Consider the following 144179-nt stretch of genomic DNA (forward strand, 5'->3'; position numbering starts at 1 on the left):
TGGTTCACCGACGAACTCAAGAGCTCCAAGAAGAACTGCCGAGCCCTCGAGAGAACCTGGCGCAGAGACCCAACACCGGACAACATGACTGCCCTCAAGCTCGCCACCCGAAAACACCACCAACTCATCCGCGCCACCAAGAAAACTGCATTCAAGGAACGACTGGACAACAACGCACACAACAGCAAAGAACTCTTCAACATCGTCAAAGAGCTCTCCAACCCCAACGCCGGAAACAACGACATCACCCCTTCGCAAGACCTCTGCAACTCCCTCGCCTCCTACTTCCTCAACAAGATCGCGGACATACACAACAGCTTCAGCACTCAACCGACGAACACCACGACCGAACCACCGCCCCCCACCACCACCCTCCGCACCTGGACTCCGATCAGCACCGAAGACACCGTCCGCACGATGAACTCCATCCACTCCGGATCTCCGACCGACCCCTGCCCTCACCCCGTCTTCAACAAAGCCGACGCTGTCATCGCACCCCACCTGCGGGACATCATCAACACATCCTTCGACACCGCTTCTTTCCCGGAGAGCTGGAAGCACGCCGAACTCAGCGCCCTACTCAAGAAGCCATCGGCTGACCCCACCGACCTCAAAAACTACCGCCCCATCTTGCTGCTCCCCTTTCCTGCAAAAGTCATCGAGAAGACCGTCAACAAGCAGCTGGCCACCTTCCTCGAGACAAACGGATCCCTCAACCCCTCGCAGTCTGGCTTCCGGGCCAACCACTGCACCGAGACCGCCCTGATCGCAGTCACCGATGACATCCGAGCGCTGCTCGACAACGGAGAAACAGCGGCCCTCATCCTCCTCGACCTCTCCGCGGCCTTCAACACTGTCTGCCATCGTACCCTAGTACAAAGCCTCAGCAACGTCGGAGTCCAGGAGAAGGCACTGGAGTGGATCATCTCCTTCCTTGCCGGAAGGACACAGAGAGTCCGCCTTCCTCCGTTCAGATCTGAAGCCACCGAAGTCATCTGCGGCGTCCCTCAAGGCTCCTTGCTCAGTCCAACCCTCTTCAACATCTACATGAGCCCCCTCGCAGACATCGCACGCCAGCACAACCTCAACATCATCTCCTACGCCGACGACACCCAGCAGATCCTCTCCCTTACCAACGACCCCGCCACCGCCAGAGCCAACCTTCAAGAAGGGATGAAAGAGGTAGCCGAATGGATGAAGAACAGCCGCCTGAAACTGAACTCAGATAAGGCGGAAGTCCTCATCCTAGGATCCTCACCCGCCGCTTGGGACGACTCCTGGTGGCCCCCCGCCCTAGGCAGCGCACCCAAACCATCATACCACGCACGCAACCTGGGCTTCATCCTGGACTCCTCCCTCTCCATGACCAGACAAGTCAACGCCGTCTCCTCGTCGTGCTTCAACATCCTGCGCATGCTACGTAAAATCTTCCGGTGGATCCCCACCGAGACCAGGAAGACGGTCACCCAGGCCCTCGTCACCAGCCGTCTGGACTACGGCAACACCCTCTACGCCGGAACCACCGCCAAACTCCAGAAGAGACTCCAGCGGATCCAGAACGCCTCAGCACGACTCATCCTGGACATCCCCCGCCGCAGCCACATCTCCGGACACCTGGGAGACCTGCACTGGCTCCCGGTCAACAAGAGAATCACCTCCCGTCTCCTCACCCACGCACACAAAGCCCTACACAGCCAAGGCCCAGGATACCTCAACAGCCGCCTCAACTTCTACGCTCCCATACGCCAGCTTCGATCGACCAGCCACGCCCTCGCCGCCGTCCCCCGCATCCGTAGAGCCACCGCAGGGGGACGGTCCTTCTCCTACCTCGCCGCCAAGACATGGAATTCCCTCCCCACCCACCTCCGCCTGACCCAGGACCACCTCGCCTTCAGGAAGCAACTCAAGACCTGGTTGTTTGAGAAGTAGCAGAGCCCCCTCCCCCAGCGCCTTGAGACCCACTGGGTAAGTAGTGCGCTATATAAATGCGATGATTGATTGATTGATTGATTGATTGATTGATTGATTGATTGATTGAATTGCTAAAAAATAGCATTAGGAAACAGAAACAATAGTTTGGAAAAAATACGATGCAGTAAAAGTTAGGGAATAAGGATTATTATTATTAAAAACAGGAAGACTTACTGGGGCCAGCAGCAGAGCCCTCGTCCTGGTCCTGCTATCCCTGGTTTTCAACTGTTCCCGCCGACTCAGACTCCGTCTTCTTGCCCCTGGTTGCTGATAATGAAAAATATAAGTAAGAAAGAGACAAACTTTGATGATTGGGGTGAAACACATAAAATATTTTTTAAAACAGTCAAAAAAACATATATCTAACCTGGTCGACTAGTAGTATCGGGGGATTCGCGGACCGAGTAGTTATTATTTTTCAACACTAATCCAGTGTTCCATTCTGATTCCAGAATACTAACTAAGCCTAAGTACCACTGGACCTAGCCCACCTCTTCCAGGTGTGCCAATTGTTAATTATGTCTGCATTTCCACTTCTTTTAGTCCTCAAAAATGCATAAATTGAGGGCACATGCCTACATTTTTGCATACACCAAATTGTTGGTTGGTTGCTGCTGATGTTCTGCTAGTGATAAGCCTATTACCACTCACTGAAAAAACTACAAAAGGTTGTACTAAGGACTGGGGTAAGCAGTACTCAGCAGCACGTGATGTAACAGAGGGTGCCTCATGCAGACCACTAAAAATTTACCAACTCATCCTAATAAGTAACTATACATAAGTATCAATCCACCACTATCTCTTAGTGACAGAACAAAGGAAGGATTAGACTCACTCTAGCATTACCTAACTTGAGTTCCCTAAAAGAAACTCGTACATAATCAAGCTAAGCTAGTGCAAAGTTGCAAACAAGTAAGATTAGTAGCGCAGAGCACCTGTGTTTATAACAATCACAGAAGACTTTTAAACGTAATTTACCTGCAATGTAAGCAGCAGCATTCTAGCTGGTCGGAAAAAAAATATATTCGTAATATATAACACAGAGCAGAAGAACAGACACAAAGTAGTAATAATTAAATAGCTACTCACCAAGCCCCGGGACCTTCACTCCTAGCAGGTCCAGCAGGTCCTGCTCCCGGTCCAGGATATCAGACCACCGGTGCGTCAACTGGTTATGGGTGCGCCATACACCAGAGCAGCAAAACACTGCCCTGGGTACCTTTCTCCAATGCTGCAGACGCTCCCGGAGCCCGTACCCAGACCCAGGCATGCCGCCTGCTGCTAGGGATGAGGGGAGGTGTCGCTGCACAAAAAAAACAGTGCAGCCAACTCCGCCTCCCCAAATAAGGCCCGTGCCTGCACCCCTTGTGGGAACCACCTTCCGCAAGGAAGGCATTCGTGGCTCTGGCAACGTAGAGCCTGGCCCCTGTAACCCTTTGCCATGGTTCTGGGTAGGCGGTGGCGTAAAAGAAAAGGTAAAAATTTGAAAAGTAAGTAAAAGAAATGAAAAAGGCAAGTAATGCGACCGTATGGGCAAGTTCACGCGATATTCCCCCCCCCCCCCAAGCACGCAGAAAGTATCGCAAACACGAAATACGTGTTCCCGAACAGGAAATACGTATCGCGAACGGGCAAGAGCATGCAATGCACAACCCGGAACAGGAAATAAGCATCGCGAGCTTGCGGGACAAGTGAATACAAGATGCCGCGCCCATTAGCGACCACATGGGCAAGTTGGCGACACATTTTCAATGCGATCATGCAAAAAACATTGTGAACAGGCAGGGCAAGCACTTCTGTATCTTCGAAATATTTCCACGTGTTGGTGGACATTTTTGGCGCTTTAGCAGAGATTTGCGTATCACGATTACGCAAATTCCGCCCACCCCTAATAATAAACCATTGCCCATGAATGAAAGAATACCATTAAAAAACCTTCATTTTTTAAAGAAACGGGAAGACCTACCTGGTTGGATAATAAATACACAGATGTATCTTTTGACAGCCACAAATATATGGTTTGGCAGCCGTTTGAATGTAGGTCTTACAGTTTCTTTAAAAAATGAAGGTTATTTTATGTTATTTTTTAATTCATGGGCGATAGTTTATTTTTTACTATTAATTACTATTAGTTGTTTCATCCATGTTTAATATGTAGATATACACGAGATTTGAGTCATTATTATTTTAAAGCAAATTTACATAAGCGCACCTTATTTCTCTGACGTGCTTGTGCTCCCTCTGTTGCATTATAAAATATATATATTAATTATTATATTTTGGTATAGTGATTGATGCCTGTCAACCCGAGGGATATGTTTGGATAAATCTTGTCATTTCAAGATTTTTTCATGATTTATTGATTGGTTCTTTCAAATTGAGTTGTTTAAGCTTGATTTATTACTTTTTATAGGTATATTTCATTAGGCAATTTCCATTTCAAGATGGCGACCGGGCTCCATTTGTATACTGTAGTTTATTTTCAGTGACCCTCACTTTAATGTGGTTCCGGTGCGAAGTTCTTAATTTATTCTTTTCCTCTGGTTTTGGCCATATGACCTTAAGCCACATTTCTAAATGGTGGGTGAGCTACCCTTCGCTTTTGAAATGTGAGGCTCGGAACATAGAGCCGATGTTCAGATCACACTACGGTTAATTGCTTAAGTCTGGACGGGTGGTTTAGCAGAGGATTTGGCACCAGCTTACAAAGGGTGAGGCTTGAATTGCATAGCCCGCCTTAACACCGGACTACATTCTCGATTCGCACAGAATGACTGTCTCAGGGATTTGTTTATCGACCATTTGATGATGTATCCGAGAATGCATAGGTTCCTCGGTTATTCATCCCTTTATAATGACCTCAAGTAAGCCCCACCATGTGAATGGGTTTAAGCCTCTAATGCTTGTATTTCTACCCACTATGGTCTTAGTTATTACCCGAATAACCTACTGAACCTTTGGTCAGACATTCCAGGCATTAAGAATAAACTATATCCAAGATACCCAGCACTAATTCAGCTGGTTGCCTGGGTATGGTTTGGTAAAACTTTTTTAAGTCTATGTTACAGACTCCTTTTTTTACACAAAATGCGACCGGGGCAGCACAATGGTGGTTATCATCCATTCTAATGTTATTTCAGTGGGTCGCCCTGTTTGGTATAGAACTATTCATGAGGTAACAAATGGCTGGTACACATCTGTCTGTTGCCATATGTTTTTTTTTTGTTGATAATTGGATACATGTGGTGTACATATTTTTATGCAGGTACTCCGTCTTTCGGCTGTCCTAAAGGGCCAAAATGTGTTAGGCTGAAATGCATCAACACCCACTTTTTTTGAGAAGTCTCTACAAATCTAACGACATTCTATCAAGGACTATTGATTTACACAATTAAATGAATAAAGAGACAACTCAGTTTCCTCAAGTGTGTTTACACTAAAGACTATCTCTAGATAAGTTTGTGCATAAAACAAACATCAAAGCCAATATTATTGAATTTACAGGAAGAATGAAAGGTGAGGACCCCTTTTCTAAATAGCCCGTTAAGAATTAATGCATCAATGTATATGTTTTATGTATTAAGTAAATGTTCATGTGACCTGACTGAAAAGATAGTAATGTTGTTTGTCATGTCCTATTTTCTATGTTTCATAGTGTGACACCATGCAGAATTCAGACAATATTTTATGTGAGAAAAGATGAATATAACTTCAATATTGTGTAGAAAATAAAATTGCGGGAATCATGTATTTAAATGCCAGTGATGAATTAAGGTAATCATTGCTGCAACTGCTTTGCCTGTATTTATTCCTGCACTACAACCTTTTTAATTTGCATTTGGTTATAGCCCTTGTGATGCGGGTGACAAGGGCTAACCCCCTATATATATTTTTTTCAAGGTTTCCCTTCAAGAACAAAAATAATTATCCCTGCAACGCAGGCACCCTTGCACCATGGTGCAAAGGTTTCTGCGTTGGTGAACGGCAGCCCATTGTGCACTGGCGCAGGGGAAAGAACCGGAATGTGCCTTATCTGATAGATATGGTGCATTCCTGCTTTTTTCTTTTGCCGTAGGGTAGTGGAGCAGGTGGTTGATAATTCTCTGGATACTGGACTATCCTGTTACTTAATCGAAATAACCCACAGACTCAGAAACGCCTGGCACACTGCTGATCTACATTTTAACTATTTTATTAAAGGTTACTACGGTATAACACTTGATGTACTAGAAGAGTTATATGAGTGACCAAAGGACGGTACTAACCCAGTTTGATGCTGCGTTTCCCACCAAGAATGCTTGGACAGTGCTCACTAAAATACTTTGCCCTGAAGAAGACCTTTCTAGGCGAAACACATTGCCTGTGGTAACTAGACATAATGTCGAATCCAAAATATAGAATAGCCATAATATCGAAGTCAAAATATAGAATTGACAAAATATCGAATGGACAGAATATAGTGGTGAAAAATACCGAATTGAAGGTAAGTAATATAATATCCATTTTTAAAATATAGAAAGTCAAAATATTGCAGTATATAATATAGGTATTAAAATATATCGAATTTTTAATACTATCAAGTGTTTTGTATGTTAGTATATGTGTCAAAAGTGTATATTATTTTTGTAATTTATTTTGAGTAATGAATTTTATGTTATTTAATTTTTGCGTAATTTAATTCTGTCGCGGGTTGTGGTTTTATAGGGGACTAGGGTGGGAAGTAATTTATTTATATTAAATTAAATATTAACTTTTAGAAGTTACTAATTATTTTTGATTTAATTTTGTGTTTTAGTTCTGTAGCGGGTTGTGGGTTTATAGGAGAATAGGGTGGGAAGTAATTTAATTGTAATTAATTAAATATTTTTATTTATTTATTGGTATTCATTTTGAATTAATTGTTAATTATTTTTTAATTGGTAATTAATTTTTATTAATTGATTAATTGATAAATATGTTAATTTTATAAATTTATTTACCGTAGCGGGTTGTGGGTTTATAGGGGAATAGGGTGGGAAGTAATTTAATTGTAATTAAGTAAATACTTTTTATTTATTTATTAGTATTGATTTTTTATTTATAGTTAATTAATTGTTAATTGGTAAATCATTTTTATTAATTGGTAATTAATTTGTAATAATTCATTAATTGATAATTATGATAATTGTATTAATTTATTTTATGTAGCGGGTTGTGAGTTTATAGGGGGATAGGGTGGGAAGTAATTTAATTGTAATTAACTACACATTAAAAATACTTTTTGTGTATTGATAATTAATTTACTGTTAATAAATTACTAATTGGTATTAATTATTATTAATTAGTTTTTGTTATTGAAAATAATTAGTTGTTAAGTAATTATGAATAGGTAATTCATTTTAATTACTAATATTTATTTGTATTTCTAATTGATTCATTATTACATAATATTAAATTGGTAATTAATTGTAATACATTTGTTATTGATATTTAATTTATTTGTATTAATGCATTAAATAATTACTTTCCCTACTGTTAAACTCACTAGAGTGGGAATAGTAATTTTTACCCCTACCTCTACGCTATCCAATGCTTTCCCTACTGCTGCACTCCCTGGAGTGGGAATAGTAATTTTTACCCCTACGCTATCCAACGCTTTTCCTACTGTTGCACTCTCTGGAGTGGGAATAGTAATTTTTTCCCCTACGCTATTCAACGCTTTCCCTACTTTTGCACTCTCTGGAGTGGGAACAGTAATTTTTACCCTCCCGCAATCCAATGCGTTACCTACTGTTGCACTCTCTGGAGTTGGAATAGTAATTTTTACCCTTCCGCTATCAATCAATCAATCAAAGACATTTATAGAGTGCACTACTTACCCGTAGGGTCTCAAGGCGCTTGGGGGGGGGGGGGGGGTGCCGTTACTGCTCGAACAGCCAGGTCTTGAGCTTCTTCCTGAAGGAGAGGTGGTCTTGGGTCAAGCGCAGGTCGGCCGGGAGGGAGTTCCAGGTCTTGGCAGCCAGGTAGGAGAAGGACCTTCCTCCTGTTGTCGCTCTTCGGATGCGGGGGACGGCGGCGAGGGTGTGGCTGGCTGATCGGAGGTGGCGTTTGGGAGCGTAGAAGTTGATTCGGTTGTTGAGGTAGCTTGGGCCTTGATTGTGTAGGGCTTTGTGTGCGTGGGTGAGGAGACGGAAGGTGATTCTTTTGTTGACGGGGAGCCAATGCAGGTCTCTCAGGTGTCCGGAGATGTGGCTGTTTCGTGGGATGTCGAGGATGAGTCTGGCTGAGGCGTTCTGGATCCGCTGGAGTCTCTTCTGGAGCTATTCGGTGGTTCCGGCGTAGAGGGCGTTGCCGTAGTCCAGTCGGCTGGTGACGAGGGCCTGGGTGACGGTCTTCCTGGTCTCCGTGGGGATCCACCAGAAGATCTTCCGTAGCATGCGCAGGATGTTGAAGCACGACGAGGAGACGGCGTTGACTTGTCTGGTCATGGAGAGGGAGGAGTCCAGGATGAAGCCCAGGTTGCGTGCGTGGTCCGTCGGTTTGGGTGCGGTGCCCAGGGCGGGGGGCCACCAGGAGTCGTCCCAGGCAGAGGGCGAGGAGCCCAGGATGAGGACCTCCGTCTTGTCTGAGTTCAGTTTCAGGCGGCTGGTCATCATCCACTCGGCTACATCTTTCATCCCTTCGTGCAGGTTGGCTCTGGCGGCGGCGGGGTCGTTGGTCAGGGAGAGGATCAGCTGGGTGTCGTCGGCGTAGGAGATTATGTTGAGGTTGTGTTGGCGTGCGATGGCCGCGAGGGGGCTCATGTAGACGTTGAAGAGGGTGGGGCTCAGCGAGGATCCTTGAGGGACGCCGCTATCCAACTCTTTCCCTACTGTTGCACTCACTGGAGTGGGAATAGTAATTTTTACCCTCCCGCTATCCAACGCTTTCCCTACCGTTGCACTCACTGGAGTTGGAATAGTAATTTTTACCCTCCCCCTATCCAACGCTTTCCCTACTGTTGCACTCACTGGAGTGGGAATAGTAATGTGTACCCCTACGCTATCCAACGCTTTCCCTACAGTTGCACTCAGTGGTGTGGGAATAGTAATTTTTACCCTCCCCCATCCAACTCTTTCCCTTCTGTTGCACTCACTGGAGTGGGAATAGTAATTTTTACCGTCCTGCTATCTAAAGCTTTCCCTACTGTTGCACTCACTGGAGTGGGAATAGTAATTTTTACCCCTACGCTATCCAACGCTTTCCCTACTGTTGCACTCATTGGAGAGGGAATAGTAATTTTTACCCCTACGCTATCCAACTTTTTCCCTACTGTTGCACTCACTGGAGTGGTAATAGTAAATTTTACCTTCCTGCTATCCTACAGTAAAAATATTGTATATTTTTTATTAATATTACGTTAATATATATATATGTATTAAAAAATGAAATTGTATGTTTTTTTATAACTTAAATTAATTATTTAATAATTTTAAGGTTATTTAAGTATTTTTAAGTATGTTTTAGTTAATTATATTTATCATTTCATTATTTTAAATTACTTTTAAGACATTTAAAAAAAAATGATATTTTGACTAACTATATTTTTTACAAGGATAATTTTGATTCAATATTTTTGTACTTAGCTGTTTGTAGATAGGAATTTGATTTTTTTGCATTCTATATTTTTTCATCGATATTTTGGTAATTCTATATTTTTGTATTCGATATTATGTCAGTGATCCCTTGCCTGTACATTCTTGTCAAAAGAATCCAAGAAATAAAAGAAACTTTCTACGTACACAAGAAACCAGTGCGAGAACTGTTATTGAACATGGACGTATCACCGTATAAATTGTATTGCCTCTCAACTTTCTGTCTAAATTGTATTCAATTTATGACCATGTGGCTGCTGGTTGTTTCAGGTTCGAAATACATGTGTTGCAAAATATGAGTGACTAGACTGGGTAGTGCAGTGTTTTTGAGCCTTCCTGCCATTCTTTTCCTTGAACAGTGGACAGGAAGGCCTGCGGTGCTGCCCCCTGGCAACATGTCATAAATGAGGCCCTATGTTTTTTACTTTGGGCTTAGGGTCTAGAGGTGGGCCAAGTTCCCTTGACCTCCAAGCTGAGGACAAGATAGAAGGTTCTATCCTGACAATGAGTGCTCCTGTTTTATTAACATTCAGCTTGAGGCAGCTCATATTCCCCCATTCTGCAAGACCCTCAAACAGGATCTGAATTTGGGTGCAGCCCTTTCCTCCTGGGAGAAGGTAACCATAAGCTGCGTGTCATCAGCACCGGACACAATGATTGTGTTGCATGTTGACATCATCCAGGGGGCACATTTAGAGATTGAACAATGTAGGGCTCAAAATCGAGCCCAGAGGCACCCCCTGACACTGGTATTCGTCACAGTCTGAGCGGAGGTTGACATGGGCTTGAGTTTTATGAGCAGAGTTCTTACCGAGTGTTGCGTCAGTTCATATGCCGCTGCAGGGTTTCTACGAGTGTGGAAAACTCTGGCACGGGTAACAATGTAATAGGACTTAAGAGGGTAGGATAAAGAGCAGTCGAGGCCTCGGGTGAAACGGCGTCTGACAAAGGTAGCCTGACTGGAGCAACCAGTTTATTTTATGCGATTTTCTATAGCGCTAACATTACCCGAAGGTGTCAGAGCGCTTTACAAAAGAACCCGTTGCGATACATAAAGAGCTCTGTTGTAGGACGCCAGACTCGAGCCACGCCTAGCCTTACCTTGCCGCACCACGCCAGATCCGAGCAGAGCAGATTGGAGATCAGACGTGCGCAGACCTGACAATCGAGCGCAGAGGAGCACCGGGGTTGCCTCGGGTGCAGCGAGCTGGTGCCGAGAATCAGGCACGGATTCACGGAGGAGCGACCTTAACCCCCACACTCGAGCCTTACCCACGCCAAGCCTACACAAAGTACATTAATCACCTCGGGCCCCCCTCCCCAAGCCGGGAGCCCCCTGGGTGTGGGGCGGTGGCCTGGCGGGTATAGAGGAGGATCCAAAAAAACCTGAAACTGAGTGGGCCTGCATCTAGGGCAGGAAGGAAGCCACAATACCCAGTGAGGCGGTGGCCCGGTCCTAACAAGTCAAAGGAGGGGCAGAGAGGGCCCAAACGAGTGGCAAAAAGACTGCCCAGCTAAACCATTCATACCAAGATACCCATTCCAAGGGCAGGAGACGACACACGGAGATAGCCCCTGTGCGACAAACATCAAACAAGGAAAAAGGGCAGTATCCTTGTAACCTTCGGCAAGGCGGGCTGGCGGGCAGCGGCACAACAGAGGTAAGTGAGTGTGAGTGGATGATTAAACGCCGGATATATTAGCAGTGCCCTCCTTCCCTGTCAAATATTTTTTAGAAAGGAAGAACCTTTAGGGGAGAGCTGCAGAGATAAGTCCGGAAACCACGTCCCATAGCATTACATAAGTAAAAGGACTATGGGCCCAAAACTCAAACAAAAACAACGGAAGGAAGCCCCAGAAGATAGCCCGGAGACGAGTGAGATATTGACGGGATCAAGGTCATGGGTAGAGAGCCAGGAAAGCCAGGTCTCCCACGAGGATAATACCATGGGGCAACGCAAGAAGAGGAAAGGGAAAAAAGTAACTAAACAGACCGCAAGCCAAAAAGGGGTGTACTTCAACATCTTCCATAAAAAAGACCACTACAACCTCTAATCCCATTAAGGACTTTGTAGGCAAACATTAATACCAAATTTACCTGTAATAAATATGGAAAATGGAGAGGAGCACCGGCCTGAGAACGCAACAAACAAAGAAACGGAGGAGGTGGATCAGGTGGAAAAAACCAAGAGGGGAGTCCCAGCAGAAGATTTGGATGAAGTGGTAGTGGACCCTGTGTTAATAAATCTCTCCCTCGAGAGCCAAAATGTAATAATGGCAGCACCCCGGCTCTCATATTCACCAAAACATTTATTCCCGCAAATTTCGGGGAATGAAGGGCAATCGAGAAGGGAAAGCCTTGAGTCTAGCTCTGGGTGGGGGGGTCCTTCTAATCAAGTATTACAATGCCACGAGGGGAAAAACAATCCAAACCAGCAGGACTCTGGAAGGACAGGGAGTCGAGTAATCCCAGAGAGGAATAGCCCACAGGACTTGGACTTGTCAGCAGTACCCACATTGTCTATGTTGGACTTACTATTGATGCTACAGAAAACCGTTTAGGGAATATTAGAAGTAACAATGTCAAATAACGGCGTATTAAACGCCCAAAAGGTGTTCTTAAAAAAGATTGAAGGGGAGCTGGCAGGAATTAAAGAGCAAATGCCTGCCATGCAAAGACCAGTAGGGTCCGCACAAACAATAGATCTAAGTATAAGATGTGAACAGGCGGAGTCACGAGATAATGTGTATATATCGAAGCGCCCAATGCTGGTAAAAAGGAGATGCGATCACATAATGGTCTGTACTAAAGGCAGGGCAAGCAAAAAGCAGGCCCCGCAAATAGTGACAAAGGAAAATAGGAAGAAAAAGGAAGCTGAGGGTATGCTAAATGTCTCGGCCTGGTCCTTTGTACCCTCTGGACCCCCGGCAACAGAGGTCAAAAGAACTGCGCCGAATACACAAAGGTAGAGTCAGTGTAGCAAGGACCCGAAAGAGATAGTAGCAAAAAGTAATCCACCAAACCAGAGGATAATCCCACAATTAAAAAGTCAAAAGCAGAACCCTCAGAGGCATAGTAACCCGGAGACAACTCCACAGCCAGACGTGCTAGTAGCAGGGTCCCAATGGAGGGAAGAGATCAGACAGCCAACCCTAGCGCCCCCAGAGCAAGGTGGGGAGAGGGGGAATAATAAATGGGTTTATCTGGAACCGGCTCAAGCAAGCCAAAAGGGCAAGAAACTGAGGAAAATTACTTCCTTAAATAGGTCTCAAGTTCTGGCAGTCTTCTCCAAATGTATAAGTCTGAGTGGGATTGGTTCAAAAGATTTGAGACAGGTGGGTTTTATAGAAAGTACAAATGGTAGGGAAATAACAAAAGTACTACTATACTCGGACGTGGTAAAAATGGCAATTATGAAAGCAGCCAGCGAGATTCACCAAGGGGGAGTAAGGGTGATTACAGAGAAAGATTTAAGGGGCGAACTACAACCTGGAAGGAATTTCCTAAAGTGCCATGCAGGTCTTGGGAGGATACAGGTGAGGCTACAAAAGGGTAACGAAGAAGAGGGTAGCCGCCTGAATATAGTGAAAATGAATACCGTAAAAGAGGACTCGTGGGGTAGCTGGAGCCAATGTAGCTATCTAGGTGACCCCGCAGAGAGATATTTGGATTGAATCGGTGAAGCCGGCGGGCTAAGTGAGATGGAATGGAAGGGGGGGTGCCGCATTGCCTAGGTCTCTTATCGTGGAATATAAATGGGTTAGGCAATGAGTTAAAACAAGAATATATAAAGAAACAAGTAAATAAAGTATAAATTGCCTGCCTACAAGAGACCTGGGCATGAACGAAACCCCAAGCTTCGAGGGCTACCATCAAATAAATTGTTTGGCCAAGAGGCAAAGATTTGGACGCTAGGATATAGACGCTATATTAGAAATGTATACTTCAGATGTATTGTTAATTATGGGGGATTTTAACCACAAACTGCAACCAATGAAGGCAGACCGCTGGTACACAGAACTGTTGGATGCCTATCGAAATAATTATGCCAGCTTCCCAGCAAGTGTTTCTTCGAAACAGGATGTGGATTTGGTAAACTATTTAGGGGAAAGGGTCTTTACTGTTTAAATGGCAGGTTTAAAACAGACTGCCCGGCAAAGAAGACCTTTAAAAAAGGCTCACAAAATTCCCCAATGGACTATGTTTTTATGTTAGCATGAAACTTCCCCTTAGTGCAGGAATTTAAGGTATGTCAAAGTGAGAGTAGTGATCATAATCCGCTTCAACTGGGGGGAAAATCTTTATTTGGATAAAAGAAAAATATCCTTAAAAGCTTTACAAATTAAATCCACAAGTCGGTACATTGTAATTAAAAAATTTCAAAACATATTTTACCACAGTCGATCAATAAAAATCGCTTGACACCTGTTACTCAATTTATGTTGCATCTTAAAAATTAAAACAATTATGTAATAGACAGCAATAACACTTGATAAAAGAGCAGGAGGATTTGATATACTGACTTTTGACAGCTAAAACTCATAAAACCCAACAATTTTAAGAAATTGGCCACTGATACCAAAGCGCAGGCCATGAAGATAGGTCGCTAATCGGTGACACTGATATAATAAAATGCGACTAGTTATAAACCAATTTTTTTCTTTCTTTTTTGTCTTAAAACGGAGGACTAAAATACAGCGTAAGTTGGACCACTGGACAGGACAGAGCGGGGGGTTACTGCTCCTTCCACCTTTGCTGTAAAGATGCGGTGTGCATCCTGAATATATATTGTAAAGGCAATGTTTAGAGATATGTTTTCTGGGCACAGAGAGGTGATAATTGCCTGTCTACAGGTCCCAACACCCAACCTGTTCCACTCTTCTCTGAGTTTGCGTCTACATTGAGACATAAGTGCGGGACATAAGCAAACCACGTGCTCGAGCGTTTCGGTTGTCTTGCCGCACTCTCTGCATGTTAGATCTTCCGTGGAGCGCAGCCATGTGGGCAGATCTTTCAAGAATCGCCAAACCCCCAGTCTAATGGCCAGAAAACTCCACTTTAAGTGCAGTGAATAAGTACAGGAGAGGTAGGTAGCCGGAGATATGCGCCCATAGGAATTCATGACTGACCATGCGTGGCTGCGTCTGCAGAGATGCGCTTTGTCCATGATGAGTGAGCACATTCTGACGCTTTTTTTAATACAGGTTTTAAATGCGGTCGTGCTGGGGTTGAGGGCCCATAGGTCACCCGCCACCATTTCACGGATAGAGTCTGTAAAGAGGCGGCCATACGAGCCCCCAGGGTTTTTCTGACTGATCTCCAGCCAAACTAGAGACTCTAAAGTACCTATAGCTGCTTTTCTGAGTTTATGACAGAAGTTTAGATATGTGCCAGTGTTGGAAGCCTCATAATTTAATAAGCCCAGTTCTAGCCTGATCTGGGCAGCAGAGGCATATTTGGGCAGATGGAGGACTTTTTTGTAGATCTTGGTCACAAGTTGGTTCAGAGTTGTCTTTAGCTTACCCCTAAATATTTCGATGCCATACGTTAGGGTAGGTCCGATTTTTGCTCTCAGAATTTCCAGTAGGAATGAGAGTGTTGGACCGGACAGCTCTTTAGCAAGCTTAGATAAAGTAACCTGTAGAATCGTGGCTTTTACTGCAATTTCACCACGCTGTTTGGAGAAGTTACCCCTGGAATCAAAATGGACCCCTAAGTATTTGTATGTGCGTCCTGTTGTTAGATTTTTATTTTTATATGACAACACACCGTAGCTGTTGCGTTTCCTTCCAAAGGACACAACTTGGGTTTTCTTTAAGTTTACCTCAAGTTGGTTCTTAATTGTGGAACTGTGTAGCCTATCCAAAAGCCTTTGAAGCCCGACCCGTGTAAGGATGAAAAGAACCAGATCGTCGGCGTAAAGAAGATTGCTTATTGCTACTCCTCCGACCTTAGGGGTGTGACTGTTTATTTCGTCAAGTGTGACCGGCAAATCTGCTATTAACAGGTTAAAAAGGAGGGGGGCCAGCACGCACCCCTGTTTGACTCCTCTGCTTGTCATGATTTTCAGTGAGAGGTGCGTGCCGGACCCCAGCTTCACCTGGACCCAAGTGTGTGAGTATAGTTGGATTATTGCATCCATAAGTTTTTCAGGAATCCCCCATTTTTTCAGTTTACCCCATAGAGCTGCCCTTGGGACCCGATCAAACGCAGCTTTGAAATCAGCAAAACAACAGTGCACAGATCTAGATGATAAAAGCGTTTTGTTGATGATTATAGACAATGTAAACAAGTTGGTCAGGGTCCCTGAATTGGCAGTAAAGCCTGTTTGGTTCATTGGTAGCAGTTCGCCCCATTCCGCCCATGCCTTCAGCTACTTCAGAAGAATGCCTGCGTAATGCTTTGCCTCGATGTCAAGGAGGGCAATTAATCTGTAATTGCTTGGAGTGGCACGGGAGCCTGATTTGTGGATTGGGTGGATTATTGCCCCACGCTAGGAGTCCGGGAGCAGATCAGAGGTGTACAGTTCCTGAAGGAAGTAGGACCATGATTGCCTCTGGGGTTGTATTACTGAATAAACCTACTTACTACTTTAAACCACTGTACTTAAAGTCATTTCAGTGGCCATGAGTATGGGATCGATTTGAAGAAATTGATAGGATCGATTTAATGAAGAATTTGACTTGATGGAGATCTATTTACAACCCCTAAGGCAGTTGTAACGTTGGACTTACAAGGTATTTGATGAACATTTATAAACTTTTTCATCCAAACCCCGTGGAAAAAAAAAATCTTCCTTGTTTCGCATCTGGCAACAACCCATCTAATCGTTTTGAGGAGTATTGAATATTTTGATATCTTTTCATGCATTAATTCCTGCTGTTAATTATATTGAAGACAACTTTCTTTTGTGATCGTATCTGTAATCTACTGTTTTAAGCAACATTTTTTTGCCTGAAGATCGTTACCTTGTTTATTTACAATATTCAGCCTGGAGTTTGCCATCACGCGCAGTGTTGATTTTCAAACCATTCGTTTTCTCTTCCACTCGCTGCAAAACTTGTTTTCTTTAGCGTTCTGCTATTCGAGCGTCATCGCGCTGGAACACGTAAGGCATCATCGCATCTCTACGCTCTTGACGCACGGCGGCCATCTTTAATTCCCATGGCAACTATAAACATTCTTTGTTTACGCTAAGCAGCACAAAGAGCAGCGATCGTAGAATATTGAACACAAGTGTTAAAAAGCAGAGGTTATACAAGGAGAATTAATGGAAAGAAAATAAAAGGTTTAAACATCGCTTTATTTGATAGATGCAAAGAACTGTCTTCTGAATATATAATTGTTTGAAGTGTAAACAATTTGAGAAGAGCGAAGAGTTAGTTCTGTTTAAACGGCATTTTTGAAAATTGACACAGCAGCTCGAAACTACTAATTAAAAGTAAACACTCAGTGCGCAGTGAAGTGTGAAAGGCAGCTTGAGCTATCCAAACAACGGTGACTACATTATTTATTTTAGTTACTTTTTTTACCTTCTTATATATACAGTGAATGTACTAAATTTTTGATATTTCATTTGTAAAATCAGTATGGATGTTTCATCTTCTGTTACAGCTCCTCCTAAATTTTTACAAAGCCCTGGCCCTCCTTCAATGAATTGGGAGGATTGGTCAGAATCATTCTAAACTTACCTAGAAGCTATTGGTGGCGATGTATTTTTACCCTCTAGGAAGTTGGCTTTATTAAAACATAATTTAGGGGTTGAAGGGAGGAAAGTTTTAAAAACCTTACCTGTAGTTAATCGTGTTGTTTCAACAGTTGTTGACACTGTTGATGAAGGCAGTGAAACAAGTGAAACTAGTTCGAATGACACATCTGTAGATGTATATTCTGAAGCTTTAAAAGCTTTAGAAGAAAACTATGAGAAGAAAACTAGCATAGTCGTAGAAAAACACAAATTTTTCTCTAGAGCACAGTTGCAAGGGGAAAATGTGCAACAGTACGTAGCTTGTCTAAGAACCTTGGCCATTACTTGTAAATTCAAAGATTTGCATGAGGAAATAATTAGAGATCAATTTATTAATAGAATTAAGAATATCAAAATTCAAGAACGTTTGCTTGAACTTAAAAATCCTTCTCTGCAAAAAACTCTTGACACAGCTAGGAAAATGGAAAACACGTCTCATTACGTTAAAGAATTGAGTTCCGTGCAACAGAAAGATAAAGATGAGTCTAGTAATGTTAATGCGATAAGTAATAGTAATAAAAAAACGGAATTTAGAAGTGACAACAAAGATGCGAAATTTAATGTTAGCAAGAGCAAAAGCAATTTTAACAAACAAATATGTTTCAGATGTGGAAGTCAAAAACATACCGCAGATTTCAACAAATGTCCTGCTACTAAAGTTACATGCATGAAATGCAAAAAAAATAGGTCATTTTGCTAAATGGTGCAGAACTGGTGATAATGGCAATTGGAAACGTTCTGTCAATGTTGTTGAACCTCAAATTGATAGTGAGGATGATGAAAATGAAAACAATGAGATTAATATTGAAGTGATGGTTGTGCATGATGATACTGTGAATGACATTTCTGAAGATTATCAACCTCCTAAATGTAATGTGCTAATAAATCATGACAGCCTGGCACTTTGGGCAGACTCATGCTCACCATATACTATCATTGATAAAAGTATGTGGGAAAATGGAAGCAAAACAACATTGATATCCTCTGATGTACGACCCAAAGGGTATTGTGGTATAAAATTACCTATGTTGGGTTATTTTGATGCTCAATTAATCTTCAAAGGTAGATCTTGTGTGAGCAAAGTTTATGTTGTTGAACAAGGACGGGCCTTATTAGGACGGAAGGATAAAAAAAATGGGGTTAATATTAAATCCCAATCATCCTGATCAGGTGTTGTTATCTGATGATTATCCTGATCAAGTATTGTTAACCAATGACAATTCTTCATCAAAGTGGGAATCTGTATTTCCCAAGTTATTCAGCAAAGATCTTGGATGTTTAGTTAAGTTCGAACACAAGATTATTCTTAAGGCAGACAGTATACCGACTGTTCATAAAGTAAGAAATGTGCCATTTGCATTGCTGGATTTATTAAAAGAGGAGTTGAACAGGTTGTGCGATGCAAAAGTGATTGAACCTATTGAAGCCTCTGAATGGCTTAGTCCCATTGTTTTGGCTCGCAAACCCAATGGCAAAATTAGGATGTGTGTGGACCTGAGAGATCTAAATCGGAATATATTGGTTGACCACTATCCTCTACCACACATCAATGAAATGATATCCAGCATCAAGGATGCATGTACTTTTCATCAATTGACTTATCCAATGCATATCATCAGGTCAAATTACATGCAGAATCTAGGACTTTAACATCATTCATTACACCTGAGGGTGCCTTTCAATATCTCAGAATGCCGTTCGGATTAGCATCCTGCATCTTCGGTTTTTCAGAGAGTGATGTGCAGTGTTTTGAAGGATGAAGTGAACGTGAGAGTATTTCAAGATGATGTTCTTATTTGGGGTAAAGATTCATCCACTCATGATAAAGTATTGCATAATGTTCTTTATAAACTACAAAATGCTGGTTGGACTGTGTGTGCTGAGAAATGTAAATTTGGTGTAAAACAAATTGATTATCTTGGACATACCATTTCCAATGAGGGTGTTAAATCAAAAATGAAATTGTTGGATGCAATTGAAAAGGCACCTCATCCAATCAATAAAGATCAATTACGATCGTTTTTAGGACTTGCAGAATATTATTCTAAATTTGTCCCAAATTTTGCTGACAAGGTACATGAATTAAGATTATTGATGAAAAAAGGTGCTTCTTTTGTTTGGTCCACCTTGTGTCAACAGGTATTTGATAATATCAAACTGGACATTACAAAAGCAGTTGCTCTAAAGCCTTATGATCCCAGTCATACCTCTATTATTGTTGTGGATTCCAGCGCATATGGTCTAGGTGCTGTTCTTATGCAAAGACACAATGAAGCTGAACGGATTATAGCTTTTACTTCTTGCACGCTCAAAGGTGCTGAACCTTCTTATTCTGTAATTGAAAAGGAGGCTTTAGCGTGTTGGTGGGGTGTGGACCACTTTAAAACATTTATTTGGGGAACAGCATTTGAATTGAGGACAGATCACAGACCTCTCATCGACATTTTCACTACAAAAGGTGCTTCTAGGGCCACACCTAGAATAGCAAAACGGTTGTACAGATTACAAGAATACAATTTTCAGATAAACTACGTTCCAGGTCACAAAAACATCAATGCAGACTGTCTCGTCTTCCTTTGCCTTGTGATATGGATAATATAATAGAAGATGGTGATGAATGGTTAGTAGCCAGTATTGAAGAATCGTGCAATAGTGCAATAAGTGAGCAAGAATGGATTCAGGCTGTAGCCAATGATGGTGTGTTACAACAAATTGTTAATAATTTGCATGTAGGTGTAGATTTGTCATCTTTGGACAAGACTATTCTTGCTGATTATAAAATGGTTTGGTCAGAGTTATCTTTTTTTGATGGTATCCATAGAAGAGGTGACAGATTAGTTGTACCTTCAACACTACGGGACAAGATGTTGAGTCTATTACATTAAGGACATAGTGGTCTGACCAGCATGAAAAGGAGGGCTAGGAATGACTTTTGGTGGGTTGGTATGGACAAAGACATAGATAGATGTGTACGGAATTGTTTAGCGTGTATGTGCAGTGGTAAATCGCACAAGTCTCAGGAAACTACCATATCTGCAACTTCTTTTCCTGATAAACCTTGGGACAAAGTCGCTATTGATATATGTGGGCCATTTCATGTAAGAGGGATTGAGAATAAATATGCTATAGTTCTGATGGATTTTCACACCAAGTGGCCAGAGGTTGCATTTGTAGGGGATATCAAGGCTTCTAACATGATTGAGTTTTGTGATGGAATTTTTCGCAGGGAGGGATACCCGAGTGTCATCTTATCAGACAATGGTCCACAGTTTGTGGCAGAAGAATTTGCTGCTTATCTTAACATGGTGGGTGTGAGACATATTACCACTTCTGTTTACAATCCAAGAGAAAATGGTTTAGTGGAGAGATTTAAGCGAGTGTTAAAAGAATGCATACAACTAGCCAGTAACAATGATGATAATTGTAAAGATGCTGTCAAGGAAATGTTATGGTGCTATAGGAATACTCCTCATACAGCTACGGGAGTGTCTCCTTTTTCTTTATTAAAGGGGCGAGTGGCTGGGTCTAAAGTTAAACCAACTGGGATGTAAAAAAAAAAGCCCAAAAACATTTGATGTTAAGGATGTTTCGAGTAAGGTACAGGTGTATCAGAATAAATATGTTCGTGATCATAATGTTAAGATCAAGAGTTCTCTAAGATCATTTAGAGTTGGAGAGTAGGTACGCACACAGCAGATGGGGAATCAAAAAACTAGGTTTTCCAAATGGTCTAGACCAAAACAAATCATTTATGCCGCAGGAAATATTGTGAAATTGGATGATGGTAAGCGGTGGAATGTGAGAAGTATAACGAGATGTAATGATTTAGAATGCGAACATATTTTGAGTCAGGAAAGTAAAGTTCCAAAAACATCTGTTGAGAATAGGGATGATGTATCTGTTCCTCTTGAATCTTTAGTCAATGCTTCAAATAAGGATGTGAAGGAAAGGTACATTCGACCTAAGTTTAAACCAATATGGATGAAAGATTATAAATGCTCATAAGCCTTGGTGCATTTAATTTGTGAATCTTGTCTAGTGCTACACCTTATTTCTTTCATTTGTTTCTTGTCATTTTTTTATTTTATTTTGTTTTAGTTATTTTATAGGAAGGGAGGTATGTTGTATCTTGGTATCTTTCTTGTATCTTTCTTAATGTTCTATATTGCTATGTCATGTTCACTGGATTCTAGAGTGTGGAATCCAGGGAGCAGATCAGAGGTGTACAGTTCCTGAAGGAAGTAGGACCTTGATTGCCTCTGGGGTTGTATTACTGAATAAACCTACTTACTACTTTAAACCACTGTACTTCAAGTCATCCTCTTTGGAGGGGCTGTTTCCTGTTGGCGCTGTGCTCTCCGGGGACCTAAAGTGGTCAGTCAGAAAGGCGGCCCAGTCTGATTCCTGTATATTTGCCGACCCAACTTTTGATGGCCCCTAGTTAGAGCGGTTGATCAAAGGCCCAAAATTTTCTCGCATTGCGGTTTTTGCTTTCCCAAAGAAACTTGGCCCATAGTTGGTTTTGATGTAGTCGTTTGTCTTTTTGTGAGGCCATCCTGAATGATTTTTGCACTGATTTGTACACGTGCCTGAGATCATTATTTCCTGGGGATTTTGTAAGTGCCCGCAAGGTGTTGTTCCTGGCTTTCTTCAGCGCCCTCGACTGGATTGAGAGTGAGAACTGCCGGATGGAGCTAGCGTTCTGTTGGTGCTGTTTAACAGGAAAAAGCGTGACAAGTTGTGAGCAGAGAGTCGTCCATACAGCAATCGGGGAAGCCATCTGATTTGTGTCTCCATTGATAAGAGCCAAGCTTGCCTTCATGATGTATGGGCTTATATCGTCGCTCCATGTTAGGCGCTTCAGATTCTCAGTGTCGATCCCAGTACAAGTGGTTAAAGCAGACGTGTGATACTCCGGCTTTATGTTGAGGGTGATGACCTGTGGATGGTGATCGCTTTCCCGTCGTGGTTGGATGCTAAAGCTGGCCAGATGATGGAACAGATCTGAATTGCAGATGGTGAAGTCCAGAAAAGTTTTCTTGTGCCCGTTTGTCCAGGTCCAATTTGGGGGGGTGTCATCCGGTGTCCTTCTGTTCATTACCAGGTATCCGGCGCTATAGAGTTGTAACACACAGAGCTCACCCAGGGCACATTGGGCTTGATTTGGGGGCTCAGATTGGTCTGGCACCTCTGATAGAGTAAATGGGGAAAGTCCGTCATAGTCTGCAGGTTTGCCCTGGAAGAGATTGATGTTAAAGTCCCCCGTCACTATGCAGTCCGAATCGGGGTGGTCTCCGGCCAGATCGCTCATGATTATAGATAAGCGTGCCAGATGTCCCTTTTTTGTCCGCGTGCTTGGGTTGATATACACATTGAGGAGAAGGAGCGAGCATTGCTTGGACCATGATTTAATTTTAACCTCAAGTAGCCAATCTTCCTCAAAGTTTAGCAGAACAATCGGGCCTTTTAGATTATTTGAAACATAGATTGACAGTCCCCCTTTTGGGTGGCTGTAGCGGCAGACTCTGATTCCTGGCTTCCATAATTCGATAAACCCTGTGACTGGGGAACTTTGGGTGGCCCACATTTCTTGCAGGGCTATTAGTGCGTGCCCGTATATGAAGGAGAGTGTCTCTAGATTGGTGATTTTGTGCTGGAGGCCACTGATGTTCCATGAACACAGTGTGAAAATGGGGTCTGTCTTTGTCTTTATCACGGTTGGGGGTCCAGATTTTTGAAGGTGTGGTTGTACCGGTGCTTTGTGGTTTTGATCCACTGAGGGAACATCCTGTGGTCAGACTGGTTTCCCGCATGACAGGACAGCTGGAAGCCATCCCCATCCTTGGGTGTTATCAGGGCAGTGTTCCCCAGTTGAGAGGGGTGTCTGTGTTTCTGTGATCCCCAGCACGTTTTTTAGAATTAATAGGGCTTAGCTTTATTGCCAGCTGGGAGAATTTCTGCTTTTGTTCCTACGCCTGGCCGGTTTAATAGCGATGTGGGGTAGCCTGGGGTAGAGTAGGGGTGGATTCTGATGCCCCGGTCCCGTGAAGATGGCTTTGTGGTCCGTGAACACTCCTGCCCAAAAGGGCGATCTGATTGACACCAGGGTTGCCTCTGAAGGTTGTGTGACCCTTGGGGGAAGGAATTCAATCGAGTCTATGTCGTCCGATAATAGTGCTTCAAACCCCAGGATGTCATTTACTAGTTTTAATATATTTGACCTGTTAAGCTTGTCGTGCCTCCCCCTTCATTTATATTCGGGGACTAATAGGATGGAAGAATATTTTAAGTCACTTTTAATCCCGTGGGGCAATGGGTTTGGATTGCGCCGGGGGCTTTGTCGGGAGGGGCCCCTAGATCTACTCTTCGATGGGGTAGGGACTGATGTTGAGGTCCTGGGTTCATTGCCTGCCTGCTTAGCGGAGGTGTTGGTTTGTGAAGGAAGATTGTTTTTAAAGGGATAATATCGGTGTTAAGTTTTTCCAGCTCTGCCAGGGGGGGTTGAAGAGCTAATTGGGGATGTGATTCCGTGCCTATGAAACTCAGATTGGCGGGATCATTGAGTGGTGGCCTTGGTTTTTCTGTATCAGGCTGCGGGTCTGGTCCCGCTGTTGGGGCAGGTGCCCCCGCTAGACCAGATTGCATACTTGGGGCTCGACCGCATGTGGAGGGATTTTGACAGGGATTTAGGAATGAGCCCCCTTTTGAGTCACTATGAATGGCATTTATAAGGGTTGAGGGTGGTGATGAAATGCTTATACCTGCCTTTTTTGATGTTGTTAAGAAGACAGGAAATAATTTCTGGGGGGCAGATGTTTGTTTGACTTTAAGTTTATTTCTCTGTTTGCGTTGGCGTTTGCGCTCTCTTTTAGAAAGAGGTGGCATAGGGGCAGACTGCATTTCTGAGTTGGGGGATTCGGAAATCGCCAGGCTAACGTGCTGCTCTCCCCCATTAGGGCTGGTGTGATTTGCTTGCCCATTTGGGACCGGGGCAGGTGTCCTTGAGGGCGTTCGGCGTAGGGGTGGTTTTGTTTGGTTGTTACTATGGCCTATTTGGGGATCTTGATCCCCACTTGTCTGGGGAACAGATGCAGAGGATGTCCAGGGGTTATCATATTCTGAGCACAGGTTTGTGGGGATTTGCGGTTTCTTGTGTGGGTTTTTTAGCGGGCCACCTTCCTTCAGCTGCCTAACCTCGTCTGTAACGATGGAGAGAACAGATGGCAGTGAAGAGAGTGAGTCAATAATGAGTGAGCAGCAGCAAACCGACTGTACTAGTTTCGAGGATGATTGTGCATCAATGATTACATTATTCAGTTTATCTAGTTTATTGTCGATCCCTGCTGTAAATACTGCTAGCGTGTTCAATAAGTCAATCTGCGTGTCCAGTTTATCTGAATGATAGTTTAATGCTGTAACTGTCAATTGGAATGTTTGAAGTAGTTGGAGCCAAAGGCTCTGTGTTGTAGGTACTTCTTGCTGTTTGATAACTTTCGGGATTGGGTTAGGGGAAATTTGCGGGTTTTTAAGGAAAAGGGACAGGCCCGCTAGGAAGTGATCATTTGAGTCGGGTTTGTGGGGTGATTTAGGTGAAGTTATTATTGCTGTTAGTGGTGAGAGCAGGCATTGTTGTTGATTGGGCAGGACCAGGCTTCCCTTTGGAAAACTGTTAGTGAGCAGCTGAGGGGAGTTGACAATGTCGTTATTAGAGACCTGGTTGGAATGCTTGTGGATTTGTGGGAAAATTAATTGACGGTGAGATGCTGGAATAACCTCCTTTGGGATGTTAGAGTATTGAGATGATGGAGGTGGTGGGGTCGCTAACTGCCTTGCTAGGGGAAGTGCGTCACTAGTTGGCGACCCAGAGGGAGGTTGGGTGCAACCTGCCTCTTGCTTGTTGGAGGCAAGTGATCGGTGAAGCAGTCTCAGTGGGGGCTGGTTGCTTGATAACAGATCTTCCGCCATCCTCCCGCAACCCTCTAGGGCTGGTCTCTGGTCATTAAATGCGGACCCGAAGATGAAAACTTCTTGGTCAGAGGCCGACGTTTTGGTAGTTGTTGAGAACAGCATTTGCGGTGAGTGCGTGTTTAACTTTACCGGTTTTACCGGATGTCCTGTATGTCCTGTAATGCGGGAGTTCATAGCCTCCACGGGTTGAGGGGGAGAAGTAGCCATTGGTGAGACCAGCGCTTTTTTAAAGTAGTCCAGTAGGGCAAAGAGCTCACTGTTCTTACTAGGGTGTTGCTTCCCAAATGCGGGCAAATTTTGGAGCTTCGGTGAATCCTGAGGGCTCGTAAGAGTGGTCTGGAGAGGGACTTCGTGGACTGCCTCCGGTTTAGCCCTCTTCCTTTTTGTTGCTGTGGTGGTGGTTTTTCTTACTCTCCCCGATCTCATTGCTTCTGTTGGATGGCCAGATCGCAAGGGACCACTGGTGATGGGACCGATAGGATGGGGGCTTCTTCCGGAGCTTCCGGTCTTCCCTTGGGAGATTCTACTGGCTGCTGGCTCCTAGGTTGAACGTAAGGACGTGAGGAGCGTTGGGATGCAGGGTCCCCTCTTGCCTCTCTGGCAGGTTTTCAAGATTTTACTTGTCTGTCTCGTGTCAGGGAGGTCAAGCTGCCAAGGTATCTGCTGTTACTGCTGTTGTTATGGGAGATGTGCGTGTGGCTACCCCCTGCTACCCCCTGCTCACCCTTTCCCCCCAGCCACCCCTCCTGCAGCCTGAAGCCACCCAGTAGCTAGACCAACCACACCAGCGGCCGAGGAACCGTGCCTGGCACAGAGTCACACCCTCCCCTGATGCAAACCTCCAGCCACGTAAGGGGGAGGGGTGTGTGTGCCACCCTCACGGCCTGGTCTCCGGTAGGAGGAAGACGCCAACAGAGTGACCGCAGGGCAAGGCAGGGGAGGGGGGTCAATGGGACGGGGGTCAAGGAGAGCGAGGGATGATGCCCAAAGTGGTCGACCCAGCAGGGGGTGGCACACCGCAAGAGGTGCGAGCCTGACCGAGCTAAGCTGGGCTGGAGGTGGGACTGCTACCTTTTTGTGCCACCCGGGGGCTTGTAAATAGCTTGGGAGACGGCTCGGCGTCGGTGACACTCAGGCGGGGGAACTGGCCGTGGTGGCAGTATTTTGGCAGTATTTTGGCAGCTGGGCTGAGCGACACACCATGCAGACCAGGGAGGAGCCCGGTCAGAGAGAGCTCAGCCGGGGCTTGTAACTGCCTGCCCACGGCTGTATAGCACCCGCGCTGTAAAGCGCCACCGCTCCCGCAGCTCCCCCCCTCAACTTACTTGGCCTCTGCTACTGCTGCCTCGTTTGCCACGGCCGCAGACCCCTTGTCCACGCCGTCCCGTCTGAAGCTCGGAAGCAAAGGCCGACAGAGCCTCCGCATCTCACTCCTCGCCTGCTCGCTCACTCGGCTCGCCCACCTGCAGCTGACCACGCCTCCGCCGCGTCAACACTCACGTCAGCACTCTCAGACAGCCTATCGGTACAGCACCAGTCAGCTTCAACTGTTGATAAAAGGGGGAAGGGTGGTACCCAGAAAAAAGGTGATCCCACAAGACGTGGACTACCCAAAACGGGCAACAACAAGACTAACTGAGGAGCACCTGGAAAAGTTAAAGTCATTTCAACTAAAGGTGGAACTGGTAACTTTAGAGAGGAAAAACTTGGAATGGTATGAGGAGAAGATAGACCAAGTAGTCCAGTGCCTTAGGATACAATTAAAAAAGGATGAAAGGAAAAGTACAATAAACCGGGCCAGTCGATTGAAATGATTTTCAATGGATTGCCAAATAAAAAAAAGAGAGTTAAGGACAGAAACTAGAAGACAAAGGAAAGAGTTCAACCAAGAGAGACAAAATTATATCACTAAACTGAAAACTGAGTTCAAAAAGATGGTCTCAGACGCAAAAAGGGCATATAAAGAGAAATGCTGGGGCAAGCTGTTAGAGTCAATCGAGGCTAAGAACTTGAGACAATTTTGGAAATTGATGAAATCAGCATCGGCCCCCCTCCCAGCGGGAGAAATGAAATGTGTCGTAAGTGAGACAGCCTGGGAAAAATACCTAAGAGAACTGTATGGTGCCCGAATACTCCCAGGTGACACAGCACCTCAAGTCTGGCAGGAAATCTCTGAAGATTTCAAAATAGATTTTACTGAAGAGCGAGTGGAAGAAGTGATTAAAAAGTTTAACTTAACCCGGGCCGCAGGGCCGGATAACCTTCCAGCAATAATATTAAAGACACAAATAAAGTGGTGGGCAAGATTTCTTTCCCATCTATTTCAATTAATTTTAACAGAAGGTAAAATGCCATCAAATTGGAAAGGTGCAATAATTAGACCTATCCACAAAAAAGGCAGTATGGGTGAACGTCAAAATTACATATTGATAAACCTTTTGGATATAGGGGAAAAGGTTTTTTCAAAACTTGTCCTAATAGACTAAATGCCTGGGTTGACAAGTACTTAATTGAACCCACTGAACAGGGAGGATTCCGAGAGGGGCACTCCACAATAGACCACTGTTTTTCACTATGGGCAATGGCAAGGAAGTCAACGGAACAGAACGGAAAGCTCTGCTGCTGCTTCGTGGACTTCCGAGCCGCCTTTGATTCAGTGGACAGGGAGTGCCTCTGGGAAACACTAATTAGCAAAAATATACCAAAAGACCTGTTGACTATAATAAAAGAATTACACCGAGGCAATTGGGCTCAAGTAATTAGGGACACAGAGGGGACATTAACGCCAAAAATACCTATTGAAAACGGTTTAAGGCAAGGCTGTGTACTGGCCCCCTAGCTATTTTCTATATTTCTTTCGGATCTTCCAGATTGCCTCGAAGTGGAGGGTAGTGCCAGCCCAAGAATGAATGGTAAGAAGGTGCTGTGTCTTTTATACGCGGACGACCTCGTAATAGTTGACCAAACGGAAATAGGCCTTCAAAGGAAGCTGAACTCTTTTAAGGAATATTGTGTAAAAAAAAATTTAACAGTAAACTTAGACTAGAAAAAAATTCTATGCTTTGGGAAATAAGCGTCTAAGTTTAATTGGTTTTTAGGAGATCTTAAATTAGAATCCGTTAAAGAATACCGCTACCTAGGGGTGTGGTTCGACAAAACATAAAATTGGCATACACACCTAGAAGCCCAAAAAGCGAAGGCACAAACATCAATCGCTGGTCTAAAAATGTTTAATCGAGACTATGGGGATATGTCTCATCGACCACTACTAAAGGCCTTCAGTGCAATGATCCCACCGCAAGTAATTTATGGAGCAGAAATCCTTTATTTGAGCGGTAAGGGAACCTGGGACTTAGAGGAAGGAAAATGCCTGAAAAACCTTTTATCCCTGCCCCCATCAGCAATGGTGCAAGCAATAAGATCAGAACTAGGAACAACGGCTTGGGGGGTACAATCACAAGTAGCAGCGATTAGATTTTGGAAACGACTTGAAAATGAAAAAGGACAAAAAGTCGCACAATGGTGTCGGAAAGAGATACAATTAAGTAACCTAAACTGGGCAAAATCGGGTAGAAAGAAAATGGTACAGGCCTGTGAGATCATAAAAGTGGACATATGCCGAGATACGCTAAAGGTAGAGTGCACAAAAAAAGAGCTAAAGTTTAATGGACAAGAAGCTACTAGAAGAGCTGATAGGGAATACCTCGGCAAGAAAAGATCAGTAGAATTTATGATGAACGCATGGGCAAAGGAAAACTGGTTCCCCTATTTGGACACCCTACCAAACCTGTGGTTTAGACAAGAGATCCCAAGGTTGCGCATTGGGATTAACCCATGGCTAATAAATAGAGAAATTTAAACCAAAATGTTGGATCAAAATGGGTGTTGCAAATGTAGGCTAGGTACAAAAGGGGATTCTGTTCATATTCTTTTGGACTGTATAGATATCTTAGAACTGCGTAAACTTCGGCTGCGCCCAATATTTGTAAAATATGGTAGACGAACTCGGGTGGTAGCGATTGATCTCATTACAGAATTGCTGAATATTGACATTGCAATTGCTTTAGGGAAGTTTATAAAGGTAGTACAGAGCTTCATAATAAGTCAGAATTAATATTTTAGAATTTTAGAATGAATGCATTTAAATCTTGTCTAGGAAAATCGGTTGGTTTTATTAACCCGTATGGAGTAAGGTTTTTACTAAGGAAGTGATTTTAGGATTATCGATTTTAAATGGTACAAAGCTAGAGTGAGGATATTTTATTAATTGTGGAACAGTACTTTATCTTTAACTAACCTGTGAGAATGCTGTGGAATATTTTAAATAAGTAAATTGCTATGCATTTGTTTAAAGATTACGATCTAAATGAACATACCTTTTGACTTGACTTGACACCCCCTGACACAGAGGGAATACTTCTGAAGTAAAGGGAGTCTGCACCACTTGAAAGGTACGGTTATGAAGGAAGGAAGCCAGCCACATTAGGGCTAGGCCCCTGATACCATAACTTCCAAGGAGCACTAGCAAGAGGCCATGAAATACAGTATCAAATGCCTCACTGAGGTCTAGTATAATCCGGGCTGCTGTTTGGCCTTGGTCAACACAGAATCTGAGAGACTCAGAGGCCAATGGTAAGGCTGATTTAATGCTGTACTGGGCACGAAATCCTGATTGTGAATCTTGGAGTATGTTATTTGAAACCATAAAACTAATCAGTTGCGCATTAATATGCTTGTACGGTATTTTAGAGATAAGAGGGAGGAGCAAAATGGGCCTGAGATTTTTATGAAGCGACAAATCTAATAAAGGTTTTTCAAGAAGAGGGTTTACAATAGCATGCTTTCACTTCAAAAGGGACTAAGCCAGTTACGAACATTGGAGATGTTGAGCAAGTTGCTTAATCTAGGAAAGATAGCCTCCATTCCTTGGGCCAGGATTCTCGGAGGAGCGGGTCAGAAGGGGGTCTTGACTTTATTTTAACTAGATGCATGCAGAGTTTATCTTGCAAAGAAGGAATGAAGGTGGCGTGGCCTCTGTCATGAGCATCAAACCAGGCCTTCTGGCACTGGAATTCTCTTATAGTCTCAAAGAAGGAGTTGAATCTTTCTGTGACTTTGTTGAAGAAGAAATGAGCAATCAACTAGCAGCTCTGTAAGGATGGAACTATGTGAGAAGATATGTGTTCTAGACATAAGAGGAATCTCACAATTTGGAAGAGTTCTTTTGAGGAATTGGATGAGGACTCAATCTTATGTGCATAAAAACTGCTATGCGTGGTGCAGATAAACTTATGATATTCATTCAAGGCCAAGGAATAATTCGATTTACTTTTGGTCCTGTGGTCCTTATGCCATATATGTTCATGGCGTTTACAAGATTTGTTCCTTAACATGTGCTCCTCATTAAACCATTCTGTGGATGGTTTGGAACGAGTGGAGAAATGTTCCCTTAAAAGAGCAATCCTTTCAAGGGTCTCTAGTCTTCAAGGTTTTGGTTGAATGAATCAATTTTATTGTTAGGCTGAGGTTCTTCAGTCAGCAGTACAGTAGTGAGGACATTTGGAGGGACCGTTGCTAATTTTCTGGATTTACACTTAACACCCTCCTTATGGATTACAGTGGGGCTAGCCAGGGGAAATGTGAATAGGATAATATAGTGGTCAGACCAATGACCCTAATTGGATCTTCAGCCACCAGTGAAGTGGAGTTGGAGAAAATTGGATCCTGCAAATTGCCATTAATGTGGTGGGTAGGGACAGTCACACAGTGGATCAGGGGAAGGATCTGTAAGTCCTCGATGAGAACAGAAGCTGGCAGACACATTGGGTAGACAAATTGTAAGCTCAAATCTCCTATGACTATAAAGTTAGAGTCGCGCAGTCGACAGAATGTCAGCCTAAGACTAATTTAAGTTCAAAGCAGGTCCAGGTTGATGATAGATTAGAAAGCCAGCGTTTGCACGTAATATAGAGGGTGAAGAAGATGCTTTACAGTCTGTAATTCCAGCATCATGGATTGTAGAACTAACAGATTGCTAAGAATGACTGCAATCCTCCTCCCTTTGCAACACGCAGTCCTGCCTGACTATTTGGTAGCCTGCAGGTATCGAGCTAAGAATCTTTGTTGCAGAGAACTTGCCAAGCCAGGTGTCTGACAAAAGAGTACACCTGGCTGATTGTCAGTTAGGAAATCAAAGATCAAATATTAGTGCTTGGGTAATGATCAGCAGTTGATTCAGAAGCATCGTGCCATCGGAGGTTGGCCAACTGTGATTTTTACTGTGTGCATTGCGCAGGGCAAACGTGTTAAGGTGAAACCACACTTATCGCACCTCATGGTTTCCTCATTAGTTAAGAGAGAGACATCTAGGGAATGACGTCAATCTGTGGTAAGGATGGGCATCAATTAAAAGAGTTCCGTGGTCAAGAATTGTCTGATTTGTGGGCCTGGCCGGCAGGGGTCCTGTCCCCTGGCACAGTCCGGGCATGGACAGGCGCAGACAGGCTTACCTTTTGCATGCCAGAGGCGTGTCTGCGCACCGGCCATGAATAAGTAGCCCACTTTCCAAGGAGCATGGCTATGACGTCAGACGGACCTGGAAGGGGCAAAGAAAAAAAACTGGAGCCCCGCAACTATCTGGGAGACTTCCCTTGCAGGCAGGTGAATACTGGCAAGATTAAAATATTTAAAACAATAACATGGTAAGAAATAAACATATGGGGTAAGCAGTTAAATTGAGTTAATGTGCTCTCGGGAAGGTGCCACCAAGCCCTCCACTGGAGCCAGGCACCTCTGTGGGCTTTGCACATACAAGGAAATAATAGCTTATAGCACAAAAATGCACAAGCAAACAGTGAAACAATTCTTAAGGCAGGTAGATACAATGCTCCTACCAGCAAGCAATCCAGCACTTCCATGCACGGTCCATGTATAAATAGCCCGCCTTCCAAGGGACGTGGCTATGAGATGGAAAGGACCTTGTATGGGCAAAGAAAAGACACCAGTGCACAGCAGCCCCGCACCTATCTCAGAGACTTCCCTTCCAGGTAGGGGAAGACTGGGGAAATTTGGGGGCATATTTACAATGGCCATATCTCCGCTTTTTTGGCTTTTAAAACCAAAAAAGTGGAGATAAAAATATCGCCCTATATACAAGAGGGTGATAACATGCATTAGCGCATGTTCGCACCCTTTTACCGAACGCCTCCCTTTGCATCTCTAATGAGAAGCAAAGTGGGCGTCACAGGACAGTATAACCTTGTAAATATTGCTGATGTGCACATCGTGATATTTACAAGGCTGGCCACGCATTTTAGCAGATGTTAGTTTTTGGAGAAAACCGCTGTTTTCGCCAAAAACTAACGTCTGCTAAAATGCAGCCTTAGCTAAACTTATCATTGGGGATGGATTATGCTGATACGACCACTGGGTCGTATCAGCAGGGTTATTGCCATTTTCTATGGAACATCGCTGGAAAAACAGCAAAGTTCCATGGAAAACACTGCTATTGCTGGGAAATTATCGCCATTGCGCTATGCATTGTTAATACAGAACTAGCATGGCGATAATTTTCTGCGATAGCCGGCGATAACTATTTTCTCGCTAAGCACGGCCAGCGATAATTATCGCTGCTGCTTGTTAATATGCCCCTAAAATAGTTATAACAATAAAATGTTACAAAATAAATGTGAGGGAAATGAAATAAAATGGAGTCAAGGTGCTCTCCGAAATATGCCACTATGTCCTCAAACAGAGCCAGGCACCTCCGTGCACTAAGTGCATTCAAGGAATTAAGAGCTTATACCATACAAATACACAAGCAAACAGAGAAACAATTTGAAAGCAGGTAGATACAATGCTCCAGCAAGCGAGCAATTATGCAAGTGTCCTTGGCATAATCCTTGTTTTATTTGTTAGAATGCCAAGGTGAATGTCTTTCAATATTTTGGCATATTGTTCATTATTAGCTTGCATCATGTTTTGTGTTCATTCTGTGTATGTGAAATGCAAACAAATGTTGATATTGCCTATACTTTCTAAAGAATTTCGAGTTTGGTCTTGCAAATGTTTGTTGAAAATCTGTTGACCTTTCACAGGTGTTCGTTGCAATAAGACTCCAAACACAATCACATTTGCCTCCTGCATAACAAGATGAACAAATGCCCAAATTAAGTTATGAACACTACTAACTTTTTCTATAATCAAAATGTTTCTTTTTTTAAGGCGTCTAACACTTTCTTGGCAGGTATCATTTAATTTGAAATATTCCAGTTCGTTATCATGCTTCACAGGTAGTAACAGTAGACAGTGTAAGGTCATTCATTTGATGTTATGTGCTGCTAAGCCAGTTAGAGCAGTAACTACACAATATAAATTTGATTTAATAACTTTATGGACATACGTAGTAATAACTTCAATAAGAAAGCTTTGTCCTGTGCGTGCTTGTGCACTTTTGCATACCGTAATGCAGGTTGAAAAGTACTACATTCATATATTTCATTTTCCTGTTGAAGTCCATGATCTACTGATTCTTTTATGTTTTTGTAATTTCAATTTGTTCACTGTTTAATTGAAATACTAAGGGCCAGATGGAGGTGGCTAAATACCGGTCGGTAATGCCGAAATTCGTTACATTTCTGCCTTACAGACCGATATTTAGCCATGTGCGATGTAGGTAATACCGAACGCTATCGCAAATAAAGAATCGGTAAAAATAAGAGAAACCAGTTACCGATTCCTTATTTAGCGATTAGCAGACACCGAAACCCCTAAATACCGAATCGGTAAATAAGAAATCCTTAAATAATCGCAAATGCTATGTACCAAAAATCGGTAATACCGAATTTTCGGTATTTAAGAGTCGCTAATTACCACTGACTCAAAGCAGGTGGTAATCAGGTGCACTGCATATAAACAGCCCCAAAATGCAACAGTGTGAACACAATGGCAGACCTCTGCGTAATAGCAAGGCGGCTATATTTGCGAGCAGCAGAACTGAGGATCTGAACACGGGAAGAGCGCGTGTGCAGACTGTGTGTTACACTGTTCCAAATGACTGAGGCTGAAATCCATGAGAGGTACAGGCTACATCCAAACACCATCCTGTACCTGATACAGGACCTGCACCCACTCCTGGAGCCCCAGACACCAACGACTCACACAATACCTATTAATGTACAGGTACTCTGTTGCCTGCACCTCCTGGCATCTGGCAGTTACCAAGGGGTGATAGCTGTGGCAGGTGGAGTCCCACAGAGTTGCCTGTCACGTTTTCGCCATGTTGCAAAGGATGCCACACTACATCAAATTCCCCAGCACAAAGGCAGAACTGCGGAAGACCAAGATTGACTTTTACCAGAAGGCCCAGTTCCCACATGTCATCCGTTGCATTGACGGGACACATATACCATCTGCACCTCTGCTGCGACTGAGTACATCTACCACAATCGCAAATCCACACATTCTATAAATGTCCAGGTCATATGTGATGCGTCTTACATCATCACTGACATAGTTGCAAAATTCCCAGGGAGCACGCATGATTCATATATATTCAGGAACAGTGGGATCTATACCCGTCTCATTGTGGGTGAATTTGGAGAAGGCTACCAGTTAGGTAAATACATGTGACACCCTTCTGAAGTATACACCTGTTGCTGCAATTGTTGACTGTGAATAATTTACTTTTTTCTCACACTCAGGTGACAGTGCCTATGCGGTGTGTTCTTTCATCCTGACTTCGCACCTGCACCCGTCCACCCCAAGTGAAAGGCGATATAATGTTGCACATAGATCAACGCGCAATGATATCATAGCTGTATGTGCCATGCTGCATAACCTTGCCACTAAGAGGGGACACCTGTGGAAATTCGTGAATCTGAAGAGGAGGATGAGGAGGAGGAAGGTACACAGCCACAGCACAGCACAGCAGGCGACGCAGCTTCAGCAGATGGGAGACAGAGATGGTCAGATATCACACAAAACTATTTCTGAGTAAGTAATAAGACAAAGGCAGTTAATGCATTTGTGTCAGGGTGTTTAATAGACCTTGCAACAGGCAATTGTCCAGCACACCGTAACACCAGTGATGTGTCCAATGGGCTACGTCACCCACCACACAATGGAATGTGAGGGAAGTGCCTATCTCCTGCGCCCACGCACACCACTACTGCGTTCAGCAGGCAAACTGTCCTCACCAGTGCTGTGTCCTGCAGCAGTACCATGCCTCACACTGCACCTCCTGCTCTCTGGCAAGGGGGGGGGGTTATAGTGCTGCAACTGCTTGTCTCCTCACTGTCATCCCCATCCCCTGTTCAGCTGGCAGCAATTTGGTTTGTCTGAATCACCTCTAAGGCACCGGTGACTGTGACCAGGCCCTTAGTGACCTCACGGCTGCACTTTGCCATTTCCAGTTGCATGGCCACTGATCGACGACTGAGCACATGGGTTGCATTGCACAGCCTGTTGACAGACTTGGTGTACCCTACAAATATCTGCCTGTCTCTGCGCCTTGCAGCACACTCACTATACATTCTGCCGCATAACAGCCTCACTGCTTCCGACATCTCCTTCATTCCCTCTGCCACAGTATTGTTAAGGCAGTATATGGCCTCCTTCACGTTGTTAACATTTCTGTTGTTTGCCACCATCTGACGTTGAATGGCCCTCATTGTCTTTCCCTGCAGGCGCTGCACCTTGGGGATCTGCCCTTCCAGTCCAGAGAAGACACTGGATTCCTCACCGTCAGGACTCTGTACCCTTTGTCGCCATCTATGGGCACCTGTGTTGGTTTCCCCCACGGGGGACAGTGTCACAGATGCCTATGTGTCATCGCTCGGAGTGGTCTGTTGTGCTTCCTGGCTGTCATCCTCTGTGGCATCTATCTCCTGGAGGCTAGCCACTGTATACCTCCTTGATCGTGGTGGTGGTGGTGGTGGAGATGTTGGTGTGGTGTTTGCAGGTGAGATGACTTCCTTCTCAATTGGGTTTTCCTCTCTGGAGGCCTCGCCAGTCTCCCCTTCTGTAGCCTGGGGCGATGTTCCGCCTGTGGATACAGAATGTACTATTACTCACTTGCCTGCCAACACTTGTCTGCAAATAAATTTCACGACTGACATTCTAGCTGTCTGTCCTCCGCTATCTCATCTATTGATGTGTGTGACATGCCTATGCTTTTTGGGGACTGACTGATTTGCTAATAGTTGATAGAGACTACATCTCCCATGATGCATTGGTGATTTTAAACAAAACATGTTCTGGAGTGGGATTCTTGCAGGGGGATTGGGGTTAGGGAGGGGAGACAGCATGCTGTGCATGCATCTTACCTTGTCTGTTGGATGCTGTTGCTGAGCTGTCCATGTCCCCGATGCCACTGACGCTCTCTGGCTGGAGGGTGGACTCACATTTGCTCTAGGGCAGTTGGAGCAGGCGCTGTGGAGCTTCCCCGCTTGTTTCTGCCGGTCAGCCACCCTCTCCTTAGCACGTTTCCTCAGGTCATACCATCGCTTTTTTAAGTCCTCAGTTGTGCAATGTGTTACGCCAATCGTGTTGATCTTCTTCTGGATCGCCAGCCAAACCTCCTTTTCTGTGCCTCAGGGACTTGCAGAGATCTCTTGCCAAAGAGATGGTCGTGGTCTTTACAACTTCCTCTAAGAGGACCTCTAACTCCCTCTCACTAAACTTGTGCTTGCGCTTCCTTTCACCAGCATCCTTCCCCTTCTCCTGTGAGGCCATGGTGCAGTTCCTCTGTGTTAGCTGGGTGGTAGCTGTGCAGCTCCTGTGCTCTTGCTCCTGCTCCCTGTCTCCAGCTACAGGATCAGTGCAGCCGCATGGGTGTGACCACTTCCTGATTGTGAGGTCATGAGGAAGCACAGGATTGGCTGATTCGACAATTACCGATTTTTTGAAATACCGATTCCCTAATCAACAAATCGGTATTACTGTAGTGTAGTTCCTATATTCCCAATAGGCTCTGCGCATTGGAATAATATAAACTGCAGTTTAGACGTAGGACTGAGGTCGACTAGGTCTCTACTGAACATGTTAGACTTAATTAGGTATGCCAGCTAGCTCAGAGGTCACTAGAAACTTTCTCGAATGAACAGGGAGGAGTTAACTTCCCTGATTAGACAAGAAGGGATTAGCTTCTGACAACCGCATAAACAAGACAATTTTGCTCCCTCCAGAATAAGGAGTATATCTCCAGAGTCGTGTGAAAACAATAGATAGCTATTTCACTCAGTCAATCGTGCATACTTAGTTTCACCAGAGTGCAGAGAAATAGAGAGACAGCGTTTTCAATAAAAGGTGTTATTTATTGAGCAGTCTTCTTTCTCATGCAAGAGAAGTGAATTGCCACAATTGCAATACTTATCATAAAGTAAAGTGCGTACAGTAAAAGTATTATGAAATAATACTGTAAAAGCATTGATATGGTTTCTGAGCCATATGATACTTAAAATGGATAAAATATATACAATTACATACAGTGATAAAAGTTGACTAAACGTACTCAACTGGTGCTTCTAAATTACGCCTACCCCAGTGTACCTAACCTAAGCCTAGTACGTGGGAAGGAGTAAGGGAGTTGCAGTTTAAGTTAAGTTAGTTTTGCCAAGAATCTGAATCAAGAATTCTCTAAGGATCTAATCAGCTCCGTACCTTGGTTTTAGAATGAAGGAGGTCTTATATCTCGTTCTCAGGACTCGATCTCCCAGTAACCCACAATGGCCCTGGAAACGCTGGAGCTGGATTTTCTCAGCAGGAGAAAAGACAGCATCTTTCTCAGTGTGTCAAATGGGAGGGACGGCTTCCTTCGGCACTCGCATCAGCTTGGCTTTGGGTAAGTAGATAGCCACTCTGCTTCAAACCCCCGTGTGTTGCTTAAGGCAAATGCTGGCATATTTATACCTGGAAGGTGCTGTTTTTGACGTAAGGTTGGACATAAGACGTCAATAAGAACTGTCACTAAGAACTGGCAGTTCTTTTCAGGACTCGCAGGAGTTCTAGGACAAATCAAAACAAAGCAGGGTGAATTCCCGGGTTGCTGGAGGTTTGGTTTGTTTAAAGAACGCGTTGTACTTTCTAGGAGTCTAAGGAAGTAGCCTTGCCGTATTTGGACTGCATTGGCTATTACTAAATATGGATATGATTCTTATGCCTTTATAAGGATATGATTTGTTATAACCACATAAGGGCATAAATCGGGAATATTTAACTAGGGTCCTAGATACGTTTACAACACCCACTCCACGTATAATGTCCATCATTACTAAATACTAAGCAATATATAAACATATAAGTATGCATTTGTTTTCCAGCCCACCCCAAAATACATCAAATGCATTTGAAATGGTATAGATACACGAAAATGAGTATTATACTGTACGCTTTCAAGCAGTGGTATCATTCAGATAAAATGTTGTTCATTTAGAATGTTGACTGAATAAATCACGAAAATCTACATTTATGAAATGGCTCTTAATACAGAAAAAAAAGTTGAGACCATTTCATCACATATTTATACAAGATTGTAAATGTGCTAGAGGCTGATTCAAAATAGTGTCTCTAGAGTCCCTAAGAATAGAAGTTCTGTTTTCTAAGAATAGTTCTACTTTAAGCAGAGTACCTTGTGCCAAGAAAAAGTAAATATTTTGGAAATTGGGGAAAAAATGATTTCGCTTTCATGGGAAAAATAGTTCCAAATGTTTTCAGCAGTGCTGTTTATCAAAACTGAAGGCCGAATTCAAAGTTCAGGGAACGCTGTGTGCTCGCTATTTCAATTAGTATTCTCGTTGTTAGGAGAGAACATTACCTCAGATAGGCCAGCAAAAAACGCGTCTACCACAGTAGGTGAAAGTTGGGCCAACTCCGAAAAAGTTGAAATAGTGCATATATATATGCCATCGTCGGTGTCTAGATCAGCAATGCTCACGGAAGGTTGTACCTGCGTGATGCCGCTTTCATATCGTACTTCACCGCCACCTAATCGTAATGGTGAAGCCTCAACGAATGCCGTCATCAGAATAGGTAGCCGCTGGGGACAACACGTTGCATGAGTCGTTACCGGACAAAGCAAAGCATCAATATCCATTGGTACTGCTGATGGTAGTGTAAGACAGACGTCCAACACGCATTCTTCTCCGCATAGCAGACATCGAAGCACAGGTAAGATGCAATTTTGCCAAATTGGTCTGAATGAAAGAAACAAGGTAGTATTCAGATCTCTTAGCCGGGCCAATCCGAGGACCTTAGTGATACGGTCTCGGTATCGTATTGCTAGGATCGTTTCTTCCATCGTAGCCTGAGTTTTGTCTGTCACTTGGCTTACCATATCGGAGCAGAAGGAACAAAAATAAAATTCCTGCTAAGAGTCCCAAAACAAGAGGCAGGCCACCGAAAAAGGAATGCACAAAATTCGGGAAGATGCCCAGAACTGTTTCAAAGGGTGCTAACAGTCCCGAACAAATTGTGTTAAATACATGTGCGATGCCACTGGTATCTGACATGTTTAAGATTTGGCTTAACATTTCTACGAAATGCACGGGGCAATTTGTCGATAATAGGGTACGTATCTCTGCCGCTGTCCTTGCAACTTGCAGGTCATACGTCTCTTTGGACGAGGTTAAAGGCACAGTTGTTTGTAAAAGAATAGACTTCATTCTGCTTAAAGTATCAATTTGAATAGAAGAGATATTCACAGAAGGCCATATTGCTGCCTCCATGTCTGGATTACTGTTTGGATACAATACTTGCATACAACAAATGACCCTGGAAGTAACGCTCACGAGATAGGCTTTTCCTGGCATCATGCCACAACAGCTGTGGTCACTTATTATAACGTAGCTACTGTTGGAAAGTTGTCTGAAAAAGGGCTCTATCTGTGTAGCAGGGGTGCCGTGCAGATGACATGAAAGGTTGTCTGATGAACCTTCGCAGGCTCCATGCAAGTTGATACCTTGACACAGAAGTGTACCGCTTAGTGATGTTTTACAAGTGTTACCACTAAGAAATACCTCTTTTTTCCCTTCACTATAACATCTATGTGTATAAGGTAAATTCCAGGTTGATTTGATGTATCCTTTACCCAACCTTTCATACAGGCCTGCTGGTATATACTTTTGGCAGTATTGAAACTGAAAAGTTGTTATCGGGATTGTAATGGTGCCATGTATTATCCATTCAATGACAGGTCTTTCTGACATTGTCAATGGTAATCTTTCTAGTTTTACAATGCTCAGCACCGTATAGTCTGCTCCTTTTTGTGCCAACGAGATTTGTCTATCAGTAAGGTTAAAGATAGAAAATAATGACTTTGTGTTGATTAGACGCCATGGCACATAGCCTGAACGGAGGTTTTGTAACGTCCAGCCTAGCTGTACAATAGAACGCAATTGGGATTGACCATGTTGTAACATTAGCATATCCTGTTCTATTATATCAATAGCAGATGATACAATGCTGTCCAGTGAATACATTCTGGAGGACAGAGTTGTTAACCCATTGTCCACTACAGAAATTGATTTTTCCAAATTAATACGATCAATTTCACGTAATTTTTCTGCAGTTTCAATTTGTGTTACTTTCCAAGCTTCATTGTAAGCTGCGTATATGAAACGTTTTTGACGCTGTTTGCGAGGTCTCATTATGAAATCTCGCAAGTCAGCACCTTCTTTAATTAAAGTTAAGTGTTACTTAATTTCGGGTAGTGTGGATTTCTGTAGCCAGTCGAGGCATAGTTTTCCTACACTGTATGTCGTAATTATCCCTGGATGTTGTCTCTGGGAATATCCCGGGTCTGGCCTGTTCTGTTTGAACCCCTGAATTTTGTTCAGGAATCTATCTTGACAGTTATTAGTGTCTGTGGGCCAGATCAACCATTTGTTCCAATCAGGAATTATTCTGTTTTGTTTCAAAATATAGGACACATCTAACCCCTCATCTGTAGTGGTGTTTCTATCAGGCATAGGCTTTGGTATAGACGGGTTGTTTAAATCTTTTATCTTGGCTAGGCCAAGACAGGTTGTTTGTTGAATGGTGTCATTCAGGAACATTATTTGTTCTGGGATCATGCAGGCTCTAAATAATGATTCTAGACCTTGTACCTGCCACTCTTTTGTACCCCGATGGTTTTTGTCTCAATGTTATTTTTCCAAAATTCAAAACCAAATGTCGACATTTTTTCATAAAATCTTTCAGAATAAATCAGTTTAGTATTTGTCAACATGGTTTTCACTCCTGTCTTATTTAACATTTTGAAATAAAACGTTTCTGGATTAGTGTAATTAAACCCTGAGAAGTATGGAAATTTCGCAAAAAATGTTTTTGAACTGCCTTTTGGCGGAGTTGGACAATCTTCCCATTGATTATAACTGAAAACATTTCTAGGATTAGCAGACTTATGCAGATAATAATGCCCAAAGTGATTGAAACAATACATTTCCTCATAATTCGATGAACCCTGTAAATAATTATGTTCTGTAAATTTTGCTGACATTTCTAAATCTGACATCATATTATTAATGTTTTCAAAGTCCCAATCATCAGAGAAAGTACTAGGTGATACAAAGTCACTTAAGGAGTTCTTAAATTGGTGTGGATATTTCAAGAGCTCAACCGGGCCATAGATTTCATAGTCAGTTTTGTCCCATGCTATATCACCAGGTATAGGGATGGCTGTGATGTTCACTGATGATAGTTCTCTTTTTTCGATGTGAGAAGATATGTGTGCTTTCAGGACCAAGTTGATGTTCTGACTTGCTGTGTCCTTTGTACTATATTTTCCATCAATAAATCTACCCAAACCTAAAACAAAGATGAGCCATAGAAGGAGGAAAAGTACACCTAACACAATCCATGATTTAATCCATGGTGAAATGTGATATGTTTCTCTGAGTTGATGAAAGAGCTCTGTAATTTTCTTTTTAAATGTTTTTGTTGCTGGCTTGTCTCCATGTTCACTTGGATCATTGGAAAGGTCATCAAAGTTGATAAAGTAGCCAGTTGCAGTTCTGTCAATAGGTGGAATTGCTTCCGGATTTACATTGATCTTTGTATTTTCTATTGTTACATTTGAATAGTCAGAGCCTACATCGTTGTAGACAGGTGTTTCTTGACGGACTGTTGCGATTTGGGTTTCAAGAGGCACAAGTTCCATCGCTTTGTTGCATAGTCCTTTTTTATTCATTGCAGGTTCATCAAATGTGATTAGTCTCTCAGTTTGAACCTCTTGGATTGTAGCAAGATTTGGTCTTCTGCTATTTCTTGGGAGTCCACTGGGCCTACTACTTATTATTGGCCACATAGTTGTGGTTTCACCAGGTCGATTGATACAACTTGGTTCTCCTTTTTACCAGCAAGGGGCGGTAGTACTACTGATCTTGTTCCACTGACAGCTAAGACAGGTACTGCTTTTCTGTAAGAAAGCCCAAATTCCTTCTTCACCGCGATCTTTTCTCTGACTAGATTCCCAATCTTTGGAATCCAGACAGGTCTTGCTGGGACAGGTGGTTTTTCTTCAGTGGTCGTTGGCTTTCGCTTTCCGTTACTTAGACTTTTTCTTGTTTCATTTAAGTCCTGTAAAACAGCCAAACGATCTTTGATATCAAAGGTCTTTTTTTTCACCACTGAAGTCTGACAATCCAAATCCTGGATGATCATTCTAGTACCAAATAAAAGTTCGTACGGACTGATACCTCCTAGGGAATTTCTTGGCATGTTATTAAGACTACGTTGGACACTTATTAGATGTTTGACGCACCCGTCACCATAACCTAATACCCTCGTTGTTATAGATTGCTTAATGTCACGTTTATTTTTCTCCACTACCGCATTTCCCTTGGGATGGAATGGACTAGAGTACCGCAATGCAATGCCCATGCTGGCCATGGCCTCCTTGTAAGGCTGAGAGCTAAACGCAGGACCCTGGTCAGAATGTAGCATGCCAATTGTGTATGTGCCGATAAAGACTCTCAAATCTTTTTATAACAGTTCTGGAGTCAGCCGAGCGCTGGGGCCACATCCAAATGAATCTCGTCTGAATAATTATGGGATCGCATTTTTCCGTCTGGATGTCTACGCATAGATAGCCTGATGCTGTCTAATAGTGGTGTCTGGGCAGGTGTCTGGTCCGGTTCACAACTGCGATCTCTGTTGCAGTCCTGATAATTCATTGCAAAGTTATAAATTTGCACGCTCATCCCCGGCCACCAGTATTTTGGTTGTAATTCTATTAGAGATTTCAGGATCTCTTGGTGCGTCAGACCCAATCCCATGTGTGCTTCTTGTATCAAGAAGATTCTCCGGTTCGTGTTTTGAATTACTCTCTCCCCCACTCCAGGGATTTGAGCAAACGGAACGGAGTTCGCATCAATTATGTATATATTGCAGAGTGGATAGTTTAGAGGTAACGCCGCATAATTGCCTTCCATTGAGGCTTTTACTGCAAGCAGTGTTTCGCCATCTATTTGTTTTTTCGTACGTTTTCTTGTAGCAACGGAAGCCGAGTGATCAGCTGCCGCTGTGGCTCTGTCAGCCAATGAATTCCCTGCAACGTGAACGCCATCACATTGAAGACTCTGCGTATGTATTACGTGAGTCTTTTGTAGTTCTTTCGGCAAAAGAACTACTTGTTCCCATAATTTGTATGCTTTATTGTGGCACCTGTCTCATCTTTGTAACTGTTTTTATCCAGGTCTGCATGGACTTATTGTAAGACCGGATGCAGTAATGTGAATTGCACACTATTAGTGTCGGGAATTCGCGATCAGCATTTTCAAGCACCATCTTTAGAGATCTTATTTCAGCTCACTGAGCTGTACAATTTCTGAGTGATTCAGTTTAGTGACCATTGGTCTGAATTTACCTAAGCGCCAGTGACCTTTAACAATCGAGCACGCAGCATTGTTAATTTGTTTTTCCACAACGTAGTGTTGTGCAAATCTGTCCTTGTAGATTACACTGGTGTACTGTTCGAGAGGCAGAATCTCGATTGACAGAGGGCATTCATGTTCATATTCCAGATATTCTAGTTTTTTCATTTTCAGATCAAAAGCGTGTTTCACGTCTTCTGTAGCAAGAGAATTTTCGAGAGCTATAGCATTTGGAATGCCTGGTCTTGTTACTGCCTCAAGGGCTGATACTGCTGTTAAAACAGATATCCTTTTCCCTTGGGCTAGGGCTCTTTCTTTTGCTACAACAGTTTGAACCGCAGTTAGAATTTTTTCAGTAGAACTGAATTTCATTTCAGCATGTGTGTACAAGTGTGTTTTGTAAGCTATTGGTACAGTTTCTCCCTCATTAGAGGTCAGGTATGTGAATCCACATCTTCCTGGGATGACTCGGATCACAAGGTTGCGTTCGTTACCGCATGTTTGCAGTTTTGTTTTAGTTAACATGTCTGTCTGTAATGATCTTAAAATTTCTGTGTGTTTTTGAGTCCAATTAATTGGTTTAAAATCAGGTTTTATTAGTTCGTAGGGAGGTTTAACCCTCTCTGCATAATTTAGAATGTATGTTCTTCCGAAATTCAGGAAACCTAGTATTGATTGTAAGTTTTTCAGCGTTTTTGGAGCTTGGAGTAAAGCACACTTCTCTAAGAAGTTGTCTGCTAGGCTTTTGCCTTCACTTGATAATTCATATCCTAAAAATAGGACAGTTAGATGGGCATTTCGTGATTTTTTAAAGTTAAATTTGTACCCTTCAGATGCGAACCCAAGTATTATGGTGTTCACTCTTTTCAAGTGAGTCTCCAGGTCATCGTCTGTAAGATAGATGTCATCGACATAAGATAATGCCTCATCATCATATGTTTGTAGTAACTCTGTTACCCTGGCTGAAAATAATCCTGGGCTGTTCTTGAATCCCTGTGGGAGACGACAAAATTCTTTATGGGTCCCCATGCTGGAGAAAGCGGTCAAATATCTCCTTTCAGGTGCTATGTTTTGACAGAAGAAACCATTTGAAATATCTAATGTCATTTTATATTTCTTGCGCCCATGTTATTCATTAGTGCTGCACTGTGTGAGTTTTGTACTGCAAAAGTTTTACAGCAGGAGTTTAGATGTCTGTAGTCCAAAACTAAGCGATATGAATCGTCTGGCTTGGAGACAGGAAATAAAGGATTGTTCATTTGTGAGGTGCATGTTTCAATCACCCCCTGATATTTAAGTTGATCTAAAATTTCTCTTACTTGTTTTTTAGCTTCTTGCTTAACAGGATACTGCCTCTGGGCAGTAGGTTGATTTTTTAACTGGATTTTATGGTGAGGAGAATCCTCATCCCATCCTACATGATTTTTATATATTACAGGGGCTTGGGCCACGGCCCATTTTCTTGAAAATGTATATTTTTTATGAATTGGAATGTGATTTGAGAAGGCAGGCATAATCATTTCTTCGCCATGTGGGCACTCCCTGACAAACTCTGGTGGCCAGTCCTTTTCCGCTAGAAGGATATCATAGCCTTTAGATAGATTCTCCCAAAAGAGACCTTTTATTTTCCTAGTTTTATCTCCCTCTATACGTAACACTATTTCATATAGTTTATGGGGCACGCTCCCTCGGGTGTCTGCAGTTTCCACTTGATTATATTCATTCGTGTCCACTGTCTCCAGAAGATTCATCAGGATCTTGCGAGCTATGGTCACTTCTGCTGCGCTGTCTAGCATTGTCTGGGCCCACTCTCCGTTTTTCAGTTGTGTCCTCAGGATTCTCGGCATGTTTTACTTTAATACTGGCTACCTTCTTTCTTGGATATTGTAATTTTTGTACTTTAATGAGCAGGTTCCTTGTCTTTGGACTTGACGTGCTCTTCTTTATGTTCTGACTGTCCTCTTCTTTCCGATTTCTTTGAGGAAGTCTGAAAAGATCAAGAGGGACGTGTATCAATATCTTGATATCTGTCAGGTTTTTCAAATTTTCCCTATTTCTAAGGTTGTATCTTTTTTCAGAGGGCTCCTGTTGTGGAGACTTGCCTCCCCCTTCTGGAGATCTATTTCTTCGTTGGGGAGACCTTCCTCTGGACTGAAACTGTTTTTCTCTGGGAGTGGTTTGTTTATTACCCTCCAACTTCTTCTTTTGGGAATTGAGATTATTTTAATGAAAGTCTTTTCAGGATTTTCAATTAGTGTATTTAGTCGGTAGGTTGTACCGTCAACTGTTAATTGAACTAAATCTCTATATGCTTTTGTTAATTCTTTTATTTTATCTAAGAGTTCTTCACTTGACATGTTTTCAATGTTGGGATGTGGTGTATAGCTGGCTAGAACCGGCCATGCGGCTCCTGGTCTGCCTAGTGGACCGAGCCTGGTAATGTGATTTTAATGTTTTAGGGCACCATTAAACCAGAGCAGGTGTTCTTGGTATGTTAGTGGAATTTCAACTTCCTCGAAAGGAGACTATTCCTCTGGAGATTCCGCTATTTTGTAGTAGTGGAACTCATGTGTTACAGCATGTGATGCCGGGAAGTGTATCCAGGAATAGAATACCTCTGTCTGCCGATATTCATGTGCCTCTACCACAAATATGACTGTACCACCTCTTGATGTTACTCCATTCTCTATAAGTTTTATAGTTATGGTTTTCCTTATATTGACCGGGATGATTATTGCATCCGGGTCGTTATTTTGGACAAGTGTGTCGTCCGCTACGAGTTGAGCTGCTAGTCTAGCTCTCTCCCTTTCGTCCTCACTGTCTGACATTTTCACTGACAGAAAGTTTGCAGAGCAAGTTTTGAGGAAACAAAGATTAGGTGCACAATATTTTGGAACACTGTATCCTTCAACGTTGACTAAACCAAAAACTAATACATAGCAATCTCTTCCTACTAAGTTTCGGCGGATATTAACCTTTCACCCACTCCAGACGTCTATTGGAGTTTTTACGGGAAAAAGGGGTCTGTGTGAAAAAGCACGACTGAGTTACTCTAGTATCTTGCGTAAGATTATCGCCTACCAAACGTTGGGCGCCATGTAGTGTAGTTCCTATATTCCCAATAGGCTCTGCGCATTGGAATAACATAAACGGCAGTTTAGACGTAGGACTGAGGTTGACTAGGTCTCTACTAAATATGTTAGACTTAATTAGGTATGCCAGCTAGCTCAGAGGTCACTAGAAACTTTCTCGAATGAACAGGGAGGAGTTAACTTCCCTGATTAGACAAGAAGGGATTAGCTTCTGACAACCGCATAAAAATGACAACTTTGCTCCCTCCAGAATAAGGGGTATATCTCCAGAGTTGTGTGAAAACAATAGATAGCTATTTCACTCAGTCAATCGTGCATACTTAGTTTCACCAGAGTGCAGAGAAATAGAGAGACAGGCTTTTACAATAAAAGGTGGTATTTATTGAGCAGTCTTCTTTCTCATGCAAGAGAAGTGAATTGCCACAATTGCAATACTTATCATAAAGTAAAGTGCGTACAGTAAAAGGAGTATTATGAAATAATACTGTGAAAGCATTGATATGGTTTCTGAGCCATATTATACTTAAAATGGATAAAATATATACAATTACATACAATGATAAAGTTGACTAAACGTACTCAACTGGTGCTTCTAAATTACGCCTACCCCAGTGTACCTAACCTAAGCCTAGTACGTGGGAAGGAGTAAGGGAGTTGCAGTTTAAGTTAAGTTAGTTTTGCCAATAATTTGAATCAAGAATTCTCTAAGGATATAATCAGCTCCGTACCTTGGTTTTAGAGTGAAGGAGGTCTTGTATCTCGTTCTCAGGACTCGATCTCCCAGTGACCCGCAAGGGTGACTGGAAACACTGGAGCGGATTTTCTCGGCAGGAGAAAAGACATCGTCTTTATCAGTGCGTCAAATGGGAGGGACGGCGTCCTTCGGCACTTGCATCAGCTGGGCTTTGGGTAAGTAGATAGCCGCTCTGCTCCAAACCACCGTGTGTTGCTTAAGGCAAATGCTGGTATATTTATACCTGGAAGGTGCCGTGTTTGACGTAAGGTTGGACATAAGACGTCAATAAGAACTGTTACTAAGAACTGGCAGTTCTTTCAGGACTCGCAGGAGTTCTAGGACAAATCAAAACAAAGCAGGGGGAATTCCCGGGTTGCTGGAGGTTTGGTTTGTTTAAAGAACGCGTTGTACTTTCTAGGAGTCTAAGGAAGTAGCCTTGCCGTATTTGGACTGCATTGGCTATTACTAAATATGGAAATTCTTATGCCTTTATAAGGATATGATTTGTTATAACCACATAAGGGCATAAATCGGGAATATTTAACTAGGGTCCTAGAAACATTTACAACATTACAGATTCTGTGATACCGACTCGGTAATGGGGAATCGGTAATCTATTTACCGATTTGTAGGAAATCGCTAGTTTTTAACGAATATTACCGATTCAGTATTTTTTACCGCTTTTTACCTACATCAGAAAAACCGAGTTCTTAATAGCGATTCGATAAAAATTGTTATTAAGGACTTGGTATTTCGGAATTACCTACATCTGGCCCTAAGTTATCTAAATCATGTACGTCCTTTTTTAATTGGTTGATTGATTTTTTAACCTCATCCATGGCAACCATGGCTTCAGTATCAATAATTGGTTTACCAAGTGAATCAGCATCCGAAGGAGTGCAAATATACCAATGACATTTAAAGTTAAATGTCTCCGAAGGGATTGCAGCACCTATTATGAAATCCACTACAGGAGCACTGAAAACGTGGCTCCTGCCCTAACCTGTGCAGCCTGACTGCTGCAGTGTATAGCCCTTTTGACAGGTATAGACCTTCCTTTGAAATATTAGTAAGTCAGCCTGTGCAGGTCTAGAAGTCCACAAGGTAGGGTGCCTGGTATTTAAATGTGGGACATGTAGAAAATAAATGTTGCCATGTCCCTACAGAGGCAAGGCCCTGAAAGCATTTCTTTTACTGTGGTAGACCTAGCTGCCTATGTAGAAAACCAGACTTCTGATTAAAATTGTAACACTGTTTTCTCTGCATTGGGACTATCTGGAAAAAAAATTCAACCTTTATTGTTAATAGTTATTAAAAAATCTGATTAAATGGTGAAGTCTGATTTTTAATAAATATTAAAGTAAAATAACTTTTAACAAGTTATGTCTCCCTTATCTGAACCTTCAGGTAGCTAATTTGCGTTAGACTCTAGCAGTTGGTCCGCCTGTACTTGGCCTGTATGATGGTGACTCAGGTGTGAATTTCTTCCCAGTAGCTCCACAATAGGTGGGTTTGCTTGACTGATTGACCTTAATGGGCAGGGATGACTCCTCTGAACCCAGTTGAATATTCATAGTGGGGGCTGTTTGAATCTTGTAAGCACAACAGTGCCAAATGTTGCCCAACAGGTCTGTCTGAGGCCCATATAAAAGGTGTGCACCCTTGGAAGGGATCCTCCAGGACCTGAACTCAATTCTTATATTTCCCCTGCATTTCTGTGACCTGATAGGAACACTGAGGGCTGTACCTGCTCTCTCTTGTACCCAGGACTAAGAAGATATTTCCAAAACAGAATTTCATTTGATCACCCCAACTAATCACTCAGCTACTACACTTGACTGGATTGAACACCTAACGGCACTAAACTGCATACCTCACGTTGTTGACTCTTTAGTGATCACCTTGGATAAACACCTAAACATGAAAGCACACATCAGTGCTACTACTAGGGGAGCCAATTTCTAACTCAACACACTGAAGAAAATCAAACCATTCCTCCCCCGAAGATCTCAGGCCAGCGGTTCAATCCCTGGTAATCCCTAGATTGGAATATGGACTGGTAACCCTTGCAGGACTTCCCAGAACTAGCCTGGCCCCACTCAGAGCTACCTTGAATGCATCGACCAGACTTATAGCGGGTTCTAGGAAATTTGATCACATTTCTCCTGACCTTTTGCAGCTGAACTGGTTATCTATGGAAGCTAGAATTCGACTCAAGATAGCTTTTCTGACTCATAAAGCCATACACCACAATACTCCACACTACCTATCAAACAAGCTTGAGCTCTCTGACTCCAGCCGGAACCTTAGCGGTACATCCACCCTTCTCCTGAAACCTCCAAGATTCAAAAAGAAAAGATCGTACAACTGTGCGTTCACAGGTATGGCTCCAAGAATCTGGAACTCTTTACCATCTGAGGTCAGATCAAATCCCTCCACTTCTTCCTTTAAAAAATTGGTCAAAAGACTACTAATGAACGAACATTAATGTGTTCATCATGCTTGTGTGTGTTGCTGATAATCAAAATCTCAAAGTACTTTCACTGATGTTCTACGATTTGTTTTTACTGTCTTTTTGTATTGATCATTGATAGCTCCTTCAACTGCATCAACTGCCACATTTTTTGTTTGCTTGTTTCCTTTTTGTTAATATTCATTGATGCACATCGCACATCTTATTTTAGTCGGAGAGCTCTATGGCTCCTTTGATACACACCACTCTCTATTCTTGAATGTTTTACCACATGTTGTAACTTCACTTACCTTTCCCTATGTTTTGTATATTTGCTGGTGACAATTCTGTACAGTGCTCTGATACCCTTTGGGGTCTTGTTCGCGCTCTATAAAACTTTTCAAATAAATAAAAAAGAGAACCCCAATGACCAGTTGGCTGACCTTCTCTGTGGCTATAGGGACACAACAAGTTGAAGAGTCCTTTTCCTGTTAACGCCCAGCTGACCAGTAGCAACTGGATTTGGACTAGACATTGCTGTTGGCCTCTGCCTGATGCCCTGATAGTCCTTAGTGCCCCCCTGAGGCCCTTGGGGCATTAGAAGTGTATTCTTGTGCTTATGTCACGGAAAGTAAGTTTGGCAACATTCCAAAATCTTTTCTCCTGAGCAACAGCTGGACCTGTAGAAAAATTACCCAACCAGCAGTTCCACAGCCTCAGACTAAAGTACAGCTTAGTCCCGCTCAAGGGTTCTAGCACCTCTGAAAAAACAACTACGTCCAATTAGACATTGAGGCTTAGCACATTTTCAGTGAGAAATTTCCAAAGCTCCAGAGCTCCAGCAGGACTAACGTGCGTTAGGTATCTGGCCTTTGGTTATGCGGCGGCGGCTACAGTTTCTGCAGCAGCCTGCTCAGGGAAGAGGTTACATCTCAAAAAGTGGCGGTCCCTTTCTGTTTTGGGACTTAAAAGAAATGTCAACTTTTTTCTTTATAAAAACAACTAAGTACCTTTCTGAAGTATAACTTAGAAATGTTCCCGACTTGTTGACTTCCATGCTTTCACTAGGACCAAGCCATTTGGTACATCCGACCCTGGCTAAACGGGATAAGCCTGAAAATGCCCTTGATAAGGTCCCAGTCCAGGTCTCCCATGATCATTAACTTACATTGGGCGCTTTATTTTTCTCAGCACTTTTTCACCTTAAATATTTTAAAATTCATATCTTGGGTTCCCCTTTTTCGATTGTTGTTTGTTTGGTCCTATTTTGCTAAGAAAATGTTTCTCTTTATTTCAAAAATAAGTTTTGAAGTTTCACTGTGTTTTGTGTGACTTCTTCTGCATGGTATGCGCTGCTTGAATACTTTACACATTGCCTTTGATTTAATCCCAACTGCTTTGTGTCACTTTACCAGGGATTAAGCACAGGTTTATTTTATTTAATTTGTGTGATATCTAGCAGGGGTTAGCCTTTGACGTGGACACATGTCCACCTCAAATAATAATCCACTTTCCTACACTAACGCTTTGTGCCTGCACAAAGCCATGCAAAATGTCACAGTGGTATTTACTTTCCACTTCAAAGGCTATAAGGTGTCCTTGTCTCAGCACAAAAAGCACTTTACTCTGCTTTGCGCCACCTTGCTTAAGGAATATTTACAGGTGCGGATCAGCGTAGATACCCATAGGTTTTGATGTAAAGCCCAATCTAATAAAATAGCCAAACTGAACTTTGAAGAAACAACTTAAGTCTCCTTGAAGCAACACTAACAAAATGTTACCTTTTCTTCACAGACTCTACATAAGGAGTCATTACATTACAACTAAGTTTTAAGTCCTTTACTTGGCAGGTTTATACTTCACAGGTAAGTTCTTTTTTATTGTTTAAATTATAATTGTGTGTCTACACCCACATACATATATATATGTAGTAATAATGAATTACAAGGACTACAAAGAAGAAGCCATGAGACAGCTGAGTGACTCTTCATGTTACGAACTTATTAATTGGGAAAGGTACAGACGCACCATTAAGGAATATCACACACTACTTGGGGACTGGTATCACACTGGTCTACTAGACACTGATGAATACAAATTCCTAAAGACAGAAAATCCACGCATCCCTTGCATATACTTCCTCCCCAAGATCCATAAGGACCCCACTAGACCACCAGGGCGTCCTATCGTATCATCCAATGGAGGATTGTTGGAGAACACATCCATATTCCTAGATCTATACCTGAATGAATACGTTCGGAATCTTAACTCATTTTGCAAAGACAGCACAGACTTTCTTAGAAGACTGCATGATGTGAAATGGGAGGAGGGATACTATATGATTAGCATGGATGTGTGCTCTCTGTACACTTGTATTAATCAAGTGAAGGGTGTGGAAACATGTATGCATTATTTAAGGAGTCGTCATGTGGATTGTTGGAGGCACAATACCATGCTTCAAAAAATGATGTTATTCTGTCTCCAAGAGAACATTTTTCTTTTTGAAAAGGCGGTATACCGGCAACTCTCCGGGACCGCAATGGGGACTTGTTTTGCCCCCAGCCTAGCGAATCTCTTCCTAGGCTGGTGGGAGGAACAGGTGGTCTGGGCTGAAGGGTCTGAGATGTACACTGACCACATTCTTATGTGGGTCAGGTACATCGATGACCTTTTTTTTATCTGGAATGGCCCTGAGACACTAGCGAGACAGTACATCAGCCATCTAGGAAAAAACAACCTTAATCTCAAATTCACTTATGTAATAAGCAACACATATTGTGAATTTTTGGATGTGGCAGTAGAGATAAAAAATGGTGAGTTGACCACACGTCTTTTCCGGAAGACCACAGCCGGAAATGCGGTCCTGCATGCGGCGAGCCACCATCCGGCTCCCCTGAAGAGAAGTATCCCCTATGGGGAGCTGTTGAGGGCCCGCCGCAACTGCAGCACCGACGCAGATTTCCATCTTGAACAGAAGGCCATGATGGAACGCTTCGCCCAAAGGGGATATAGTGACGAGGTGTTAAACAGTGCTCAGACCAAAGTTCAGGGTCTGAAACATGAGGAAGTCCTATTCAGTACATCTAAAAGTGACTCCAGAAAGAAAGGATTGGAGAGTAGTACCCAACCCAATCCACCCCGAATGATAACCAACTATAGTAGGGGAGCCTGGGCTTTGGAAAAAATAATGCGAGCTAACTGGAAACTGGTAACATCTGACCCCATCGTGGGGGGACTGGTGGGCAATAAACCTCAGATAACGTACCGACGAGCACGATCCCTAAAGGATAGATTAGTTCGAAGCTATCCAGGGGAAGATAGAAGCACAAAATGGCCCCCAATTCCCAATGGTTTCACCACGTGTGGGAGTTGTAAGTGTGACCGCAATGGCAAATCTTGCAAAAATTACAAAACAGGATCAGGTCAAACACGCACGATCAGTCAACCCATCAATTGCAACACCGATTTTACTGTCTACGTACTGGAATGCCCATGCGGGCTCCAGTACGTGGGAAGTACTAAGCATCCTCTAAAAACTAGGATTCTGCAGCACCTTCGTGCCATCTCGAATAAAGACCATAATTACCCCATGGCCCGCCATTATGAAGAAATACATGGCATCAACAATGGTAGTCTGAGATTCTATGGAATAGATAGAATACCAAGAACCATTAGAGGTGGGGACCGCGAAATACAGCTGAGGATGAGAGAGTCTAGAAAAATCATTGACATGGAGAGTAAGGCCCCAAAAGGACTGAATTATGGGGAAGAATTGGCATCCCACATAGGCTCCTAGAGCTGATCAGGGCTGAGCAGAAGTATACCCGCGTTTTAATGAATGTTTTATGTGTTACACCTTTTCACGTTTTATTTGATAAGGATTTTCCTATGTTTAGACATGCATAATACAATTAGTGGGGAAGGCACAGCCTCAATGAGTTAGCAGACTGTATCATGATATCCCCACTGTTTGAATTGAAAGCAATGCATATATTTATTGAACATAGGAACATGACACCATACTCAGGAGAATGGATTGAAATTTGAGTTGGTTGTTACGTATAATTTTAATGTTATTATATATTTTTTTGAATTGTCACTGTATAAACACATTCATTTGGATTGTAATTTCTCACCTTACACTCATCCTGAATAAGAGCACTCATACCTTGACCTTTACCACCAACTACCCTCTGGCAAATTTTACATGATGATCAATCTACGAGGGGAGCTCTCCTCTACTCACATAGCCCCATCCCATGGCTCTATCGCGCATTTAAATCAGGGAGCTCCCGTAAATAATCTCGGGACTACAGTCCCGATCCGCGGTATCTACCCAAACTACAATTCCCAAGATACCTAGCGGTGACCCGTCAGCAATTGGCTAGATATTGGCCAATGTGAGTACTACATCACAATGGTTATTTACCTTGACGGGCAATTCGATTAATGCGGGATATATTGCTCGATAACTCACTAGTTATCTCTTCCCTTGGGAGGCTCACTGTCAATTATACATGACGATCATTGACAACCTTGCCAGCGGGGTTACCGAATACAGCCAACTTTCGTATCCCACGTACTCACAAAATTGCATACAATGATTGTCGAAATGTTGACATAGTGCAATAGAAATTGTTGAATCGATTAAAGTTCTACATTAACGATGTTTGTTATTGAGTATTTTCTTTATGTCCATTGTGTATTGAAACAGTTGTCGGACTATAAATATGGCAAAAAACAAAATGGTGGTTACTTGATAAAGGCTTACGCCGAAACGCGTCGTCTTGGGTTAACGAGTGCACAATAAAGGGTTTGTGCAAGATTTCCTGGTGTGCCGTCTCTGTTTCCTTCTAATTGGTGGGATCCAGTACCTGCAGATATATATATATATATAATATATAATATCAATGTTTAGTTTTTTTAAATTGTAATGTTTTAAATTAACTTGGGGGCATATTACCTAGCAATAACGATATTTATCGCTAAGCAGGGTTAGCGGGAATAATCTTATTGCCGAGCTCCGCCGATTTTTATCGCAGATAAACCTTGCTATTATCAAGGTTTATCTCAAAAGCGATAAAAATCGGCCGAAATGCATGAATATCGCTGAAAAGTCAGCGATATTCATGCATTACCGAGCTAATGCTCTTAGCCAAGTTATCCACCTACCATTGGATAACATGGCTAAGAACTGCTCTGGGCAGGCGTTAGCTTTTGGAGATATTCGCGCTTAGCGCGAATATTTCCAAAAGTACGCCTTCGTAGGTAATAGGAGATAGCAATGTTAGCGACTGTTTACAGTCGCTAACATCTTGGCATGCCCACTTTGCATGTCATTAGCGATAAATATCGCTGACATGCAAAGTGGGCCCCAAGATGATCGCTATCTCCTACTAGCTACTAGCTGTCGCTAACTGGTTTTAGCGACAGCTAGGTAATAGAGCGATAAAATTATCGCCGCTTTAGCGGGAAAAATTCCCGCTAAAGCGGCGATAAGGCCCTTGGTAATATGCCCCTTAATTTTTAAATATATTTAATGTATTTAAAAGTGATAATCAGTTTATTTAAAACAATTAATGTAAGGTAATAGATATTTTAGGTTGATTAAGATAAAAATTGTATTTTATGTTGATTTATATAACACACTAATCACCTGAGAGTGTAGGCGTTTGAGCAGCAGTGAAGGTGTGTGGTCCCAAATGTGTTTATATGGAGAGCCAGGTAATCAGCTTCTTGTGGAACCCAAGAAGTGATGTGGAGGCTCTGATGTGTTGAGGGAGTATGTACAATGTCTTGGGTGCAATGTAGGTAAACGAGCAACCTCCAGTTTTGCTTTTGTAGATGCGGTAAATGTATGTGAGTGAGAGTGAGGCAGAGCGTATGTGTATGGTGGGTGAGTGAAAGTGTATGTGGCTGCTCTGGCATTCTGATCCTGTGTTGTGTAGTGATGTGTAAGAAATTGAAATTGGCTGCGCTAGTGAGAAAATATTCTTTTAATTGTGATTACTTTTTAATTTAAAGAAAATACTGTTATTTAATTTTAGGATCTACGGTTTGACAGTTTTAATGGTAGCTAAGGTTTGTGGGTTTCAAGGATGGGTAGTGTTAAAGAGTAATAAGAAGTTTTTAGAGCTCAGGGATAAGGAGTGTTAAGGGGGGTAGTAAGGATCTTTAGGTGCCAGTATTGGGTAGTGCTAAATTCCTGTTACGGGTTTGTTGGAGTCAGGCATGGGTAGTGTTTATGGGTAGTCAGGGGATTTAAGGTTCAGGGACGAGTGAAGTAAAATTATATCATATTAAAGAAAAAACTATTAATTTAAATTTATTAGGAACAACAATTAGATTACATTTAAATTAAAACTAAATTAAATTATATTTTAATCACATCTCCCACCTAGAACCATTGGAAGAGCCTATGGGGCCCACCGATACCAGGGTCCTCCTGGACCTCTCTCGAGCATGTGGGTCCTCTGACATCCATGTCCTCCCGATTCTTTCTCACGCAGTGTGCATTTCTGGCAAACCATAGCCACTGAGAGAGCACTGCAACTCACGCCTTCCTGGACAGTCTCTCATTCTGCATCTAGGCACTGCAAAATGAGCACATAGCTTCTCCATCAAACAGTCAGACTTCCGGTAATGCAGGGATTCTGCACAAATACAGAACTATGCTCAGGCGTATAGTACCTTGGTGTATTCCTACTACCTTAGTACCCACAAACCCAGGACCGACTAGCTATAGTGTCTCACTTGCCCTCCTACACACTCCCTGAGAAACAACTGATTAAACACCCCACAACACAACACTCCCAGATATCTCAGGAATCGCTGTAACAAGACACACCCTTTCGCCCACACGCTTGTACTTGTCCACAATAAGATCTGACAGAGACACGAAACAGATTAAAATATTTATTTTAACTACTGTTCTCTAACATGCAGTATACGTACCACAATAGGCAGGAAAATGCCTTGTACAAATATAGTCAGTATAGCAGCTAGTCCGTACATCATGGAGACTTCATCAAAAAAAGACAATGGAGAAAATACTATAGTGACTAACATCCCTACCCTTGCTAAGAAGAAGTATTATTACATAATAGAAGATCTTTGGGCTTTGTCAGCAGACCCCATACCTTAGCCTATAACTGGTAGATCTACATCATACTTCTTTTCCCTGGAAAGGTTTCTTTCCAAGTGTGTCTCACCTATTCGTGTACCCTGTTACAAATCCCAAGTTCTCTATCCAAACAACCGCTGCATCTGTATGTTTTGTCTAAGGGCTAAGGTCTGGCCAGAACAAAATAACAAGGGGCATTGTTGTTCGACCTAGCACATAATGTTCAGTCAAAATCCCAGGACCATGCTGAGAGTAAACCCTGCAATGAGTTCCATGTGAAAGCAGTCCTTAAAATATTGCAAAAATAAAAACGTTTAGTAGAGTGCACAAAAGAAGCAGGCAAGCTGCGAAGTGCTCATGCTCACGTAGTGAAATATAACAATGTCCCTATGAGCCAAGTGACACCCTCCCCTTGGCCAGGACGTTAGCCATATGCAGAAACAAAAATCAGTGATAAGCAGAGGCAAAGTGGCCTAGATGGACTCCAATTGGGACAGGCTTAAAGCCCTAAGGAAAAAAATGGGTATATTTAAAGGAGAGAGGATTTTTTTTACCAATTGGGCACTCAAAAACCCATACATTTACGTCGTCAGTGACTAAAATGTTGAGTATCTTTGACCCTTGCAAAGCCCCCGCCGATAGTAACGGTAGGGTAGTTAAATAGTCTGCTCCAACTTGTAAGTTACCTAGAAAAACACTAAGAAAAATGGACACCCTGGTAAATTGATTAATAGACTTACTAGAATGAAACGAAATTTGGATAACCAAGTTACATGGACTTCATGTCCTAATTAACCGATGCATTATAAATAAATAAGAAATGAGAAAACCGAATCTGTTTAGTAGCAGGTATTAAAGAGTTTTGCCTATAAAGCAAATGCTCCTATAAATAATAGGGGAATAACACTACTGCCCAAATGAGTCATAAAAACTGAAGACATAACTAATGGCTCTAAAACGTCTATATATATCAGAGAAACCATGAAACCATTTTTTTGACAAGTTCTTTTATATTTATTCTTGCATATTGAATACAAACAGCGCTATTCTGAAAACCAGGAATGAATAGGAAGTGAACTGGTAGAAGGGAGCGAAACAGACGTGAAGGCCTCTACCTACATAAGACAAGTTGGAATTTTACCCACAGTAAACAACTAAAGGTAACATTAGCAGAAATGAATTCTCTGACCATTAACTAAAAGACTCAGGTTGTTTCTGGTTCAAAATTTTGAATTAACAAAAAGAACATTGTATTTCTGTCCTTTGCAGTTACATGTTGTATAGCTGAAAAGATATACGGTGGTCACCCCTGATACAGCACTGACCATATATATGAATTTACATATCCAGGTAACGAACCTCTACACATACCATCATGTAACAAGTAGGCATGAGCGGATTTTGCGGATTGGCAATCCGCGAATTTGCGGATTTGCAAACTCGCAATCCGCAAAATCCGCGAATTCCCGCGAATTTGCGGATTTTTTTTTTTTTTGTGTTCGCCCGTGTTTCTGCCAGTTCGCGAGGGTTTTTACAATTTCGCAATTTGCGAACTTACCTGTCGGGTCGCAAGTTTTGCGAACTTGTTGTTTCTACGTGTCCAACCTGTTTGGGACACTCTTCTTCATCACTGCCACTCTCTGTCACCACTGCCACTCTCTGACTACTCATGCCACCCTCTGGCCCACCCATGCCACCCTCTGTTTCATCACCACACCCTCTGGTTGTCCAGTGTACATTATTTTTGGCAAAGCAAAGCACACCTTCCCTGCCTCAAGTGACCTGAATTAATTTGGGGCTGATTAATGTGTCACAGAATATTTTTTTAGCTGGCACCTGCTTCCTTAGTGCGCCCTGATTAGTGATCTTTTGCACTTGCTAAGTGCTTTCATTGTTGCAAAATTAGTTACAACACCTGCCCTGCCCCAACTGACAATAATGAATTAGGGGCTGATTAATGGATTTTAACTTCCAGCCTGGCTCCTGCTTGTCTCCCTTAGCTGTAATTCAGGACCTTTGTGGCATATGTGTAACTATTCTGAGGTTCAGAGCAGGGTCACATAATAGTTGCAACTGGCAACTGAACTCTGGAGGGGCCCCTCAGGAAGCACTACAGGAAATGGCTACTAATGATGTGCCTGAACTTTTGAACCTGGTAAGTAGTTACTTTCAGTTTTGCTTAGATCGTATTTCTGCAATTTCGCACTTATTCGCGGGGCGCGAACTCACGCGAACAGTGCGAGCAGTGCGAGCAAAATCCGCTGCTCGCGGATTTGCGGATTTTTCAGGAAATTCGCAAATCTCGCGGATTGCGGATTTCCCGAAAATCCGCAAAATCCGCGAGCGGAACGGATTTTCCGCCCATGCCTAGTAACAAGTATAGTAATCAAAATAGAGATTGGGTATATCTGAACTATGAAATTTACCCTCTAGGTGGAATAATTATTACCAAATAACATCGAATGAAGAAAAGTCCATGAGAGTCAGATTAATGATTGAAAAAACTGCATCCTCATGAGATCTCATATGCCCCAAATCCCTCAAAATCTCTGAGGTAGGTTGATAAATGCAGGCTGATGAAATGTATATACTGGATATTGAACAGGGATTACATGGGACGACAATGATAACCCTAAGGTAGTATAGAGTTAATCTTGTTGCGACAAAGGGTATGTGCGATGTAAGCAAACAACGAGTCTAAAATAGGAATAACCCTGATTAAAACAATATTTCTGTAAACCTGGGTTAAATGTGAATACTTGTATCAATTACTCAGTAAAGCTGTAAATAACAGAGACCTTAGACATGTTGTAACTCAGCCTGGTATTTACAAATGTATAGAAAATGGTTTTTGTTTTTCTCTGCATACAAGTTTGAATGTAGGAATCAATAATGTTTTAAATGATTGTGTACGGTCTTTTTATGTGATATATTTGTGTCATTGCTAACGTCAGTGGATAATAGGCCCCTGTTGATTATGTTTTTGTAATCTTACTTTTTAGAGATTTTTTTAACAAAAAAACCCCGTCCTGAAGAAGGTGTTACCATCAACACAAGACACCGAAACGCCGTGTCGACTTTTGTTTTTTTTTAAAATGTGTATTTTATTGTATAATTGTCTCTTAAATGCAAACTGAAATTGTATTGTTTTTAATAAACTGTTGCTTTTTTACACTGGTGAAGATTATAGTCTCCTAACTAATGTGGTGAATTGTAGACAGGGTTCCTACACTGACTGTTAGCTTGTATTTGAGTTTTTGTATGTTGAGTGTAATATAATCTCGTCCTTGACAGCGTAGATACCCCTCAAGCCCTTTGGCTGGGTTATTCTACGCCTTAGGGTATACCCCCACCATCTAGGGACTTCTTGTGTTCTTTGGAAAAGAGGAATGCCATGAATTCCAGAATGTAGTGTGTCCCTTACATTGAAAAAAGGGTTGCCGTCTAATTGATGAGATCAAATGAACACACATGCTCCTCATATCCAGAGGCTGTTAGCAGTCTCAGTGCAACCTGCGTTAATTTGGATGAAACTCAAGTAAGTCTGCTGTTGGCCCAAGCAAAGGATCGCACAACAGGTGTCTACCCATTGCACATTCCTGGTCATGGTCCTTCAAGGGACCCACTAGAAAATCATAATCCAGGGTACCGCATGTGATATTCGACAGGCAGCCATCCAGGGCCCATTGAAAAAGGCACTGGAGGAAGTGGAACACAGGTTGCACGCAGGTGAAGTAGGCATAGCGGAAGGTCCGCCAATAGTCAATGGCAAAGGACGTCACTGGCATAGAACCAAAAAGCTGCCACATCCGATTACGGTACAGCTGCAACTGGACCGGGTTTGGCAGCTCCACAGATGGAGCAGCCATTGCAAAGCAATTATATGAGGACCAGCACGCCACAAATCATCAGGATCACCAGGGGAAATCCTCAGAAGGCGCTGGAAAAAAGAATTAATAAAGGCCAATATTACTCCAAAAATAGTCTTAAAGGAAGAAACAAGTCCAGGTCCCACAAGTTTAAAAAAGTGAGCAAGGCCCTCCATATCTGAAGATTTGATATATTAATTCTCCAAAATGGTGTGGAGATTTGTGTTTAGCATCGAGTGAATCTCACTTGCGGTTCTTGCTACCTGCAATTTGAAGGTCTCTCGAGCTGATGTGAGAGCGACTTCTTGTTGAAACTATAGCGCTTTGAGTCTGCTTAGTTTGTTGAAATCTGTTTTCAAATTTGTAATTGAAGCCCAAAGAGAACTATCTACCATCCCATGAGGGGGTGGAAACAGGACAGACGTTGCTGCAACAAGTAACTCGTTGAGAAACAGTTACTATATATGGGACACCTGCCTGTAAGCTGCAGCAGTCATGGGTATTCAAAATAAGATAACTGCCATTAGAAAGCAAAGTAAGCACGGGAATAATAGCTGGGATTGGGGAACCATTTAAAAAACAAACCAGAACACACTAGGGAGTGTCCTACTGTGGAATCACAGTCTTCCCCTGTAAGAAAAAGTTCCCTTTCTGCACGCTGACATCTATAGGTGAATGGTAGCAACCATAATTCATGAATACAATTATTTCCAAGGGGTTCATATCTACCAATAAGGTAGTGTTTCATGCAGGTTGTGAAGTCAAAAAGAGAAATGGGCAATGAAATAACCCCATGTATTAACCACACAGCTGAATTAGTCTCGGCCATAGAAAAGAGTAACTGTTCTAAGTACTCAATATGTAATAATGTGTGAGTAGCATCTTTCAGCAACATACATTTTTGATTGTCAGTTAAATTAAATGGCAAAAACAGTGCAGAGGCTTTCAAATAATCCCATTGCACTTTTCCATTTCTAAGGGTTTGCAAGGTCCATGCTTATTGCATTAATGAAGGCAACTGATTTTGAACATGATACAAAACAGACACCTCATTTTGAACAATGTGAATGACAGATGAAACAATATTAACAGTATTAGTGTATATACAGGATGACAGTGTATTAATGCTATTGTCCACCACTGCAAGTACTTTTTCCAAATTTGCTTGGTCAATTTGGCTGAGACACACTGCAGCTTCCATCTGCGACAGTTTACAAAATTCATTGTAAGCATAATATATGAAAAGCTTTCCTTGAGGGTCTTTGGACCCAAAGGAAAATCAGCTAAATCTATGTCCTCTGACCATACAGAAAGTTGTTGTGGTACAGATGACAGTGTGGAGTTTTCTAACCATTGCTGGCATAATTTACCCACAGAGCATGTGGTAACAGTATGGGAGTGTGGGAATACGAGGATCAGGTCTGCTTTGTGTAAAACCTGTTGTTGTATTGAGAAAACGCTCACACGCGGGGCTAATTCCCATGCTGTGCTGAGCGTTCCATTAAACGGGCGTGGTCGTGACGAGCTCAGCTCGTCATGAGCACACAAGAACTGTGGCTCATGACGAGCTGAGCTCGTCATGAGCACCGGGCGCTGTGCGCGCCCCCCATGCCCCAGCACAGCAGGGGAATGTGCCCTGCAGCCAGGGGGTTAAATTTTTGGCCGTGGCTTAACCAAAACAAGTAGTCTGTTGTCATTTAAAACTAACATTTGAGATGGAATCAGACAAGCAGGATGCAATGCCTCCGTGCCCTGCACTTGCCAATCTTTAGTCCCCCAAATAGACTTTTAAATATATGGTATCTTTCCAATGATCGTAACCCTTCACAGACAAGTCCTTTCTGAAGGATACAGAGTAAACCAATTTAGTATGTGTTAACATACATTTTGTTTGAGGTTGTAATTTAAATTTATAAAAATAGGACAGTGGGTATGACACATTGTAACTAGAAAAATACACAACTTTGCTTTGTTGTGTCTTCAAGCTTCCCTGTAAAGGAGTTGGATAATGTTCCCACTGGTTATAATTGAAAAAAGTCTCACAGTATTGGTATTATGTAGAAAATGGTGGCCATAATTGTTGTATTTCTATCTAGGACCCTAATTCGATATTCCCGATTCATGCCCTTATATGGTTATAACAAATAATATCCTTATAAAGGCATAGGAATCATATCCATATTTAGTAATAGCCCATGCAGTTCAAAACACCGCAAAGCTACTCCCATAGACTCTTAGAAAGCACAACGCGTTCTTTAAACAAACCAAGCCTCCAGCAGCCCGGGAAAACCCCCTGCTTTTGTTTTGATTTGCACAAAAACTCCTGGAGTCCAGAAAGAACTGTTAGTTCTTAGTGACGTCTTATGTCCAACCTTACGTCAAACCTGGCACCTTCCAGGTATAAATATACCAACGTTGCCTTAAGCAAACACACGGTGGTGGGGAGCAGAGCGACGTTCTACTTGCGCGGGAGCCCGGCTGTTGCTAGAGCCGAAGGAAAACGCCCCTCCCTTTGATGCACTGAGAGAGACGCTGTCTTTTTCTCCAGCCGAGGAAATCCAGCTCCGGTGTTCCCAAGTCACCCTCGCGGGTTGCTGGGAGATCGAGTCCTGAGAAGCGAGATACAAGACCTCCTTCATTCTATAACCAAGGTACGGAGCTGATTCAAACCTTAGAGAGAATTCTTGATTGCGATATTTGGCAAAAACCTAACTTTACTTAAAACTGCAACTTACTTACTCCTTCCAACGTATTAGGCTTAGGTCAGGTACATCGGGGTAGGCGTATCTTAGAAGCACCAGTTGAGTTCGTTAGTCAATGTTTTTATGTATGTATATATTTTATACATTTTAAAGTATCATATGGCTAAGAAACCATATCAATGATTTTACAGTATTATTTCATAATACTACTTTTACTGTAGGCACTTTACTTTATAATAAGTATTGCAATTGTGGCACTTCATTTCTCTTGCATGAGAAAGAAGACTGCTCAATAAAACAAAACCTTTTTATTGAAAACGCCCGTCTCTCTATTTCTCTGCACTCTGGTGAAATTAAGCATGCAAGATTGACTGAGTGAAATAGCTGTCTATTGTTTTCAAACGACTCTAGAGATACACTCTTTATTCTGAGGGAGCAAAGTTGTCATGTTTATGCGGTTGTCAGAAACTAATCCCTTGTTGTCTAAATCAGGACGGTTAACCCTTTCCTGAACATTCGAGAAAGTTTCTAGTGACCTCTGAGCTAGCTGGCAAAACTAATTAAGTCTAACATAGTCAGTAGAGACCTAGATGACCTCAGTCCTACGTCTACACTGCTGTTTATGTTATTTCAATGCGCAGAGCCTATTGGGAATATAGGAACTACACTACATAATGTTGATAACAGAATAAGTCTGCGTAGTTTGTCGAATTCAAATACAAATCTGCATAGTCAAAAGCAGCATAATATATCAAATCAGAGAACAATGAATGAACAGCATGAAAATCCTGGTCATCAGAGTGTATGTCCGACAAGACCACATCTCCCAAGGAAACGCACAAGACGTATGGAATGTTAAAAATGTTGGTCAAGCCATGGATATGGTATGAAACATTATCCCAAACAATGCCATCAGCAACAGGGAATGCCGAAATATTGACAAGGGCTTGGTCTCTTTTCATGACATGAGACGATGTGTGAGGGGCCAGAACTCCATCAACAAAGTTCACAGCAGAGCATTCAGGTAAGTAATGGCTGGTGATCAAGCGGGAAAACACAGTCACAAACCCAATCTACATAAAAAGGAATACAAGCGTCAGCACCGTCAAGACGTAGGTCCATGGTGGGACTAGGTAAGTCTTCTTGAAACAGGAGATAAATAGACTGGTACGGGTAGGGGGCTGTGTTACAGAGGATGTCGAGGAAGATGTATCAGAGGAAAAACTAGTGCGGTCCATATAAGAACTACTGGACCCCAACTCAAACAACAGAGGAGGTGAATCATTGAGTGTCTCCACAATGGTACTCTCAGGAATGTCTATTATGACTTCAACTGGAGGAAAATCATACTCAATATTCACAGAGGTGGATGTAGAACGAAAAACAGGTAGCAAATCAATTGAAGTCTCCAACTCCATCTGAGTGTGTTGGGGAGTAGACAATGAAGTCACTGGATTCAATGAAAGATCACAGTGTGGAATGTTTGGAGGCATACTATACAGTATCCGCCATATGATGTAGCTTGACATGTTTAATTGAAATTTAACCATTCTCCTTAGGATCAGGTAAAGGAGGCAGGATTCAACAAAAAGAGAGAAGACCCCACGTGTTCCAGGGAACAGGGTACTGCAGACAATGAGAAGTCAAAGTGCTATCCCTGGAAGAGGTGGTATGATGGAAAACTATCTCACTCACTCATAATATATACTCCAATTACTATTCAAATCACTGGTCACAAACTAGTTTATACCGTTCACAGTCTTTTTATTAAAAAACATATAGGTTAAAATGTCAGTATGAAGTCAATAAGATTATACTGAAAACAAGTAAAATAAAAAACATTTCATATTGTACAATAAATTAAAAAGAAGTTTAAAACATAATCACATTTATACAGTGTTTCAAGGAGAAAAAGAGAATACAGTTTCTAAATTATCAACATAGTCCTACCATAGTTAACAAGGAAAATTAATTAAGAAAGAAAACAGATTTTTCTACAAAGAAACCCCTACTCTAAATCAAACACCTCTTGTTGTTACAGATTGTCAGATTCAACAGCCTATGCATTAATTCATTCGGATTTCCAGTATTACAATTTGCAAAATATCAGGAATCTCCTAGGCTTGAATTCTATTGAAAAAAGCGTCGACGCGTTTCGGTGTATTGGCCCATGGATGTGATCACACCTTCATCAGGACAGATCAAATTCGTTTGGGGTTATAACAGGTATCCTTTCTGTGTATTAGAGAAGTATCAATTAATATATTATAACTTTTATATATAGACATCATCTCTTACTTGAGCTACCGGAAATCTAAAAACTGATTTATAGCCCTTTATTTGATGCATATGAGCATTCGAATATACATTTTGCTTACAGTGACACATTACTTATTCAAATGATTTCATCACATTTCTTTTCATTTGACTAGAGATCTCCTATTTTCTGGGATTCATATATTTTGTTATACAGATTCGATTACTGATCCCTCCGTTATAATGTAGTTAGTGACCAGATCTACTATCACAGTCGTACCATTCACTCAGGTATACTGACCTTTATACAGGGTTCTGAATTTCCCGTATTCGTTTTGGACTGTTTCCTCACATAACCAGACACTGGATTTAGTCGGTTAGATACTTGCTCTGTTAGATCTAGTGATAAAGTATATAGATATATACATAACTAGATAATTGGCCTGGTATTGCCTAATTTTCATATATATATATATACACATCTTTTAAGGTTTATTTTAAGGATTTCAGGGGTTTTACATTACCGTTGTTTCTGGCTTATAGAAGTTATTTCTTTGGTTGTTCGTTCGCCCTTTATGTCGTTAATTAAACGCCGATTATAAAGCTTCTGGGTGTATCCTCGCTCTATTATATTGATGGAGCCCCTATAGAAAAGCGACGCGGGCGAACATTTTAGAATGTTGTTAACTATTTCAAGCTTTTATGGGCCCCAGCTGTTTAGTCCGTTATGTACATACCTTCAGTTATATAGGGTGTTCCCGTCCCCGTGGGTTTCCTTCTGTTACTTGGCCACCAATCCCCTCTTGATAACGGATTGTGGATAGTGGGTACTCTAATGGATCTGTGGGGAAAACGAGTCACATTGTTTTGCTGTCTCCGCCCAGTCATTTATCCCTATAACAGAACCTTCATCCTACTCTCATAAGTCACCTGTTTTGCGAGATTCTCATTTAAATAATCAGTTAAAGCTTGACTATTTCTGCCTCAACCTTTTTGTTAGCCAAATGGGATCATTTTCTGTTTGTTTATATGATATACCAACCCTTATTTCCTTCCATATTTTTTGTTTGCTACGGGGTCGATTTTATCTTACCCTTCTACCGACCATATACAGTTAAATGTCTTATCTTTTCCTTTATTTTAGTTTGGTGCATCTCGTCCCCTTCATGTGACACTCGTTATTAGGGCATAGAGTTTCATTTAACTTTCCTAAACGCCTGGTTTGTTATACTAAACCCCTTCTCTATAACATACATTAACCCAAAGTTTAGCGGAGCTACTCTTCTCTCCTGCTTACCTCTCTCGTCTTGATTCTGAAACAGCCAGGGTACCTCCGGACTCGTATTCTCTTAGTTCAAATGGACTTTACCCGTTTTCCTTTATATACGTACACCCATCGAACTTAATGTATCCCAGCTGAGGTGTCGGTTTTGCGAACACTCACCGCGCATGCGTGGAAGAGGAATTTTTCTCACCTATACATGGCCGCCATTTATAAAAGGTATATTTTACCATTCACGAAACATTATATTAAGGACTAATCTATGGAAAATTCATTTAGCAATACATATTTACTTAACAAACAGTCCTTTATATAAGTCAACACTCCACTAATTTTTATTGTCGCATCTTACCCCGTTACACGCGCTTGCTCCTAGCGCATGCGTGGAGCGAAGTTTTATCGTCCGTGATTGCGGCGGCCATTGTAAACGAGATTATTATGTACTCCGAAAAACATTATACTCAGAGATATCTCATTAAATCTCCCTATTGCGTTCACCTTGGTTTACACTGATAGTGGACCATCCACTTATACATATTCCTGTGTGGGCGCCACACTGTCTCCTAGGTTTTCCATTAGTATAATCATATTTTTTTAGGTATTTATGTGCTCCCTATTTACTGGTTGTATCCTATTTAGGTCTAACCCATCATATTATAGGAGTTTTAACACAGTTTGTAGATGTAAACACTGTATCTATACTGGGCCCTAGGTATACCACACTAGGTTAACTAGTTTTTTATATGTTTTTTAAAGAAAACAGATTATTGTTTGAAACAGGATTTGTATCACTGGGGCGATTCCACATACAGTAATTCAAGATTCATACCAGTTATTTAGATCAAAGAGTCCCAGTCCTCTCTGGTGTTCAACCCATTTCTGATAGTGTTGAATTTTATTATATACCACTGTTCTTGTTGTTTGCGTCTTTTTGTACTGTTGCACGTTCTTGTCTGTTCTTTGATCTTTTCAAGTATTACCCATTTTATGTCTGTCTCACTGTGCTTCTTGTCTTTCCAGTGGTTCACCAAAGGGGCATTATCCTTATTCAATCTAATGGCTGATTTGTGTTCTCCTATTCTCACCCTAAGTTCTCTTCCCGTTTCCCCTACGTAGCCTTGGCCACATGGGCATAGGATCAGGTATATCAAATTTCTACTCCTGCAGTTATTGAGAGTGTTAATCTTGTGTTTGACTCCATTCAGGCATATTTCTTTTGTCACTAAGCACAAGCACTGCACGAGCCGCACTTGTGATTTCCTACCGCCTTAGTTCCAGTTAGGGTTTTTTGTCCTTCTAGTACGTCCTCTCTATAGGTGTGTACCAGAGTAGACCGTAAATTTTAATTTTTTCTGGAGGCGTAAAGTGACCTGGGATGTTTGGTTTCCATTCCTTCATTTAGGATTTTCCAGTTATGGTTAATAACGTTCTTTATCTGATTAGCGATCCCTGAGAATTGACTAACCATGACAATTTTGTCCATGGTTGTGTCTTTCTCCTTTTTGTCTAACAAGCTCTCTCTATTATAATATCGGGCTCTTTTTAATGAGTGATTAATGAGTTTCTTGGGGTATCCCCTCTCTATGAATTTTTGTTTAGTAGCTTCCACATGTCTATAAAAGTCGTCTAGGGAGGTACAATTCCTCCTTAGTTGGAGAAATTCTCCGAACGGAATGTTATCTTTCTGGCTTTTGGGGTGGTAGCTGTTATAATGTAGAACCGTATTACGGTCAGTTTTCTTTTTGAACAATTCCACCACATGCTGATTATTTTCTTCCTTGATGCTGATATCTAAAAAATCCACTTTTCTATTACTGTATGAGGCTGTGAATTTTAGATTTTCATCCCCTAAATTAATCCAAGTTAAAAACTCTTTTAATACTTCTTCAGTTCCTGACCAAATGAAAAAAATGTCATCTATGAACATAACCCAATTTCTGATATTCTCATAAAAGGGACTAACTTCATTATATACATGCTTTTCCTCAAATATACTCACATAGATATGTGCCAGACTTGGTGCGCAAGTTGCGCCCATACTGGTACCTTTGCGTTGAATGTAAAGATCTTTTTTGAAGAGAAAGATGTTATTCAATAGTACCATAGATACACACTGGACTATAAAGTCTTTGTTTGCACCAACTATCTCTGTCTCTTCAAGTAGTGTTCTAATTACACTTATTGTATCTTGTTGTGGTTTATTCGTGTAAAGTGACTCTACATCTAGAGTCACCATATATTCCATATCTTCCTTAAAGCATAGACCCTCTACTTTGGTATGTCGGAGGTGTCTTTAATATAGGATTTTTGTCGCTGTACTAGAGGTTTTAAAAACTTATCTGCATATATACTTAATGGTTCTAGTAAAGAGTCAATGGAGGCCACTATCGGTCTTAAAGGTGGATCCTCCATGTTCTTGTGGACTTTGGGAAGTCCATAGAACGCAGGCATTTTAGGATTCTCATTGTTTAAAAATTTTAATTCCTCCTCTGTGATCATTCCAATGGTTTTAGCATTTATTAAAAGTGATGCTACCTCTCGTCTTAGAGACTCTAATCTATGTTGGACGGTAGGATGGGCCAAATTCTTTTTTGTTCTCCACCTTTTCTCGAACCAGATCTCCAACTTTAGAAAGCCAGCCAGAAACACGAATCAGCACCACTGGATCAGTGGAAGAGGTCAAATGGACTTTTGCTTGTGAATCACGAGCAAATTGTAGATCCTGTAACACATCACAATGATTATCTACATCAAAGATTGCGGCGGCCGCCACAACGTCTAGACCATCAAGGTCTGGCACAAGCATTTTAATGCCTAAGATCATTTTGTATGCAGTCCGCCCACCCAGAGATCTTCTAGGAAGATTATTGAATGTACGTTGGGCTTCATAAAGATGAGTTGGCCAACCCCTGCCAGTACCTAAGACTCTAGCTGGGGAGCCCAAGCAGCAGTGTTCCGTTGCAGCCAGCACCAGGGGACCAAAACCACCAAGCATCTTTGTGCCGGAGAGGAGCTGACAGCCCTGAGAGCGCCCAGAGGCGCATAAATTCACCAAGGACTTCCCATAGCATGGGACGCACGTGGCAGTGTCAAAGAGGTTCCAGACATGTTTTCTGCACATGTTTCTTCATCAAGACACAGTCTCCAGGGTTGAAGTCATGGCACTGCTCCTGGTGCGGGAGGACAGTGGCAGTTCCAAGCTGGTGAGACACGGAATGCACCACAAGAGCCTGGATCAGGAATATGCAAAGACTTATCACCACTAAAGGTAAAGCATCTGGAGGCAGATGTACAACTGTTTTTCATGGTTTCAAACAGGAATTCGGCCCTTTTGCGACCGCAATAAAAGGTCAGCCCCATGAAGAAACCATATTTTGCGAGTCACTAACCTATTAGCCACTCGCAAAATATAGTTTGCGACTCGCTGTTAGGAAGGGTTGTGCCTCCTAATAGTGAGTGCAAATTCACTATTGCAAGAACTCTCCTGAAGAAACCTTCAGCGGACCCCACGGACCTCTAGAATTTCAGACCGATCTCCCTCCTCCCCTATCCGGCCAAAAGTCATGGAAAAAGCTGTCAACAGCCAACTCACCGCTTTCATTGAAGAGAACAACATCCTCGACTCATCCCAATCAGCATTCAGGAAGACCCACAGCACTGAAACAACACTCCTAGCAGCAATCTGTGCCCTCTTTGACAGAGGAGACACAGTGGCACTCATACTACTTGACCTTTCCGCAGCCTTCAACACGGTCTCTCACCGCACCCTAGCCCGCAGACTTCACAAAGCGGGAATCCGGAACAAGGCCCTCGACTGGATCCTCTCTTTTCTCTCTGGTAGAACGCAATGAGCCAGACTTCCCTCATTCCTCTAAGAACCAACCGACCACTTGCTGAGTCCCACAAGGCTACTCAATCAGCCCCACCCTATTCAATATCTACATGGCCCGCTCGCATCCATTGGCAGAGAACATGAACTCAACATCACATTGTACGCAGATGACACCCAGCTCATCCTCTCCCTATCCAATGAACCCACCACCACCAAAGGTAACTTTCAAGACGGAATGGAAGCTGTCACCAGATGGACGAAGAACAGCTGCCTCCAAATCAACACAGACAAAACAGAGATACTCATCATGAGCCCACACCCCGACACCTGGAACGACACCTGGTGGCCCCCCACCCTCGGGACCCCCAACCCCATGAACCACGCACACAACCTCAGAATCATTATGGACTCAAAATGTACCGCCAGGTCAACGCCATCACCTTCTCCGCATGACCTTCAAGTGGATCTCCCCGAACACAGGAAAACTGTCACACACACCCTCATCAGTATCAGACTTGACGACGGCAACGCAATCTATGCCGGGATCAGCAAGAACCTCACCCGCAAACTCCAGAATGTCTAGAATGCTGCCGCCAGACTAGTCCTCAACCTACCACGCCATTGCCACATCAGCCAGCACCTACGGACCCTACACTGGCTCCCCCTCGAGAAGAGAATCACCTTCAAGCTTATCACCCATGCACACAAGGCCCTCCACAACACCGGACCAGCCAACCTGAACCACCGCCTTGTGTTCCATGCTCCACAGTGCTCTCTCCGCTCAGCCCGACTCTCCCTCGCAGCAGTACCACGGATCAAGAAAAGCAGAACAGGAGGGCACTCCTTTTCTCTCATCGCGGCCAATGCTTGGAACTCCCTCCCTCTTCACCTCCGACAGACGGCATTGCTTCCCAACTACCTAAAGGACCTCAAGACCTGGCTCTTTGATGGAACTCAGTGAATCTCCCAGATCTGAGGACCTTTCCCGGCCCCCCTTCCCTCAACACCGTGAGACCCGCTCTGGGTAAGTAGCTAGCACTTTACAAACCCCTAATTGATTGATTGATTGACCTTCTAAGAATTGTCCACATTAGTCTATCTCTAAGACTACGGAAATAAGCAATCTTCCTCACCGTCATTGTGACAAGTCAGAGCCATAGCCCTCAAGTGACTCACACATGGAAAATTCCTGAATTCTGGTTATAATTTGTAACTTGATTTGAATTAAATCTCGGGTCATTCACATTCTGATGAGGCATAGGGGCTTGAGGGATCTGCATCACCAGAGCTTTTGGTACATTAGGACCTTGCATCCTTGGCACATTCTGTAGCTGTACGGGCTTACCAATCTGTGTCCACGCAAACCCTTACATTTGGGCTTGGTTATTATTCACTCCCCTATTGGGGTTGAAACAACTGTCCCTCTTTTAATGGCCAAACCTATTACAATAATGACATGGTTTAGATTTCTTTAATGTTGCCACATTAATCCCAGTATTCGGGTCAATAGAACACCTCAACCTCTACCTTGAGAAACACCATTTCCACCCTGCATCACAGGCCCTCCTTGTTGATAGACACCACTTTCATTGCGACCAACATTTCCTGTATGTGGTTGATTCTGACTTCCCCTTTGTGCTGCCTTCATTTGAGCCAACATGTACTTCTGCTTCAACCTCCTCTGTTTAATGTCCAATTCAACACAGGAATACTTTGCATACCTCAAGATTTCATCAATCAACTTATTTGCCAACAAAACAAATGCTGTTGAATCATCAAGCAATCCTGTCACAAACCTAGACACATAACTTCCCATATCCTTACTTTTAGGTTTTTTCATCCTGTTATTCTGCTTAAACACCTGCTACATTCTCTCATAAAAAGCAAGCAGGTTTTTCAGGATCTTGAGTTGTTCTGTCAGTCTTGAACCAATCCATGTAGTTTGCAGGCACCTTTCTTTTAGAAAATGTCATCACCTGCTGATACTTTCTCTTCGCCACGGGTGAGGGAGCAGAGTTATTTGTTTCTTTTTTTTGCCCTCCTCTTCCAGCCACTGTATAGCTACTTTACACTGCCCAAGAGTCACTCGGAACCACAGTGTCGAAAATAATATTAAAATATACCCATAGCACCTGCGAAATTGTTACAAATCGATCAACCTGGGTGTACCATAATACTGGACTCTCCCTCAGCATAGGGAAGTAATTTGTAAAAGCAGCAAGATCACCTCTTCTCAAAGGCACATGGATGTAACCTCCACCAGGCACCGTCCTTAAAGGGTAGTGGCGCCTGGTATTTGAAGGCAGCGGGGTGGGTTGAGGGGGCAGAGGGGTGGGAATTACATTTTTTTAAAATCACAATTACCTGTCTGTTGCTGCCACCCACCATTGCCGCCGCCTGCTTTCAGTCCTCTTCCCTGCTTCCAGGGCAGGAAGAAGAATGCACCCAGCTCCCAGCCTCCCAATAGTCAATCACAATGCTGCAGCGCAACAGTGTGATTGGTCTGAGTGCCATGGATCCGTGCTCAGCCAGAGAATGTGAGGCTGGGCGTGTTCTTCATGCAGGCTGTAATCACAGGGCAGGCCAAATATTCATGAGTACTTTAGTGAGTGCATACCACTCCTCCCCTCCCCTGCTCTGTCAACAGAGCAGCTCCGCCCGTCCCGCCTTTAAAGCTGCCTAGTGACACTGCTTAAAAGTAGTGGGGCAACGTTCCTCCGCCTTAGGAGCCACCAGTGACTCTATAGGAGTGAGTCTGGTCCTATTCAACGGGGTTGGTGCAGGGGAAACATAAGGTGGAGTTACCTTAGTTGGGACCAAAGGAGTTACAGTTATTGCATCTGGGGCATTAGAAACAGAAGAGTGTACAGGAGCACGAATCCCTAAATTTCCTTCCATAGGGTTCTGACTTATATTAACTGAGGTGGTAGCCCTCTCAGACTCTCTACTTGTCACAACACCACCTACCCCTTCAGATGGGATCACGTTATTAGGTGGTGAATGGGTTGACAGTAACACATTCAAAAAGTCATCATTAAAATCACTATCACTACTCTAAACCAAACCTAACTTTATCATTATACTTTTCCTTATCTTTAGCATGGGCAGAATGCTCCCAAGCATTACCCCCTTGCATGCTGAGGATGTAATGGTTACGTCCTAGGCTGCGGTGCTGCTGTGCCACGGAGGTAACCATTACGTCCTTGGCATGGCACTTAGAAATCCCTCTGCTATAAACAGCAGAGCGATTTCTTATTTTTTCTTTCAACCTCAAGAGCTGGGAAAGAGCTTCTCAACCTGCCTGAGGCCATTTTTTCTTTTTTGCAGTGTAGTGACAATTGGTGTGCATGGTGTGCCTACGTCATTACATTGAAAGTGAAATGAGCCGATAGGCTCTTGGGGTGAGGGGGAAGAAAGCCCCCACGGCACCGGGGATTTCATTTTTGTAATAATACAGCCATGGGGTCTGCCCACAATAGGCATGCCAATGACACCACCACAACACAAAAGGGACAGTCTTTCTGCCCCCCCCCAGGAGGCAGATGGGGTTTATTGCTCGTCATCTGCCCCCTGAGGCACAGAAAGCCCACCAGACACCAGGGATTTTTTTCAGTACTTAGAGGCTGCCCCAAATGGGCCCCATAATGCACAAACCCCTCTCAAAATGTTCCACAGTCTTTCTACCCCCTGGGGTGAAGATGGGGACAATAGCCCCTGACTTGACCCACCAGGGGGGCAGAAAGCCAACTAGGCGCCAGGGATGATTTTTTTTATATAAGAGGGGAGGGGATATGCCCACAATGGCATCACAATGCCGCCACCTCAACACAAAAGGGACAGTCTTTCAGCCCCCCCGGAAGGCAGATGGGGGTTATAATCCCCAATCTGGGGGGAAAAGCCCACTAGGATTTTTTTTGTTTTGAATATGTAAGAGTTTGGGCCTGCCCAAAATTGGCAAGCCAATGCCCCCTCAAAAAAGGGACAGTCTTTCTGCCCACCCTGAAGGGAAGGGAAGATACGGGTTGTTGCCCCCATTCTGCCCTTCCAGCAGAAAGCCTACTAGACACCAGGATTTGTTTTTTTTTTTACAAAGAGGTTTAGGGGCCGCACATAATGAGCGATGCCAATGCCCCCCCCCCAATAAGATATTCACAGTCTCTCTGCCTTCGTTGGGGGCAGATGGCAGAAATAGCCTCTGGTCTGCCTAACACAGGGGGGCAGAAAGCCCACTAGGCTCCAGAGATATGCTTATGGGCATGTCAGGGAGCAGCTCCTTAAGCAAGGGTTGCTCCCTTTTTTTGTGAACACATTTTGGCTGCTTATGCCCCCCTTGCGATATATTTAGGCACATCTGCTCCAAAGGGGGGCCAAAAACCACTAGACACTAATAAAGGTTTCTGTGTGTGTGTGTGAACTGGAGTTCGGCTGGTGGTCTGTGTTTACTGGCATTTGGCTGGCTGTGTGTGAACTTGCATTTTGCTGGCCATGTGTGTGGAATTGTGATTAGCTGGCAGTGTGTGTGAACTAGTGCTTGGCTGGCAGTGTGCGTGTACTGGTGCTTGGCTTGCGGTCTGTGTTAAAGGCACATGTCTGGCGGTGAGCATGGACTGTTACTTAGCTGGCGATGTGCGTAGACTGTCGCTTGACTGACGGTGTGCTTGGATGGTGCTTGGCTGGTGGTGTGCGTTGATGCGCTTGGCTGGTGGTGTTGCTTGTGTGGATACTCCAGCATTTTATTACCCTGAATCACCTGCAAACCTTAAATTTAGCTAACAATTCACACTTTCCTCACATTTTGTGTGGAAAATTTGTCAGGACACTGTGCTGGCACAAATTTCCTACCACCTAGCGTCCCCGTCAGTCTACAATTCAATATTTAATTCAAGATTTGGAACTCCAAGGAGGTCCACATAAGATCACTTGCATAGTATTATAGATAACAAAACATAACAAGGCTCACTCCACATGCCATCATAAAATTTACCACAGTAACACTTAAACAATTAGACTATAAATGAAGTTTAAAGTTTGCTGCATAAGGGATGAGATTAGAAACAATATCCAAATAAGTGCATAAACCTCAGATAGCTCCACATTCTTATATTACATAAAACCCAAAATTCTATTTCGAATAAAAAATTATTAAAATGAATTACCAGGCTAGAAAGGAAACAAAGTATCTCATAAATATGCAAATGTACAAAAGAGAATAGATATCAACCTATTCGAGGACAATTTGGAGAATAGCAGCATGGTAACAGAGTAACTAACTGTTGCCTGATCTTTGCAAAAAGCCATGCACTAGCAGATAGGTTATGTGCAAAATGTATGCAAAATTCCACTTCAATTACTTTCAAGGAATAACTGAAAGGTCAGAGTGAGGCATATACTCGATATATCCCTAATGTGCAAAATAGCAATAAATAGCAGCTAGTAATGGGCAAAGTACAATTTAAAGAGCAAGATACTAGTACTTCAAAAGGTTTTCTTAAGCGAGAAAGGTAATTACCCAATAGAAATAAATATGCATATATATATATATATATATTACCTACTGGCGGTCGCCAGTAGGTAGTTATAGTTAGGACCTAGTTTCCATAGGAAATCCTCAACATTCTATTTGGAATAACTTTGGCCCTGGTTGAAGAATCTTAGCGAATTTCTCAAAGAAGATGGCTCGGTCCGCTGCGCTCCTTCCCTAAAAGTTTGGGGGGGATTGGTCAAGTGGGGGCTGAGATAAAAGGGGGGTCCCAAAACGTGTTTTCTCCATGTTATTTTCCATAGGACCTTTAGACTCGGCTACAGGTCGAACGGGTGAATGGATTTATAAGAAATTTGGCAAAACTGTACAGTCCGGCTTGCAGATTACGCTTTTTTTGGAATGGTGTAAATCCGTTCAGTAGTTGCTGAGGAAATTAAAGTTAAAGTCAATTATATATCTATACGCACGTGCGCGCACCCAAACGGCTGCGCGCGCGAGCGGAATTTTGTTGCGTGACGTCTGTTAACGTTCGATTCGAAGGAAATCAGGAAGTGTTGACCGCCATTTTGTCATTGCGAGTAAATATATTGTTGATTTCAAAGCGTTGGAACATGGAAAGGGGAGAAGGTAGAGATTGTTTTGCTGCGTAGGTTTTCTCAGGGTGTGCAGTAAGGCCCTTAAACGCGAAAATATATATATTTTTTCTAAAAAAATGTTGCGTGGTGCGCGCACTCGGTCGCGCACACCTTTTTACAAGAGTGTGAAAATGGAGATAAATCAGAAGTTTGAGTGCTTAGATATAAGGTGGCTCTGAAAAGAGCCATTGTGTTAATTGAGTGTTTTCTGCATTTATAAGTAAGTACCGATGCAGAGCCTGATGTTGCAGAGGAAGATTCTGTTTCCCTCATTCGTGAAATGAACTCCGTCTCTCCTATAGACGTCTTGCATGTGGTATCGCAAGTTGTTGTGGTAAATAGAACCCATGCTATAATCTCTGAGGAACGCAGAAACAGATTTATTTACATGTCTCCTTGCTTTCTCAAATTGTGCACAATGGTGATTGGACCAATTCCATTTCTGTCTTTGGCATATATTGGAATATACCAAGGCAGATCGAGGAAAAAGTGTCATCAATTGTCGAAAGGTGTCTTTTAGAAGCATTTCCAGACCTACCCCAGTGAGTGTGCCTAGATCGTTCCCACCACAGTGCACAATTATAAGGTCTGGTTCTGGGAGATGCATAAAAGTTTTCACCAATGGAATCAATTGGTGACATTTCAATCCTCTTTTGGAAATCCATGTTATGTGTACATTTGGTAAGCTGAGGTTGCAAATTTGTCTGCTTACTGCATATTTTTCACTCCAGTGAATATAACTGTGTCCTATTAGCCAGACCTTCATTTTCAAGGGATTTGTTGTCGTCCTCCGATCGGTTCTGGAAGTGGAATGGTAGTTAGAAGTTGAAATTCTAAATAAAGAAAAAGGAAGAGGCTGGGTGTGGTTTAAAAAATAAAAATGATTGGTTGATTGTAAGAAGTGGAGATTGAACAGTACGTTGCATGTTAATGTTTATGTTAAACGAAAAGTACTATTGGGTGTGAAAAAAAGACATGTAACAGAGCTGTGGATTGGCAGGTGTTTCTGGAGGGAAAACAGTGTTGTTACTTTGCTGTAGAACGTTGAGATATGAACTTTTGACCTGTGCCTTCAGCCAGGTGCAGAATGAGGTGTTACCATGGAAACAGCCAGAGATGGCAGTGGGTGATGGGTGAGTTTTATGTGACATTGAAAATATTGTGAGGGAGAACCAACTGAAATGTAATTGCTTACGTTACGCGCTCCGCATTGCTTCCGGGAAGCTGCGCTTCGCGCCTCGCGCACCGGAGCACTTCTGGGTGCGCTAACGCGGCGCGTCATATGACGGATTACGCAAGAACGCGATACGTCGTTGGGGCTCCACCGGAACTGATTGAATTGGTAGTCTACAGTGTTTCTGGATGTTTCAGACTGAAGCTGGCATCAGCATGAGAGCACCTCGTGGCTACGTCGTGGCCATTCCGCGAGCAATCATGGCAGTCGCTCCCCACCGGAAATCTGCAGGAGTCGGGGGCCTCGGTGACTCTTGTAGAATCTTCAAGGCTGACGGGACGCTTTTGGTAATGGGGCTCATGCCCTAGCAGTCAAGCGTCCGAGTTCCAGGGTTGCCCAGAGCCATCCTTGCAGGCCAGGCCCAAGTCTGTGGAGCCGACCGCCATTTCCTGAGCTCCGTGGCAGCCGCCTGTCGCTGTATCGGAAGAGTGGGTGCAATTCAGCCGGATGGTGGGTGAGACGGTGTAAATGTGATGGTTGGACCAGGGCACCGCAGGACGTGTCTTCAGGTCAAACGGATTGTGGGACAAGGTCCAGAATGGAAGAGGCATTAAAAGGCAAGAAGTTCCGCCTGACCCCGGGAGCCGGCCGCCTATGTCGTGGGCGATCTCAGGCCATACCAGGGGAACAAGACTTGGGGAGGGGGCAGGAGCCAAGCGCCCCCTCCGAGTCCGCGTTTCTTGGACCCTGAAGTATGGCACTCAACATTCAGAACTTATGACATTTGTGCAAGGCAGGGACATCGAAGCCTCTCAGGGACCAAGTATATCCAGAGTCCTTACTACAGAAGGTGGTGGGGGTGGCGGCATTAGCAAGGCATCCCCCCACACAACTTGTCGGACCCTGAAGTATGGCTCTCAACATCCAGAACTTATGACATTTGTGCAAGGCAGGGATATCCAGAGTCCTTCCTACAGAAGGTGGTGGGGGTGGCGGCATTAGCAAGGTATCCCCCCACACAACTTGTCGGACATGACCTCTGGATGTACTGGGTGTTCAATTTCAGAATTGAAACTACTAAGAAGCAATTAGAAGTGTTGTTTTCATGTTGCAGTAGGTTCCATGTAAATAGTTATTTAATACAACGTTTTATCCTGTTACTTTGCTGGTGTGTTGTATATATTTATAATATTTGCATAGTGTTTGTCGTTATTTTGGGCGGGGTGGGTGGCGGAGCCGAGCTGTCTTGCAGCCATCATGGCGTCGAGCTCGGTTCCTCTCTCTATATTCATGTTTTTTCTAATGATTTATATGTTATAGTTTGCTAGCACGATACAGCGGATAGTCCACATTTTATATATATGTCCTTTTTAAAAACTAAATAGAGTATTGCGACTTTATGCTTATTTGTGAACAGAGAATGACCCAAAGAGAATCAATTTTGAACAATCATAGGCTATTGGCAGTGGGCAGAGAGGCCATGACACAGAAAATGGCTGTTACTTACGTGCATGATGGGGCCTAAAAGGGACTAGATGGCGTGGCCACTGTTTCGCGACTTTCACTTTACTTTTAACAATGGCTGTGGTGAACATAAATGAACGCCGCTTATGTATACCTAATTGTAGTCATTTTCCACAAAAAAGCTTTTGATATTTGTTATTAAAAAACAAAGAAAAACACTGAAAAAACCATAGGTTATAGACCATATATAGTTAAATATCTGAAGTCCATCTCTGCACTGCATGGAGATACAGGTCGTCGATCAGAAGATGTGCTGGCCACCTCTAATGGTAATAGCGTGGCCAGGGCTCTTGTCGTTGCCTCTGCAAATTGCAGAGGGTGCACTTGTTTGACATGCCGCACCATGGTATGTATGGAAAAGAAATATTTTTTTGCTGGATTTCTTCTTAAGAGAACCAAGTCACATATCGTGCAGGTTACTTTTGGTGCATTCACTTTCTTTTGATCTTCAGGATAAGTGAAAAATTGCCAGATGAAAGATTTATTTTTTCTTATTAAAGGTAGTCGATCATTTTGGTCAGATTCGGAAGATGAATGAGATACGGTAGCCATTTCACCAAAGTCTTCCAAAAGATGTAGGACGTTGTTGTCTCCTGAGAGTAGAAAAGATATTGAGGGAAGTGGGTGGAGTGCTGCATGTAAATTCCAGAATTGAAACTATTAAGAACCAATTGAAAGTGCTGTTTTCATGTTGCAGTAGGCTGCCATGTAAATAGTTATTTAATAAAACGTTTTACCCTGTTACTTTGCTGGTGTGTTGTGTATCTTTATAATATTTGTCGTTATTTTGGGTGAGGTGGACGGCAGAGCCGAGCTGTCTTGCAGCCATCATGGCGTCGAGCTCGGTTTCTCTCACTAGTTTCATATTTCTCATGAGGGGTTGTTCCTAATTTTTCTATTTTAGCGAGGTCAAAAAAAGATCTCATCAGTGGTCTACTGATTTTGCTCAATTCCTTTTGTTTTTTCTAACGATTTATATGTTATAGTTTGCTAGCACGATACAGCGGCTAGTCCGCATTTTATATATATGTCCTTTTTATTAGGGGTGTCTTCCGGTGGAGTCGGACGATCTACCTCTAATAAACGGTCCGGGTTGAACCAACTACCATCATGATTTTGTATATCTTCTGAGCTGGATTTAAGCGCACAATTGTTAAAGTATGAAACGTTTTATATTTCTAACAAAAATACCAAGGTGTGTACATCCGGTAACGCACGAAAGTTTAAAAAGACATTCGGCTCCATTTACTGAAAAGTTTCATAAAAATAAAAAAGAAGTCTAGGTACAGTCTCTTTGACGTACTATAAGTTCTTTGAGGGGTGTATGAAGAATTTCAATAAGTTCAAATCGCAACGTTTTCACGAAATATATAGGCCTGTGCGCGCACTCGGTCGCGCACGAAAGCCTGGAAATGCGATATCCATTTTATTGACAACTGTTGCCGAGAGTGCGCACACCGGGTCGCGCACGAAAGTTTAGTAAGGCTATTTTTATTTACAGACAAATTTTAATGTGTTTAAAAAAAGGCAAGGTACAGACTTTCGAATTCTGTATTGCTTTACAAGGAGTCTCTATGGAACTTGAACAGTGAAGAAAATGGCTTGTTTTCAAAAAAAATATTGCCAGAACTTTATTGCCAAAAGTATAGGTTGCATACACGACATTTTTCTGAATTAGCATTTTAAAAACCAATGAAATTCACAGAAAAAACCATAGGTTTTACACACGTTATAGTTAGGAAGTAGCATTTAAAAAACCTATGAAATTCACTGAAAAAACCATAGGTTTGACACCAGTTATAGTTAGCTGGAAATTTTACTGACATAAAACCAATGAAATTCCACGTTATAGTTAGTTGGACTCACTATAACTTGCGCGTGCAATGCACTGCTGATGACGTCACATATTACATCACTCATGACATGGTCAGTGACATCACTCATGACATCACTGATGACACCATCCAGTGAATATGTGTCTTTCTGAAAAATAAATATTAGTTAGTAATGTTTAAATATTTAAATATATATATTAGTGTTTCACTTTGTGTATAAGTGGCTACATGTGTTGGTAAGTAGCTACATGCGTATGTATATCGGTTATTAGATGTTTCTCTTAGTATGAGTATGAGTGTCTATATGGTTTGGTGGGGGTATTACTTAGCACATAGATGCATGAGTGACTGACTCTCTGTTTGTATGTGTTTTGAAGACAGCATATGTGCAGGACTGTATGGGTGGATGAGTGTGTATATGTGTTTGTTAGTGAGTGAATGACTGTCTCACTAGTGTCTTTATCAGTAACGACATATGTTTTAATCTAGTATATGTGAATATTGATGTATATAAGTGAGTATATGTGAGAGTAAGAGATTGAAAGAGTTCCTGTTTAAATAAGTATGTGTTTCTATAAGTGATTGTTTAAGAGAATAAATATGTGTAATTTTCAATAGAAGTAAGGTGGAAGTGTGTGTATAAGTCTATATTCAAATAAATGGATGTTCAATAGTTTATTTGCACGTGTGAGTATGTCTGTGAGTAACTTTTCGATGATTGTCGGTGTGTAACAGGATGTATAGGTGTATCATTTCATATGATGAGTGAGTATATGTATGAGTGGACGTGTATATAGATGGTGGAATTACTTGTTGTAACTGATATGGGTATCTGCATTTTTTTTTAAATTTCAGTTTCTATTTTTGAATATGTGTTTCAAGGATTACATTACAGTGAAAGGAGGTCTGTCACTATGTCACAAGGATGGTGTCATCAGTGATGTCATGAGTGATGTCACTGACCATGTCATGAGTGATGTAATATGTGACGTCATCAGCAGTGCATTGCACGCGCAAGTTATAGTGAGTCCAACTAACTATAACGTGGAATTTCATTGGTTTTATGTCAGTAAAATTTCCAGCTAACTATAACTGGTGTCAAACCTATGGTTTTTTCAGTGAATATATATATATATATATATATATATATATATATATATATATATATATATATATATATATATATTCACTGAAAAAACCATAGGTTTCACACCAGTTATAGTTAGCTGGAAATTTTACTGATATAAAACCATTGAAATTCCCACGTTATAGTTAGTCGGACTCACTATAACTTGCGCGTACAATGCACTGCTGATGACATCACTCATGACATCACTGATGAGACCATCCAGTGAATGTGTGTCTTTCTGAAAAATAAATTTGTTTTATATATGTATTTGTAAAGGTCGATGGAAGAATAAATGTTTAAATAAGTGTGTAAATGGATGTTTTTTTAAAAAAAATTGGTTGGGTAACTGGCATATTATGTGTATCTTAGTGAATACATATATTAGCGAGTATTGTTTAAATATTTAAATGTTTGTATCAGTGTTTCTCTTTGTGTATAAGTGGCTGCATGGGGTTGGTGACTGACTCACTGTTTGTATGTGTTTTGAAGACAGCATATGTGCAGGACTGTATGGGTGGATGAGTGTATATATGTGTGTGTTAGTGAGTGAATGACTGTCTCACTAGTGTCTTCATTAGTAACGACATATGTTTTAATCTAGTATATGTGAGTATTGATGTATATAAGTGAGTATAGTATATATAGTGAGAGATTGTAGGAGTTCCTGTGTAAATAAGTATGTGTTTCTATAAGTGATTGTTTAAGAGAGTAAGTATGGGTAAGTTTCCTTAGAAGTAAGGTGGCAGTGTGTGTATAAATGTATATGCAAAGAAATGGATGTTTAATAGTTTATTTGCATGTGTGAGTATGTGTGTGAGTAACTTTTGGATGATTGCTGATGTGTAACAGGATGTGTAGGTGTATCACTACATATGATGAGTGAGTATATGTATGAGTGACTATATAGAACTGTTGGTGAATGAGTGGATGTGTATATAGATGGTGGAATTACTGAATTGGTTGTTGTTACTGGTTTGGGTATCTCCATTTTTTAGAAAATGTTTGTTTCTATTTTTGAATATGTGTTTCAAGCGTTACATTACACTGAAATTAGGTCTGTCACTCTGTCACAAGGATGGTGTCATCAGTGATGTCATGAGTGATGTCATCAGCAGTGCATTGTACGCGCAAGTTATAGTGAGTCCGACTAACTATAACGTGGGAATTTCAATGGTTTTATATCAGTAAAATTTCCAGCTAACTATAACTGGTGTGAAACCTATGGTTTTTTCAGTGAATTTCATAGGTTTTTTAAATGCTAATTCCTAACTATAACTGGTGTGAAACCTATGGTTTTTTCAGTGAATTTCATAGGTTTTTTTAATGCTAATTCCTTTGTATATCGAGTTTCTAACCTTTTTTTTTTTACAATTTGCTGTTTTTTTTAAGTATTCATTTTTTTTATAATTTTTTTCTTTTGCGCTCTGGGTGCGCGCTCCTGGAAGCTTTCAGCTAAGCTCTCCTGTAAGCTTCTCCGAGAGCTCATCTGAAAGCGCACCCAGAGCGCAACTGTCGTTCGTGAAAAAAAAATATGAATGAAAAGTTAATAATAATGCAAAACATTTCGTACCATACAAATAAAATTTGTTTTTTTTAATATTGAAAATGATTATGCATTTCTATTAAAGATTGATGACGTCACTTCAGCGCACAACGTACGTGCCCTCGGAAGCGCCTACGTGCGCGGCTCCTAAACGCACGCAAAAGCGCCTACGATCGCGCCACGTGTGCGCCCCGGAAGCGCCTACGATCGCGCCACGTGTGCGCCCCGGAAGCGCCTACGATCGCGCAGCGTAAACGCACCCGGAAGTGCACCCGAGCGCGCAGCGTAAGCGCGTCGGGTCATGTGACCCTAAAATAACACTTTTCATTGGTTGCTAACAGTTTTTTTTTACAATGAATGAAATCCCCACCCATTTCCTTCACTTCTTCTTTCACTTTTGTGACTGAAAGACCTGCTTTTTTGCTGCTCCTTTTTTCTTGGTTCATCATGGCTGCCAGATCATCCAGCAGTGAAGATGACTTCATTGATGAAGAGCCACCTACCCCAAAGGTGAAGGGACATTTCATTTGGAAATTTTTTAAGTTTCCAGAAGGCCAGAAGAAGGTGAATGCACCAAAAGTAGAGTGCAGGATCTGCAAAAAGGTCCTGTCACGGGGTAACCCCCTAAAAAAATACTCTTTTGGCAACTTCACGATGATTCGCCATGTGGAGACCAGGCACCCCCAGAATTTTGCCCGAGAAAGTGTCAGGGCTCTGGCACAGGAGGTTCCCTCTACATCAACAGGAGGAGCAACTTCTTCTGGAAGAGACCAATCTCAGGGGCAGGTAGCAAACATCCAACCTGCATTCAACCATGGGGTCGTCAGATGCAGATACTGCAATCAACTCCTCACCTATGGGGAGCAAAGTGTCCTGCTCATGGTTCGGGCATTAGAGAACCATCACTGCCCTTCCCACCCCTAATTTTTTTCTTTTCTTTTTGCTCCTGTTGAGCAGTTTCTATTCCCTGTTTTTGTTCCTCTTCAGTTAAAAGAAGAAAACCAAAAGTTCTTTTCAGAACTACCTCCAATTCTCATCAAAGAGCTATAATCTTAAAAAATGAAGAGTAAGTGAAATATAGTGCATTGATAATTGAAAGGAGAATGAGTAAGAAAGAACAGAAAGGTATGAGAGGTGAAAGGAAGTGAAGTAGGAGGACTGAAAGAAGGTGAGTGTTAGAAAAGAAATTTATGACACAGTGAATAAACTGGAGGCCTCATTTCTGAAAAGTGACGCATCGCTACGTGAAAATAGCGATGCGTCACTTATCTGGACGCACTCCTTATGACATTCCACATATGTCATATTTAATATATGACTAATCAATTCGCAAGGAGTTACAGATATGTCAGTATTTCTGACATATCTCTAAACACAAAAGTAACGCATTGCAGGAGTGCGTCACAAAAGTGACGCAACTCCAGTAATGTGTCCTTTCACATGGAAAAAGCACCATGTGAAAGGTTTGCTGAGAAGCAGGCGCAAGATTTTGGCGCAACTGCATCCTAAAAGTGACGCACTGCGTCATTATTACCAAGCTTTTTGCAAGGAACACCCCCTCTGCATGCATTATACCTGACACTATTTTTTAAAAAGTGACGCATCTAGGTACATGGGTCACTTTTTAAAACTCTGCGCCATATTGTATCTGCATCAGGTATAATGTATGCAGAGGGGGCAATCCCTCGCAAAAAGCTTGGTAATAACAACGTACTGAAATCTATGAGATTTCCCTGCGTCATTTTTTGGATGCTATTGCGTCAAAATTTTGCGCCGGCCTCGCATCACTTTTATGTTTACACATATGTCAGAAATACTGACGTATCTGTAACTCCTTGCAACATGATTCGTCATACATTAAATATGACACATCTGGAATGTCATAAGGACTGTGTACAGAAAAGTGACGCATCACACCAACAGTGTAATAAAATGTGCCTCGTTGCACTATATTTAAAGGATGCAACAGCATCCTAAAAGTGACGCAGTGAAATCTCAAACATTTCACTGCGTCGCTATTACAAAGCTTTTTGTGGGGGAACACCCCCTCTGCATACATTATACCTGACGCTATTTTTAAAAAGTGACGCATCTAGGTACATGGGTCACTTTTTAAAACTCTGCGCCATATTGTATCTGCAACATGATTCGTCATACATTAAATATGACACATCTGGAACGTCATAAGGAGTGCGCACAGAAAAGTGACGCATAACACCAGCAGTGTAATAAAATGTACCTCGTTGCACTATATTTAAAAAGTGACGCATCTAGATAGATGCGTCACTTTTTGAATATTGCATAACAATGCGCATTTTTTTACACCGCTGGTGCGTCACAAAAATTGACGCACAGGAAGCGCAAAACTAACAGCGCAAGGCCTTCATAAATATAGTCCTGGATTTAGGGGGTCAGAGGGGGTCTACTCTTCCCCCTTATGATCCAATCAGCTTCCTGCGCGCAAGTCGCTCGTCGCGCCTGGAGCGCTCTCCCGTGCGCGCACGGGAGAGCGCATATTCCCGCGCAAAACGAAAAAAAAATTTTAATGCCCTGCAGGACCCTATTTTAGTCCCTACATCAAACCTAGGGGGTCAGAGGGGGTCTACTCTTCCCCCTTATGGTCATTTGCCCCTTTTTTTTTCAAACCCCTTCTGTCTCGATTTTACCGAGACACAAGATGGCGGCCGCTCCGCACTGTTTAGAATGTTTACAGACAACTGAGATCCAATCAGCTTCCTGCGCGCAAGTCGCGTGTCGCGCCTGGAGCGCACTCCCGTGCGCGCACGGGAGCGCGGCTATAGATATATATATTTTTTTGAACCTTAATTACTTAAAATCCACTGGAGCACATATCTTGAGACATAGCAAAGGCACATCGGGCTACCAGTCCCTACAATTTTGCCAAGTTTGGTGGAAATCCATTCAGCCGTTCGGGCTAAAAGTGAAATCGACCGCCCTATGGAAATTAACATGGGGAAAACGCGTTTTGGGACCCCCCTTTTATCTCGGCCCCCGCTTGACGAATCCCCCCCAAACTTTCAGGGAAGGACCGGACCGCCATGAGACCATTTTCCTGAAAATTTCAGGCAGATTCGTCAACCGGCGCCAAAGTTATTCAAAATAGAATGTTGAGATTTAACATTGAAAATTATCCTAACTATAACTACCTACTGGCGACCGCCAGTAGGTAATATATATATATATATATATAAATTCTTTAAAGTAATTAAAAAGTTTTACACATACAGCTTCATTTCTTGGCCAAAAAAGATAGCCTCGGCTGATGCTACATTTTTTACATTGTTTAGCAGGAACATCGGTCGAAGCCAACGATAACGACTTGAGATCAATACCGGACAAGCAAACAAAACATGATCTAAAGTCTGGTTACTCAGGTTACAAAAATTAAAAATTCTTCCATTTATCGTATTCCGAGACCAGTTTGCAGTTAAGTTGTTTAGAGGTAGGAGATTCATGCGGCATAAAATTAGCAGACGTCGAATTCCATGTTCTAAATTCCAGAATACGTATTTTTGTGGAATTCTCAATGCACTAGTCCTGGCTATTAGCTTTAGTCTTTCCTTAGAATTACAAAATGTAATATATTTATTAAAGCTAATGATACCTCACTTGTGTGGGTGGGCCAAGGGCCTACGATTGGCAAAGGCCAAAAACATAGAGATTGAGGGGATAGCACAGCAAACTCTAAGCCCTATCTTTTTTTAGGTTATTCTGCATTGGACACTCAAACAAGAGAAGTATAATTTTTATCGGTAGACCAAGGAGAACACTGGGTGGTAGTAAATGTGTGCCTGCGCAATGATCTCAGACACAAATGTACTGAAAATTTGATATTTTTTTAGCTAAATATATTGGGGGTCAAAGCAAATCACCTCCCTGGACTCCCCCGGGTGTCTAGTTTTGAGACATGTCTGGGTTTGGGTTTCCTTAGATGGCCGCCTACCCCGAGACCAAAAACACAGGTCCCCCCTTACAAAACCAGGTAGTTTTGTGATACAAAATGTTGATGTCTTCACAATAAATTTTGGGTCTTTCCCTATCGCGGGTACTTGCCCACCCACACAAGAGAGGTGCAATTGTTATTGGAAGACTTGAGGAAGGCTGGATGGTAGAAAATTTGTGTCCCACTGGTGATCCCTCAACTTTCCCACACAGAAATGTGAGGATAATTAGATTTTTGTTTTGCTACATTTGAAGTTTGCAAGGGATTCTGGGTAGGAAAACATTGGGGGATCCACGCAAGCTATACCTCCCTGGACTCCTCCAGGTGTCTAGTTTTCAGAAATGTCTGGGTTTGGTAGGTTTACCTAGATGTCTGTTGAGCCCGGGACCAAAAATACAGGTGACTCCCATGATAAATCAGGTTGATTTGAGAAAAATAATTTTGATGTCTCCACAATAGGTTTGGGGCCATTTCCTTTTGCAGGCACTAGGTCTACCCACACAAATGAGGTACCATCTTTATCAGGAGACCTGGGGGAATGCTGGATGGGTAGAAGTTTGTGGCTCCCCACAGATTCCAGAATTTTGCTTCACAGAAATGTGAGGAAAATATTTTTTTTTTTTATAAAGCGTGAGGTTTGCAAGGGATTCTGGGTAACAGAACCTGGTAAGAGCCATACAAGTCACCCCATCCTGGATTTCCCTTGGTGTATAGTGTTTGAAAATGTATAGGTGTGCTAGGTTTCCATAGGTGTCGGCTGAGCTAGGGCCCAAATCCACAGCTAGGCACAGTGCGAAAGTAGTGGAAAAAGGTTATGTGTCCATGTTACGTTCTGGGCCATTTCATGTTGCAGACATTAGGCCCACAAAAGTGAGGTATCTTTTTTTATTGGGAGACTTAGAGGAATACATAATAGTAGAACATGTGTTCTTACTGTTTGTCTTTCTATGCATTTCTGATTTCCAAATATAAGACAGTGTGCAAAAAAGAAGTCATTTTGAGTTATGCACTCTAATTCACATGCTAATATGAGTACCCACAAATTCAGAGTTGCGCAAATAACCACTGCTTCTAGACTCCATAACTTGTTCCAATTTCAGATATACATAGCTTTCCTTGATACCTATTTTCCACTCCTATATTTTACCAAATGAATTACCGTATACCTGCTACTAAATGAAAAAACATTGCACAGTGTAACTCTGTTATTGGCTCTGGGTACCTTGGGTTCTTGGTAAACCTAGAAGTCTCAAATATCTCCGCAACCAGAAGAAGTTACAGGTGAAAATGTAGGTACAAATGGCAGTTTTTTTGTTCAACTACATTTCAATATTCTTTTATTTCAAGTATTACTTTCTATAGGAAAACCTTGAAGGATCTACACAAATGACCCCTTGCTGAATTGTGAATTGTGTTTACTTTTCAGAAATGTACAGCTTTCCAGGATGTTTTATCGTTTTCAAACCCATTTCAACCACTAACTGGAAGGAGGTTGAAAGCATAATTTTTTTTTTTATTGGGTATGTCCCAGTAAAAGGCCAACACTGTGTAGGAGATATTGGTTTTCTGACAAACATCTGGCTGTTCATTGATGTTGGGAAGATGGTGATTTTAGCACCACAAACCCTTTGTTGAAACCATTGGCAGGGAAAGGACTGATGCTTTCTTCTGCAGCACTTTTTTTTCATATTTTTCCCAAAAACATAAGCTTTTACTGTTTGTTTGCATAATTTCCTGATCCCCTCCAGGGGACTCAACAAACTCTTGATACCTTTAGAATCCTCAGTACGTCGTAAGAAAAGGATGCCAATTTGGCGATGGATACCTTATGTGGACAAAAAGTTATGGGGGCTTAAGCACGAACCACCACAAATAGCCAAAAAAGGCGTGGCACGGGGAGGTCTGGCTGCAAATGAGGTAAGTGCTTTATACTGAATGAGTCTAGGGGGTGGCTTTAGTTCATACAACAGCCTTCTCAGATTCTGAATAATTCTCAAATTAAATGTGCCATTGCGAGAAAATCTCAGTGCACCTTCATTTTTGGTCATCTTATACCACTGGCTCAGACAAATGCACATGTGGAGCGTCACATTTAAGGCCATATAATGACCTGCCGTGCATTCTGGTGGTGCCTCTTTACCCTCTCGAATAGTAACCCTAACATCTCTCCCAATAAAATCTCTAATGGAACTGAAACATTTAATTTGTGACAATTTCAACAATCACAACCAGAAAGTTTTATTTCAAGTCCAGAATAATTCTCTTTTAAACACAAATGTTGTCCAGCACTAACAGACAATCTCAGCGCGACACTTCTTGTTCTGTGCTATTACAGCACAGCTCTAATTGACACAACAACCATTAGCTGCACAGCACCCACACCAACCATCTAATTCCAGAGTGGCACCCAATGACTAATTCTCACTTCTCACAGCAGTTCACTCGACTTTACAATTTTCACAAGTGCATCTTTTGCCACATCTGTAAGCAAGCATTATAAAAAGATACTAAGCAAATGCAAGAAATAACATTTGTCTGCTCCACTAAAGAATTTAAGATATTCAATTGCACAAGAAATAGTCCGGAGTGACACTTTTGGATTTACCTACACGCATGGGTGAAACCTCAAACAGCGGGAATCATCCTGACTAAATTAGTTTCTCCTTTGAACAAATGTATACACCACAAAAGTTAGCAGACAAATTACAACACAATAGATTCTTACCTATCCCGGGATCTTGGGCAACGACTAGTCTGATAACAACTTCAAATGCTTATCATTAAGCACATCTTCATCTGCACAACAACTAAAATACTAACACGCCTCATCACACAATCTTAACAAAGTACTGCAAGCTTGACATACATGATCACAATGTGTGACCCTATTATTATTCACTATCCTCTGCTGCCACAAATCTTTCTAGAACCTCTGTAAGACAGGCAATCTTCTGAACTGGTGCATTGGCTCTGAAGGCTGGGGCTGGGCTTGGGCAACTCTAATTCTCATTCAGAAGTATCCTAGCTCCCTTTGCTTCAGTAACTAACCATCCAACTTGCTACCATCAGATGGCGCGTTGATACTCACACCATATTCTTTTTGTAAAATGATCAAACATATTTTCACATTAGGTGGCTGGACCTTTGTTTAGTTGACTTGAAGTGCTGTAAGACAGCAAACATCAGAAGTACATTACAATCTAGGTAGAGCTCTTTCGGTAGGGCCGTCACTACCTTTGAAAAAAAGGAAAGTAATGGTATAACAGACGAATCAAGATTAGGGATTGGATGCAATACAAGAAACCACAGGCGTGGTCCCGGAGATACGTGGTATACTTCTCTCCCTTGCGGAGTGACCCCTAAAAAAATCTCCTTTGGATACTTGAGATGGTCAGATCACCCCTTCTTGAACTTAGAGCATATTGTGGTTAAATGAAGACTAAAAAAAAAAAAAAAAAAAAGTAACACCCAAATTTGCTGAATGTGAAAGAATTCAGTACACTTCCTCAAGTTCTCACCTCGTCTGAACTGGGACTGCAAATGTCAGCCTTGAGCTTCCAACCATCCTGATGCATAATAAACAGAAGGCCTCCTTACAATTATTTCTTCTAGTTTGATGCCAGCTTCATCCGCACAGATCTCACTACCAGTCCTCTAATAAAAACAATTTGTTTTTCTGTAGCTAACGAGAAACATGATATTGCACCTGCAAAAGGAAACAGCCTAATAGCAAGTTTAAAACACGTATTTAGATTGAGGCCTAAAGTCAGGCTAAGTTAACTCAAACTTTGGTTACATGATTATACATATATCCTCTACGGGCCCCGGAGTAGCGTGCTACTCGCCGAAAAAGTGCTTTAACGCCTCGTCAGGGGTTGTAAGCGCTATATAAATGCAATTACAATACAATATATATACATACATATTTGGAGCAAATGTTCAACATTGAATAGCCAACAAGATTACATAAATCAATTAAACAATACAAATATGTTTATGCATGGATTCCTAATAACTAATGATTACATTCCATTTGTCCGTTTAAATGCACCACATACGTTAATGAAACTGACTCACATTGTATATGAATATATAAATTATATTTATGACGTATAAAGAATGGAACCTAAACTGCACTTCTTCAGCGGATAGCGTTTCAGGGTCACTAGAGCATGTGTGTTCAAACTCAAGAATGTACACTTTCAAAACTGTAATTGCGTATTTCTTATTTCTTTTTAGAAAGGACACCGCAAATCCTAGCCTTGAATGCCTCCTATAAAGGGACTTGAGACTCAACCCAACCCACAAAAAGTAGGATTTTGTTCCATCAAGAAGGTAACAAGAAAAGATGTTGTCCATTAACCATCAGACATTAAGCCTACGTGTTTTGCTATCCTGGACCAGTCAAGTCCCAGAAAGAGCATCTCTGGGAAATGGTCCAAGAAGCCATCGCACCTTACGTTTATTAAAACACCAACCTTTGTACCTTTTTTCCAAAACCTTTTTCCCCAACTGTTTTTACATCACCATTCCCCAGTGATTTCATCCTTTTGCCAAAACTCCAAAACTGTTTTAATCCCAACCAAAGTTTTTCTTCCAACTTTTCTTTTCCCTTATCCATCTACCCTCCCCCTCCCCCCCAGAGAGAAAGGATATGTCCGCTCTAGACTATCCTATCCCCCAAAACACGCCTAACCAACATATAACAGAAAAGGAGCACTATCCATGCTGCCCTAAAGTGACATTGTTTTTTTTTTTTTTAAACACAACAAACTGACATAAATACAATCGAAACACCCCCGACCATCCTACCAAACATAGGGCGGGCGGGTGGGCAAAAACGCCGACACCGCCTCCTCACTCGCTGCGAGTGACGTAGCTTTCCCGCTCCCACCCCGAGCACGACCAAACCCCTCCCACACCCAAACAACCAATCACCTCCCGTGGGAGGTCGCATTGCGCGAACAATCCCGGGGGGACACCGGCTCGTGCCAGGTCCCCCCGGGACCCATCGCGCAACAAAGACACTCCACACATTTCTGTTCATAGCATAAAAGGTCACTTTATTACTAGGACAGCCAAAGACAGACTCGCACCTTACTTACTTATTACTTACCAACCTTTGTCCCTTTTTTCCAAAACCTTTTTGACCCACTGTTTTTACATCACCATTCCCCAATGATTTCATCCTTTTGCCAAAACTCCAAAACTGTTTTAATCCCAACCAAAGTTTTTCTTCCAACTTTTCTTTTCCCTTATCCACCTACCCCCCCCCCCACCCCCCAGAGAGAAAGGATATGTCCGCTCTAGACTATCCTATCCCCCAAAACACGCCAACCAGGAAAACCCGCAGTGTTTTCCTGCCCCACCCCAAACCTGCAAATATAAAACCACAAAGATTTTTTTTTTGTTTTTAAACTTCTTTGAGAGAACACCACAAATCAACCCCCCACAATTTTGCCAGTGCATCACGCAGTTCCATTAAATAATAAGCTTGCCCCATCTGCGACAGGTGTACCACATCGCACCTGAACAAATGAAGCATCTCACTTGAAAAATGTTCATGTACCAAGACCGTGATACCCATTGACTTGCAAAAAACTGACATTGCTCTGTTCAATTTTCGCCGGGCTTTTTCCACCACTGAGTGTAGCCTAGCCCCTCTCCATTGGTGCCTGTATACAAATCCAGTCCACGCCACCCTTGCTCCAACCCAATTTTGTTTTAGAACTACCAGATCCAACTTCATTTGTTTTATCAAGGTGAGGCCTGAAAAATCCACCAAGTCGTTCTCTCCCAGGTGTATAATTAGAAGATCCGGGATTCCCCACTCAGCAGACAGCTTAGACAGCAACGGGAAAAGGTCCTTCCACCTCATTCCACCCAAACTTTCCACAAAACCTCATGATCTTTCCCATACAAACCCAAACCCCGTCCACAGATTTGCTGTTCTGCAAAGACTGCTGCCCATTTAATCAAGGAATGGCCCACAATCCATGTCCGTTTTTTCCGGGGGAAATCCAACTCTCGACCTATGATGAAAAAACCCACAGTTAACTAACATACGAAAATAACTGTATTTCATAGCCGAACATATCTATAACAACAGTTGGACTTCCACCTCCCAATGCGCTGTATCTCCTCCCTCCCCCAACCCAATCTGGCAGCCTCCGTTGCAGCACCTATCCTAAAAGAATGTGTCCCAAAACGTTGAGGATTTTCCCCCACCAATGAAAGCCCTTTCCGCAGTACTTATAAAAACTGAAAACCAGACAACTGCCCCCCTTGATTGTGGCAAAAAATCACCCCACAACAGAAAAAACCTGACTTTAAAAAGGACTCCTACTCCCCCAAAGGGCAACAACCCGCAACCCCACTCGCTTTCAACTGAACCCAAGTTCCAACCCCCCTTTGGGCTGTCTTTGACTGTCTCAACCTGATCCGTAAAACGTCCCCATTCCCAACCCAAATGTCCGATGTCTAAATCCCAAGTTGATTTTGTAAACCCAACAGTTCCGAAACCCGGAATGCCCAGAAGAATATCCAAACCATGCACAACTTGAACCTAACTAATTCCCATGCGTTATAGCAGCAACTAGGCAAAACATTTAAGATCCTTCGTAACAACTCAAAAGTAGTAGGTTCCTTCAAAGCTTTAACAGGGACCTTGTTGCGCCCAAACCCCTTCAACATCCTTCTCAACAAAAACCCAACCTGAACCACCTTACCCAACAATAATTGACTATAAAAGGAAATACCCGCTAGCTTGCCGGAAATTGTTGTATGCGACAAACATTTGTCTAGCAAATGTAACACAAAATTTAACATAAACTGTTCATTTTCAACTGCAGCTCCATCCTGATCGTGTGCCAAAGCAAAATTTAAAAGTTCAGACCACGCTTGCTGGTAACTCCTGCACGTGGACTTAGCAATAGACTGCTCCACCAGTGCCACAATCCTCACTCCCCTAGGTCCCAGACGGTCGATGGAATCGCCGTCTTGCTTCTGTCCGCTTTTGGCGCCAAAGACCGGAACTTCTGCCAATTGCAACGAGACAGAGCATCGACGATTGAGCTGTTCACCCCAGGAATATGCCTGGCTCTAAAAACAATGTTCAGCTTGAGGATTTGCAACACAAAAGCTTGCAGCAATTGGAGCACTCTCACATCTCTGGCCTTCTGCTCATTGACCAAACTTACCACTGCCATGTTGTCAATGTGAAATAAAAGACAACGGTCCCTGAATTCCTCTCCCCACACCTGCAAAGCCACCAGTAACGGAAAGAATTCCAAGAAGGCGATACTGCGGCCCTGTTCCAACCAATGCTTTGGCCAACTCTCTGCGCACCAGCGCCCTTCCCAAAACAGCCCAAATCCTTGCGCCCCTGCCGCGTCCGAAAAAATCTGGACCTGCCACACAGTGTCGTCTTCCACAAAGTTAATGGGCACACCATTAAATTCATCCAGGAACCTCAGCCAAATGATCAAATCCTCCTTCACCTTGTTGGACAATCTTACATGGTGATGCGGCAAGGAAGCTCCAGACATAGCAAGACCAAGACGTCTGCAAAGGGTTTTTCCCGCTCTCACCACCCTACAGGCAAAATTGAGGTACCCCAAAAGCCGCTGAACCTGTCTGAGCTGCAACTTCTTTTCACCCAGAACGTCTTTCAAAAACTTCCTGATCTCCTGCACCTTAGCTAAGGGCAGACGAGCCACCATCGCCTCAGTATCAATCTCGATGCCTAAAAAGACCAACTGTGACCCAGGACCCTCTGTTTTGTCCGGGGCCAAAGGCACTCCAAAATCGCCTGTCATTTCTTGAAAACCTGCTAACACTTTGGCGCATTGCTCGCTCCCAGCTTGATCAATAAACAAACAATCATCCAGGTAATGGCAAACAGCTTCATGCCCAGACTTGCGTCTCACACACCATTCCAGAAACATGCTAAACGTCTCAAAAAGAGAACAAGAGATGGGCAATACACGGTCAACATAAAACTTCTCTTCAAAATACATTCCGAGCAGCTCAAAATCCAGCGGGTGGATGGGCAACAACCTAAAAGCCGCCTGAATGTCACACTTGGCAAGTTGTGCCCCCACTCCAGCCAAACGTACCAGACGCAAAGCGTCGTCTACTGAAGCATATGACTCCGCTGTGTCTTCCGCGGAGATGAAATCATTTACCGAATGGCCCTCAGGCCAGGACAGATGGTGAATGAGACGAAACTCACCCTGGGCTTTCTTTGGAACGACTCCCAAAGGCGATACCATCAGGTTGGGCAGTGGACAGGTACTAAAGGGACCCGCTATTCTACCCAGTTCCAACTCCTTAACCAGCTTAGCCCTAACCACATGAGGTAATTCTTGTGCAGATTTTAGATTATCAGCCCAACGCTGCACCCGTGGACCTTGGTACCCAATCCGAAAACCTACACGAAAACTTCATCGCTCCTGGCCCATCCGTGTATTCCTCCAACCAGTCCCCCATGGCCTGAAGCTTAAATGGGATAAGCGCCTTTCGGTATAAGAGGTGGAAGGGTCCCTCTGCATCTCTGCCCTCTCCCGTGAACCCCTTGGTAATGATTTGGGAAACACTGGAATATGTTATGTCAACCCCCACACTGGGCACACTCATGCTTGAATTTGCAATACTGACGGACACAGGTACCTCTATTAAATCCCCAACACGCTCCCGTGGCAGGCAACTGTCCCCGTCCCAATCCACCCGCCCTCAATGGAGTGGGACGCTGGAGAAAGGGCCGATATTGTATGGGAAGACCACTAGCTGTATGTATCATAGCCAATACCTGATGCCCCGACATCCATTGGAGCCACAGCTCCTGGTCCACCTCTCCCCATGGTTTGTCATTGAGCAAACTCACTCTGGCCCTGAACTCTTCGTCGTAGTTCAACCAGGCATAGCCTCCCGCCTGCAAATGTGCCCTCCTGATGATATCAATGTACTTAAATATTGCCACCGCCCGATCTGGATACCGCTCACAATAAACACTTGCATAAATGATAAAAGCGGCCGTCCAATTTTCGATGGTCTTCGGCACTTTGGGGCGGCGAGACAACTCTGGCTCTTCCTCCTTCGATCCCTCTCTAGCCTGCAAGTCCCTATGTAATAGGCGGAAAACGTCCACATAGTCATGACTCCAAATTCTTTGTCTCGTCCTCTGCGACAAGTGCATGCCCAGAGGCATGGCCACCCCCCCCATATAAGGTAGCTCGGTGCGACCACACCCCTGAACCTCACTCAGCGCAGAGCTACCTATGGACGAAGTGGGACTTGTCCCCCCAACCCATTCCAACTGACCCCCTGACCCCATAGAGGACTGTGGTGTCTCCTGCATCACTTTGCCCAAATCACCTGGTACCTTAGCCCTCCCTTCAGGCCCACTCCCTGGCTCCACACCTGAGCCGCCCACCAAAGGCCGCGTCCACGCAGCCCACCAGTCTTCCTTACCTGACGGCAGCTGAGTAGCCCTTTGCTGAAAATCCTTCAGACCATCACGCTGATGATGACCGCCACGCCTTCCCCGATCAGCAGAGAAGACCGCTCCAGTTCTCTGAAACACACTAGAAGATGTGAGACAACCCACCCTGACTCCAAATTCTTGACTGCCCCAGCCAGGAGCCCCCCTCGACACCCATTCCTGGAATTATCCACATTTTCCTTATCCATTTCATCATATTCACCAATGTAATCATCCTGAATCATAGTGAAATCACCACTTGTGCTCGGCATGGCGCCATCGCCAATGCCGCCATCATAACTTACCCAATTGGACACAGGCCTCTGTCGCGAGTGCCCGAACGATGACCCAAAATCCGCACCAGATTCGCCACGGATCTGCTGTGCAGTACCCAAAGCCGCACTTTGCTTCGCCACCAAATTAACTGAACTCTGACCAACAGACCCATGACCAGATTCTGCTGACAAGTTCCCGCCGCTCCAGCGAGGAACCGCCCGCAACTTACCCTGTACCTGGGAACCATTGGCTCCGGATAAAACCTCCCTGGGCAAGTCGTCGTGTTTGACCCACACCCACTGCCCTTGTTGGGGCCCCCTATCAGAATCAAACTGCACCTGAGGGTGACACGGAGGTGGCCTGGACTCCGGATACACCACCACCACATCACTGTCCTTGAGAACAGCAACATCCTCACCCTGCCCTCCCCCCCAACGAGAACTGGCCCCAACCCATCTGCCCCTCAGACCCCTTTCATCATGCTGAAAATCATATTGCTGCAAGTCAACAGTATCCTCCTCATGCCCGGGCTCCATGCCCACGTTTGCTTTTGGGGTCCCTCTAGCTTGAGGCAGCAACCTGAACTCTCCTGCGACTGAAAGCTGTGTGTAGACGACACTGTCTCACCACTCCCAGCACCTACAGTCCCCACGGAGACCTCCTGACAACCTTCCTCTTCACTGTCGCTGGAGTAGTCCACCAACGCATTAGCCAGCTACCCCACCCAAACCTCAGGCGCAATGTCCACGTTTGTGCTAGCAGCGCCCACAGCATATGCCACTGTGGGCATTCTTCCAGGGAAATCAGCTTCATGGAACAATGAAACTCCTGACGCCTGTGCAGCAACACTGTTCTCTGAGAAGAAATCACTAACCATAGGCTCCTCAAACAGATCCATTTGCTGCTGCCTATTCACCAAGGCAATGCTGGCCCTTCCACCGCGTTTCCCTGCTCTCTTCCTGGCCTGTGGCTCATAAAAAGTTGGACCTTCTCTCACCAAAACCGGAGCTGAGGCAGAGCGCAGCGGTGCCTTCTTCCCTCTAGTTCTCCTGCCTGCAGAGCGCGCTCAACGGGGTCTAAAAGAAGACACCGAAGCCTCAAACGCAGCCTCTGAGGAGTGGCTCACTCCTGCCATGCATGCCGCCACTGCCCGACTCACCCCTTCAGCCGCTAACCGCCGCGGTCGCTTCACCTGAAAACCTTCCTCAGGGACAGCTCCTGGGCGTAATAAGTCAGTGCGCCCGACCGCCACCACGGGTCCTATTGCCTCCTTGGCAATAGCATCCGCTGACATCTTCACTCCGCTCCACACCAAACACTGTGTTCGCCGAAGAGCGTGAAAATTGTGTAAAAAACGCTGACAGAAACTTCACGCAGCCATCTCCGCACCTCCGCTGCACTTAGGAAAACCGCTACAGCTGATCTCTGTCAAAATCTGACAGGAATTCACCAGCTGACGCGCCTCACAGGAAAAACGCTGACACCGCCTCCTCACTCGCTGCGAGTGACTTAGCTTTCCCGCTCCCACCCCAAGCACGACCAAACCCCTTCCACACCCAAACAACTAATCACCTCCCGTGGGAGGTCGCATTGCGTGAACAATCCCGGGGGGACACCGGCTCGTGCCAAGTCCCCCCGGGACCCACAAGGAACGATATAAATTTCGGCGATAAAAATGGGATTTCGCCATGGGCAAAAAGAAATAACGCAATCTAGAAAATGAATTATGGGTGCCTAGAAAGTGAGGCATGTGCCAACAGGAGAATTCCCACTGGTTCCTCAAGCAGTAGTTAGATAAGAGTCACGAGGAAGATGGCAGACATACGTGTGCCTGTCTGGCTGAACGCTGGATTTGTCCAGTTTATGCACACTTTCACTCTCCTCTGCTTTAGGCACCGAGCATTGGATGAAAGACTCGCCCATCACAGCAGAACCCAGGCCTCGTGTAGAGCGCTGGACTGCTTTGAAAAGCTAATTGAATCCCAAATACGGTACTCAATATTAAAGCGTGGCCTTGGGATTGATTGTGCTGAAGTGACAGTGGCAAAGACGCGCCTTTGGATTGGCTGAGAGGAACTGGGACTAGCAAAGGCTACAAGGTGAGTTGTGAGTTGTGAGCTGACTACATGCTAGACACGTTTCTGCATTTATTTATTTAATGCGATTTTATATAGCGTGACCTTTACCCGAAGGTGTCAGAGCGCTTTACATAAGAACCAGTTGCAAAACATAAATGAAGCATATGATATAAGGCTCAAATTGCACAAAAATAAAAAGTCACAGCGACTGCCAGTGTTAAACATTAAGATATAGAGATGTGGAAATTAAATTCAATTGCTTGTCTTAATGCTTATTTGGCATAGGTATAAAAACTAAGATGAGTTTTTGGGGGTATGGCACAAGAAGGCGAAAGTAAAGGCGAATACAACATTTTCTAGCTATCGCGACAAGAATTTTAGATTCTATTAACCCCTCCCATGCTGGTGACGGAACCGCTCCATCACCAGCCACAGACGCGCTGTGCTGATGACGGAGCGGTTCCGTCACGGTCCGCTCGGCGTGCCTGCGCTGGACGTTCTGTTGAGCGGGCAGGGCCGTGACGGAACCGCTCCGTCATCAGCACAGCGCACCCGAGGCTTGTGACAGAGCGGTTCCGTCAAGAGCATGGGAGCGCCGTGCGGCCCCCTCACCCCCCTAGCGATGCGGCAGAATTGCCACCGCAGCGAAGGGGTTAAGGACACGGAGGCGAGGATTATGCTTTCTCATTTCTTTACTGCAAAACTCAGCAGCCAATGAAAGTAAAACTACATATAGTAATAACAGCAATACCCATGAGGCTTAGAACCACGCCTCCATTATTACAGCCAATCACAGCATGAACCAGCATACAAAGTAGAGAGACACTAATCCGGCCTCCTCTTTCTTTGCACGAATCAGTCCAAGAACAAAGTCTTAAACTCTCAACGGAGAGATAAACAGTTCCAGTAGTAAGTTCTCAATGGAGAACAATCCAAAACCAGCAAAGGCATCCGCTTCCATTGTGAAGGTACAGCATCTCCATCCGGAGAAGGCACTCAACTTTTGTTGGAATCATTTCCTACAACAGAAAAACAAAGTTAAACAACATAACATCAAAACAACTTTACAGTTGCATAACTGTCCCAACGGGTGTGATAATCCTCGCCTCCGTGTCCTTAATAGAATCTAAAATTCTTGTTGCGATAGCTAGAACATTTTGTATTTTATGGCAGGACCGGAGGCTTCTGATTATGCTGGTTCAAAGCTCATTAATCACAGCATCAGAAACATGAGGAATAGGTTTGTAATAAAAAACTTTAAACATTGAATCTGAAGACTAATCCGCTGCTTTGAGGATGTCCTCCAAGCGGGACCCTAATAAATAGGCTTTAGAAGCCATAGCTCCTCTAGCAGAGTGAGCACCATAAACAGAAACATCAATGCCAGCTTCTGACATAATCCATCGAACCCATCTAGGTAAAGTAACAGCAGCAACTGGTTTAAATGGTTTTTGCACAGAAATTAACAACTGACCTAAAGGGTCAACCCTGTGTGAAACAGTACGTTCTTCATAACTTTTCAAACACTGCAAAACGCATAACTTGTTATTATATGGAAAAGCAGGATAGTCCACTGACCGAGACATGGTCTTAGTCAGTCTTGTGATTATGAAAAAAACACCCTGTGGAGAAAACATCCTACCAGCCAGGTCTAAAGCCCTAACATCAGAAGCTCTACGACATGATATGAGACAGAGCAACATTGTAAGCTTAGCAGAAAGCTGTTTCAAGGAAAGGTCACCATTCTCGGGCCAGGATTCCAAAAGAGTAAGAACCTTAGTAACATCCCATAAAGTGGAATACCTGGGCTGGGGGGGATTAGCCACATGAACCCCCTTCAGCAGTTTGCAGACCAGGGAATGCATCCCCACAGGCTTACCATCAACATGATCATGACCAGCAGAAATAGCAGACCTGAAATTATTAACCGACCTTTAGGCAAGGCCTGACTCTGCACACTCAGACAAAAAATTTAACACATCACTAATAGATGATCCCACGGGATCCACCTGTCTTGAAAGGCACCAACCCACCCATCTCTTCCAGGAAGCACAATATCGTTTCCGGGTGGAAGGAGCCCTCGCTTGGTGCATAAAGCTGGCAGCCGCCTGTGAAAGTCCTGCAATGCTCTCATGTCTCCTGAGAGCGTCCACACCATCAAGGTTAGTTGGTTCTGCAGGACCAAGGGATGGCAAGACCCCACTGGGTCCTGGAGAAGCGTCGGGAATGTTGGAAGATGGAAGGGTAGGTTCACAGATAACTCCAACAGAGTGCGAAACCATGACTGAGTTGACCAGAACGGAGTCACTAACACTAGTGACGCCCTCTGGCGCTGGACAAAGGCTGCTACCCTCGGGATCAATGAAATCAGAGGAAAAGCATAATTCCTCTGCAATCCCCAACGTTGCAGGAATGCATCCGTTCCCGTCGCCATCGGGTCTGGTCTCCAGCTGAAGAACAGGGGAAGCTGGGCATCGAAGCGAGAATCAAACGGATCTATCTGACATGGGCCTCGCATAACCATGATCTGAGCAAACAGCGAGGGATGAAGTCTTCAGTCACTGTAGTCTCGAAGGAATCGGGAGTTCCAATCCGCCACCTGATTGAACTTCCCTGGGAGATATTCTGCCACTACAGAGATCTTGCGATCCAGGCAGAAATGCCAAAACTCCTTCACAATGTGTACTAGCATGCGGGATCTCGTCCCCCCTAGACGGTTGATGTATCCCACTGCTGAGACATTGTCCATTCGAAGTGGGATGCAACAATTGCTCTTCAGCGGTGAGATAGACTTGATGGCAACGGACCCTGCCAACAACTCCAGACAATTTATGTGCAATTGTAGTTCCTCTGCTGACCATCGTCCTCCTGTGGTAAATCCCCCACAGCGAGCGCTCCAACCTCACTGACTGGCGTCTGACTCGACAACCACGTCTGGGGTGGTGCCGAAGATTGCTCCCCATTCCAAGCTGTCATGTGTTCCAGCCACCATTGAAGCTCTTCTCTTGCTTCTGGAGAAAGGGGAATGAGATGGTCGTAATGAAACTTCCTCTGTAAATAAAAGATCTTTAGTCTCTGAAGGGCTCTGTAATGTAATGGTCCCGGGAAGATAGCCTGGATCGAGGATGCCAGGAGACCAACAATTCTCACCAGAACCCGCAAGGAAATCGTTTCCTTGGTTAAGGTGGATCTGATTTCCCTCTTTATGGACCTGATTGAGGAGTTGATCCCGATCCTGTGCCAGACTTAGCATGTTGTCCAGATATACAATGAGGTGCACCCCCATCTCCCTGAGGCGAGAGACCACTGGCTTGAGGAGCTTGGTGAACAGCCACGGTGCTGAGGAGAGGCCAAAGGGGAGTGAACGATACCGGTACCATTGCCCTTTCCATGGAAACTGCAAGAACCTTTAATGTGAGGGGCAAATGGGGACCGTGAGGTAAGCATCTTTTAAGTCTAGGCGGACCATCCAGTCCTTCTCCACCAGGAGGTCTCGCAAGAGGTGAATACCCTCCATCTTGAAGTAGCGATATACCACAAAGGGATTGAAATCTCTTAGATTGAGTACTAGGCGTTGGGCACCACCCTTTTTCTGTACCAAAAAGATGTTGCTGCAAAAGCCTTCTGGAATGAAGGGTCCTACAGCAATAGCCTGTTTGGCCAACAACTTTTCCAGTTCTGAGTCTATAAAACTCTGTTCTAGATGGGAAAAATGGAGAGGCTGAGGCGGAGATGCCTGATGGGGACACTCCAACATCTCTATCTGGTAGCCCTGCACGGTCTGAAGGACCCAAACATCTGAAGTGAGACTCTCCCAATTCACCACAAAGTGTCGTAACCTGCCCCCAAGAGGAGTGACAGGACACACAGGACTTACAAGAGGACTGATTGTCGAAATTCTTGTAGCCGCGGTTGACAACCCGATTAAAGCGGCCTCTGTAACCGCGGGATCTGGATGGGTAAAAGCCCGCCTGGTCGGGCTTCTGGGTGTACCCTCTAGCACGTTGTGGGGCATATCCTCGCTGAGGACTGGTGTTGGAGTAGTGGCCCGTCGAGCGTCCTCTGCCACACCCGGCCCTTCCAGAGATCTGATGCAAGACTCTCTTCAGTGAGGCCTGAGGCTTATCAAGAGAGGCAAAGGTGCTAACAAACTTGGCAATGTCTTTAACAAATTTGTCCCCAAACAACTGTCCTTCGGCCAAAGGTCCTGGCTCCGATGAGGCCAGCTCCACTAACTGTGGGTCAATCCGCAACAGGACAGATTTTCTTCTCTCAGAGGCAAGAGGGCAGGTAGCGTTCCCAAGCATGCAAATGGCTTGTTGCGCCCAACCAGCCAGAACCTCCGGGTGGATGGCGGCGCCAGTCTCCTGAGCTTGTAAGGCCAATTCCAATATTTTGGCCAAGGGGCCCGAAAGGTCGAGGACCTTGTCTTGGCACGCTCTGAACGCGCGGTCAATCCCCTTCTTGGGGTCCTTCTTGTATTTCTTAAGGAAGGTAGTCATGGAAGTGTCAATGTCGGGGGTAAAGGCCACCTTATGGGCAAGGTCTGGACTTGGGCATTCTGACTTGAGGCGGGCCCTAACCTCCTTGTCAAAGGCTTTGCGCAGGTGGGTTTCTAAGTAACCTGCCACAGCCAGAGGTGGAACCCAATCAGAGGACCTTGAATGAACAATATCCGAAGGGTCAAACATGAAAGGTGATGGGGTAACTGGGGAGGAAGCATGCTTACGCTTCTTTGCGCGTTTGCGCGCTTTCTTATCTTATCTTAGGGGATTCTTGTATAGCGCACTGACACTGAGAGGTTTCCTGGCGCTGGCTGAGTGCCAATGAGATGGAGAGACGGGGGTCTAGCCAGTCTGTGTGAAGAGGTGAGTTTTCAGGAGTTTTCTGAAAGCCAGAAGGGAATTGGCAGATTTAAGAGGGAGAGGTAACTGGTTCCAGAAGGCGGGGGCAAGGTAGGCATATCTACGACCGCCGTTTTTTTAGTTTGTAGCAGGGACAGCTAGCAAAAGGCGATGGGAGGAACGAAGGTTACGTACCGGACGGTAAGGAATGACCAGTGATTTGAGAAAGGCAGGGGAGGTCCCGAACACAGCTTTAAAGGTCAAACAGCCGATCTTAAATGCAGTCCTCTGCTCCACCTGCAACCAGTGGAGTCTGTGAAGCAGTGGTCTCACGGATTGCCACTTCGGGGTTTTATAGGCCAGCATTGCCGCTTGGTTCAGTACAATCTGGAGCCTATTAAGGAGGAATTTAGGTAGCCCGTAGTACAGGGAGTTTGAAAAATCCAGGCGGGAGAGCATCAGGGCGATCAGGACTTGTATCAGGGCCTCTGGTGTCAGGAGATGGGAAACTTTCCTGATTTTTCTGAGCTGGAACATACATGAGGACACAACCGCACCAACCTGAGGCTTAAGAGAGAGCTCCGAGTCAATTATGACCCGAGGCTCTTTGCTGACTTAGCCGGGACGGGCGGGGAGCCAAGCTCAGTTGGCCAGAACTGTGGGCCCCAGTGAGTGAGACTGTTTCCTGGAAGGATTAACTCGGTCTTCCCCGGGTTCAATTTAAGCTGGTGGGAGTTCATCCAATGTTGGATGTGTAGCATCACTGCTTGACAATCGAGCGCTGCATTGGTGGTGTTAAGCGGAAAAATGATTTGCAGATCGTCTGCATAGTTGAATACGGTGATATTCCACCTCTTCAAGGAGAAAATGAGCAGCTGAAGATAAAGATTAAAAAGCAGAGGGGACAGGGACGATCCCTGAGGCCCTCCGTATATGGATGGGACCTGTGCGTCTGTGAAGGGACCAAGCCGGACCACCTGCATTCTGCCCAACAAGAAAGATTTGAGCCAGGCAGAAGCCAGGCCTAAGATGCCGGCTTGCTCGGCACAGTGGATAAGGATGTTGTGGTCCACCGTGTTGAACGCAGCCGACAGATCCAATAAGACAAGCGCCTGTGATGTCCCTTTATCGGCATTAGTCCTGAGCGTATCCATGACTGCCAGGATCACAGCCTCGGTGGAATGGGCTGGTCTGAACCCAGCCTGATTAGGTTTGAGAAAGTTGGAACGCTCGATGAATTCAGATAGGCAGCTAGTAACATGTGCCTCCAGGAGTTTGGATAGGTAGGGCAAGAGAGAGATAGGCCGATAGTTGGCGAGGTCGTCCGGGTCAGCTCCAGGCTTCTTCAGTAAAGGCACAAGGACAGCCTCCTTGAAGGAATTAGGTACTACTCCTGCCTCCAATGAGGCATTTAATAAAGGCAAGATGCAGTTCGGTAAGGACAGGCAGATGTCACGAAAGACAGAGGGAGGACAGCAATCATTAGGTAAGCCAGATTTGACTCGAGCAACAAGTTTAGCCAGAGTGCTGGGGTCGAGGGCAGGGAAGGAAAGCAAGGAAAGCGGGTTTTCAGGGGGGATGCTGGCATATCATCAGGGAGGACTGAAGGAATCATATTCTTGATCTTGGCAATTTTTTCAATAAAGAAATTATTTAAGGCATTACAAGATTCTTGCGTCGGGGTCTGAGAAGGAAGAGTCCTTGCATCAGACGTAAGCTCCCTCATGATTGAAAAGATCTCCTGAGATTTGTTATGAGCAGTGAGAATCCTTTCCGAGATGTGAAGAGCTTTTGCTGCAATAAAAGCATCTTTATATTTTTTTCCTGGCAGCGATATATAGCTCTCTGTCGATGGGCAGATAATTGCGTCTCTACCTACGCTCCGTTTGGAGCAGTTCGAGTTGCTGAGCTTTCAGGTTGGGGTTGAACTACTTGTGGGACTTACTGTGCCGGGAACGGGGGAAGCTGGAGAGAGGGGCAAAGCGATCACTGGCTTTGATGATCCAGCCAGTAAGATCTTCCTCCAGAGTGTGGACAGTCGCAGTTTTAGATAACGAAGGACAAGTCTCAGCCAAGAATGAAAGAAATACCTGGGAGTCAAGAGTGCTCCATTTACGGGCAGTCCCACCGGCCATGGGAGGGACCTTAATGCAACCTCTGACTGTGATCACTGTATCGATCAAGTAATGGTCGGACCAGATACAAGGAGTGATCACAGGATAGGAGAGAGTCAGATTATGAGTCCAGATGTGATCTAAAGTATGACCCCCAGTGTGAGTGGGGGAAGTAACGTGTTGGTTCATGTTGAAGCTGGTGAGGACTTCAAATAGCTCAGCCGCATGAGGGCCAGCTTCCTTGTCATTATACCAATAGTTGAAGTCGCCGAAAATGGCGACTCGAGTAGATGAAATAAGTAGATTGGCTAGCTGTTCACTGAGGGCAGCAGGGAACGAAGGCATAGGGTAGGGAGGACGATAAAGGATGATAATGGTAAGAGCACCCTCTCCGGTCTCTAGCTTGATGATGAGATTGTCCACGTCAGTGAGAGTGAAAGAGTACGTGGAGGGAAATTTAAGCTCCTTACGGATGACAGCTGCCACCCCGCCACCGGCACGGCCAGAAGGTCGGTTCGTATTGAGCAGGTAGTAATCGGGGGCAGAGCAGCTAAGATGTCAGGGAGAGAATCATCATTCGGCCAGGTCTCGGTAAGTAAGAGAATATCCGGTCTTTCATCGGTGAGGAGGAGGAAGAGATCAATCTGATGCTTGACCAGTGAGCGTGTATTTAAGTATAGGGCCCGGATACGTGTTTCAGTCAAACTGGGATCAGATGCTGTTTTGTACAAGGGGAGGGAGGAGGTACATACCGTGCAATACAAAGGGCCGAGATAGTATCTAATAACTGCGGGGTTAGTGCAACAGATGCACAATCCAGATCCCTAAGTACATGAGAGGAATAAACAAAGGGGGAAGTGGCCTCCAACGCCTCCTTAGCGCAGACGGGCGCAGATGGGCAGGACTCTGGCACGACTCTGGCACAGGTCCGGCGCGTCCGCTGCCCGCGTCCGCTGCGCGGATGCATGACCGTCCCCTTTTATGCGCGACTAGAGCGCGGGGGATTGGACACACACCCAATATGGCCGCCGCTTGTCTGAACCTGGGACCAACTCCACAGCGTCGATACTCGGCTGGGAGTGGCCCAGGGCAATAAGGAAGAGGGGGAAGGAGTCAGCAGTGAGAGCTTATTAATTCAAGCTGATGGGGAGTTGTTGCAGCGAAGTTTAAAAAACGCCGATTTTTCAGTTTTTAAAATGCCTAGTAAAGTTAAAATGACACAGCAGCACAACCTCCCGGCTTCCGCCTCAGGAGGGACACAAATAGCACTCAATCAAACAGGCAGCAGGCTCGGGGAACCCCTTTTATGCGCGACTAGAGCGCGGGGGATTGGACACACACCCAATATGGCCGCCGCTTGTCTGAACCTGGGACCAACTCCATAGCGTCGATACTCGGCTGGGAGTGGCCCAGGGCAATAAGAAAGAGGGGGAAGGAGTCAGCAGTGAGAGCTTATTAATTCAAGCTGATGGGGAGTTGTTGCAACGAAGTTTAGAAAACGCCGATTTTTCAGTTTTTAAAATGCCTAGTAAAGTTAAAATGACACAGCAGCACAACCTCCCGGCTTCCGCCTCAGGAGGGACACAAATAGCACTCAATCAAACCTTTGGACGCTTGGGATGAATCTGTGTCCGTATCTGTATCAGTAGTGGTATCCACCACAGGGATAGGCGAGGATTGGGGCAGGGGAAGGGGTTGGGCGACATCTTTGGCGCTTTCCTTAGCTTTGGAAAGCTTAGCGTAGGAGTGGACATGCGGCCAAGAAGAGCCAGAAGGGTCACTGGGGCTGGAAATCGGGAGTAGGGCAGAACCAGATGGAGGGAGATCTCTGGGACCAGACGGGACAAGCAATTCCAATTTCTGGGTCAAGGGTAACAGGGCAGAGGATAAAGCTTTATCTAATTTAGCGTCAAGCTTCTTATCAATAAGGTCCTCCATGGACTCATCATTATAATACTCCTCGTCACCCTGCTCACCGACAGCTGCAACCTCCTCCTGATAGCAATCAAATTCTGCCATCTTCCAAACAGAATACATTCTAATCAAAAATATTCCCAGAGGGAAGCTTAATTATCAGCCCTAGGCAAAGGGCGTCGGTTGGGAGAGTGCCTGGTGCAGGAGCCAAAAGAAGTAACAGTACCAAACTGAAAAGCAAATTCACAGTCTCTGAAGTCCCACTCTAGGACTAATGGAGGGTGAAAAAGGCCCCAAACTGCAGTAGCAGAGGGACCGTCCAAAAATTTAAGTAATTGAGGTCCTGGCACCTCGAGGGTTAATTCCTGTGCATCAGCCCGGTAACCGGCTTTCAATGCTGCCTGTACGCTTATTAAGGCCCCTTAATTGGCTCCTGGACGCGCTGCGGTGTCCCCTTTTCAGCCCGGGGAATGGCGTCTCAGATCGGCACTTTGGAAGGGCTGCGCGCATCTGAAGACGCGCCCGAACCCTAGAGACGCACGCAGGGCGCCCGTGAAGGGCCCGACGTGCGCTCGCTCCCAGAGGGTAGAAAAGAGAGCGCGGCGCACCTGCAAGGGAAAACAGCAAAGCCCTTGAAAACAAAGGTAGTAGATCGGCAATAAAGCCACATACATCAAATGTCAACAATATGAAAATATAAATCAAAAGCAATGTATGCAACACAATGAACATTGCATATAAAGTAGAGAGGCACTTATCTGGGCTGCGGAGCAGCAAAGAAAGAGGGGGCCGGATTAGTGTCTCTCTACTTTGTATGCTGGTTCATGCTGTGATTGGCTGTAATAATGGAGGCGTGGTTCTAAGCCTCATGGGTATTGTTGTTTTTACTATATGTAGTTTTACTTTCATTGGCTGCTGTGTTTTGCAGTAAAGAAATGAGAAAGCATAATCAGAAGCCTCCGGTCCTGCCATAGAATTGCAGATTTGCATAGCCAGTTGTGATTGTGAAGGAGAGACCTGCGATTATTAAGGACAAGAGGCTAGTATTACGCAATCTCCGAACTCACTGCTTTTATTGACAGTATTGTAACAAAGAAAGTAAATTACCCGTAATGCATTTCTTTGTTTACAGAAAGGTAAACTTACACTTTTATGTAAATTGACGATTTTTTTCCTATTGACAAAGGTATTTTACCAGTAGTATCGTTAGGACTGCGGAGTCTCCTCACTCACAGTGGAGACCCCGCGCATATAAAGATAGGGCAGTCCTATCTATTTATGTGCAGAATCTAGTGCGGAGACTCCACAGTCGTAAGGATACTACTGTTAAAATACCTGTGTGAATAGGAAAAATTGGTGAATTTATATAAAAGTGTAAGTTTACCTTTGTAAGTCAGTACCATTGGCTATATAAGGACCAGTAGCCCTGTGCCCCTCCTCTTTTCTTGCTGCTTAGAGTTAAGTGTTTGGGACGTGTGTTGCAGGAAAGAGCTTGGCTATTCCTAAATACCTTTAAGAATGTCGTTTGGAGCGTTTATACTTTGCTAATCATAATATTGCTGTATTGGGGGTTTGCTTTGTTTTCCTGTCTGCGAGTCATTTTCAGGGATCCCCAGGTGCGCATACCTGCTGCCAATAAAAGAGTGAAGGAAGAGATTCCATAACACAAGCCTCTTGTCCTGTTATAAACTTATGTTCTTTGCCATTCATATTACTCGAACACGGAGGCTCGTGCCACAGGAAATAAGTGTGCTTCCCTTGCAGGCTAGCTAGGACCAATCTCATTATTAAGAATATGATCACATTCGGATGTCCTCTTGGGAGCAGCATTTGTATGCCTTGATGCTTCTCCCTGTTCACAGTTTGTCCTCTTTACACACAAGCTGTGCTCTGCGTGTCTGAGACGTGCAAACGTACTATTACACGCCAGTAACAATGAAAATAAAAGCAGCGTGATACGGACAGGTGAAGTTAAAAGTTTGGGGTCCTGCAGTTGGTGTGCTTGGGCAACGTGACCTCCTATAAAAAGAGATGGGATTGTGCTTGAGACTTGGATGTATGCAGGGTAGGCTGAGTGTGAAATATTTTTCCTGAAGTTTGTGGGTGAATGAAGCTGGAGCCTCTTCAGTTTTAAATGTTTTTGAGGGTTAATGGAGATAATTTCCAACAATTTCAGATAACTGTCAAATTATGAACCATTAATTTTGGGGTGGGTGTGGGTTTGAGGTTTCCACTCTTGAAGTATAGGTCAGTGTAAAATTAGAACATATCCAAGATTGGGTGCCTGAATTTTGAGTTTATTGGAATGCTTGGACAATGTGGTTTGGAGCTGTAGTTTTGCAACTTCTTCTCAGGAAAACCCCCCACCCCCTAATATCCATCTCATTGAGGTGACGCTTGTTGACTACACTCGCTCGTAATCTCACTAAAAAGGGATTACTCGTCACTACTTTCAGAGTTCACCAACTAACAGGGGATGCCATTGGCATGTGGGCCATGGATACGTATAAGGTCTTGACCATGTTCTCAGGTTTGGAAATTCGACCCTCAGCCTCCATGGCCCTATCCACTACATTCCGGAGGTCTTGATCGACAAGTGCTATATGAAGCTCAACTTCATCAATCTAAGTTTCGAGTGCCATTTGGTAGTCCTTAATCACTTGAAGAATAGCATCCTTTTAAGATGCTAAAATAAATTAAGGGTTGGGTTGACCTTGAGCAGAGCAGTCTGGAGAAGGGCAAGATGGCACCCTGTTAGCAGCATTTGCTTTGGTAATCTTGTTGAGTTTCCACTAATGGGGTATTTAATTGAGCCCGGTAAAGACGGTGAATGCTGTCCCCCGGAGGAACACGTAGAGGAAGAAGTCAGGACTGCTGCTGGGCCCAGCCTATGCACGATTGTGTCCCAAAAAGAGAGGGAGAGTAACCAGGGAGCCTCCCATGCAGCACAGTGAGGTGTGTGTATGAGACTTGGGCCTGATTACGGGTTTGGCAGTGTGGCAGCGGGCCGCCACACCAGTGACCCCCTGCCACACAGTCAAACCCATTGAGACCGCCCACCGGATTCCAACTGGAATCCTGGTCGGGGAGTCCTGCATTGGTGTAGTGCATGTAGTGTAGTTCCTATATTCCCAATAGGCTCTGCGCATTGGAATAACATAAACGATAGTTTAGACGTAGGACTGAGGTCGACTAGGTCTCTTTTGAATATGTTAGACTTAATTGTGTGTGCCAGCTAGCTCAGAGGTCACTAGAAACTTTCTCGAGTAAACAAGAAGGTGTTTAGCTTTCCTGAATAGACAAGAAGGGATTAGCTTCTGACAACCGCCTAAACATGACAACTTTGCTCCCTCTAGAACAAGGAGTATATTTCCAGAGTCGCGGAAACAATAGATAGCTATTTTACTCAGTCAATCGTGCATGCTTCGTTTCACCAGAGATGCAGAGAAATAGAGAGACGGGCGTTTTCAATAAAAGGGTTATTTATTGAGCAGTCTTCTTTCTCATGCAGGAGAAATGAATTGCCACAATTGCAATACTTGTCATAAAGTAAAGTGCGTACAGTAAAAGGAGTATTATGAAATAATACTGTAAAAGTATTTATATGGTTTCTAAGCCATAAGATACTTAAAATGGATAAAATACATACAACAATAAAATAATGACTAAACGTACTCAACTGGTGTTTCTAAGATACACCAACCCAAATGTACCTAACTTAAGCCTAGTACAAGGAAGGAGTAGATGAGTTACATTTTTTTGCCAAGAATCTGAATCAAGAATTCTCTGTGGGTCTAATCAGCTCCGTACCTTGGGTATAGAATGAAGGAGGTCTTGTATCTCTCTCTCAGGACTCGATCTCCCAGCAACCCGCGAGGGTGTCAGGGAAACACTGGAGCTGGATTTTCTCAGCAGGAGAAAAGACAGCGTCTCTCTCAGTGCGTCAGCAGGGAGGGTCGGCTTCCTTCGGCACTCGTATCAGCAGGGCGTCGGGCAAGTATATAACCGATCTGCTCCAAACCACTGTGTGTTGCTTAAGGCAGATGTTGGTATATTTATACCTGGAAGGTGCCGAGTTTGACGTAAGGTTGGACATAAGACGTCACTAAGAACTAGCAGTTCTTTCAGGACTCCAGGAGTTCTAGGACAAATCAAAACAGAAGCAGGGGGAAGTCCCGGGCTGCTGGAGGCTTGGTTTGTTTAAGAACGCGTTGTGTTTTCTAGGAGTCTATGGGAGTAGCCTTGACGTATTTGGACTGCATTGGCTAAGACTTAATATGGATATGATTCTTATGCCTTTATAAGGATATGATTTGTTATAACCACATAAGGGCATACATCGGGAATGTCTAAATTAGGGTCCTAGATACATTCACAACACCCACTCCACGTATAATGTCCATCATTACTGAATACTAAGCAATACTAAACATATAACGATGCATGTGTTTTTCATCCCACCCCAAAATACATAGTTAGCATTTGAAATGGTATATACACGAAATATGAGTATAATACTGTACGCTTTTAGTAAGCAGTGGTGTCATTCAGATAATACATATTTTGTACATTTAGAATGTTGACTGAATGAATCACGAAATTTACATTTATGAAATGGCTCTTAATACAGAAGAGAAGGTCGAGACCATTTCATCACAAATTTATACAAGACTGTACATGTGCTAGAGGCTAAATCAAAATATTGTCTCTAGAGATTCTAAAATTAGAAATATTGTTCTCTAAGAATAGTTCTACTTTAAGCAGGGTATCATGTGCCAAAAAAAATATATATTTTGGGAACTAGGGAAAATAATTTCGTTTCTGGGAAGAAAAATAGTTCCAATGTTTTTTAAGAAGTTCTGTTTATCAAAACTGAAGGCCGAATTCAGAGTTCAGGGAACGTTGTGTGCTCGCTATTTCAAAAGATATTCTCGTTGTTAGGAGAGAACATTAATTCAGATAGGCTGGTAAAAAATTTGTCTACAACAGTAGGTGAAAGTTGGGCCATGTCCGAAAAAGTAGAAATAATGCATATGTGCGAAGCATTGCCATCATCGGTGTTCAGATCAGCAATGGTCATGGAAGGTTGCACCTGTGTGCCGCTTTCATCTCGTACCTCACGGCCACCTAGTCGTAATGGTGAGGTCTCAACGAATGCCGTCATCAGAATTGGTAGCCGCTGGGGACAACACGTTGCATGAGCCGTTACCGAACCAAGCAAAGTATCGTCATCCATAGGTACTGCTGATGGGAGTGTGAGACAGACGTCTAACACGCATTCTTCTTCGCAAAGCACGCATCGTAGAACAGGTAAGATACAATCTTGCCAGGTTGGTCTGAATGAAAGAAACCAGGTAGTATTCAGATCTCTTAGCCAAGCCAAGCCGAGGACTTTAGTGATCCGTTCTCGGTATTGCATTGCTAGGATCGTGTCTTCCTTTGTAGCCTGAGTTTTGTCTGTGACTTGACTTGCCATATCGGAGCAGAAGGAACAAAAATAAGATTCCTGCTATGAGTCCCAAGATGAGAGGCAGGCCGCCGAACACAGAATGTACGAAGTTCGGGAAGATGCCAAGAACTGCTTCTAAGTGTGCTAGCAGTCCCGAAAAAAGTGTCTTAAATACATGTGCGATGCCACTGGTATCTGACATGTTTAAGATTTGACTTAACATTTCTATGAAATGTACGGGGCAATTTGTTGATAATAATGCATGTATCTCTGCTGCTGTCCTTGCAACTTGCATATCATACGTTTCTCTAGACGAGGTTAAAGGCACAGTTGTTTGTAAAAGAATAAACTTCATTGTGCTTAAAGTATCAATTCGAATAGAAGAGATATTCAAAGAAAGCCATATCGACACCTCCATGTCTGGTTTGCTGTTTGGATACAATACTTGCATACAACAACGACCATGGAAGTATCGCTCATGAGATAGGCTTTTCCTGGCACCATGCCACAACAGCTGGGGTCACTTCACTTATTAGAACGTACCTGCCGTTGGAAAGCTGTCTGAAAAAAGGCTTTATCTGTGTAGCAGGAGTGCCCCCAGGTGACATGAAAGATTATTTGATGAACCTTCGCAGGCTCCATGCAAGTTAATTCCTTGACTCAGAAGTGTACTGCTCAGTGATTTTCTACAGTTGTTACCACTAAGAAATACCTCTTTCTTGCCCCCACTCCAACATCTATGTGTATAAGGCAAATTCCAGGTTGACTTGATGTATCCTTTACCCAACCTTTCATACAGGCCTGCTGGTATATACTTTTGGCAGTATTGAAACTGAAAAGTTGTTATCAGGATTGTAATGGTGCCATGGATTATCCACTCAATGACCGGTCGTTCTGACATTGTCAATGGTAATTATTTGAGTTTTTCAATGCTCAGCACCGTATATTCTACCCCTCTTTGTGCCAAAGAGATTTGTTTATCAGTAAGGTTATAGAAAGAAAATAATGACGTTGTGTTGATTAGACGCCATGGCACGTTGCCTGAACGCAAATTTTGTAACGTCCAGTCTAACTGTACAATAGAACGTAATTGGGACTGGCCATGTTGTAACATTAGCATATCCTGTTCTATTATATAAATAGCAGATGATACAATGCTGTCCAGTGAATACATTCTGGAGGACAGAGTCGTTAACCCATTGTCCACTACATAAAGTGATTTTTCCAAATTAATACGATCAATTTCTCGTATTATTTCTGCAGTTTCAATTTGTGTTATTTCCAAGCTTCATTGTAAGCTGCGTATATACCGGTGTATCAGAAACGTTTTTGATGCTGTTTGCGAGGTCACAGTAAGAAATCTCGCAAGTCAGCACCTTCTTTAAGTAAAGTTAAGTGTTGCTTAATTTCGAGTAGTGTGGATTTCTGTAGCCATTCGAGGCATAGTTTTCCTACACTGTATGTTGTAATTATCCCTGGATGTTGTCTCTGGGAATATCTTGGGTCTGGCCTATTGTGTTTGAACCCCTGTACTTTGTTCAGGAATCTATCTTGACAGTTATTAGTGTCTGTGGGCCAGATCAACCATTTGTTCCAATTAGGAAGTGTTCTGTTTTGTTTTAAAATATGGGATATGTCTAACCCCTCATCTGTAGTGTTATTTCTATCAGGCATAGGCTTTGGTATAGACGGGTTGTTTAAATCTTTTATCTTGGCTAGACCAAGACAGGTTGTTTGTTGAATGGTGTCATTCAGGAACATTATTTGTTCTGGGATCATGCAGGCTCTGAATAATGATTCTAAACCTTGTACCTGCCATTCTTTTGTACACCAGACAGTTTTTGTCTCAATGTTTTTTTTCTCCAAAATTCAAAACCAAATGTAGACATTTTTTCATAACATTTTTCAGAATAAATCAGTTTAATGTTTGTCAACATGTTTTTCATTCCTGTCTTATTCATAATTTTAAAATAAAATGTTTCTGGATCAGTGATATTAAACCCTGAGAAGTATGGGAATTTCTCATAAAATGTTTTTGAACTGCCTTTTGGCGGAGTTGGACAATGTTCCTATTGATTATAACTGAAAACATTTCTAGGATTAGCAGATTTATGCAAATAATGATGCCCAAAATGATTAAAGCAATACATTTCTTCATAATTCAATGAACCTTGTAAATAATCATGTTCTGTAAATTTTGCTGACATTTCTAAATCTGACATCATATTATTAATAATTTCAAAGTCCCAATCATCAGAGAAAGTACTAGGTGCTACAAAGTCACTTAAAGAAATCTTGAACTGATGTGGATATTTCAAGAGTTCAACCGGGCCATAGATTTCGTAATCAGTATTGTCCCATGCTACACCACCAGGTATAGGAATGGCTGTGATGTTCACTGATGATAGTTCTCTTTTTTCAATGTGAGAGGATCTGTGAGGTTTTAGAACCAAGTTGATGTTCTGACTTTCTGTGTCCATTGTACTGCATTTTCCATCAATCATTCTTCCCAAGCTTAAAACTAAGATGAGCCAGAGCAGGAGGAAAAGTACACCTAACACAATCCACAGTTCAATCCACGGTGAAATCAAATATGTTTCTGCAAGTTGATGAAAGAGTTCTGTAATTGCGCCTTTGAAAGTTTTGTTTGCTAAAGATGATGCAAGGAAATATATAATTGCCCTCCTCAAAAGCTCTTTTCCTTAACTTCAATCGTGGGACTGGGAGAAAGAGGTCCAACGGGCTCATAGGTTTCCCTTAATGATCAGAACTCATGAAGCATCACCTCAACAACATCCTAGAGCCATGCTTTTATTCTTTGGAAATTTCCTACTTCGACAGGTTCTCTATGACTTAGCCTGACCCACCAGCAAGAGAACATTTGAACGGGCAACCTTTTTCACCAGGCCAGACTTTGCTCATGCAACTGTTGAGAGGAGATGGCGGTTGAGGCAACTGTTTGACCCCTTCCAAAAATTAGCAGCCTTAGTGTTTCTTCAGAATCCGGCAAGATTAAAGATTGTCTACCAAGCCATACTTGTAGCTTTGTCTCTGAGATTCAAGCTAAAAACTATCTGGACGAGATCTCAGGACATAAAAAAAGCCTATCAATGTAGATTAGAACGGCCAATGCATAAGGCATGGGATAGAGTGATAACATATGGCTGCGCTCTTCCTTACCTATTTTTCTTTATTATGCTCTTTTCCCTTTCTCTTTCTTTTTGGTAGGCTAATAAATCGTTGGGTAAAGTTGATAGAATATATTGTTTCCATTTTTGTGTGTGTTTTCCTTTCCCTACTCTGCTCTATTTCTGCTCCATGAAAGACTGCTTAATATCACAATTATAGAATGTTTACAAGACAATGCTGTAAGGGATATTTTCAGACTTCATGCTGATAGAGAGGCTTCTCTAAGATGTATGGATTGTACTAATGACATAGCGTTTAGGGTAAATTTTTCTTCTTAGGTGTTTAAATTATACACTTTCTTATTTTTACGTTGGTTTCGGGGGGATGCTCGTCGGGGTTGCTGGAGCGGTCTCGATGGATGTCACGTCCCTGGCTTCTCCAGGGCAGGTAACCTCTAGTGGTGGTGGTGGGTGGGGGGATGGGATCCTTGGGTGGCGGGGGGTCTGGGGGAAGGTCAGACAGGAACTTTAAAATTTACAGAGAAAAAGGAAATTATAAAGTTATAGCTAACACTTTATCTATGGGAGAGTATCTCTCTAAGATGCGTAATATAAACAAATGGAGCACTGAAGATTATGTCTCTTAATATCTGCGATCTAAACGATATTAAGAAGAGACAAGCAGTTGCGGTGGGTCTACAAACTTCAGGCCCCAATATAGTATGTATGCAGGAGACGCCTGTCGAGGGCTCACAGCTACACCTTTTAAAAACATTGGGGTACAAATTAATCTGCGCTACCACTCAGGGAGCTCGTGTTAGGGGGTGGCAATCTTAGCTAAAGGCGGAGGTTTTAGCTCCAATCGATGCAAAGCAGATAAATTCGGCAGGTGGGCAATCACAGAATGCCAGTTTGAACAATCACAGTTGGTTACCATCTGCTCAATTTATGGGAGCAATTGTTACGATCCCACCCCGATCAACGAGGTTTCTAGTGAACTTGCACATTGGCCACTACCAGTACTCATCTGTGGGGATCTCAATATTAACTTACCTTCCGATTGGTCAATGAATGATAGTTGGGTGTATCATGGGAGGAAACCTAAAGTGTTCAAGGCCTTAAAACATCTATGTCATATGCACGGACTTCTGGATGGGTGGCAGATCTCTAATTCTGAGGATCCTGGTTACACTTTTTTTTCAAATCCACACCGGGTTCATGCTAGGCTTGAATAATTTTTTCTATCACAGACATTAAGCTCTAGCACACAAATAGAAAAATTTCCCCGAGTACTCTCTGACCACAACCCTTTAGTATGCACCCTAGAGCTAACACAAATGGGCCAGAAGCCAAGGAATTGGACCTTCGAGAAATCCCTGCTCCTTGAAGAAGATTATTGTAATCATATGCAAGCATGGATATCCAATTTCCTAGAAAATAATGTAGGGAGCACCTCTATAGAGATAGTGTGGGACGCTCTAAAAGCAGAAATCCGAGGGGAAACCACACAATATTCAATGAGGGCTAATAAATTGCCAAAATAGTAGTGTTCCTGGAGAAAGATAAACCTCCGGATCAGATGGGCTCCTATCGCCCCATCACCTTAATCAACGTGGATTCAAAAATATATTCCAAATAATTAGCGAATCGTATGTCACCATTAATCCACAAACTTGTTTCAAATTCCCAGCACAGGTTTGTACCTGGAAGAGGAACCACAGATCACATTCATAGAGTGATCACCCTATTTGACAGCACAGAGGTGACGGGAGACCCAATGGCGCTTATTTTGCTAGACGCCGAAAATGCCTTTGATCGGGTCTCCTGGTCATTTCTGTGGCTGGCAATGGGTCATTTGGGCTTTAAACAAGGATTCATTCAGGCGGTACAAAAGCTATACACCGACCCTAAAGCTTTAGTGATGGTAAATGGCAATATTTCCAAAGAATTAATAATATCAAGGGGAACTCGACAAGGGTGCCCATGCTCCCCATTGCTTTTTGCTATCTACATTAAGTCTGGAATCTAATGCAGGTATTATTTCTATACTGACCCAAGGCTATATGACTAAAACTCTTGCTTATGCCGACTATATCGCCATAGTAACACCAGATCCGGCATTAGCCTTACCTATAATTGAAATTGAGGCTAAAAACTTTGGTAATGTGGCCTGCTACGCTCTCAACCAGAGTAAAACTCAAGTGGTCTTAAACGATAAATGCACTATGGTAGATCCTCGTGTGACAACAAAAGCAACCTACCTAGGGGTATGTATCACCTCCAAACTTGATAAAGTGGTCGAACTAAATCTGAGCCCCCAGCTAGATAAAATGCAGAAAGATCTTCGCTGAATAAATAACCTACACTTATCCTTGATTGGTCGTGTAAATGCATTAAAAATGGTTTACTTCCCTAAACTGCTCTATATGTTCAGAGCAATTAATCTGGAAATCTCCGAATATTGGTTCAAACTGATGGAGCGTACTTTTTCTAGTTTTATTTGGTCCTATAGACAACCCCGAAGAGCCTACAACCGTGGTTCCCGAACTGTGCGCTGCGGCTCCCTGGTACGCCGTTATGAGTTGCCAGGGGCGCCGCGGCACAATGTAGGCAACATGCAGAGTGGAGCTGCAGGGGCTCTTAGAAGGGGTGAAACAACAGCAAGGCCTCATTAACATGTAAATGGTCTTATAGACCTGTGAAGTGCTCGGGTGCAGCTGTGTGTGCACCAGGGATGCTGTCTCATCCTATCTGCCACACACGACGGGGAGGCGGAGGGGGGGGGGCTGAAGCCCTTTGAGTCACACTTGTTTTTTTCAGATAACAGTGTGTTATCTGACACCAGGACACCTTTTCTGGCATTACGGCCTGTAGGCCCTTTTCTGGGCGATTGATTTATTTAAGGATTTTGAAGTTCACCAGTTGCCATCTTACAATAACTTCATAGCTCTTAGGCCCTCATTATGAGTGTGCTGAAATTTGTTGCAGGGTTACCAGGGGCCCGCTATCCCTGCACCAAATCCCAGCAAGCACATGTTTTCACCCCGAGTGGGGAATAACTACAGGGACCCAGTAATACAGGTCTATTTCCATGGACCTTTTCCCCTTTCCAGTGAGAAAACGGGTGATATTTTCTGCCTGTTTAGACAAATGGAAAGTGTCACCATGAGGACTGATGGGGGCAGGCAGGTGTTTTATGGGGGAAGGGGGTTAATGGGCTCGAGGCAAGCTTAATCCTGTTCCGGGGAGCACAGTCTGTTCTTCCTGCACTGCTGCAGGGGTCTAGTAGGGGTCTGCATTTGCTCTGGCCTACAGTCCGCCACCCCACGAAACAGAAAGAGAAAGTCAGGTGTTTGCAAGCACAGAATGGTCAGATTCAGCATTTACAGGCTCAATAACTGTATGCCAAGAGACACTGGGACACTCATAATTTAGGAATGGCATAATTCCACTGGAAGTGATTGTTCTGGGTGAATTCTGCCACTTGTAATGAAGGCCTTAAAGTCCATCCTTGGGAGATCACTGCTCTAGTAGATACAGTGGCGTAGCAAGGGTGGGTATGAGGGGTGGGGGCAGTCTGCCCGGGTGGCACGAGTTTTGGGGACGGTGAGAATCGCCAGCACCCCCCCTGCTCTTACCTGCTGTCGTTGCGGTGTGGCCATTGAGGAGATCGCCAGCACCCCTCCCCCGCTCTTACACACGACCGTGGTGGGGGGGGGGAATTTGCAAATGCAGGGCCGCCATGGCCCGCCATAGGTCTACTTAAGCAAAACCAAAGGGGATGATGGACGGAGTGTTGAACATTGCAAGCACTCACCCCCAGTCAACTGATATGGGTTTAATCCATCATCATTCTATAGGTCTGCTGCGCCACTGTGTAGACATGTGAACTCTCACACTCAGTTACATCAACTGACGCTACCACAAAAAGGTCCGCCTAAAGACCTTACTGAGGGGGGTTTAAAGCGTGGAAAGCTGTGAGGAAATTACTGGGCATAGGACGACTCTCTCGTTCTACTCTCCTCTAGGCAACAAAACGGTTCTTCCTGAAATCTTTGGAGGAACCTGTATTGATAGATGGATTACGGCAGGAATCACACATCTTGGATGTCTTTTCTCAAATTAAGGGTTACACTCTTTTGAAACCTTAAGGGAAATATATCAATTGGAGTGGAGGGATATTTTTAAATATCTGCAAATCAGAGACTTTTTAACACGAAGGATTAGGGAAAATACCTCATTTGATAAAATACTGACAGCATAAACCTTAAAAAAAAATAAGAAATTCACAATTGGTGAGATATACTCTCTCTTGTTATCCCTCCTTCCGGACAATCTTGAGAAAACAGCACAGAAGTGGCAGGAAAAATTAGCAATCCCCACGGAAGAATTTAATTATGTCTATGATCTATCCCAAACTATCCTTATGTCAACCAAACTGCAAACACAGTTCTATAAAACCTGCTTTTTTATGTACTATACCCCTAATAGAATTGCTAAATGGGGGAGTGGGAGGGGTACATGCTGTTTTAGATGTACATTATCTAATGCAGATAGCGTACACATATTTTCCTCCTGTGCAAATATATCCTCCTTAAAACTGAGCATTGAACCTTTTTTAACTAATGTCCTAAAGATCGAAATACTCCTCTCTAATGAAATGATTTTGCTTGGGGCAATTAATCTCGCAGAACCATCCCCCGGACATGAACTAGTATTTATTGCCATGGCGGTCTTAAGAATCTGTATCGCCTCCGTCTGGCTCGACCCTAGCCCACCATCTTTCCAACAGTGGTTCTTTAGACTGTTAGCTATATTTAACTTGGAAATGGCTATATATAAAAGAAAAGGTAGAAGACAGAGGCCCAGGGGATTGAAAATCTGGAACCCCTTAATTGAGTGGTCTCAGTCCAAAGGTAATTCCCTGTAACATAAAGCCATAACCAGCATGATTTAAAAACTGCTAAAATAAAAAAAGTGTTATGGTTGTAAATTGCTATAAATCTATAATCACTCCGATGTTCCCTGTATCTTTCCAAATAGAAGGGAAATGTTTTTTTGTTGTTTGATTAACTTATTTAGCCATTAATGTATGAGTTATGAATCCAAATTTCCTATTTTCTCTGTGTTTATATGTGAAGTATTCTTTGTTGAACCTGTCTGACTGGGCCGGGGGGGGTACTTTATAAATTTAAAACCCAATCAAGATATTTTTTTTAAAATGAACGTTTTGTTTGCTGGCTTGTCTTTATGTTCACTTGGATCATCAGAAAAGTCATCGAAATTGATGAAGTAGCCAGATGCAGTTCTGTCAATTTTTTGGATGGCATCAGGATTGTTATTAATCTCTGTAGTTGCTTCTTCCTTTTTCATATTAGCATAGTCCGAGGCTACATCATTGTAGACAGGCGTTTCTTGACGAACTGTTGCAATTTGGGTTTCAAGAGGCACAAGTTCCATAGCTTTGTTGCATAGTCCTTTTTTATTCACTGCAGGTGTATCAAATGTGATCAGCCTCTCAGTTTTAATCTCTTGGATTGTAGCAAGGTTTGGTCTTCTGCTACTTCTTGGGAGTCCACTGGGCCTACTACTTATTATTGGCCACATGGTTGTGGTTTTACCAGGTTGATTGATACAACTCGGTTCTCCTTTTTACCAGCAAGGGGCGGTGGTACTACTGATCTTGTTCCGCTGATAGCTAAGACAGGTACTGCTTTATTGTAAGAAGGCCCACATTCCTTCTTCACCGCAATATTTTCTCTGACCAGAGCCCCAATCTTTGGAATCCAGACAGGTCGTGCTGGGACAGGTGGTTTCTCTTCAGTGGCCGTCGGCTTTAGCTTTGTGTTACTTAGTCTTCTTCTTGTTTCATTCAAGTCCTGTAAACCAGCCAAGCGATCTTTGATATCAAAAGCTTTTTATTCCACCACTGAAGTCTGACAATCGAGGTCTTCAATTATCATTCTTGTACCAAACAAAAGTTCATAAGGAGTGATTCCACCCAGAGAATTTCTTGGCAGATTGTTAAGACTACGTTGGACACTTATTAGATGTTTGACCCACCCATCACCCGAACCTAATACCGTCGCTGTTATAGATTACTTTATGTCACAGGTTTTTCTCTCTACTACCGCATTTCCCTCAGGATGGAATGGACTAGAGTACCGCAATGCAATGCCCATGCTTGCCATGGCCTCCTTGTAAGCTCGAGAGCTAAACGCAGGACCCTGGTCAGAATGTAGCATGCCAATTGTGCATGTGCCGATAAAGACTCGCAAATCTTTTATAACAGTTCTGGCGTCAGCCGAGCGCTGGGGCCACATCCAAATGAATCTCGTGTAGGAATCCACTGCGACCATGATATATGTATAGTTGCCATCCCTTTGTAAGGGACCACAGTGGTCCCGGTAAACACATGCTAATGGTTTGTCTGAGATTAGAAGGGGCGTCTGCACTGGTCGTTTCACTGTTGATACCTTAATTCTTTGGCATATTTCACATTCTAAAAAATAGTTTCTAGTCTGTTTTCTCATGCATGCCCACCAGTATCTCTGTTTTAATAATGATACTGTGGCAGAAACACCTGCATGTGCAGAGACGAGCCCTTCGTGTGCCGCTAAGATTAGTCCTAACCTATGTTCCATGTTTGGAATTGCCCTATCCCCCACTCCAGGGATTACAGCAAAAGGAACATTGTTTTCATCAGTTTTGTATGAGTACTTCACTAGAAAGCCTTTCGGGAGTGTCTTACCACTATCATTTACTGAAGCACTGACAGCTAGCAATATATCACTGTCTATTTTTGTTTTTGACCGGGTGATTGCAGCTACGGAAGCTGTTTGCACAGCTGCCTTCGCGGCTTCATGAGCCAATGAATTCCCTGCAACGTGAACACCATCAGGCTGATGACTCAGTGTATGTATCACATGAGTCTTTTGTAGTTCTTTCTGCAAAAGAACTACTTGTTCCCAAAGCATTTTGTTTGATTGTGCCACCTTTTGTATCTTTGAAACCATTTTGAACCCAGTTCTGCAAGTAATCATTGTAGGACTGGACACAGTAATATGAATCGCACACTATTAGTGTGGGAAATTCGCGATCAGTATTTTCAAGCACCATTTTAAAAGCCTGTAGTTCAGCTCGCTGAGCTGTACAATCTCCGAGTGATTGAGTTTTAGTGACCAATGGTCTAAATTTTCCTTCGTGCCATCGACCTTTAACAATCGCGCACGCAGCACTATATGCTTGGACGAGGATTCTTTGTGGGGCATCCCTGGTCTGGAACTACAACCCATCAAGAAATGGTCTCAATCAGCCATATTTTTGAAGGGTCTTTGTTTGAACCCGGTAATGCGTGCAGTAAATGGGCGTCTGAAGTCCGATAGGATGGGGCAATGACTTTTGATAATGGTAGATCTGGCTCTCGCGTTGACTATATCCTGGTGAATGTGGAAATGTGGCCTAGTTTGCTGGATATGGTGGTAGTAAATAGAGTCGAGAGTGACCATCATCCCTTGGTTCTATTAATTAAAGAAGGAGCTTTTGCAGTGCCCACGGTGGCAGAGGCGTCCCTGCCACAGGTCCTATTGTCCAACAATGAAAGAAGGGTTAGTTGGCCCAAAATAGCCCTGGATGAGGAGGTTCTGTTAAGGATTAGAACCACGCTGAGGGATACAATGACCCAAATCAGCGGGTTCAGTCAGGAGTCGGCCCTTCTGGATAATATTACATCACTATTTAATGATCTTTTTTTAAATCTCAAAACCTTCTTTACTAAATCTATTGGCCCTAGTAGGCATAAGCTGAAACCCCCAACTTGGTATGACAGCGCCTGCAGGGAATCACAAAGGGCGCTACACGCAGCCTTAAGATCAAGAGATCAGACCTTAATTCGCTGCTGCAGGGCCACTTATAAAGTTGTGCAGGCCACTGCTAAGAAGAATTGAGACGAGATCCGTTGGAAGGAATTGTTGGAGGCTTGCCAGAGTAATAACATGACCAAATTCTGGCGGCAGCTTAAATGGGGCAATCGCCCACAGGACAGATCCCCCACAAATAGTGTAGAGCCAAGGGAATGGGTTGAGTACTACGGGAATCAATTCAAAGAGAATGTTTCAAGTCCCGCAAATTTGACGCACATTACTACCAACAAAACTTTGGTTTTTACGCCTACTGAAGTTAGGGCAGTGCTAAGGGTTATCCCGGGGGGTAAAGCACCAGGTCCTGACTGCATACCAGCTGACATGTTTAAGCAGGAACAGGACCTTTATGTCCCATATATTGTTCTCCTTGCCAATGCATTGGCAAGGGGTGCGAAAGTCCCTGAATCATGGCTTGGGGCGGAGATCCTCCCCATTTATAAGAAGGGTGACCGTTCAGTAATGGCTAATTACCGACCCATAAGCCTTATTGATGCTGTACAAAAGATTGTGGCCCGCCTTCTTTTAGGTAGGATCCAGACTTGGATTTCTGACCATGATGTTTTAAGTCCTCTCCAGGTGGGTTTTCGGCAACATATGGGGACCTTAGAGCCAGTTTTTAGATTTATGTTAATATATTGGAAGGTGGTCCTTCTTGGGGGAGGCCTGTTGCTTGCGGCTTTCGTGGACCTCAGGTCAGCCTTCGACCTTGTACCCAGGATCAAGCTCTGGGAAGTTTTGCTGGATCTAGGCATGCCCAAAGAGCTGGTGGTGCTGCTGATCAATTTGCACACAAATACCTATGCCAAAGTAAGATGGGGTGGTCCAGGGGAAGTCACTGATAGTTTTAAAGTAGCTAAGGGGGTTAGACAAGGGTGCGTGTTGGCCCCCACCCTTTTTTCTTTGTTTATTAATGGGGTGACCAAGTATTTTTCTAACTACCCAACGGACGCGCCCACCCTTGCTGGAAGGAAAATTCCCCTCCTCATGTTCGCGGACGACACGCTTATTATTTCTAAAACGAGGCAGGGATTGCAGTCCGCCGTGGCCCGTTTTGAGTGTTTCTGCAGCGAGCACGAGTTAGAGGTGAATGTCAGTAAGACCAAATTCATGGTTCTGCGAGGCCCCAAGGCTGTGAAGGCCAAGGTGTCAATGAGCGGCGCCATTTTGGATCAAACGGAGGTTTTTACATACCTGGGTGTCACATTAAGTGAGAATTTGAGCTGGAAACCTCAAATGGATCTTATGACCCTGAAACACGCGCACTTGGGGAGACTTATTGAAGGAGTATGCAAAATCTCTCACCAAACCCATGGCACCGTTGGTTAAAATTTATGGTTCCAAGGTAATTCCTGCAACTATCTACAGTGCCGAACTGTGGGGGTATAGTGATTTATCCTCTTTGAGGGTGGCTCAGAATAGGTTCCTGAGAATGGCAACTGGTCTCCCACAATCGACACCCTGCTTACCCCTGCAGCTAGACCTAGGTGTCAAATCCATAGAGGATGAGGTACGGTATAGACCACTGGCAATTTGGTGGCGCCTGTGGACTACACCGGAATTATCCTTGTTCGCTGAGGCCATTGACGATGTGAGGGGTCTTGAAGGGTCTTACAGGGTACCCTGGTTCAGTCCCCTCTGGAGGCTCTTGAAAAATCTAAACCTGGAGGCATTATGGGTTGATCCAGCACGCGTGACCTTTCCCTCAAAGAAGGCACTCAAAGATATTTACTGGCATTGGATCACTGAGAGGAGATCCGCTATGGTTGATGGTCCTACCATGACACTGGAATTTCTGGTTGTAAAAGATGTCCCTAAATATGAAGCCTATTGGGACTTAATCACCAAGCCAAAGGATCGCAAACTGTATCACCAACTACGAGTAGGCTTGTTACCTGTGCGGGGGCTTACGCACTCTTGGACTACCGGTGGTAGTGATAAGTGTCCCTTCTGTGTAACAGCAGTGGAAAATATTGATTTTTTTTTTTTCTGCTGCCCTATGTATTTGTTACCCAGGAAAGTTTGGCTTTTACCAGTCTGTTGGTTACTAGGCACCAGATCTGCTGTTGCAGAGTTTAGGATACTTAAAACTGATACTTCCCCTTCCATCGCTATTGGTGTAGCAAAATTTGTGAGTTGGGCGTGGTCAATCCGAACCCGTAACCTTGGCAAATGATGTTTTTATTGTATAGTTTTTATGACTATTTGTTTAAAGTAGCACTGTTTTTATGTAGCAAGGGGTCTTCTCGTTCATCAATGTCTAAAAATGTGATACTCTTTTTTTAACTTGCTTTTAAATGTAGTGTATTTATTATCTTATATGTAAAATGAATTGTTTTTTTTAATATATATGTATTTGTCTTTTATGATGTGAATCGAATAAAGACCTCTTGACTGACTGGTTTGTTTACCCCCAACTGCCGGCTGTGCTGAACCGTCTGTATATATTATACAGCCCTAATGTTCCAGAGGCAGAATCTCAGTCGGCAGAGGACATTCGTACTCGTATTGGAAAAATTCTTGTGTTTTTAGGTTAGGATCAAATTCGTGTACTACGTCTGGTGCAGCAAGAGAATTAACTCATTGTATCCATCTCGGATGTAACGCTTTAGCATTTGGAATGCTTGCTCTTGTTACTGCTTCTAAATCAGGTACTGGTGTAACAATTATTATACGTTTACCTTGTGCGAGGGCTCTTTCTTTTGCTACAGCAGTTTGTACCGCAGTTAGAATTTTTTCAGTAGAATTGAATTTCATTTCAGCTTGTGTGTACAAGTGTGATTTGTAAGCTATTGGTACAGTTTCTCCCTCATTAGAGGTCAGGTATGTAAATCTGCATCTTCCTGGGATGACTCGGATTACAAGGTTGCGTTCGTTTACGCGTGTTTGCAGTTTTGTTTTAGTTAACATGTCTGTTTGTAATGATCGGAAAATTTCTGTGTGTTTCTGAGTCCAATTAATTGGTTTGAAATCAGGTTTTATTAGTTCGTAGCGTGGTTTAACCCTCTCTGCATAATTTTGAATGTAAGTTCTTCCGAAATTCAGAAAACCTAGAATTGATTGTAAGTTTTTCAGCGTTTTTGGAGCTTGGAGTACTGCACATTTCTCTAAGAAGTTGTCAGCTAGGCTTTTGCCTTCACTTGATAATTCATATCCTAAAAATAGGACAGTCTGGTGGGCAATTCGTGACTTTTTAAAGTTAAATTTGTACCCTTCAGATGCGAACCCAAGTATGATGGTGTTCACTCTTTTTAAGTGTGTCTCCAGGTCATTGTCTGTAAGATAGATGTCATCGACATAAGATAATGCCTCATCATCATATATTTGTAGTAACTCTTTTACCCTGGCTGAAAAGACTCTTCGGCTATTCTTGAACTCCTGTGGGAGACGACAAAATTGCTTTTGGGCCCCCATGCTGAAGAAAGCGGTCAAATACCTGTTTTCTTGTGCAATGTTTTGATAGAAAAAAACATTTGAAATATCTAATGTCATTTTATATATTTGCGCACAATATTATTCATTAGTGCTGCACTGTGTGAGTTTTGTACTGCAAATGTTTTGCAACAAGAGTTTAGGTGCCTGTAGTCCAAAACTAGACGATATGAATCGTCTGTCTTGGAGACAGGAAACAAAGTTTGCCACGGATGCTGCTTCTCCTTTTATATTGGCTAGTAGTATTGCCGAGACTTGCTTAAAGTCTTTCAGTAATTTCATACCTAGATTTAAAGCAAGCTCTGGACCGTATTCATTTTGAATCTGTCTTAGTACATCTGGTATAACCGCCATAGACGGAACACCATGTGTTTTTGTGTAGATTGAAGCAAATACTGTTCCCCAAGTGTCACAGTCCTCCACATGTGGTGCAATCCCCATTGGTAGGCAGATGGTCAGAATTCTGTGTTTTTCGTGAGGGTTAGTATCAGGAAATACTGCCTCTATTTGAGTAATTTTTTGAGCTAACCAGAACGGAAGTTGTTCCCGTTTTGCGGGTAATTTACCAATGACTGATTGTATGGTCTGTGGTGTAATTTTATTAGTGTTCCCCTGGTGAGGGGTGTGCTGTGGAATTTTTATTGCTGGTTGGACTGTTTTTATTTATTTTATTTATTTAAGTAGCTTATAGAGCGCACGGCTACCTCCGAAGGGGTGTCCCGGCGCTAAGACAGAAGGCTCAAAAGTAAAGAAAAGGATCAAGACTAAGTTCAAGACTAAGATCATGACCTGGAGAACAGCCACGTTTTTAATTTACTACGAAAAAGGGATTTAGACGGGCTGAACCTAAGGTCAAGTGGGAGGCTGTTCCAGAGTTTGGCAGTCATTACGCCAAACCCTCTGCCGCCCATTCTGGATCGTCGGAAGCGTGGCACCATCAGGAGGCGTAAACTGTTAGATCTCAGCGATCTGACTGATTGAGATACTACCACTCGCTTTTTCAAGTATCCTGGACCAAGACCGTTAAGAGCACGAAAGGCGAGGGTAAGGATCTTGAATTGGATATGGCTTGCGATGGGAAGCCAGTGGAGTTTTTTGCAGTAGGAAGCAACCGACTGCCGATAAGGGATAATGCCAATCAGTCTTGCCGCCGCATTTTGCACAATCTGAAGACGTTCAATCAGATATTGAGGGGCACTGGCGTACAAGCTGTTGGCATAATCCAGGTGAGATGTAATGAGGGCCTGAGTGATGGTTCTGCGGGCATCTAGGGGGAGGTATGGGAAGATCTTTTTGATCATACGAAGTTTCGCAAAATAGGCTGAAGTGACCTTGTTAATTTGGGCTTTACAGGAGAGGGAATCATCAAACAGAAAGCCAAGGTTGCGTACTGATTGAACAGGAGTGGGCGGGAGTTAAGCACTGTGGGCCACCACAGACTAGGGGACAACAGAGTTTTCTGGTTAAAAAATAAGACCTCTGTCTTATCGGTATTAAGCCTAAGGTGGTTGATGGTCATCCAGGCGCAAATATTGTCCAGACAATGGCGGAAGTTGGCAAAGGTGGAGTCAGAGTGATCTCTAAAAGAAAATACCAGCTGGGTATCATCAGCGTATGAGATCACTCTGACCCCGCAAGACTCCACCACTCTAGCCAAAGGTGCAAGATAAACATTAAAAAACAGAGGGCTCAGGGCAGAGCCCTGCGGGACGCCACAAAGAAGGGGTTTACCCTCTGATTTAAAAGGCCTGAGAACCACCTTCTGAGATCTTCCTATAAGGAATGACTCAATCCAGGACAGTACAGTGCCACCAATTCCAGCATGCCTCAGACGATCTAGAAGAATCTTATGAGAAACCGTGTCAAAAGCGGCGGATAGGTCGAGGAGGACAGACATGGCCTCCTCGCCCCTATCCACACACTCACAGATCGTCTCAGAAACCTCCAAGAGAGCAGTCTCAGTGCTGAAACCTGCTCTAAATCCGGATTGAGAATCGTGGAATAAAAGATTGCTTTCTAGATATTCTGTCAATTGTAGCTGCACAGCCTTTTCCAAAATTTTTGCAGGTTTGGGGAGGAGGGAAATGGGGCGATAGTTACTAAATTTAGCTGGATCAGCGTCCGACTTTTTCAGAATGGGGACCAACAAAGCCTCCTTCCAAGCAGTCGGAAATTTGCCATTATAAAGGGAGGGATTCCAGATAGAAAGAAAAGGTCTGACCAATAAAGGGGCCAAGTCACCCATGACCTTGGCAGGGATTGGGTCAGAAGGGGAACCAGATTTGCACTGGGTAAACAGCCTTAATGCGGTCTCAGGAGTCAACTCGTTAAAAGACTGCAAAGATGCAGTATCCGGGTCCCTGACAAGGGGAGCCGGAGGAATCCAATCAGTAGGGAACGAGGATCTGATATTATCAATTTTCTCTTGGAAGTAGTCGGACAGGCCATTGCATAGTGCCTGGCTAGAGGGGTTCTGAGAGGCCCTGGCGGGAGGGTTGACAAAGTCCTTAACAATGCTAAAGAGGGTTTTTGAAGAGTTCTTAGCATTAGTAATTTGTAGAGAGAAGAAGTCTCTCATAGTAACTCGTTTTAGTTTAAGGAACTTTTTTAGAGCGGTCTTATAATTCGTTTTAGACTCAAGGTCATAATTTTGTCGCCATTTACGTTCTAATATTTTGCACCACTTTTTTTTGCTCACGGAGGGCCGGAGAGAACCATGGGGCAGAGGGTCGGGTTCTAGCAGAAGTAATAGGTTGTAGAGGGGTGATGGAATCAATGGCAAGGAGCAGAGCGGAGTTAAGTTTGGACACATTTTCATCAATGTCACTAGACAGGGGGTCCGGCTGGTAGCAGAGTAAGGGATCCAAAGCCATACAGGTAACTTAATGCCACTTTCTTCCCATCTCTTTACCAAGGACAGCAGGTCTAGGTCCAGAAAGTAGATCTAGGTCAAAAGGAACAAGATGGTGATCTGACCAGGTAAGAGGGAGAGAGGGATGGACCTTAATATTCGAGAAGTTAGAAAAAATTAGGTCGAGTGTATGCCCAGCTTTATGGGTTGGACCCTTAACTAATTGAAGCAAATTCAAGCTCTGCATGGTTTCTAACAAGTGATTAGCCTGCGTACAGAGTAAATTGTCCACATGAAGGTTAAAATCTCCAAGCACTATAAAGTGTGGGTGTTTAAGGGAGAGATCTGCCGTCAGGTGAATTAATGCAGTTAGTGAAAGGGTCGATGCAGTAGGCGGGTTGTAAACTAGAATACCCGCAAGGATTACCGCCGCAGCATCTGCAATGGTAAAATACATAGCTTCAATCATCCCAATATTCGTAAGTTTGCTAATGGTCAGATTAAGGTGGGATTTTAGGATAATGGCAAGGCCCCCTCCTGTTTTGCCCCCTTCTCGATTGATACCCTTCAAAAGGTAACCCGGAGGAGTAGCCAGATGGATATCAGGGTTGGAGGTGTCCCTGATCCATGACTCTGTGAGAAACAGAATATCCTAAGCGTCAGATATAATTGACGTCCAAATCTCACTGGAATGGCTGGTCTCTATTCCAGCTAATACGACTAGTGTCCGCCCGACAGACAGGGGGACTGGCCCTAGGCACGGGCCAGGCACGGACGGGCGCAGAGGGGCTTACCTTAGGCGAGCCCGCTGCGCGGACGGGAAGCCCATCTGTTTAAATGCATGGAGAGGAGGGTGGGAGGCGTCCAAGAGCTGGACCGCTACCCTGCCTACCCCAAAGATGGCGGCTGTCCCTCTGTGTACCGGCGTCAGCGCCTGACTCGGCTGCGCCGGTGTGCAGAGCCCTGACAAGCGACTTCAGTCTTGCCTGCAGGATCGCCTCGCTGAGTGAGGTAAAATTGCACTATTCAAATATTTACAGGCTTTAAAAATGCTAACAGCTCACACGCGTTTCAATATGGATAGAGGGAAAGTAAGAGTGCCCCCGGCTTCCGCCTCAGGGGAAAGAGAGTAATCCGTCTACCAGTACACTGTTAAAGTCCGCATGACATATTGTACCAATTGTCTATGTATTCTAATTAGTTGTTTTAGCTGAACTAAAAGTTCTCCTCTAGACATTTTTTCAATGTCAGGATGTGGTCTATAGCTGGCTAGAACCGGCCATGTGGCTCCTGGTCTACCTACTGGGCCGAGCCTGGTAACGTGATTTTGATGTTTTAGGGCGCCTTTAAACCAGAGCTCATGCTCTTGGTAAGTTAGTGGACTTTCAACTTCCTCAAAAGGAGTGTATTCCTCCAGAGGTTCCCCTGCTTTGTAGTAATGGAACTCGTGTGTTACAGCATTTGCTGCTGGAAAAGTTATCCATGAATAGAATACCTCTATCTGCCGATATTCATGTGCCTCGACAACAAATATGACTGTACCACCTCTTGATGACACTCCCTTTTCTATAAGTTTTATAGTTAAGGTTTTCCTTATATTTACCGGGATGTTTTTCGCATCCAGGTCATTTTCATTAAACCCTGTAACGTCAAAACCCGGTTGATTTGCATCTACTGCAGCTCCACCGGTTTCATTGTTGTCGCCGTTGGTTGACATTGTTTAATGAAAGTTTGCAGAGCAAGTTTCAAGGAAACAAAGATTAGGTGCACAATATTTCGGAACACTGTATCCTTCAACGTTGACTAAACCAAAAACGAATACATAGGAAACTCTTCCTACTACGTTTTGGCGGATATTAACCTTTTTTCCCACTCCAGACGTCTATCTGAGTTTTTACGGGAAAAGGGGTCTGTTTGCAAAGCACGACAGAGTTACTCTAGTATCTAGCGTTAAATTATCGCCTTACCAAACGTTGGGCGCCATGTAGTGTAGTTCCTATTTTCCCAATAGGCTCTGCGCATTGGAATAACATAAACAGCAGTGTAGACGTAGGACTGAGGTCATCTACGTCTCTACTGACTATGTTAGACTTAATTTAGGTTTGCCAGCTAGCTCAGAGGTCACTAGAAACTTTCTCGAGTAAACAAGAAGGTGTTTAGCTTTCCTGAATAGACAAGAAGGGATTAGCTTCTGACAACCGCATAAACATGACAACTTTGCTCCCTGCAGAACTAGGAGTATATCTCCAGAGTCGCGGAAACAATAGATAGCTATTTTACTCAGTCAATCGTGCATGATTCGTTTCACCAGAGATGCAGAGAAATAGAGAGACGGGCGTTTTCAATAAAAGGGTTATTTATTGAGCAGTCTTCTTTCTCATGCAAGAGAAATGAATTGCCACAATTGCAATCCTTGTCATAAAGTAAAGTGCGTACTGTAAAAGGAGTATTATGAAATAATACTGTACAAGCATTTATATGGTTTCTAAGACATAAGATAGTTAAAATGGATAAAATACATACAACAATAAAATAATGACTAAACATACTCAACTGGTGTTTCTAAGATACGCCTACCCCAATGTACCTAACCTAAGCCTAGTACAGGGAAGGAGTAGATGAGTTACAGTTTTTGCCAAGAATCAGAATCAAGAATTCTCTGTGGGTCTAATCAGCTCCGTACCTTGGGTATAGAATGAAGGAGGTCTTGTATCTCTCTCTCAGGACTCGATCTCCCAGCAACCGGCGAGGGTGTCAGGGAAACACTGGAGCTGGATTTTCTCAGCAGGAGAAAAGACAGCGTCTCTCTCAGTGCGTCAGCAGGGAGGGTCGGCTTCCCTTGCACTCGTATCAGCAGGGCGTCGGGCAAGTAGATAGCCGATCTGCTCCAAACCACTGTGTGTTGCTTAAGGCAGATTTTGGTATATTTATACCTGGAAGGTGCCGAGTTTGACGTAAGGTTGGACATAAGACGTCACTAGGAGTAGCCTTGCCATATTTGGACTGCATTGGCTATGACTTAATATGGATATGATTCTTATGCCTTTATAAGGATATGATTTGTTACAACCACATAAGGGCATACATCAGGAATGTCTAATTAGGGTCCTAGATACATTCACAACAGTCCCTTGGCGGTGCCATTCTTAGGCTCATATGTGAGCCTTAGAAAGGCATCACCGTGCGACTGCCAAAGCACGTTCCTGCATGGCATGGACTGTAAAATGCTGTGCAAGGACTGGGGGCGCATGCTCTGCCCTCCTGCATGCATCCTCTCACCCGGAGGCAATAGGGGGCCCTTAGTTCCCTCACGCCAAACTTTTCATGATGAGTTCACCACCATGAAAACTTTGGCGGTGAGGAAGCTCGTAATATGCTTGGCGTTGCCACAGCAGCACTGCCAGCACACTGCGACCTCAGACCACTGCAAGACTGCAGAGGGATCGTGGATCCCCTGCGGTAGCAGTGGTCCTCTAGCAGTCCGACCGACAAAGTTGGAATATGCTGGGAGGACCATCACCACGACTATGGCGGCCCAATGGACCAGCGTAGTCGCAACAAGCCTTTAGTCTATATCCTCTGGAGGGTCTCACCTCTGGGTGTGGATTAACTTCTAGGGTTAACCATGTGGCCTGAGATGCTTGAAAGAAGTATGCAAGTACCTTCATTGGCACACCATTGAGATGAGGAATGCCAGAGCATTCACTCGTTGGTGAGTCTATTTAAATACTTAGTAGGGTGGTATTATTCATTTCTAAGGAGCAGGCAATATACAATAGATGGGAATCATGCTGGTTCCTCCATTATGTTGTAAGCTACTTGTGAGAAGGAGGAAGGGCCCATTGAATGATTAAGATGCCCTTTAGTTGTATTTACATGACCCATGGACATACTCAATAGGTCTTTGCAGAATTCTCGGGCCCAATTTGGATCGCTCCATTGTCAAGGGCAGACAGCACTGTGAAGACAATAGTCTGTTGTGTCATGTTCCATTCAGTTGTAGAGCTGCCCCCCTCCTCCCGACTCGCTCCCCCCAGAGGCTGGGTATTCAATCTAACGAGAAAGGGTGACCCCAACGAGTTAGGAGTATTGGTGCAGCAGCCCATTGGGCCCTGCTGAGGTAACACACTTGTAGTGCTCTTCCATACATCAGGTCCCAGTTGTTCCAAAGGGAAGGGGGCTAAGGGCCAACTTACCTGGACCCCTTCTACCAGTAGGCACTTTGGATGCTGTTTTCAATCCACCCCACTCTCTCAGCTTTAACATGCTGGGTGCCACAGGATACCTGACTCAGCAGTCCAGCAGTGAGGGTTTGGCAGGTGTGGGGCATCCCCCACAAGGAATGGACTGCCCCTTGAGAAAGCTATATGTAGCCGGTGGCGACAACAGAGCTCCTCTGCTCATGCCAGAGCTGTCCCATCAGCCTCAACCACAGCTCTCGTGATCTTGTCCTGACGTGTCCCTCCGCATGGGCTGAGCAAAGTGGACCCAGGATATGCAGCAGGAAGGTCACAGCCCAACAGCTGGGAGACACCTCACTCGAACTCTGTGTAGGTCTCTGTTACTGCCAGGCGTGGTAGGCTGCTGGCCCACACCAGCTCACCCTCATTCAGTGCCCTTCCCAGGCAAAGCACATGGGGAGAGCACATATAGTCAGAGATGCAGCCGAGTGTAGAGTAGGTCACTTGTTCAATCAGGCCACATACATGTGCCAGGCTCCAGGCAGGGATCAGAGCTCTATTAGAGTGTGTCCTACATCTCGGCCACTTTGGACGTGCCCCATGCATGATTGTTTTGAACTGGGATTGGTTGTTTGTTCTGAGTGTGCCCAGCGGGCAGCAGTCACTGTATTTGTAGAACCGTGGCAATCTAGGCTTCTTTTCGGGATTGTACATCACCACTTTTCAGAGGGTTTGATCTGGACAGCCACAGTTTTCAGCCAGTGGTTCCGGTCCTTGGGTCCCAGACAAGTGCATGTTGTTTAGAAGAAACCCACTCCTGTGAAATAATAAAACAAATGTGAAACAAAGTAGAAGCCTACTCGGCCCCAAACTATTTCAGATGGATTTGCAATTGGAAAGCAGAGCATATGAGGTGGTCTGTGTTTGGAATTTAACCAGGGGGTCACCAGTGGTTTGCCTGCCAAGCTGCGGTCGATAGTATGCCACTGTCATGCCGTTTCTGCTCTAGACCTTTGCAGTAAGCGTGGAGGTGTGGGTCTTCTGGTAGCATCACATCATGTCTGCCAAACCCAGTCCTCGCTGATTCATTGAGCGATACCACAACCTCCTGATTTCTTACTCCATTGAACGAAATTACCTCATTCTGTTGGAGCTCATTTAGAGATTGTAGAGAAAGAAATTGAAGTTAAGGTCTGAAAAAGAAAGTGGAGTCTGCATAGTACGGCCATTTTGACCAAAGTAATTTGGCCTAGCCATGATAGAGCCAGAGTTTGCCATTTATCAATGCCCACTCTGGTTTCTGCCCGGAGCAGGGGAAAGTGCCTTTGTAAAGAGTCAGTTGTGGTAGCAGTCACATGTTTTCCCAGGTACTTCACTGTACTGGCGCTCCTTTTAAAGGGAGAGTGTGCCTGTCACTATGCCACTGTTGCTGGTGCTATACTGATGGATAACATGTCTGATTACCGAGATTGATTGGGAACCCCAAGACTTGGTTACATTCTCACAGAATAGTTAGGGGTGTGGGAAATGAGGCCCCTGGGTTAGTCGATGAGATTCAAATATTGTCAGCCAAAAAGAGATTTTCAATCTATTGATGCCCCTTATCCCACCCCCCAGCATCCGCAGCTCCTGTCAGATTGTGTGAGCTAAAGCTTCCATATATAGTAGTAACTTTGGGGGGAAGTTGAACACTTCTGTCTGGAGTGATGTGAGCAGTAGGGTTTGAGTTTCCCACCACTGGTCGAGCTTGAAATCTGAAGCTCGATCCTCTCTGCTTCAATGGCTATTTCTCAAAACATTTTTGGCCTGGACAATGGCATGTTTTGGTTGCCCCTAGGCCTGTCCAGCAGTTGGGGGAGATAAGGGTCATTTGTGTAAGGTGTCTTGCTTGAGATATCTCCTTGATGGGAGGGTGCTGAGGCGTTCCTTTCCCAAGCTCATCTTCCTGAGAATAGTGTTCTACTTGTGTTGCCTCCTGCGGTTGCTGATCTTTTCATTTACTGGATGTGGGTCAGCAATTAAGGTTTTTGGGCCCAGTCCAAAGTATTACATTTTCTCTGTCTCTGTTCTTCTTTTGGTCTTCGACATACGCAAGATGCAGCGACTGTGCCCACTATTAGCGGCTAGATCAGTTGTGATGTTGCCTCTCCAGATGCATGCTCAGAGGTTCGCCATTCCTTTTCTGTTCATGGGTGGTCTGATAGAAGCTGGCAGGGTGTTAGAGAGTGACCATACTTGTGATCTATAGAGTTGCTACTTTTGCACCCTCTCTTATGTTTCACAACCTAAGCTGGATGTGTCTGCTGTCCTTAGTGTAGCTTCCATCTCTGTTGATTAGGCAATGTTTGGTTCTTGGATGTATGTATTATCATTTCTATCAATCCATCAAGGATTTATAAAGCGCGGTTAATCACCCGTTAGGGTATCCAGGCGCTCATTTGTGCTCTGTCCTGTAATAAACTTTGCGTGGAATGATGTGGTATCCCGACTTTGTTTCACTAGATATCTGCTGAGTACATGGGCTTCTGGAATGGTGTGACGAGGTTTAGAGAGAGAAGATATGGGGGGAGTTGGTGGAAGAGGTGAAGAAAGGATCTTCCTCTTGCCTGGTGTCTGAGAGCATCATTCTTACAGGTGTAGTAGTGCCAGCGTTGGACTCTTGTGTGTATGTTCTGGACACTAACTTTCAGCTTGCTGCATCCTCATATGTGCAGAGTAAACTAGTGATAAAGCTCGGATGAGGGTCCACTAATCTTCATTGCACTACTCCTAGCCTCTCAGTCCAACACTACCCAGACCCACCCACCTAGGACAGGATTCAAGTGCCCAGGTGATTCTTTGGTCATGCCACATGGGCAGGACGCATATTAAGTGAAGGTCACATTTAAAGTTTTTCTCTGTGTTATTGTCTGCCCACAGGAGATATAACACCTTATTTATAAAGACTGCGACGAGTAAGTATAGGGCTTGGAGTAATGAAAAGTAGTGCAAGCAATCAAGCTATTTTCTCTGAGGCTACTGAGGTTAATATTTTAGCGGGTTGCATGGACTCAGGTATATTGTTCAAGTTTATAGCACATTTACTCAAGGGCTGGAGTATGATTTTGAAAGCATTTGTTAAACTATTAGATTTGTTTTTTTACTCATTTTAAAAAAACTGCTATAGTTCTTTTGTAGTATAGTTTATTTTCTGTGACAGTTGCCACTGGTTGTATTCTTTTGAGAAGACAACTGCAGTGCGCGTTATTCCTTTCACGGATAGCTTTGTTTGGTGGATGGTTGCTAAGAGTCAGTGCTTGTGTGTTTTTTGGTTTGTGTGTTTGCATTGTGGGTGTGCCATTGTGGAGGATACATACATTGTGCAGGGTGTTGCTTCTTGATGGAGGCTTTGATGCTGTTTGAGTGACCTAGTCCATAACTTGATGTATACATATGGCTTTGGTCCTCTAAAGTACGGGCTGTGGCGCTTTGAAATTACAGTTCCTGCTTTTGGTGGTTTGAATGAACAGTTACTGGCTGAAGATAATATTTGCACACACCTTGTGAATCTGGCTGTTCTGTTGAGGGGCAGAACTTATTGAAGTCCTTTGTCATGTGTTTGTTTGTGAACATGCGGTGTTACATGTCAGACTGAGGTATTCACTGTCTGAACTGGTGTTGTGCCTGCAAGGAGCTCTAAGCAAGGTGGAAGTGTAACTTGCAGGTCTTCCAGACTGTAGGTATGGGGGACATGCAGTCATGCGCTCTTATGTAGTTTTATGATGTATATTGTGTTATATATTGGAGTATGGAGTCCCTGGGCTTGTGTATTGCTTGTCTGGTTATGACACCAATGTCGTGCCCAGGTGGCACTAGGACCCTGCAAGGCAAGGGTCAGGGACAAGGACACCGGACACCACATCCGGTCAGGGGAGGGATTAGGGAGGGCAGAGAATGACCAGACCTCAGGGCGAGAGGTCGCAGGACGATGGGCGCTGTATGACCAACCATGATACAAATCCAATAAAGATACCTGTATAGCACCACAACGTCTGGCGTGTGTTCTGTGGGCCCGGGGAACACGACATCTGGTGACGAAGGACGGGATCAGGTTCCTGCGTGCAGAAATCGCGATTTGAAACCAGGAGCCCACCCTGGATCGCGTTGTGGTCAAGAGGAAGAGGGAACAGTGAAGCGCCATCCAGAAGTCAGCAGCGACGTGGGAGCCCACCCCGACCGCCGCAAAAGAAAAAGCAACAAAGCCGGTAAGCGCCAGCAACAAGAGCGCAAATTTCGAAGAACTGCAAAGCCAGTGCGAGCTCTCGCGAGAGTCTCGGTGGCCATATTGGGGCCAGGCGTGAGAGCCAATAGAAACGAAGAATAAGCGCTGTGGCCATTTTAAAGTCAGGCTGCATCGTGATTGGTCGCGAGAAGACGGCGGCCATCTTAGAGTCAGGCCTCCAAGCCAATAGGAACCAAGAACGAGCGCGGCGGCCATTTTGAGGCCAGGCACAGCGCGAAGAAGGGAAATTGCCAAAAAAAGTGTCGAAAAGCACTGGCAAAGACAATAAAGTGTAGCAAAGCACTGGCAAATACAACAAAGTGTATGAAAAGAAGGGGCCAACAAAAAAATAAAGACACAAAGAGGAAATAAAGATCACTAAAGAGAAAAGGAACAATAAAACAATAGAGAGCATCACAGACAAAGGAAAGAGACAAGACAAAGAACAAAGGAGGGAGTGCAAATGGCAGACCCCAAACCAAGTGCTCAATACAGGAGACCACTACCATTTAGCTTGTCTGAGCCACAGACGGGGATCAGATGGGAAAAGTGGGTGAGATGTTTTGAGAACTACATTGACGCAACTGATGTTACAGCAGCCAAGAAGCGAGGACTGTTCATAAATTTGGTTGGAGACGAGATCGAGGATTTGCTAGTGACCTTGCCAAAAGGAGACATCGACACATACCACAAGCTAAAGACGTGTCTAACGGCTAAGTTCGACCCACAAAGAAACGTGGACTTTGAGAGGTATAGCTTCATGATCGCGTTCCAACAGGCGGAAGAGTCCCTCAATGAATTCGCAACAAGGCTGCGGAAACTGGTCACACACTGCGAATTCGACAAGTTCGACAACGAGCAAGCAATAAGACTGCGTATTATTGAGGGATGCCGCGACACAGAATATAGAGCCAGAGTACTAAAAGAACCAATCTCCCTAGTAAACATCCTCGCACTAGGAAGGGCGGAAGCAAGAGCGACAGCCCATGCAAAAGAGATGGAACGAGGCAAGGCAAGAGGGGGAGAACAGATACAACGAATGACGACCAACAATCGGCCAGGAAACTGGAGGAAAGACAGGGGAGACCAGGCAGTGAAGAAGCAACCGGAGGGAACATGCTACAGATGTGGACTGGAGTTTCCGCACAGAGGGCAGTGCCCAGCCTTTGGCCAGACATGCCGCAAATGCAACGAGCGAAATCACTACGCCAGCGTATGCCAAGGGACACAATTTAGAAACGACTGGGGAAGACCTGGAAGGGCACGGATGCCAACCAGCAGACACATCAGGCACGTGGAAGCGGGAGTGCGAGGCTCATCTGCAGAATCAGGGGAAGAAAGTGAGGAAGATAGAACAGAATGGCTGTACCTCATGACAGACGGCACCACAGAATCAGACGAAGAGGAAGGAGAAAGTGAAGAGAGAATATGTCTGGTGGACAAAAAGAAAATAGAGAAAACTGAATCGCTAACCATCAATGTAGGACCACACGAAACGAAGTTTGTCCTGGATAGCGGAGCGACGTGCAACATTATGTGCGTCTCCGAGTACAAAAGAATGAAGGTGCAACCAGTCCTGAAGCCATAGTCCTGAAGCCATCGAGGGTACAAGTGTTCACTTGGGGGGCGAAGACACCAGTAATGAACTTGGGAAAGTTCAAAGAAGAACTACAATACAAGGATCAAAGTCTCAGAGAAGAAATACATGTACTAAAAGGAGACATTCCCGCACCATGCCTCTTGAGCAACATCACAGCCCAGGTAATGGGGCTGATGGAGATGACATATAACATGTCAAGCAAGGAAAGCATCTTGAAAGAATACCCCAAACTGCTAAAAGGACTAGGAAAACTAAAAGGACGGCAGATAACATTGCACATTGATGAGACGATCAGACCAGTTGCACAACACCACAGGAGAGTGCCCATACACCTGCAGCCACAAGTGGCCGAAGAACTCGAAGAGCTACTAAAAGAGGACATAATAGAGCCTGCAGATGGTCCGACACCATGGGTATCGCCGATAGTAGCTGTCCCAAAGAAAGACAAATAAAAAATAAGAATATATGTGGACATGAGGATCCCAAATAAAGCAATCGAGCGAGAGCGACATCCTGGACGACATGATTAGCTGTCTCACAGGCACAAGAAGATTCGCGAAACTAGATCTATGCAAAGGGTACCACCAACTGGAACTAGACCCTCAGTCACGATACATCACGACATTCTCCACTCACCTAGGCCTATTCAGGTACAAGCGTCTGAGCTTCGGAATCTCGTCTGCAGCAGAAATCTTTCAAGAGACTATACGACAAATAATAAGACCTGTCAAGAACAGCCTAAACTACAGCGACGATATTCTGGTGTTCGGAAAGTCAGACGAAGAGCAAGACCAAGCACTCAGAGAAGTGTGCTCGCAATTAGAGAATGAGGGTTTGACACTCAACAAAGAAAAATGTGAACTGGGGCGCACTGAACTCGTATTCTTCGGCCATATCTTTTCCAAAAGAGGAATGAGGCTGGATCACAGCAAAGTGGAGACTCTAGAAAAGGCAAGGAAGCCCACCGATGTGGCGGAAGTAAGGTCTTTCCTAGGGCTAGCAAGTTACTGCGCGCGCTACATCAAAGACTTTGCCACTGTAAGCTCTTCACTACGAGAGCTGACAAAGCAAGGACAGAGCTTCGTGTGGACAAACGAGTGCAACAAAGGGTTTGAAGAAATAAGGAAAGCCGTGACAGCGGTGGACCACCTGGCATACTTCGACCCAAAACTATGCACAGAACTAACTGTGGATGCGAGTCCCATCGGACTAGGGGCAATCTTAGCACAGCATCAACCAGGAAAAGACTCCCCAAGAAACATAGTGGCCTATGGGAGCAAGAGCCTGTCAGACATTGAGAAGGGATATTCCGAACCGGAGAAGGAGAGCTTGGCAGTGGCATGGGCCGGCGAACATTACCACATGTTCATCCACGGGAAGCCTTTTACAATCATAACGGATCACCAGGCACTGATAACGATATACGGTAACCCAAATGCGAAAATACCGCCAAGGATAGAAAGATGGGGGATCAGATTGATGGACTACAATTTCAAAATAATTCACAAGCCCGGGAAAGAACAAAATCCAGCTGACTATGTGTCACGGCACCCCTTACCAAAGAAGTCGGAATCAACGACAATGGTGGAGGAATACCTCTATTTTGCACTGAAGCTAAGCACGCCCGCAACAATAACACTAGAAGAACTGGAGCACGAAACAAAAAATGACAACACCATGCAGGAGATCATGAAAATCACCAAAGCACAACGCTGGAGACACGTAAACGCCAATACCAGCGTGGAAAGAGGAGTAGACAAGGAGGAGCTGTTAGCCTTCAAAAGAATCAACGAAGAACTATCTGAAAGTGAAAAAGGGATAATAATGAGAGGCACAAGGATCGTAATGCCCA

The sequence above is a fragment of the Lissotriton vulgaris genome, chromosome 12, assembly GCF_964263255.1.
Source record: "Lissotriton vulgaris chromosome 12, aLisVul1.2, whole genome shotgun sequence".
Taxonomy (NCBI): domain Eukaryota; kingdom Metazoa; phylum Chordata; class Amphibia; order Caudata; family Salamandridae; genus Lissotriton; species Lissotriton vulgaris.